Source organism: Amblyraja radiata, chromosome 38, assembly GCF_010909765.2.
Source record: "Amblyraja radiata isolate CabotCenter1 chromosome 38, sAmbRad1.1.pri, whole genome shotgun sequence".
NCBI lineage: Eukaryota > Metazoa > Chordata > Chondrichthyes > Rajiformes > Rajidae > Amblyraja > Amblyraja radiata.
In genome coordinates, this window is record NC_045993.1 from 12,716,285 (window position 1) to 12,860,463 (window position 144,179).

At 46.6% G+C, this 144,179-nt stretch overlaps 2 protein-coding genes across 7 annotated transcripts in view; both read right to left on the reverse strand.

The window, feature by feature from the left end:
* Positions 1-1,155: 1,155 nt before the first annotated feature.
* On the reverse strand, positions 1,156-88,377 carry mgat3 (beta-1,4-mannosyl-glycoprotein 4-beta-N-acetylglucosaminyltransferase). 5 transcript variants are annotated; one of them, XM_033013565.1, is made up of 2 exons: positions 88,253-88,377; positions 1,156-3,714 (listed from the first exon to the last, which is right to left on the reverse strand). In XM_033013565.1, exon 2 carries the CDS (start codon positions 3,711-3,713, stop codon positions 2,175-2,177), a length of 1,539 nt encoding a protein of 512 aa, XP_032869456.1. In that variant the 5' UTR covers position 3,714; positions 88,253-88,377; the 3' UTR covers positions 1,156-2,174. The 5 variants fall into 5 exon arrangements, with proteins under 5 accessions (XP_032869456.1, XP_032869453.1, XP_032869455.1 ...); XM_033013562.1 differs by lacking the exon at positions 88,253-88,377 and adding an exon at positions 81,001-81,100; XM_033013564.1 differs by lacking the exon at positions 88,253-88,377 and adding an exon at positions 63,136-63,433.
* Positions 88,378-124,821: 36,444 nt separating this feature from the next.
* The window catches only part of tab1 (TGF-beta activated kinase 1 (MAP3K7) binding protein 1), a 40,941-nt gene continuing 21,583 nt past the window's right edge, over positions 124,822-144,179 (reverse strand). For both annotated transcript variants that reach the window (XM_033013077.1, XM_033013078.1), the window contains exons 8-11: positions 142,992-143,136; positions 141,382-141,604; positions 130,161-130,323; positions 124,822-125,352 (exon numbers count right to left, since the gene is read on the reverse strand). In XM_033013077.1, coding sequence (XP_032868968.1) covers positions 125,133-125,352; positions 130,161-130,323; positions 141,382-141,604; positions 142,992-143,136 — 751 coding nt within the window. In that variant the 3' untranslated portion in view covers positions 124,822-125,132. The remainder of the gene's footprint in view (positions 125,353-130,160; positions 130,324-141,381; positions 141,605-142,991; positions 143,137-144,179) is intronic.

Genomic DNA, 144,179 nt, shown 5'->3' on the forward strand with positions numbered 1-144,179 from the left:
TCATTCCCAAATCCATCAGTGCTGCCTCTTCCTGCTCCCGATGACTCCCAGCACGCACACAACCTGCGGACATGCAGTTCGCATTGTGGCGAGGGCAGTGGGGTCAGGGCAGGACCAGTGTTATGGGGAGTGAGAGGTGGAGGGAGTGAGTCGGGTGCGTGAGGGGAGTTTGTGCCAGTCATCATGAAGGTGGGTGGGCAGTGCCACCTGGGGTAAGCTGTGCCACCCTGGGCCACCTCCTGGCCATCATTCTCTGTCAGTGCATGGCATGGCGGCAGGGTACGGGCAGGGGGCAGTGATTGCTGGAGGGGAGAGCCCATGCTGCTGCCGGACTCCAGCTACATCAGTGGTTTGTCCCTACAGTGCAAGCCCGCGACGGCAGCAGGCAGCCAGTCACCCACCCACTGGCTCCGGGCTCGACCCGCGTCGCTTCACCCCACCCCTAGCGGGCGGGCGCTACACACAGTTTCACAGAAACCTCAGGCTGGAAGACATTTCACGGGTAAAACCAGACACACACACAACCGAGCGAAAACCAGCCCGGCCTTAAACATTTTCAAGTAAAGTCCTTCAACAATCAGTGTCCAGTGTGTGCAGGCAGGACGAGAGGCTGGGGACGGGGACGAGGCACCAGCTCCAGATTAGTTCATCTCAGTTTACCTGGACCAAGGGCCGAGGGTTGTGCAGTGAGGATGCTGCCCGGCGCTGCTCTGCCATCCACTGGCCCAGTGGCAAAGTCTGTTCTTGCTGCCTGACCACAGTCCACCCCTCTCCCTGAATGCAAACCCCTCTTCTCCCCACACACAACTCCTCACCTCTCCTCTCCTCGCATGTCTCCGCCACCTCTCCTCTCCTCTCCTCTCCCCATACATCACCACCTCTCCTCTCCTCTCCTCTCCCCATACATCGCCACCTCTCCTCTCCTCTCCCCATACATCGCCACCTCTCCTCTCCTCTCCCCATACATCGCCACCTCTCCTCTCCTCTCCCCATACATCGCCACCTCTCCTCTCCTCTCCTCTCCCCATCTCTCCTTTCCACTCCCCGTGGATCTCCCCATCTCTCCTCTTCCCCACACGCAACTCCTACCTCTCTCCCCTGCACATAGCTCCCACCTCTCCTCTCAGTACACCCCTCCTCCCCTCTCCCCACATATAATCCCATCTCCTCTCACTCCACCCCACCTCCCCTCTCCCCTCAGGCCGCCACTCCACGGTACAGACGCGGCTTGGACCGTTGAACGGCTCGGACCGCACGTCCAGTTGGAGTGAGCGAGCCGAGGCAAGTTCTTCGATTGATGCCAAGTTGCTCCAGGTCTGTCCCAGGGTTAGTGCACTGGGCCTTTTACACCCCTGCTGCCACATGCAGCACCCTGCACGGACAAGCTTGCTTAACAGCACGCACCCACTCACTGTGCCTTCCCTCCACCCTCTTATTGTGCTCAATCACCCATCCCCTCTCCCCCCAAATTCCCATCTCCTCCCATGCACTCCTGGTCTCTCTCACGACCCGTAACGCCTGCCTCTGCTTGCCCTCTGACTACTCGGTAGCTCAGCGGGAAGGAGCAGCCCCGCGGGAAGCTCATCGGTCATCGTACCTGTCCCTGAGTTACTGACTCAAATCCATTCCCCTGCCCTCGCTTCCCCCCCCCCCCCCCGGCCCCATCCTCTGCTATCATCACCACCCACTGGCCTGAGGACGAGCTTGGCCGAGTCACATTTTTGTACAGAAAGTGCTTGAACCGAAGAAATGCTACATCCAGACTGGGTCAGAGCTCCGTACACCTTCCCCACTCTCCCTCAGCACAGCACCTCGCCACCACTGCAGACTCTGCCGGTGCTCTGCAGCAGAGAGAGACTCCCTCGCTGGCAATGTGGCTGGCGCACCGCACCTCAGTCACAGAACCATTGTGGACAAAGAATGAACTTGGAACGTGGAAGTAAACCTGAAGCAGAACTGAGAGAGGAAAAACAAAACCAGAAAGCAGCTTGGCCCAGGCAGACGGACATGGCTGGGAACGTCAAGGTTGGTGAGAAAGTGCGGGTGCAGTGTGGCCTCGATGGGAGCAGTTCGGAGAAGCTTCCAGAACCCACAGGTAGTGGCAAGATGCCAGACAGTAGATGATGCACAGTGACCTGACCCTCCAGTGTTGCACTTGCTGCTTGCTGGTGGCACTATGTGATCCCCCCGGTCTGATTGTACGTGTCCACAGCTCTCCTCGGCCCCTGGCCCCAGCTCTCTTTCAAGTAAGGGTTCTCCAGCAAGTACTTGTACCTGCCGTAGTTTTTCAGCAGGTACTTGGGGGCGTACATCTGTTCCTTCGGGTCAGCGGGGGGGTACTCCTGCTCAGTGCCATCGAACCAGCCTCCCGTCTGGATCAACTCCCGGATGTAGCTCAGATCCCTTTTCTCCTGGTAGTTGCCCCAGCGGGGGAAGTCTCCGTTCTGGGCGGACAGCAGCTTGAAGCGGATGCCCTCGGGCCGAAAGCACCAGGAGCAGTGCCAACCGGCAAAGTGAAGCGGGCTGCCCACCGACCAGGGCACCAGGATGTGCCCGGTGCTGTTCTCGTACTTGCGGAAGTTTGGCATCAGGTAGTACTCCCTGCGCCTCAGCTTGATGCCGTCGCCGTTGTACACCATGAAGAGCATGGCCACGGTGCAGCCCGACACCACCTCCAGGCTGCCCGGCTGCTTCCAGAAAAAGCCGTAGAGGGACTTGCGGAGGTGGAAGGCGAGCGGCTCGGTCCAGCCGTCGAAGAGCTTGAGGAAGAGCACGCCGTCGCGGGCGGGGATCTCGTCGGCGTCGTCGATGAGGAAGATGTCGTCGTCGCGGAGGTTGGCGATGCGGCTCATCCCGTTCTGGGTGAGGAAGGTGCGCAGGTAGTCGTCGGCGATCCAGCCGTCCTGCCTGCCGCCGCTGGGGAAGTGGTCCAGGAAGACGTACAGCACCTTGGAGGCCACGTAGCCGTACGACCCGTTCAGGAGCATCTCGGCGAACCGCAGCGGTTTGGGGTCGCCGAAGGCGGTGAAGTTGGACTCGCAGATGATGAAGACGTCGACCACGCTGCCCAGCTCGTGGAACCGCACGTCCAGCAGGTCGAACTCGTGGTTGACGTTGATGGCGTTGATGACCCGGCGCGGCACCGCCCGGGGAGTCAGGCGCTCCTTGGTCGGCAGGTTGGAGTGCTGGACCATGGTGGGAACTCCGCAGTAGGGCCCGTGCCAGCCGGGCAAGCAAGGGCACCCCACCCACCGACGTCTCGGTCTCCCACCCACCCCCAAACCCACCGCCTTGTGCGTCAGTGGCTTGTCCAGAGAACCGCGGGCCCAGGCCACCCCTCCCTCCATGGACCCCGCCATCCTGTTCTCCGTTTTGGTCCCCTGTTTAAAGCAAATGGCTCCCGCCTTGGTCCGTATGAAGTACTCGGTCTCATCGTCTTTCAGCTGGAACTGGGCCCGGTGCAAGTACGGCCAGCCTCCCTGGTGGCCGCCCAGCGATGTCTGCAGCGCCAGGCCCGAGCTGGCATCCTCACCCTCGTTCGGCTTCCAGAAGAGGTGCGAGTCGACGAAGATGGACCTGAGGGAGGGGCTGAAGGCGGACAGCTCGCGGGAGAAGGTGATGTACGACAGGGCCTTGAGGAAGTGCAGGAAGGAGATGAGGCAGAGTCCCGCCATACACAACATCAGAACTACACGGTGTCGCCGCATCTTCATCCTGCAGGCAGGGAGACAAGCAGAAAATAGCAATTAAATATAGGCCTCAAGAGGCTGCGTCTATCTACGCTGCGTACTTCAGATGGACGAGGAAGGCCGTGTGCGATCTACGTAAATATCACTAGTTTCCAACAGTGGGAGAGTCTAGGATTAGAGGTCACAGCCTCAGAATTAGAGGACGTTCTTTTAGGCAGGAGATGAGGTGACATTTCTTTACTCAGATGGTGGTGAATCTGTGGAATTCTTTGCCACAGAAGGTTGTGGAGGCCACGTTAGTGGATACATTTTAGGCAGAGATAGATATATTCTTGACTAGTACAGGTGTCAGAGGTTATGGGGAGAAGGCAGGAGAATGGGGGTTAGGAGGGACAGATAGATCAGCCATGATTGAATTGCGGGATAGACTTGAGGGGCCGAATGGCCTAATTCTACTCCTATCACATGACCTTATGGCAGATCAGCCAGGATTGAATGGCGGAGTAGACTTCATGGGCTGAATGGCCTAATTCTACGATCACATGACCTTATGATAGATCAGCCAGGATTGAATGGCGTAGTAGACTTCATGGGCCGAATGGCCTAATTCTGCTCCTATCACTTATGATCTTATGATAGCAGCAAGAATCAGGCCGATTACAAACAAAAATTCAAATTAGATAAAAATTAATACAAGAGGAAGAGAATGTATGAGGGAAACAAATTGTGGGCAACATAACCAGGAATATAGAAATTCTCAAAGGCATAAATAGAATTGTAAAGCATGGAGAGGTGGGGCCCACTAGGGCTATACAAACTTTTAAAACATAATAATAATAATAATAAATTTTATATTTAATGGGCGCCTTTCATACAAAATCTCAAGGACACCTTACATAGTAAAACATATAATCAGAATAAAATAAGTAGTAAAGACATCACAGAGACACAAATTAAAAACAGAATTCATTCCAAAAACAGAAAATCAAAAACACAGTGTGAAGAGAGAGCAGCGGCAACCAATTCGTGCCAGCGTCCACTCTCTCTTCACGGCAGCCATCTTGGACACAGACTTACAGGATTACATTAGACAAAAAAATCATCCCCCCACAATGGTTACCACTGTGGAGGAAGGCACAATGTCCAGTCCCCATCCCCAGTTCACCCAAAAACATGACAGGTTAAGAAAAACACAGTGCTGGAGGAACAGAAAATGGGATCAGGCAGCATCTCTGGAAGACATGGGTCGGTCACGTTTCTGGTCGGGATACTTCTTTAGAAATCAAACCATTCTGAAGATGGGTCCTGACCCGAAATGTCATCCGTCACTCGTTCACTAGGGGTCACTCCTCACGGATAGTGACTGGCCCGTCGCTAAACTGCACCTGTAACGGAACTGAACTGAACCTTCCACAGATGCTGCCTGATCCGCTGGGTTCCTCCAACACATGTGATTTACTCAAGATTTGCAGTTCCTTGTTCCTCCAGAGCATTGAAGAAAATGGTTGGGATTGCTGACATTATTCTGGGCTTTATCAATAGAGGATTAGAGAGCAGGGAAGTCATTCTGAACGCACTGGTCTGACCTCAACAGTAGTATTTTGCTTCATTCAGATCACCACATTACAGGCAAAATGTGCAGGAAGGAACAGCAGATGGCGGTTTATACCAAAGATAGACACAAAATGCTGGAGTAACTCAGCGGGTCAGGAAGCATCTCTGGAGAGAAGGAATGGGTGACGTTTCAGGTCAAGATTCTCCTCTGACGAAGGGTCTTGGCCTGAAACATCACCCATTCCTTCTCTCCAGAAATGCTGCCTTTCCCGCTGAGTTGCGCCAGCATTTTGTGTCTAACTTCAGGCATAGGTGGTGGTTGTTGAAGAAGTACAACTAATAAAGGAGAAGATCAGTGCAATGATGAGGAACAAGCTTCGCGTTGAAATCTAAGGCACAATGTGAATTACGGGTTGAGTTTACTGCAGTTCCATTCCTACACAATTACCCTGCAAACCTGTACGCCTTTGGGGTACAGGAGGAAACCGGAGCTCCCGGAGGCAACCCACACAGGGTCATGGGGAGAACGTGTAACCTCCATACAGACAAGCACCCACCAAACCCAGGTCTCTTGAGCTGTGGCGCAGCAACTCTACCGATGTGCCACCAATTTCTTACCATCGAATATAAAAGTAAGGAGGTTACAGTACAACTTAAATACTCCAACCAAACATTTCATGATAATCAACATATTTTGTGTGACTTTCTCTTGTACTTCCCTATTTCAAGAAGAACAATCCCAGTTTATCTGTTGAAACGTTTTGCAGAATTCTATTCTGTAACCTCTCTAAAGGGAAGTTCAGTTTACTCTGAATTTGCTGAAATCTACCTGGAGCTGAGCTTCTTTTTTATAAAGCACAAAGGAAGTGCTGGAGAATAACCCATTGAAAGTAAACTTGCGGACTTCCGGTGGCGAGGAGAGCAGATGACTGCTTAATCTCGAGCTCCCGATAGCAAGTTTAAAACTAGCCTCCCTTATGGCCCTGTCCCACGGTACGAGTTCATTCCAAGAGTTCTTCCGAGTTTGCCCTGATTCGAACTCGGAGATTTACGGTAATGGCCACTCGTCGGTACTCGGGGCTCTCGTGGGCATTTTTCAACATATTGAAAAATCTTCACGAGTCTTCCCGTGCTTACCTGCCGTTAGCGAGTCTTCCCGAGTACCTGCCGTCAGCGTTTCGAGCCGCTAAGAGACGTCCCCGAGCTCCGACGTAACCGCTATGTTCATTCTACGTGCTTACCACGAGTTTGATTTTTTTTAAACTCGGGAGAGCTCTTGGAATGAACTCGCACCGTGGGACGGGGCCATTAATTCACTAATTGCCACATAATTCACAGTTTTCTGTATTGGAATGAGTGGGGGAGCGACAACTAGAAGTCAAAAGAAACGTGACGGACGAGAAAGAAAGAATTCACCGGAGATGGACACAGCTCAAAGCTCAAACGATGACTCGGCAGAAACCATGCGCTCAATGCTCCACAATATCAGTGAGGAAATACGTGACTTCAGGGCTGAATATAAAGTGGACTTACATAAACTTAAAGAAGGACTCAAAGAAGACATGAAAGCCGAACTCAAAGATCTGAAGCAAGAAATTGACCATAAACTTTCTGCTAACTTCAAACAAATCCACACCAACTAAACTAGACTAAACAAAGCAGAGGCTCGAATCGAAGAGGCGGAGACAATTAGCATGGCTATGAAAAATGTACATAAATTAATGAAAAAACAGAAAGTCATGCAAGAAAAACGGACTGATTTGGAAGGACGGTCTAGACGAAATAACATTCGCATCGGCGGCGTACTCGAAGAGAAAGAAGGCAAATCCATGTCTGAATTTGTGGAACAACTTTTGAAAACTGAACTCGTAATAACAACGGACACCAACGTACGGATCCAGCGCGCGCACAGAGCTTTGGCTCGCAAACCGGAACGTACCGCACCACCTAGATCCATAGTGGTAAATTTCCTGGAGTTTAATACCAAAGAAATGGTGTTGGAAAAGGCCTGGGGGAAGAAGATAATGATTGACGGGCGAAGTCTATCATTTGACCACGACTATGCAACGGAGGTTGTCCAGAAGCGCAGGGCATGTAAGGGAATAAAGAGGGCCCTGAAGGAGAGAGGCGTCTGCTTCCAGACCCCGCTGGACAAGATGCGCATTCACTGGGACTCAGGAACATGCACATATCGTAGTGCACAAGACGCAGCGCAGGAGCTGAGGAGGAGAGGCTACTCCGTGGAGACACCAGATTACAGGAGCTGAGGAGCCGGCGGACCCAGAGATGGAACGTCTTCTCCAGGCTATGACATGGCAGAGAGTTGGATAGAGGAGCGAAAATGAGAGTGAGACAGCAAGAGAGTGACTACAGGAGTCTGAGCAGACCCCGTCCAACTAGCTTTTATTGTGTCATCACTTCTTTTGGACTAGAAAATAAATGCTATCGGATGACGTTGGACGATACTAGGATGCATGAAATGGAGTGCTTCACCTCTAGTGAGGGGCCCTCTGCGAGGAGGCTTTCCCCTATACCTGCCAACGGGGACGCAGGGGGGCAAGGAATCACCCTTACTTGGAAGTCAACTGTTTTCCCTTTTTTTATAAAAAATTTCTTTATTCGGCACATGTTGTCCAGATGTTCAGACCTGCACAGTTTCAAGTTATCTGGAGATTTATGAATGCAAGACAGGATTAGGTGAATTAAATGTCACGTAATACTATTAAATTGGTGTCACTCAATGTAAATGGAATGAATAATCCAGTTAAAAGGAGCAAGGTCCTGGCTAAAATGAAAAAAGAAAAGGCTCAGGTACTATTTTTACAAGAAACCCACCTGCCTCAACAAAACCATGAGAAACTAAAATGCTTTGGCTTTAGAAACGCATTTTATAGTTCTTACAAAACTAGCCAAAAGAGGGGAGTGGCTATCCTTATCACAAATGCAGTCCAATTTGAACGCCATAAAGAAGTCAGGGACAAAGAGGGAAGGTATGTATTAGTTAAAGGAAAGCTGGAAAACAAAGTCGTGACACTGATCAATGTATATGCCCCCCCAGAGAGTACCAAATGTTTTTTCAAAACTCTGTTTGACATTATTGCTTTAGAGACTGAAGGTATTTTGATATGCGGAGGGGACTTCAATGTGGTTATGAATCATAATTTGGATACAACAAGCCTAAAAAAACCAAGATGCATCTGACCAAGTTTATTTACACATCAGTGCAGGAAATGGGCCTAATTGATGTTTGGAGAAAACGTCACCCTTTAGAAAGGGACTACACACTATTCAGTACCTCACTCAGTCTACTCCAGGATTGACTACTTTTTAATGAATACGGGTGAAAGATACAGGATCACAGAGTGTAAAATCGGAGTGGCAGATGTATCTGATCACAGTGCGATCAGCTTGACAGTACACCTGAATAGTAGAAAAACAAATACTGTTTGGAGGCTCAATGTGGGTATTTTGAATAATAAGGCAAATGTGGAACAAATAAGGGAAGAGATGAAAAGGTACATAGAAGAGAATTATAACAGAGATGTGGATCCTGTAATACTGTGGGATGCTACGAACGCAGTTATACGTGGAAAGCTGATTGCCCTGACATCATCACAAAAAAAGGCCCGGCTAGCTACATATGAACATAAAGTAGAAACATTGAACGAATTGGAGAAAAAACATAAAAACATACAGGATCAGTTGGTACTGAAACAGTTTAAGGAAATAAGGGGGGGGGGGGAGATAGATGAGATCCTCAGGGGAGATATGGGAAAAAGGGTCGGGGTGGTCGAGAACTAAGGGGGAACGGGGTCGGAGGGGGAGGGGGGGGGTTAGGGTAGAGAACCTAGGGGCCTGTCCCACTTTTACGACCTAATTCACGACCTTTTTTACTCGTGGACATGTTTCATCAGGCTAGAAAAACGCCACGACCTACTTGATGCCACGAGTACCTACGACTAGCATCATGGCCTGCTATGACCTACCTACGACCTCGTTATGACCATGCTGCGAGTATGAATCAAGGGCAAACTCGGCAGAGGTTGTGAATTAGGTTGTGAAGTGGGACAGACCCTTAAGGGGGACTGGGGTCGGAGAGGGGGGGTCGAGAACTAAGGGGGAAGAAGGGGGGACCATTGGAGATAAAAAAGGGAGTTCCTTGTAACTTTGTTGACGTCCTTTATGTGGCAACTCATTGTATGCCTAGGGATGTGACACAAAGCGTCTCACTGTGACTTGTTACATGTGACAACAAAAGCCTCTAATTTAATCTAATCTATTTTTGTTCTTTCTTTTTTTTACAGCATTCTTTCTTTAACCCTCTCCCGTCAGGAGGAAGATTCAAGAGCTTGAAAGTGCATGACTCAGGAACAGCTTATCCCCGCAGTGACTGACCTCTCCCATGTGAGGGATGAATTTCTACTTTAACCTGCATTTTCTCTGCAGCGGCAACACTATATTCTGTGTAGGAAGGAACTGGTTTACACCAAAGATAGACACAAAGTGCTGGAATAACTCAGCAGGTCATGCAGCCTTTCCTAGAGAAAAGGAATAAGTGACGATTCGGGTCGAGAGAACCTTCGTCAGACTGAGACCGAGGGGAGAGGAAAATTAGAGGGTTGAAAAAGTACAGATCAAAGAGCCGGCAGCAATGACCAGAGGAATAAGATGTGGTCGCAGAGCTGGAAAGCAGGACGAATCACCGAGGGGAAGCAGTGAGAGAGGGTGTTGCAGAACCCCTGTCAGAGAGAGGAGGAGATCTTGGGCGGCACGGTAGAGTTGCTGTCTTACAGCTCCAGAGACCCGGGTTCGATCCTGTCTATGGGTGCTGTCTGTACGGAGTTTTTACCCTCTCCCAGTGACCTGCGTGGATTTTCTCTGAGATCTTCGGTTTCCTCCCACAATCTAAAGACGTACAGGTTTGTAGGTTAATCGGCTTGGTATATTCTTGCTATTGAGGGAGTGCAGCGTAGGTTCACGAGGTTAATTCTCGGGATGGCGGGACTGTCATATGCTGAGAGAATGGAGTGACTGGGCTTGTATACACTGGAATTTAGAAGGATGAGAGGTGTCTGATTGAAACAATTAAGATTAATAAGGGATTGGACCCACTCGAGGCGGGAAACATGTTCCCGATGATGGGGGAGTCCAGAACCAGGGGCCATAGTTTAAGAATAAGAGGTCGGCAATTTAGAACGGAGATGAGGAAAAACGTTTTCACCCACAGAGGTGTGAATCTGTGGAATTCTTTGGAAGTAGTGGAGGCCAATTCTCTGGATGCTTACAAGAGAGAGTTAGATAGAGCTCTTAAAGATCGCAGAGTCAGGGGATATGGGGAGAAGGCAGGATCGGGGTACTGATTGTGGATGATTAGCCATGATCACAGTGAATGGCAGTGCTGGCTTGAAGGGCCGAATGGCCTACTGCACCTATTGTCTATTGTCTAAAAACGAAACTTCTTCATGCAGGAGGAATCTATACCGATTATTCAGTACTGTTTATTTTTCTATTTTGCACTACCCCTTGTACTCGTTGATGATCCAACTTCCCTGGATTGCGCATAAAATAAAGTATTTTACTGCATCAAGAGTGTTTCATTGTCAACTATGGACACAAAATGCTGGGGAAACTCAGCGGGGCAGGCAGCATCTCTGGAGAGAAGGATTTGTGCATCCAGCATGTGGTGTCTATCTTCGATTGAAGCCAGCATCTGCAGTTCCTTCCTGCACACGTGTTTCATTGTCATATGATACTGCCTGTAAGGGAAATTCATTTCGTTGTCTCTAACTGAGACAATGACAATAAATTTGAATACAATACAATACAATACATATGTACCAACAAGGAAACAATGTGTGGCAGCTTAAAACAGGCCCGCAAACGCAAAACACACTGAGAATATAATAATTAAAACATGACAATAATAAGCCATTACTAATCGTAAACACACTCACAGGATAAGCAATCCAACATCCTCTTCCTGGTCATTATCCCCAACAAATGCTCCGGTTACACTCAGCCCCCAATGGACCAAATGCCGACACCAGATTCACAAAATCAACACACTGTCAGGTCTCGCGTTTGATCTAGTTTCTGTTTCTTATTGGTTTTTAGTATTAGAGTTTGCATTCTTGTTTTATTTTGGTGTCTCACATCTCCTCTTGTTTCAGGTCCCATTTCCTGTCAGGTCGTTTACCCTCATGTGATTGTTGACCACGCCCTGATGTGTTTCACCTGTGTCTCGTTATCCCCTGCTAGTCTGTATTTAAGCCTTTTGTGTTTTAGTTCCCATTGCCAGTTCGTGGTGTATGCTACTTGGTATCACCTCGTTCCAGCTCTCGAAATCTTGTGACCTTGTGATCTCGACCTTTGCCTGTATTTTCGACCACTGGTTCTTGCCTGCTCCTATATGGTACTGTTGCCTCTGTTTTGCCTACCTGTGTACTGACTTGGACCGATTAAACGCCGAAGACTGATCTGCCCTGTGTCTGAGCCTGCATTTGTGTCCTCCTCCTCGTTCAGTTCTGACACACACAGGTCTATTTTGAGAATCAGGTTTCTTCCATACAATTTATGTGGCCATCATGCACGCTGAAAGTGTTTTTAAAAGACTCTCTCCCGACTCCTGGGAGAAAGCGGCATTTAGGATGACTCTCCGCTTTAGAAGCACACAAGAGAACACACCGTAAACGTTGGGAGCTTGCGTGCGACCCACTCTGTGCACTAGCTGTGGTAGCAAACTGCAGGTCCTACACACAAGCCTGATCAACCAGCTCAGAGGATGGACATAAAATGCTGGAGTAACTCAGCGGGATAGGCAGCATCTTTGGAGAGAAGGAATGGGTGACGTTTCGGGTCGAGACCTTTCTTCTCTCTCAACCTGAAACGTCACCCGTTCCTTCTCTCCAGAGATGCTGCCTGTCCCGCTGAGTTACTCCAGCATTTTGTGTCTATCTTCGGGGTAAACCAGAGTCTGCAGTTCCTTACTACTCAACCACCTTAGAATAGCTCTGTGTTTAGTTTGGTTTAGAGATACAGTGTGGAAACAGGCTCTTCGGCACACCGAGTCCGCACCGACCACCGATCTCCGTACATTAATACTAAGGGACACACTAGAGACAGTTTCACGTTTATACCAAGCCAATTAACCTACAAGCCTGCACATCTTTGGAGTGTCGGAGGAAACCGAAGATCTCGGAGAAAACCCACGCCGGTCACGGGGAGAAGGTAGAAACTCCGTACAGACAGCACCCATAGTCAGGATCGGTCAGGTATCTGGCGCTGCAAGGCAGTAACTCTACCGTGACACCATCATGCCGCCCAAGTCCTAATGCCTCAATAGTGCAGAGCATTCGAACGAATGGCACAGGAACAGGCCTTCAAGCCACTATGCCTGTGCCAAACATGATGCCAAGCTAAACTAATCTCCTCTACCCGTACAAGATGCATGCCCCTCTGTACCATGCATATCCACATGCCTATCTACACAAGTCTCTGAAACGCCACCACACCTAGCAGTGCATTCCAGGCACCCACCACTTTCTGTGTAATCACCTTTCCCCACAAATCTCCTTTAAGCTTTGTCCCTTTCACCTTAAGGCAATGCCCTCTAGTCTTTGACATTTCCATCCTGGGAAGGTTCTGACTGTCTACCCTATCGATGCCTCTCATAGGTTTATACACTTCTATCACGTGCCCCATCAATCTCCAGCATTCCGGTGAAAACATGCCAAGTCTGTCCTGTTCAGTTCAGTTCAGTTCAGTTTAGTTTATTGTCACGTGTACCGAGGTACAGTGCAAAGCTTTTGTACAGGAAGAAGGGTCTCAACCCGAAAAGTCGCCCATTCCTTCTATCCAGAGATGCCCCACTGAGTTACCCCAGCATTTTGTGTCTATCTTCAGTAAAAAAGCTTTTGTTGCGTGCTAACCAGCCGGTGGAAAGGCACTCGAGCCATTTGTTGTGTACAGATACATGATAAGGGAATAACGTGCAACTGCTCTGCATCCTTTCACATCCTTCCTGTAATGTTTCAACCAGAATTGCACACAATATCCCAATTGCCGCCAAACCCAAAGTCCGATAAAGCTGCATCATGATTTCTTTATTCTTATACCGAAAAGGGGAAGTACAACGGGATCTGGGAGTGCATGTTCATCCGTCTATGAAAGTAAGGTACAGCAGGCAGTGAAGAAAGTGAATGGCATGTTGGCCTTTATAACAAGAGGAGTAGAGTATAGGAGCAAAGAGGTCCTTCTGCAGTTGTACAGGGCCCTGGTGAGACCACACCTGGAGTATTGTGTGCAGTTTTGGTGCAATTTGAGGAAGGACATTCTTGCTATTGAGGGAGTGCAGCGTAGGTTTATAAGGTTAATTCCCGGGATGGTGGGACTGTCATATGCTGAGAGAATGGAGCAGCTGGGCTTGTACACTCTGTGGAGTTTAGAAGGATGAGAGGGAATCTTTTTGAAACATATAAGATTGTTAAGGGTTTGGACGGGCTAGAGGCAGGAAACATGTTCCCGATGTTGGGGGAGTCCAGAACCAGGGGCCACAGTTTAAGAATAAGGGGTAAGCCATTTAGAACGGAAACGAGGAAACACTTTTTCTCACAGAGAGTTGTGAATGTGGAATTCTCTGCCTCAGTGGGCGGTGGAGGCCGGTTCTCTGGATGCTTTCAAAAGAGAGCTAGATAGGGCTCTAAAAGATAGCGGAGTCAGGGGATATGGGAAGAAGGCAGGAATGGGGTACTGATTGGGGATGATCAGTCATGATCACATTGAATGGCGGTGCTGGGCGGAATGGCCTACTCCTGCATCTATTGTCTATTGATTCCATCTTCAAGATTGTTTATTCATAATCCACCCAGCCCTCTCCCCCTGAACTCTTCTCCTCTCGAGAGTGAATGGACTGCCTTAATTTTTTCACTTTGCTCACTTGCCTCAACCTGCACTAAAGAATACGTTGACGTTGGTTCTTCATGAGCAGAGGGCTTTATTGGCAGTAAAACATGCTGCCGGGGCAGTGCTGTGTTATTCCTCGAACTGACTACTACTTCACAGAGGCCAACCACAAGCTCTCTGCCACTTCCTCATACTCCTTCTATGAAGCATGATCCAAACAATGACTAAAGATAGACACAAAAAGCTGGAGTAACTCAGCAGGACAGGCAGCATCTCTGGAGGGAAGGAATGGGTGACGTTTTAGGTTCGATGGAGTCTGAAGAAGGGTCGCGACCTGAAATATCACCCATTCCTTCTCTCCAGAGATGCTGCCTGTCCCGCTGAGTTACTCCAGCTTTTTGTGTCTATCTTCGGTTTAAACCAGCATCTGCAATTCCTTCCTACACACACCAATCTCCACATCATTTCTTCTCTGGAGATCTTTCCATCACAGCCTACATCCACAGCTGTCCTTCTACCCCGTGCCAAAGATTCACGAGCTGGGCTATCCTGGTAGATCCCTTATATCACTTGTTCCTGTCCAAAAGTGTTTGTCTGAGAGACACAAAAAGCTGGAGTAACTCAGCGGGTCAGAAAAATAGGTGATGCTTCGGGTCGAGATCCTTCTTCAGACTAAGTCAGGGGAAAAGGAAACAAGAGATACAGACGGTGATGTAGAGAGAGAGAACCTCTATCTCCCATTTCCCCTTCCCCAGACTCCAATACTGAAGAAGGGTCTCCACCTGAAACGTCACCTATTCTTTTTCTCCAGAGATGCTGTCTGACCCACTGAGTAAACTCCAGCTTTTTGTGTCTATCTTCGGTTTAAACCAGCATCTGTAGTTCCTTCCTACACAGTGTTTGTCTGAGTCTATGTACCAACGACGCTACTGCAAGTAAGATTTTTATTGTACCTCCACCTCACTGCAATCGCGCACATGACAATAAACTCCACTTGACTTTCACTTAAATGTAGAATGTGGTTGGGGAGGGAATTTAGGCCCACAGCAAGGAAGAACGATGGATATTTCCATGAGGAATGTATGTGATTTGGAGAAGAATGCGCAGATAGTTGTGACAGCCCTTAGGATGATCAACTTTCAAGTTACAACCATCTTCTGTGTATGGTAGCAGGAGAGTTGCTGCCTGGCAGCGCCAGAGACCCAGGTACGATCCTGACTTATGGGTGCTGCTTGTAGAGAGTTTACACGTTCTCCCTGCGACTGCGTGGGTTTTCTCCGGTTGCTCCGGTTTCTTCCCACACTCCAAAGAGGTACAGACTTGTTGGTTAAATGGCTTTGGTAAAATTGTCAATTGTCCCTAGTGTGTAGGATAGTGTTAGTGTTTGAGGTGATCACTGGTCGGCACGGGACGTGGTGGGCCGAAAGGCCTGTTTCCGCGCTGTATCTCTAAAGTTTAAAGTCCACAGCATGACTATAGACATTGGGAAATTTTCCCCTCCCTGCCTGATGACTACTCCATCAAATGCTGCCTTGACATCAAAGGGCAGAATTGAGGAACTTGGTTTACATGCGGACGACACATAACTATGTGATAATAATAATAATTTTATTTATAGAGCACTTTAAAAACAATCATAGTTGCAACAAAGTGCTGTACAACACTAATCATTGACAAAAAAGTTAATACACACCAATAATAACAATTAAAAGATGGAGTAAGTAAAGATATTCAAAATAAAGAAATATTAAAAACACTAAAAACAGGAGCAAAGTCTCATGCATGGTCAAAAGCCAGGGAGTATAAATGTGTTTTAACACTGGCTTTGAAGATGGACATTGAGGGGGCCTGTCTGACGTGCAACGGCAGAGCGTTCCAGAGTGCCGGAGCAGCAACAGAGAAGGCTCTATCACCTCTGAGCTTCCGCTTAGACCTCGGTACCTCCAGGAGCAGCTGATCAGCTGACCTGAGGGACCGGGCAGGAGCGTATGGGTGGAGCAGCTCAGAGAGGTAAGGCGGGCGAGCCCATTCAGAGATTTAAAAACAAATAACAGAATTTAAAAATGAACTCAAAAGTGCACCGGGAGCCAGTGGAGGGAGGCCAGAACTGGTGTTATGTGCTCCCTCTTTCGAGTTCCAGTTAAAAGGCGAGCAGCAGCATTCTGAACCAACTGGAGACGAGCCAGTGAAGAACGAGCAACTCCAAAATAGAGTGCGTTACAGTAATCCAGCCTAGATGTAATAAAGGCATGGATTACTGTCTCAAAATGCTGCCGCTCGAGAATGGGCTTCACCTTTGCCAGCTTCCTTAAGTGAAAGAAGGTGGACTTAACCACCGCGCCTATTTGGTGATCTAACTTAAAGTCACTGTCCATCCAAAAACCCAGGTTCAAAACTGTCGGCTTCACATACCGTGACAATGGACCTAAATCAACAAATGGAGGTTCACGGCAGCCATTGGGATCAAATAAAATCACCTCTGTCTTCTTTTCATTAAATCCTAGAAAGTTTAGGGCCATCCAGGACTTAATGTCCTCAAGACAAGACAGAAGTGATTTTACAGAAAAGGCGTCTTCCTTCCTCAGCGGCAAATAAAGTTGGGTATCATCTGCATAACAATGGAAAGAGATGCCATGCTTTCTAAGGATGGAACCCAGAGGAAGTATGTATAGTGAGAAAAGCAGGGGCCCCAGAATCGAACCCTGTGGAACCCCATATGACAGGGGAGCGGAAGAGGATTCAAAACCAGCAAGGCTAACACACATGGTTCTGTCTGCCAGATAGGACCTGAACCATCCCAGGGCACTGCCGCAGATGCCCACTAACTGCTGTAGCCGAGATAATAAGATATTATGGTCCACTGTATCAAAGGCGGCAGATAAGTCCAGCAGGACAAGAACCACACAATCACCAGAATCATTAGCTAGGAGGATGTCATTAAAAACCCTTAGCAATGCTGACTCTGTGCTGTGCATAGTTTTAAACCCAGACTGGAAGACCTCCCGTATATTATGTGATGACATTGGAAACTAAACTGTCCTGGCAAAATCTAAACTGAGCACTTAGAATGAGTTTTTGGTAAAGGCACCTTCTTAGCTGAACAGGTGAAACCATCCTTGACTTTGCTGATGATATAGAACTGTCTGTTGGCAGAATAAGTTGCCCTATTGGATTTTTCCTGTCAGCTTGTAGGGATGAGCAATGCAATGACCTGATAGTGATGAATAATCACAGCCTCAGGCGGCCATTGCTACTGGAGTTCCTCAGGTCGGTCTCTTAAGCTCATCTATCTACAGATGATTCCTGCACATTTAATACATTTTACACGTTCCACCCGTACTAATCAAACTCCACACAGATAGCATCTCAGGTCAGGAACCAACCTAGATCATTTGCGCTGTGAGGCAACAACTCCACCAGCCAGTGTGCAATAGTGATTCAGCAGTTAATGGAACTGACTGGCATATGGGTGATCTCCAGAGATCTTGTAACCCTTCCTGGTATTATTTGAATCTCCCACCATTAATGTATTTCAGGACAACGTGTGGCGTGGCACGGTGGCGCAGCGGTAGAGTTGCTGCCAGAGACCTGGGTTCGATCCCCACTATGGTGCTGTCTGTACGGAGTTTGTGCGTTCTCCCCGTGATCTGCGTGGGTTTTCCCCAGCTGCTCCAGTTTGCTACCACTCTCCAAAGACGTACAGGTTTGTAGGCTGATCGGCTTAGGTAAAATTGCAAATTGTCCCTAGTGTGTGTAGGATAGTGTTAGTATGCGGGGATCGCTGGACGGCGCGGACATGGTGGGCCGAAGGGCCTGGTTCCGCGTTGTATCTCTAAACTAAACTAAACTCAAAATTAGAACTGTTTCTCCGGCAGATGGAACTTGTTGTGGAAAAAAACACATCTCAGCAGGGCCAGGAACTAATGTCCTGCGGGGATTTGCTGGTGTTATTGGGAACATTTACGCTAGCTTGCCAGAGGGATGAAAACAGTAAGGAAACTAAGGAAGGAGAGGACGGCAAAAACAAGAGTCAAGCAGCAGGGGAGGTTAACATACAGAAAAAGGTTAAACTGGTCAAATTACCAGTTGTATGTCCCACTGCATTTGCAACACATAAGTAAGTTAATCTCACAAGCAGAAGTGAACGGATATGGTGTAACTATGTTGGCAGGGTGACGAAAGTTGGGAAGTAAAGGCTCCAGAGTATTCAACATTTAGAAAGGGCAGGCATACTGTCGGTGGGATGTGTGGGAAGGAACTGCAGATGCTGGTTTGCCCTTTCTTCAGATTTCTTTCTGAAGATGAATCTCAATCCGAAATGTCACCCATTCCTTCTCTCCAGAGATGCTGCCTGTCCTGCTAGGTTACTCCAGCATTTTGTGTCTATCTTCAACCATAGGTGGTGGTTGAAGAAGTACAACTAATATAGGAGGAGATCAGTGCAATGATGAGGAACAATCTTCGTGTTGAAATCCAAGGCACAAAGGGAATCACAGGTTGAGTTTACAAATAGCATAGAAGCAGAAAACATTGGTGGTTGTAAAATGTAATATTGGCTTGGCATAAATCAGGGAATTAAGGAGATTATGACATGAGTGTAATCATGGGTGACTAACAAACGCAGACTGGATAAATCAAATTGACTCTAATAAAATAAATGACTGAAATTTATACTAATCTTAAATCTTTTGCTCCAGATTCCAGAATCTGCAGTTTTGCATCTGCTCTGAAATTGTATTCAAAAATAATATTTTCAATATCGTCCTATTTCAGTGGGTATGTACCAATGCACAATGTGAAAACATATAACCATATAACAATTACAGCACAGAAACAGGCCATCTCGGCTCTTCTAGTCCGTGCCGAACACTTACTCTCACCTAGTCCCATCTACCTGCACTCAGACCATAACCCTCCATTCCTTTCCCGTCCATATACCTATCCAATTTATTTTTAAATGATAAAATCGAACCTGCCTCCACCACTTCCACTGGAAGCTCATTCCACACAGCTACCACTCTCTGAGTAAAGAAGTTCCCCCTCATGGTACCCCTAAACTTTTGTTCCTTACAGGTCTGCCACCTGTAACTTTTGTCCCATACAGGTCTGCCACCGATTTTCCGGCATCCTTGGTTCCAGACTCTTTCCGGATTTTGCCGGACCAACTGAGGTCACGACCTCTGAGAGGAGTCCAACAGTACTGGAAGGCAAGGAGCCGAGATAGCGGCCCGCAAAGTTGGCCTTGGAAGTCGGCTAAGGGAATGGATCCGCCATCTCCGGCTGCAGTTCCAGAACACCGGCTGGCTGCAGGAGGCGAATTTGACCCACTGATCAGTGCGGAACTCCCAATGAGATAGAGGTCTGCCCCCTCTCACCGCCACATTTTCGGAGGGGCTTCCGTGGATTTCAAGTGCCCTCTCGTGATTTTGTCTGGATTATAGGTGGTGCCGGACGCCCAGTTGCCAGAAAAATCGGTGGTGGACCTGTCATTCATTTCAATATTGCTGAGCTTCAGAAAAGATTATACAGTATTTCTTTCTTTTGAAACAGTGTAAAAATGCAGAGATTATGTTTTTTCTCCAACGTATATAGCTGACCACAAGTTTCGAGATTAAAGCCAACAACTCTTAGTGATTGTACTTATGCCTTATTGATACTTGTAGCAAAAATAAAACTGAAGTACCACAGCATTTTGTGTTCCACGCACGTTTCCAGCATCTGTAGTTCCTTGTGTCTACAGGGAACCAAAGATAGGTCAGTGAGTGTTTGACGGCACTGGGCCTTTATTCGCTGACGTTTAGAAGGATGAGGGGGTACCCCATTGAAACTTACCGAATAGTGAAAGGTCTGGATAGAGTGGGTGTGGAAAGGATGTTTCCACTCGTGGGAGAGTCTAGGACCAGAGGCCACAGCCTCAGAATAAAAGGACATACCTTTAGAAAGATGAGGAGGAATTTCTTTAGTCAGAGGGTAGTGAATCTGTGTAATTTATAGCCACTGATGGCTGTAGAGGACAAGTAATTGGATATTTTTAAGGCGGAGATTGACAGATTGACAGAAGATTGACAGAAGGCGAGATGAAAGGGGTTGAGAGGGAAAGATAGATTAGCCATGATTGAATGGCGGACTAGTCTTGATGGGCCGAATGGCCTAATTCTGCTCCTAGAACTTATGAACTATGAAGAAGGGATAACAGGTATCCAAGGGATGAAAACGCTTCCCACAACAGCGTGACTAGTTATTACTGCGACCTAAATAACATGCGGCAGTAAATTTTTCACTGATAATAATCTTGAGCTGTTATGAAATATTGGTGGATCCAAATTCCTCAGTGGCTTGACCTTTAAAAAGTTTAAGATAATGTGATGGTGGGGAGTGTTTAAAACTTCAACAGGAAGCATAACTAAATATAAAAACACAAAATGCTGAAATAACTCTTGGAAGTCTGTGGATTTCTCTGCCTCAGAGGCAGGTTCTCTGGATGCTTTCAAGAGAGAGTTAGATAGGGCTCTTAAAAATAGCGGAGTCAGGGGATATGGGGTGAAGGCAGGAACGGGGTACTGATTGGGGAAGATCAGCCATGATCACATTGAATGGCGGTGCTGGCTCAAAGGGCCAAATGGCCTACTCCTGCACCTATTGTCTATTAACTCAGCAGGTCTGGCAACATGTCTGGAGTAAATGGATTGGCAATATTTTGGGACGGGACCTTTCTTCAATCTGAACGAAGAGTCCAGATCCGAAGCATCTTCTCTCCATGGCCTCCATAGATGATGCCTGACCTGCTGAGTTACTCCAACACTTTGTGTATTTTCCCCGTAAACCATCATTTGCAGTTCCTTGTCACCAGGAAGTGCTCCTGTCTGAAATATCTGTCACATTGTCGATAGATTTATACGGTACAGGTTGCACACAAAACATTGCAGATGTCATTATTCATAACCTGCCCGTGACATTTTTGGGTCCAAAAATTACTTCTTCACGTAACCTTTGGTAATTCAAGGAGTGACATTTGGTTAAACAGCTTGACTGAAGTGTTGTTAATGATTTAGCCCAAGTCCTTGTCAAAATCATTTCTGTTGAATCATCGTATTTAATTTCTTCCTAATTTGAACAAATTCAAAGCAAACTCTCCTGCAGATGGATTGCCGATCAAATGTGCTTGCAAAGTGGTTTTCAAGTGTGATTGTTTAATATTTTCCTAAATATATGATGCTTTTACACAGGCATTCCCATCATCTGCTTTAGCACTTCATGGAAATCCTGGCAGAGTTTGATGAAAATCTCCAGCTCGCACTAAAGTAAGACCTATAGTTTCCCTCTCCCCTGACTCTCGATCTGAAGATCTCGACGCAAAACGTCACCTATTCCCTTTTCTCCAGAGATGCTGCTTGAACGGCTGAGTTACCATAGGATTTTGTATCTATCTTCGGTGTAAACCAGCAAAGATTAGTGGGAAGGCATAGGATTGGGAAGCTTTTAAAGAACAACAAAAGGCCAAATGGGGAGAAAAGATGAAGGTAAGCTAGCCAATAATATAAAAGAGGAAGGCAAGAGTTTCTTCAGTAATATAAAGAGTAAGAAAGAGGTAAGTGGACGTTGGACAGCTGGAGAATGATGCAACAGTCTTCCCAGTCGAAAACACAGCAACGTGCCTGAAATTCAACAGAGTAGTAAGGGGGTGGAAGTTAGTGGAGTGGCTATTACTAGGGAGAAGGTGCTTGGGAAGCTGAAAGGGCTGAAGGTGAATAAGTCACCTGAACCGAATGGACTGCACCCTAGGGTTTTGAAAGGCGTGGCTTTAGAGCTTGTGGAGGCATTGATAGTGATATTTCAGGAATCACTAGAGACAGGAGTGGTCTCAGATGATTGGAAACTTGCCAATATTACCCCGCTGCACAAGAAGGGAGCAAAGCAGAATAGTGGGAACTATAGGCCGGTTAGTCTAACTTCAGTGGATGGTAAGATTTTAGAGTCCTTTATAAAGGATGAAGTTAGGGTGTACTTAGAGGTTCACGATAAAATAGGCCAAAGTCAGCATGGCTTTGTGAAGGGGAGCTCTAGCTTGACAAATTTGCTGGAATTCTTTGAAGAAGTATATAGCAGGACAAAGGAGAATCAGTAGATGTTGTTTACTTAGGATTTCAGAAAGCTTTTGATAAGGTGCCACACGTGAGGCTGCTAAGGAAGATGAGAGTCCACAATATCAAAGGGCAGGTACTAGCATGGAAAGCAGGTTGGCTAGATGGCAGAAGTGTGGAGTCATGCATTTTAGTAGTAGGAATAAAGGCATAGACTATTTTCTAAATGGGAAGAGAATCCAGAAATCGGAGGTGCAAAGGGACATGGGAGTGCTGGTGCAGGATTCCCAGAAAGTTAATCTGCAAGTTGAATTGGTAGTAAAGAAAGCAAACTCAATGCCAACATTTATTTCAAGAGGGCTTGTATACAAAAAACAGGGATGTAATGCTGAGGCTCTAGAAGGCATTGGTAAAGCCACATTTTGAATATCGTGAGCAATTTTCGGCACCGTATCTGGGGAAGGATGTGCTGGCTCTGGAGAGGGTCCAGAGGAGGTTTACACGAATGATCCCAGGAATGAGTAGGTTAACATATGGTGAGCGATTATTTTTTCTTTGGATGCTTCTGGTGAAACAGGAAATAAATGTCCTTATTAATCGCATCGTTTGACCGCACTGGGCCCCGTACTCGCTGGAGTTTAGAAGAATGAAGGGGGACCTCATTGAAATGTACAGAATAGTGAAAGGCTTGGATAGAGTGGATGTGGAGAGGATGTTTCCACTCGTGGGAGAGTCTAGGTCATAGCCTCTGAATTAATGGGCGTTCTTTTAGGAAGGAGATGAGGAGAAATGTTGTTAGTCAGAGAGTGGTGAATCTGTGGAATTCTTTGCCACAGAAGGCTGTGGAGGCCAAGTCAGTGGATATTTTTAATGCAGAGATAGATAGATTCTTGATTAGTAGGGGTGTCAGAGGTTAGGGGGAGAAGGCAGGAGAATGGGATTAGGAGGGAGAGATAGATCAGCCATGATTGAATGGCCGAATGGCCCAATTCTACTCCTATCACTTATGACCTTCTGAGCATCTGCATTTCCTTCCTACACATCCCCCGATGATTTATTGTGTTCAAGATCTTGCCTCGCTCAATCGAATGCTTCAATGGCTGCATTGTGAGCCATTGTGCATTCATCCCACTACAATTTATCAACTTTTTTCCCTTTGCAGTACCCAGGCCAATGTTACATATTGCAGTCTCCACATTTGTTACATTTAAAGGGAGTTTGAAAGCCAAATATGCTGTTCCCCAACCCATCCCTCCACCCCCATCAACGGTATTGAAACAATGCAATAATTTTTTGTTTTTGAACTCCAGCCAAATGTAGATTAACATTTAGTTCCTGTTTCACCAGAAGCATCCAAAGAAAAAATAATCGCTTTATCACTCTAAACAAACTTGGTAATAGAATCCAAGGCATTGTTTCATACCCCGCTAGGATTGATTCTAATATATTTGCCTAACTGATCCTGCAGAAATTTGGTGCACAGATCTCCAGTTTTCCGTTGCGGTTCATATAGTGTAAAAAGACCCACTAAAATATTTAATACCCCATAAGCATATCTGAAAAAAGAAATTTAAGTTGGGAAATTTAGAAATTTAGACTTAGAAACAAGGGGTGGCACAGCGGTAGGGTTGCTGCCAGAGACCCAGGTATGATCCTGAATAGGGTGCTGTCTGTACGGAGTTTGTACGTTGTCCCCGAGACCTGCGTGGGTTTTCTCCGAGATCTTCGGTTTCCTCCCACACTACAAAGACGTACAGGTTTGTAGGTTAATTGGCTTTGGTATAAATGTAAATTGTCCCTAGTGTGGGGTTCGCTGGTCAGAGCGGACTTGGTGTCCCGAAGAACCTGTGTCTCTAAATTAAACAAAAAATAAAAACACTTTTGGCAATGGAGGCCCTTCTTGACGTCCTCTGAGGGAGGGCTATATGTATGTATTTATGTATGTACTTAATCTATGAACCACTGTTGGATAACGTAAGTACCTCCACCAATGTAAAGCACTTTGGTCAATGAGAGTTGTTTTTTAAATGTGCTATAGAAATAAAAGTGACTTGACTTCTAAGGGGGTCTTAGAAAAAATAAAGGGTGGTGCATATCCATATCCAAGCATATCCTTGTGCTAAATCCAACTTCCATTGCTGCTTCACCTTTGTTATTAGGCTTCTGAACAGTCCTTCCAGAAGTTAGGGTACTGTCCAATTCACCTCCATTGTGGACATTGGACTTTGTCTCTGGAACTGGTGCGCTACAATGCTGAGAACTTTATTCTGCACTGTATCTTTCCCTATGCTCTGTCTACTGTACTTGAGTGCAGATAGAGCTAGTAATAGAAAGATAGACACAAAATGCTGGAGTAACTCAGCGGGACAGGCAGCATCTCTGGGGAGAAGGAATGGGTGACGTTTCGGGTCGAGACACTTCTTCAGGGGAAAGGGAAACGAGAGGCAGACGGTGAAGAAGATATAGAACAAATGAATGAAAGATATGCAAAAAAGTAATAATGATAAAGGAAACAGGCTATTATTAGCTGTTTGCAAGGTGAGAACGAGAAGCTGGTGCGACTTGAGTGAGGGAATGCACGGATTGATGGAGAGAGAGGGAATGCACGGATTACTTGAAGTTAGAAAAATCAATATTCATACCATAATTGTATAGTAGCAGCAGTCCATCCGTTCACCCTTTTTGTTATTTTTAGTGTGTCTAAATGTATGTTCTTAAAGGTTTCTAAGTATTTTTTGTGTGGGGGAGGTGTGTGGGGGGGTGAAGGAGGAAACTGTTTCCCAGTCACTTCCTGGTCGGAGATGTGTCTTTTCTCCGAGTCACATCTTCACCCTGCCCCCTCGCAGCCTACCGTCTGGATTGGCGCGGCCTTTCCTGCCGGAGACCGGCCAGAGCTTCAGCAGCGGCGCAGCACTGAATTCCATCGCGGAGCGGGTGATGCATTACCTGGGATCGCGTGTGTTGGAGCTCCGAAGTGTTGGGCCTGCTGATTAACACCGTGGAGCTGTGGTTGTGGTGCTTCCAGCTGCGGGCAGCACTGACTTCAACATTGCGGTGTCCTGGGATCTTTTGCCGAGGTTCGCCAGTGTTGAATCTCCGCCCAGCTCGGCCTGTGGACTTCGGAAGCCACGGTCTCCGGTAAGAAGTGGCCGATTCGGAAACTCCAAGCCGCTGAGTGTGTTCTTCCGTTCCGACGCCGGAGTTCTGATAATCCCGGCGAGAGGGCCTGAACATTGGGCTGCCGTAGCGGCAAATGCGGAGGGCTCAAAGGCCCTGACCACGGGTGAACAAAGAGGAAGATGACTGAACTTTATTGCCTTCCCTCACAGTGGGAAACGTTGATTCCGCTGTGGGGGATGTTTATGTTAAACTGTATCATGTGTTGTGCTCGTTTAAAACATTTTTTTTTTTTAATTTGTTTATTTTATTAGAAGTTAATACAATACAAAACAATACAGTGGCACCTAATTTTAGGTGCCAACTATGTAATACCGTAATCCATTCTATGTACAACCTCTAGTTTTATGTTATGAGAAGGAAGTGAGCAAGACAAGAAAAAGAAAACAATAGAAAGGGGAAAGAGTGGAAAAATAGATGGTAGAGAGTAGAAAAATGTGAAGTGTGTATATAAAAAATAAAAATAAAAAAATAAAATAAAAAAGAAAAGGTGGAAAGTAGAAATAGAAGAGAAGGCCCCTTAAAAGAGAAATTTTCAAATCTATATTCGGAGATGTAGATCTATCCACGTCATGAACTGAAATCAGCAATCCTTATGGTACCGCTGCATCACATGATTCCAAAAAGTCGATGAAAGGAGACCAACTCCTTAAGAATTGGTCATATTTATCTATTAGTCGGAGTCTCATTTCCGTGTTGTGCTCTTTTTGTTTGTATTGCTGCATGGTAACTCAAATCTCACTGTACCAATTGGTGCATGTGACAATAAATGTAACTTGAACTTGAACTATACATACCATATAACCATATAACAATTACAGCACAGAAACAGGCCATCTCGGCCCTTCTAGTCCATGCCGAACACTTACTCTCACCTAGTCCCATATACCTGCACTCGGACCGTAACCTTCCATTCCTTTCCCGTCCATATACCTATCCAATTTATTTTTAAATGATAAAAACGAACCTGCCTTCACCACTTCCACTGGAAGCTCATTCCACACAGCTACCACTCTCTGAGTAAAGAAGTTCCCCCTCATACATACACTGAACTTTTTTACTTGTTTATTATATTGTTTACAGTGTACTATGTTTACATATTCTGTTGTGCTGCTGCAGGTAAGAATATCATTGTTCTATCTGGGACATGACAATAAAACACTCTTGACTTCAGGTTAGCTCTCATTATACCCTTCAAAATGCATGACCTTTCTCTGCGTTAAACTTCACCTGCCTCACCAGGAGGAAATAATTATTCACTGGGAAGATGGTGAATCTTTGCAGCTCCCTAGCCCAGGGAGCTGTGTGGGCTCAATCACCAAGTCCATTCAAAACATCAGTCAAGCATGAAAATCTGTCTCCACCACCCTCAGCCACTGCATTCCAGATTTAAACCACCCTCTGAAAAAATTCCTCAGATTCCTTCTGTAAACCTCACCCTAACCAGATCCTACTTTTAGATAGACACAAAAAGCTGGACTCTACTTTTAGACTATCGCTATGGGAAACTTTCCGACTAAAGATCCTCTCCATGCATCATAAAGCTATGCAGCATAGAAGCAGGCCCTTCAGCCCAGCTTGTCCTTGCCAACCATGAGGCTGGTCTATACAAACCCCATTTGCCCACATTAGATCCATATCTCTGTTCCTTTCCATTCCAAGTAGCTGTAACAATACCTTGTAATTTAACTGCCTCTACTATGCCTGTCATAATTTTGATAACCTCTACCATGTCCCGTTTCAGCTTACTCCAGTCTTATAAAGTCGCACCTCATCTCCCTGCTCATATCTGCACCCCAGCTGTCTTATGTGTCTCCTTTGCGCCTTACGTGCTGCCTGCCTAACAGATCAACGGTGGATGCGATCTCGCTGGCCCTCCACTCCACTATGGACCACTTGGACAACAAAAACTCATATGTCAGGCTGTTATTCATTGATTACAGCTCGGCATTTAATACTATCATCCCCTCCAAGCTGGTTACCAAACTCGCAGAACTGGGTCTCTGCACATCCCTCTGCAATTGGATCCTCGACTTCCTCATCCACAGACCACAGTCTGTTCGTATTGGTGGAAATGTGTCAGACTCGATAACAATCAGCACGGGAGCACCTCAAGGCTGCCTGCTCAGCCCCCTGCTGTACTCACTATATACCCATGACTGCGTAGCCGGTCATAGTGCGAACTCCATCATCAAGTTCGCTGACGACACCACTGTCGTGGGACGTATCACTGATGGGGATGAGTCCGAGTATAGAAGAGAGATTGAGCAACTGTCCAAATGGTGCCAGCACAATAACCTGGCCCTCAACACCAGCAAAACCAAGGAACTGATTGTGGACTTTGGAAGGAGTAGGATGGGGACCCACAGTCCCGTTTATATCAACGGGTCAATGGTTGAAAGGGTCAAGAACTTCAAATTCCTGGGCGTGCACATCTCTGAAGATCTTTCCTGGTCCGAGAACACTGATGCATTTATCAAGAAAGCACATCAGCGCCTCTACTTCCTGAGAAGATTACGGAGAGTCGGTTTGTCAAGGAGGACTCTATCTAACTTCTACAGGTGCACAGTAGAGAGCATGCTGACCGGTTGCATCGTGGCTTGGTTCGGCAACTTGAGTGCCCTGGAGAGGAAGAGACTACAAAAAGTAGTAAACACTGCCCAGTCCATCATCGGCTCTGACCTTCCTTCCATCGAGGGGATTTATCGAAGTCGCTGCCTCAAAAAGGCTGGCAGTATCATCAAAGACCCACACCATCCTGGCCACACACTCATCTCCCTGCTACCTTCAGGTAGAAGGTACAGGAGCCTGAAGACTGCAATGACCAGGTTCAGGAATAGCTACTTCCCCACAGCCATCAGGCTATTAAACCTGGCTCGGACAAAACTCTGAACATTAATAACCCATTATCTGTCATTTTGCACTTTATCAGTTTATTTATTCATGTGTTTTGTAGTCAATGCCTATTATGTTCTGTGTGCTGAAGCAAAGCAAGAGTTTCATTGTCCTATCAGGGACACATGACAATAAACTTGAACTTGCTACAAGAATCTGGGGTATTGTGTACAGTTTTGGTCTCCTAATTTGAGGAAGGACATCCTTGTGATTGAGGCAGTGCAGCGTATGTTCACGAGATTGATCCCTGGGATGGCGGGACTGTCATATGAGGAAAGATTGAAAAGACTAGGCTTGTATTCACTGGAGTTTAGAAGGATGAGGGGGATCTTATAGAAACAAATAAAATTATAAAAGGACTAGACAAGCTAGATGCAGGAAAAATGTTCCCAATGTTGGGCGAATCCAGAACCAGGGGCCACAGTCTTAGAATAAAGGGGAGGCCATTTAAGACTGAGGTGAGAAAAAACGTTTTCACCCAGAGAATTGTGAATTTGTGGAATTCCCTGCCACAGAGGGCAGTGGAGGCCAAATCACTGGATGAATTTAAGAGAGAGTTAGATAGAGCTCTAGGGGCTAGTGGAATCAAGGGATATGGGGAGAAGGCAGGCACGGGTTATTGATAGGGGACGATCAGCCATGATCACAATGAATGGCGGTGCTGGCTCGAAGGGCCGAATTGCCTCCTCCTGGACCTATTTTCTATCTTTCTATGTTTCTAATCCCAGGTCTTGTACCTACCAAAGTCTATCGGTTCCATGATACTTCCAAGGTCCCAACTATTCACTGTGCACGTGCTACCCTTATCAATTCTCCGAATGCACCAGGCACTTGTCAGGATTAAATTCAATCTGTTGTTGCCCTGTCTATTTTACCAGCTGATCAATATCATCTTGGAGTCTATACCCATCCTCCTCACTATAACTGCAAAGATGGGGAGAAATCAAAAATGGCGCACAAGTCTGGCGGCTCTCAGCCGGCTGGTTCCAGAAGCAGATCTGTAATCACTCATTACAATCATAGAAACATAGAAAATAGGTGCAGGAGGCGGCCATTCGGCCCTTCGAGCCAGCACCGCCATTCATTGTGATCATGGCTGATCGTCCCCAATCAATAACCCGTGCCTGCCTTCTCCCCATATCCCTTGATACTACCTATGAACTATAACAGCCTATTGTACTGATCTGATCTGTATTTATGCCTAAAATATTCTGTCGTGCTGCAGCAAGCAAGAATTTCATTGTCCTATCTGGAACACATGACAATAAACTCTCTTGACTTGACTTGACTTGAAATCATTAATGTATACTACAAACAACAAGAGTCCCAGAACTTGTTGGCACGGTAGAGCTACTGCCTTACCGCGCCAGAGACCTGGGTTCGATCCTGACTATGGGTGTATCGGCACAGAGTACGGATTTAGGAATAATAAGCAAGGATGTGATATCTAGAAAGGGTTTCCGCAGGCTGGTGGAACTTAATGCTTTGCTGTGCTACAAAGCTCTGGCAGATGAAAGACTACGAAGCCTTCCGCACCCTTGTTGTGCTGCAAATCTATTCATGAGGGAAGGGCTGATGGATTTAACCAGCACCTGGTTTCCCGTGATAGTTTAAGTTCACCTCAAGTTCATCCTACTCAGCAACGGAGCACAGTTAATCCTCGCTTCCTAAACAACGCCCTCATCCATGTCTGTGGAATTCTCTGCCTCAGAGGCCGGTTCTCTGGATGCTTTCAAGAGAGAGCTAGATAGGGCTCTTAAAGGATAGCGGAGTCAGGGGATATGGGGAGAAGGCAGGAACGGGCAACTGATTGGGGATGATCAGCCATGATCACATTGAATGGCGGTGCTGGCTCGAAGGGCCAAATTGCCTGCTGCACCTATTGTCTATTGGCGATTGTCTATTGTCAATGCTCATGAATACAAAAAGCACCCAGCAAATGGGAACAACTCACTGGGCAGTGAATTGGATGATAACCAGAGAACCTCACACTTCTGTTTAAGAAGGAACTGCAGATGCTGGAAAATCGAAGGCAGATAAAAGTGCTGGAGAAACTCATCGGGTGCGGCAGCATCTATGGAGCGAGGGAAATAGGCAACCTTTCGGGCCCAATGCCTATTTCCTTCGCTCCATAGATGCTGCCGCACCCGCTGAGTTTCTCCAGCACTTTTGTCTACCTCACACTTCTACTGTACACTCACTGGCTGCAGGTTAACATTCTAATACTCATGATTCAAGTAGATGAGTTTATAAGACGCCTGTCATTCACCTGATCTGCAAAATGAAATTCCCATTTTGAGCTATCTTATTCATTACTGGTACCAGGCATCAAATTGCATGGTTTCGGCCCTTATCCATGTCAACATCAGCAATGAACAGCCACCCAGCTTAAGTCAACAGAAACAATTTAATCAAACTACAAACAACGATCTCAGTGATTTTTAACGTACAATCATCCCACTTCATCTTGCGTCAATAAACAAACACCAAGCATGCCTATTATACTACTATATGCTAAATTTACATGCAGGGTGGAAGCATAGCAAAATGAAAAGCACTTGCACTCTTAAAGCATTGATAGCAAGGTCCACGTTAGAGTCAGTGTCCTAGAATCATAGGGCAGAGAAGCAGGCCCTTTGGCCCACCTCATCCATGCATGACGAAGGTTCACAGGTTGATATGGATGAAGGGGGGTTTTGATGGGCAGATGGTGGAAATAAGAAGCCAGAGGTGAAAAGACAGAAGGTGTGAGTCAAAAGGATTGAAGAGTTGCAAATTTACCCCCCCCCCCCCCACCTCTCTCTCCACCTGGACAATCTTTTTCAATTTCTTCAGTGCCACTATGCCGTAAGTGAGCTCTAACACTTTGCAACGTTTTACGAGATCTACTCAGTTTTTCCAATTTCAAGATGACAGTCTGGTCTATTCATTCTATCCTCATAGCACATCACCATCCCTGTAAATTGTCTAGTGAATTTCAGCAACACTCCCTCTTTCTGACCAAGGGTCTCGACCCGAAATGTCACCCAATCCTTCTCTCCAGAGATGCTGCCTGTCCCGCCGAGTTACTCCACCTTTTTGTGTCGATCTTCGGTTTAAACCAGCATCTGCAGTTGCTTCCTACACACGTGGCATTTTTATTCCTGGTTTACGGAAGCCAAAATTGGATACAACACTCTAGTGCAGGCTGACCAAGGTCTCGTGCAATTGCAGCAAGACATCTTCACTGTTTAAGAAGGAACTGCAGATGCTGGAAAATCGAAGGTAGACAAAAATGCTGGAGAAACTCAGCGGGTGAGGCAGCATCTATGGAGCGAAGGAAATAGGAACGTTTCGGGCCGAAACCCATCTTCAGACTTTACACCTGTGCTCAAATCCTTTCATCTTAAAGGTCAATGTTACACACACACCTCTCCTGCAGGGCCCACAGAACAACTTTAGGTTGTCAACCAGTGATCTCCCGACTGCAAAACATTAACAGAATAATCTGTTCTTAAAATAAACTTGGCCACAGCCCAAATATCAAGGGCAAAGTCATGAAGTCACCTGAACAATGCCACTGAAGAAACCAAAAACGGTTGTAGCAGGGGTTTGCTGCTCAGTGCTACATCGACAATGGGTGAGCGGTAGAGTTCTGCCTTACAGCGCCAGAGACCCGGGTTCAATCCTGACTTCGGGTGCTTTTCTGTACGGAGTTTGTACGTTCTCCCCGTGGCCTTGTGTGGGTTTTCTCCGAGATCTTCAGTTTCCTCCCACACTTCATAGACGTACAGGTTTGTAGGTTACTTGGCTTGGTATATAATGTAAATCATCCCTAGTGTGTGTAGGATAGTGTTAAAGTGCGGGGATCGCTGTTCGATGCGGACTTGGTGGGCCAAACGGCCTGTTTCCGTGCTGCATCTCTAAACTAAACTAAAGACAATATGACTCGGCCATTTCATAGCGCAATTAAAACTCTGACCCCCCCCTGAAGGGCATTCGTAAACCAGATAGCTTCTTACAAAAATCTGCAGCTTAGGGCCACCGATATGACTTTATTTGCAAACAAAATCCATATGAACAGAATTTGCTTAGCTGTCATTGTGGTATTTGAATGTGCAGCTGTGGGTTGTTAGCCCAAGCTCCACAGCCCCATAACTTATCACTTCTCCATCAGTGTTTTTCCTGCTGGCTTGTGCAGTTTGAAACTGTATGCAATATTTGTCTTCCTTACAAATTGATGAAAGGCATCTTAGTTGAGTTTAGAGATGCAGCGTGGAAACAGGCCACTCGGCCTACCGAGTCCACACCTACCAGTGATCACCCCGTACACTAGTTCTATCCTACACACTAGGGACAATTTACAATTAACCTACACAAATATTTAGTATATGGGAGGGATAGCCCAGAGAAAACCCACAAGGTCACGGGTTGAACGTACAAACTCCGTACAGACAGCACCCACAGGCAGGATCGAACCCGCGTCCTTCGCGCTGTAACTCTACCGCTGCGCCACCGTGCCACCCTGTTCCGTCTGTACCATTCAAGAATATTTTTTAATTTACTCACTCAGAATGTGTGCGTTATAGGCACCCCATTTGCCCCAAGATGATACCTTCAGCCTCTTAGTGTGCGTTTAAGAGTAAACATGTAGGTTAAATCAAGTAGAGAGGATCATTTGCTTTTTTAAGGGGAGGGGAGAGAGAGGGCAGGGAAACTTATTGAAAATGTTGTAATAAAGGGGAGAATAAAGGGGAAAGGGGAGAAATTTTAGAATAAAGGGGAGGTCATTTAAGACTGAGGTGAGAATTTTTTTTTTCACCCAGAGAGTTGTGAATTTGTTGAACTCCCTGCCACAGAGGGCAGTGGAGGCCAAGTCACTGGATGGATTTAAGAGAGAGTTTGATAGAGCTCTAGGGGCTAGTGGAATCAAGGGATATGGGGAGAAGGCAAGCACGGGTTATTGATGGGGGACGATCAGCCATGATCACAATGAATGGCGGTGCTGGCTCAAAGGGCCGAATGGCTTCCTCCTGCACCTATTTTCTATGTTTCTATGTAATTACAATACTGAATTTGAGACCAATTACTAGACCAAGTGGGACCCATTGGGTCCCTGTCACACGGGAGGTCTTGTCCCCTAACGCAAACCCTACCCCCAACGCAATATTCCACCCCTCACCCGTAGCCCCTCATCCCCCCTCTTATTAAACTTTTTTTTTAAATGTCAGCACTTGCTGCCAGGATTTAAAAGAAATTTCCAATTCCACTCCCCCAGCACTCCCTCCCCCTCCTGTTCAGCCTCACTCTGCCAGGACTCAGTGTTTTATGATTGCAACATTGTTGTAAATGAGATCCCATTGTGACGCCATAGCTGTAACTGCCAGCAACTGCACAGCACTTGAAGTTATTGGTCTCAAAGTGGGGTTTTGTAAAGTTAAAAAATGTTAATAATGTAAAATATAACATCAATCTGAACAAAGCTTGTTGAAAACACATCACAAGACAAATGCAAGTAAGGTGGTGCAAGCAATTTAGCGCTATCGTGTATCGTTTTGCCGTAATTTCAGGATCATATATCCGCACATAGAAACAAATAAGATGAGTTTTGGTAATATATAAATCAATCATTGCGGTAGACACCAGGAACTGCAGATGCTGGAATCTGGTGGAGAACACAAAGTGCTGACGTAACTCAGCAGGTGAGGCAGCATCTCTGGAGGACATGGATAGGCAATATTTCGGGTCTGATTTCTACAAACTCAAAAAAATAGTCTCAGTCTGAAGAAGTGCCCCAACCTGAAACGTTGCCTCTTCATGTCCTCCAGAAATGCAGCCCGATTTGCTGAGTTACTCCAGCATCTTGCATTCTAAACAAGGTACCAATCCAAAAGGTGAGGAGGTGAGGAAAGAGCCTTCCCTCAATCCTTGAAAACTACTCAGCCAATATTAGTAACTTTGATTAACTGGTCTTCCATCTCCATGTTGTTTTGGGAACCTGGCATTGTACAACTGCATTCTACGACAAGAGAAGATGGAGTAAATCAGCGGGTCAGGCAGCATCTCTGGAGAAAAGGAATTGGTGACGTTTCAGGTAGAGCCCCTTCTTCAGACCCTACTACATGTACCTACCCTACTACACACTACTTCTTGCATCTTATTACAGTTCCACACTCCATGGGTGATGGAATGCACCATCTCACACATCACCAACTCCAGATCACGGCAAGTGCCTGCCAGATGGTTGGAAGAGTTTAAAGTTCCCATTTTGGCCTCATGACCTCCAAAACTGGGATGGGTGCAAGTGATCGTTGATCCTGACGGACTGCTTATGAAGCTGTCACAGCAGAGCGAGAGATGGACTGGACTGCTTTGAGCTCACAGCCTGTCCATCGTCCAGAGCTCAACCTGTAACCGAGCTTTCTGACATTTAATGGGTCAATAAGGATCCCAGTAAACTCGCAGGCAATGAATAATTAAGTAGCTGAGCACAGGAAGCTTTCATTTTCAGGCAAAACAAAATGACCATTGTTTCTTCACAGCCTCCAATGACTATTGGCTTCCCAATCTAACTCAGTGCCTTCGCATGCACAATGCTTTCTTTCACATGGTCTCTCTCACCATCCTTGAGTTACACCTCTCACTGCTGCTCCAATTCATTCAGTGTGACCAGACACCCCGGGAAAGTCGACCCCAAACAAGAGCACAGTGTGCATGGAATGACTCACTCACACAAGAGATTCTGACAAAAATGGAAGAGGAGAGATGTCTCCGAATGCAGGGGCGGGCGGCAGGAGGGGCAGGCACTGGCCAAGGACTGCCAGCCGCCATTTGAGTGAAGAAAATTAGTTTTATCGGGCGCCAGCAAAATACAAGTTAAAGCATTTGCCGTAGCGTTAGATTTGAGGACTACTAGTGAAGAAACACCGGCAGAAACAAACTTGGTTTTAAACAAAAATCTAGCAAATAGAAGATGGAAATTACAGAGATCAGGACTGGGAAGTAAATTGTATTTAAATCCTTCTCGTCCAGTTACAGAGCTTGCTAGTGCAACTGAATTGAAATCGGGCTCTTATGCCGGTCCCGACAGTCCCTTTAAGCCAGCTCCACATCGTACAGCCCCTGTAGACGGCTGTCCATGCTACCTCACTCGTCGCTCCTTTATAGTTCAGCGGCCACACCTGTTGCAGCCTGCTCACCGGCGAGCTTCAGCCTGTCCCCCCTACAGCTTCTGTTATCACATCGGCAGCCCCACATTCAGCACCTGAACCTGCACCCTGGCCATTGACCGGCACGACAGAAAGAGTTTCAAACTGCGCCTTAACCATACCTGTGCTCCAATCCAAAATGCTATTCAAGCTTGCTTGCTGGTTCGATGATCCTGACACATTTCCTGGATCCCCTCTTGCCCTCCACAAGGCACTGAACCGTATACAGACTTGGCGACCTCTAAACAAACCGCAGTTTAAAAAAAAAATCGATTTCTTTCCACATTACCAAGGGAGTCATGTTTAACTCCTCTACTATGGACTTCCCCGACCCGTTCAAAACCATCATCAGTCTGTAGCGAGCTCTGCCACACCCACTGTAGCTGCACAATTCCTCTCCAGTTCTGTTCTCCTACACACAGTTGGCAGCTGTCATGAACCAGCCTCTATTCACATCTCTATTCCTCCCCGCTTCTCGCTCCTTCACACAGCCGACCCAGCTGCACGGGTGCCTCGTCCACTGTTGCAGAAGCTCCGCATGGTGCATTGGGTTAGTGGAGCATTACATTTATGGCAGGTCGGATTCATGCATTTCACGTGTCACTGGAGATGCACTAAATTACCTGCAAGTAGAAGGACAGTCCGGTTTCACGAGGTTGACTGCAGAACAGACAGATTATGAAGAATCCAAGTCTATGAAATTGCCACATCCCAATGCCCAATTTTAATCACAATGGAAGGAACAGCTTTGCATATTAATAAAACCCCTATTTTGCATCGGCAATGATAGGCAGAAAGCAGGAAAAACAACATAAGAAACAAAAGATTGAGAGATAATGGACAATAGACAGATAATTGAGAGACAATGGACAATAGGTGCAGGAGTAGGCCATTCTGCCCTTCGAGCCAGCACCGCCATTCAATGTGATCATGGCTGATCATCCCCAATCAGTACCCCGTTCCTGCCTTCTCCCCATATCCCCTGACTCTGCTATCTTTAAGAGCCCTATCTAGCTCTCTCTTGAAAGTATCCAGAGAACCTGCCTCCACTGCCCGGCAGAGAATTCCACAGACTCACCACTCTCTGTGAGAAAAAGTGTTTCCTCGTCTCCGTTCTAAATGGCTTACCCCTTATTCTTAAACTGTGGCCCCTGCTTCTGGACTCCCCCAACATCGGGAACATGTTTCCTGCCTCTAGCGTGTCCAAACCCTTAACAATCTTATATGTTTCAATAAGATATCCTCTCATCCTTCTAAACTCCAGAGTGTACAAGCCCAGACGCTCCATTCTCTCAGCATATGACAGTCCCACCATCCCGGGAATTAACCTTGTAAACCTACGCTGCACTCCCTCAAGAGCAAGAATATCCTTCCTCAAATTAGGGGACACAAACTACACACAATACTGCAGGTGTGGTCTCACTAGGGCCCTGTACAACTGCAGAAGGACCTCTTTGCTCCTGGACTCGACTCCTCTTGTTATAAAGGCCAACATGTCATTCGCTTTCTTCACTGCCTGAAGTACCTGCATGCTTGCTTTCACAGACTGATGTACACGGACCCCCAGATCCCGTTGTACTTCCCCTTTTCCCAACTTGACGGGAGAGGGAAGGCACATGGATATCACAGACAAATTCAAACCGTATAGACACACAGTAAACATATTAAATTGAGTAACAGTGTTTGTTCGACACACCAGGCTTGGCAACTCAACTAGGGTGTCTTTGAAACAAATTCCGTATCAGACAAACTTGCTACCCTCCTAGAAAAAGAATGGGTCTAATATATAGAAAAATCATCCTACCACCTCTCTGAAGAATCTCTGAACACAAAAGCTTCACTCCCATGAAGCCAGGCGCTAATGTTTTGTACTCTCCCAAAAGCCCAGCTCCCTCTCCTGCCCCCAGCAGCACAAACACAAACAAAACTCTCTATTCTAATAGTTCTTCTCACTATCATGAAGTCTTTGAATCTTCTTCTGTGGAATAGCTTCTGCAATATAAACTATTTTCCTCGTTTAACAGAAGCTGTAGGGGGGCTTTGAAGAGACCTTGTAGTGCCAGCAATCTGGAGTGGGATTTGCTGAATGAGGGATCTTCAGTGATGAGGATCTGTGAAATCTGGTTAAAGGGCCTGTCCCACTTAGGCGACTTTTTAGGCAAGTGCAGGAGACTCTACGCTCCACTCATGATCGCCACATGGTCGCCACATGTTCGCTGGTGGTCTCTGGTGAGTCTCCTTCTTGGTCGCGAGGAGTTCCCGCATTCTGGGAACTAGTCGCCGACTCAGTATGGTCGGCGCAAATTTTTCAACATGTCGAAACATTTTCTGCAACCAAAAATTGGTCGCCATGGAGAATATCGATAATCCTGTAGTCGTAGGTGCAGTTGTAGCGGGCTCGCCATGTAGTTATAGGTAGTCGAGGTAGTCGTAGGTAGTTTTAGTTAATCGCCTTTGCTGACCGGTCATTTTCATTGGCTCATTGGGGGAAAAAAATGTAAGCATGAGTTTTCAGAACCACGGATAACCGACGGGTGATGTTAAATGCCGGCCAAACTTCACAGCTGTGTATCTGGCTTATTTGAAAGTTGTCTGGCTTCTTAAAAGTGTCTCCATTCATTCTCCCCCCCCCCCTCCCCTCCTTTTTAAAGGACCTACCGTACACTGTGCTGGTCGTAACCTTCCTGTGCATCGCGGTGTGTGTCTGTATAACCTTGGCTTTGCACCGTGTGAATTTCAGACAGCGCTCCCCCACTTGCCCTGGCCCCCACCTTTGCGATGCGTGTGTGTGTGTGTGTGTGTGTGTGTGTGTGTGTGTGTGTGCGTGTGTGTGTGTGTGTGTCTGTGTGTGTGTGTGTGTGTGTCTGTGTCTGTGTGTGTGTATGTGTTCCACTCTGACAGTCGCCGTTCCAGCTGCCGGTTTTTTAGGCGAGTGCCGGCAACTTGACATTCGCCAGCAGTCCGCTGAAAAATCACCTAAGTGGGACAGGCCCATAAGACAGCCATCTGGTTGGACAATATGGTATAAATGCCGAGGAAAGTAGGTTGGCGCGTTTTTATTTCTCCCACTCATTTTATAGCCTCCATAAATTGGGAACAGATTGGATACTTTAATTTAGAAAGGGCCCCTTCGAAAGAATGGGAGGCGAGCTCAATAAGAGTGATACATGACTTGCAAGTAGACAAAATGTGTAGGAAGGAACTGCAGATACTGGATTAAACCGAAGATAGACACAAAAAGCTGGAGTAACTCAGCGGGACAGGCAGCATCTCTGGAGAGAAGGAATGGGTGATGTTTCAGAACCCTTCATCAGATTGAAAGTCACAGGAAAGGGAAACGAGAGAAATAGATGATGATGTAGAGAGATATAGAACAAATGAATGAAAGCGGTGCTTCGGAGGCTTCGGCCGCAGGCACTGTGGCCGGTAAAATCGGGAGCTCGCAGGTCCCTGGTGGGAGACCGATTTTCGGGAGCTCCCGTAACGGCAACATCGTCCGCCCCGAATCGCGGGGTTTGACTCGGCCCGTCGCATGGCCTTACATCGCCCGGTGTGGCTTAATCGGCCGCGGGACTTACCAACGCCCGCCGGGGGCTTTAACATCAAGAGCCTCGATCGCCTCGATGCGGGAGAAGAACAAAGAACAGGGAAGATCTAAAACTCTTGCCTTCCATCACAGTGAGGAGGTGTTTGGGAATTCACTGCGATGGATGTTTGTGTGAAACTGTGCTAATTGTGTATTATGTTTATTTTACTGTCACGACAGCAGGGAACGAAATTTCGTTCAAACCTGTTTGTTTGAATGACAATAAAGGCTATTTGTATTTTGTATTTGTATTTGTACATATGCAAAAAAGTAACAATGTTAAAGGAAACAGGCCATTGTTAGCTGTAGCTCGGTGGGAACGAAAGCTGGTGTGACTTGGGTGGGGGAGGGATGGAGAGAGAGGGAATGCAGGGGTTACTTGAAGTTAGAGAAATCAAATATTCATACCCCTAGGTTGTGAGCTGCCCAGGCGAAATATGAGATGCTGTTCCTCCAAGTTCCTGCAAGTAGAAGTGTGTTCCTCGCTGTCTGGACAACTACATCTACGAGAGGTGCCTCCAGTTTGGCTGGCCTTAGATAGACACAAAGTACTGGAGAAACTGAGCGGGTCAGGCAGCATTTCTGAAGAAAAAGGAATAGGTGAAGTCTCGGGTCGGGACCCTTCGACTGGGTTTCAGAACTTGGAGGCACGATGATGTAATACCTGGAGGGCACCCTGCATTGCAATAGAACACAGTGAAGGTCACCACCAGCTGAGGGGAAGAAGGCAGGGAAACAGAGAGCATCTCACTCTAAAACTGATTCTCCATGTCGGAAAATGGCAAGAGTGAATACTTCTGGTGCACGAATTTCTAGAAATTGTATGAAATTTGCACGTTTACAATACTTAAAGGGCCTGTCCCACTTACGCGACTTTTTCGGCGACTGCTGGCACCCGTCATAGGTCGCTGAAAATTTTCAACATGTTGAAAATTCAGCGGCGACCAGAAAGACGCTACGACTCTTTGGGTGACTAGGTGACTAGGTGACTAGGAGACTACTCACTACCGGCCAGCACCGCCATTCAATGTGATCATGGCTGATCATCCCCAATCAGTACCCCGTTCCTGCCTTCTACCCATATCCCCTAACTCTGCTATCTAAACGAGGGATGGAGAGGATATTGACTGTAGAAATGTCGAAGAAACAGTTATGAATATAATAAGGGTTACGTCACCTTAAGCATGGATGAGGATGCAAGCAACCCAGCCACCGTCCCAGAGGCCCGATTAAGACGGCAATAAAGATAATGGGGAGATCAAGCAACACATACAGAATATCAGCCTTGGAGAAGCAGATGATTGTAAATTAATTGGCTGCCTTAAAGAGGAATGAAGGCAATCACACATTTTGGAACATGATAGCAGAGCCAAAGAGGCTCTCAGGTTTAACTACAATAATGTTCACTTAAAGGTGAAGGTTAAAATGCCAGCCATGGTACGCACGACTGCTGCTTAATCACCGAGATAGAACACGGGTTGAACAACAGGGACTACTAATGACCAAAGATAGACACAAAGAGCTAGAGTAACTCAGCGGGACAGGCAGCATCCCGGGAGACAAGGGATGGGTGACGTTTCGGGTCGAGACCCTTCTTCAGACCCAAAACGCCACACATTCCTTTTCTCCAGAGTCACTGTCTGTCCCGCTGAGATACTGAGGTACAGAAACTTGAGATGGACACAAAAAGCTGGAGTAACTCAGTGGGACAGGCAGCATCTCTGGAATGGGTGACGTTTCGGGTCAAGACACTTCTCCAGCTTTTTGTGTTTATCTTCGGTTTAAACCAGCATCTGCAGTTCCTTTCTACTACTAATGACCAAACGTTTAATGGTTTCAAGAGTTGAAAAAGACAAAATGGACTCGGGAGGAGAAAAAGCGATTACTATCAACATGCCTGCGGCTGAATGTTGAGGGAAAGTTTAACGTCACTAGCAAGTTGGGGAAGTACATTTGATGAGTTAAAGGTAGAGATCATGAGAAAAGGGAGAGAGATCCAGTGGGAACCGTAACAAAGTGCTGGCAGAGACCAAAAGGACATCCAGATACTCAGTCGAACAGGTCGTGGATGTATAGGGAGGAACTGCAGATGCTGGTTTACACCAAAGATAGACATAAAATGCTAGACTAACTCAACGGGACAGGCAGCATCCCTGGAGACAAGGAATGGGTGACGTTTCGGGACGAGACCCTTCTTCAGACTGAGAGTCAGGGGAGAGGGAGACATAGAGAAATGGAAGGGTAAGATGTGAAAAGGAGAGATCAAAGGGGACGAAGGTCAAGGAAAATGTAGAATGGTTCATTGTTAGCTGAGGAGAAGGTGACAGCAAGGCATCCAATCAGTAACATTGATTCAGGAGGACAGTGAAACTAGTCGGAGAACTAGGATGGGGGAGGGATGGAGAGAGAGGGAAAGCAAGGGTTACTTGAAGTTGGAGATATCAAATGTCAACCGCTGGGGTGTAAGCTGCCCAAGCGAAATATGAGGTGTTGTTCCGTCAATTTGTGTTGGGCCTCACTCTGACAGTGGAGGAGGTCCAGGATAGAAAGGTCAGTGTAGGAATGGGAGGGGGAGTTGAAGTGTTTAGCAACCGGGAGATCAGGTAGACCTAGGCGGACTGAGCGGAGGTGTTCAGCGAAACGGTCGCCAAGCCTGCGCTAAGCCTCGCCAATATATAGGAGACCATACCTGGAACAGTGGATGCGTTATCAGTGCAGTGTATGAACCAGTTGTCTGGGGGGTTCATCTAAGGTGGTGTTTATTATCAGCCACCTCTCATGCTGATCCAGTTGTTCTGGAAATGTATGGGATTTAGAGATGAACAACCACGGGGAGGTATGGGTGTTGAGAATGAGGAGAGCCCAGGAGAAAGAGAACAGAAAGAGAGGTGTCAGCACTGATGTGAGAAATCTTCTTCTTCTTCTTGCGTATGGCGTGCACAGCCTAAAGTTGTAGGACAACTTGTTCTATTTGATCTTATCTGATTGTGCACTCGTCGAAACAAGGCGGACCACGTGAAGGTTGCAATCATCCACCCCAGTGTGAGAAATGAGGAACAGCAAAAGAAAACAGGTACAGAAACTTGAGATAGACACAAAAAGCTGGAGTAACTCAGCGGGACAGGCAGCGTCTCTGGAGAGAAGGAATGGGTGACGTTTTGGGTCAAGACACTTCTCCAGCTTTTTGTGTCTATCTATGGTTTAAACCAGCATCTGCAGTTCCTTCTTACAGAAACTGGAGGGCATGCATTTAAATTGGAGTGGGGGGGGGGGGGGATGTCGGTCACCCTGCCACCAACCAGGATGCCTCCTAACTTTTAAATGCTAATGGAGATTGGAATAGTGATGTGGGGATGATTAAATGCATGTTTTTGCATGATCAATGTGTCTTTTGTGTGTCAAACGCTTCACAATCTGAGCGATTTCTTTGAGAACCGCATGATTGCTTCACTCTCCGTTTGGAATTGCAAGTGAAATCCGTCTTCTCATGTGGTCGACTAGTTTTAATACGAGGCGTGGTGACACTTGAGCGAGTGAGTAAAGAGCTGTTACTTGTTTATTGGAAATTACTTAAAAACAAATCCTATGTTTCGCACGTATAGAATGTGATAAAACATGCAGGGTCCCTCGTGTCTTAACAGGCAGCATCTCCAGCAAGTTGTGTGGGGATCCCAGCCACACATCTTTGTTATTCTTTGGATTATGCGATGGAGTTTTCACTCTGGAAATGAACAGTACATTCTTATTTTTTCAGTTATTTGCGAAGGGAGAGAAGCACAAGCATGGCATTTTGGTTTGCCTCCACATGTTTTAAGTTTATTTTTATCCCATTTACTTCCTTCAGAGTTGAGACGACTGGAAACAATCTCTCCACATCCACTCTATTCAGGTCTTTCATTACCCGGTGGGTTTCAATGAGGTCCGCTTCTAAGTTTCAGCGAGTTCAGACAGGCCCAGCCCCTTCAAACTCTCCTCATATGTTAACCCAATCATCTCCGGGATCATTCTCGTAAACGTTCTCTGGACCTTCCCAACACCACCGTCCTCGGATATGGGGCGCAAAACTGCTCACAATATTCTGAATGTGCCCGGACCAGCTCCTTATAAAGCCTCTGTATTACATCCTTGCGTTTATATTCTAGTCCTCTCAAAATGAATGTTGACATTGCATTTGCCTTCCTTGCTACTGACTCAACCTGCAAATTAACCATTTTGGGAATCCTGTACCAACACTCCAAAGCCCCTTTGTACCTCCAATTATGAATAGTCTCCCCCTTGAGAAAGTAGTCCATGCCCTTATTCCTTCTATAAAGTGCTTGACTTGTACACTTTTCTACACTGTATTTCACCTGCCACTTCTTTGCTCACTCTCCCAACCTGTCTGCAGACTCCCCGCTTCCTCAATAAGCAAGTTTGGTATTCCAACCGCGTCAGTCTGAATAAGGGTTCCAACCCAAAATGCCATCCATCTTTATTCTCCAGAGATGCTGCCTGCCCCATTAAGTTACTCCAGCACATTGTGTCTATCTTCGGTAGAAACCAGCATCTGCAGCTCCTTCCTACACAACTAATCATCAAAATCTATGAGCAGAGTTCCACTCTCGACTTCCTCACAAACAGACCTCAATCAGTGGGGACTGGCAGCAACACCTCCTCCTCGCTGGCCATCAGCACAGGGCCACCTCATGGCTGTGTGCTCCGTCCCCTGCTCTACTCTCTCTATATCCGTGACTGTGTAGCCAGACATAACGCCAATGCCATCTTTAATTCTCCAGCAATACAATCGTCATTATAAATAGTGGATAGCAATGAGGGAGTGCAAAAGGGAGATTGATAATCTGATTCAATAGACAATAGACAATAGGTGCAGGAGTAGGCCATTCGGCCCTTCGAGCCAACACCGCCATTCAATGTGATCATGGCTGACCATCCCCAATCAGTACCCCGTTCCTGCCTTCTCCCCATATCCCGACTCTATCTTTAAGAGCCCTATCTAGCTCTCTCTTGAAACCATCCAGAGTCAGAGTCTGAGGCAGAGAATTCCACACTCACCACTCTCTGTGAGAAAAAGTGTTTCCTCGTCTCCGTTCTAAATGGCTTACTCCTTATTCTTAAACTGTGGTCCCTGGTTCTGGACTCCCCCAACATCAGGAACATGTTTCCTGCCTCTAGCGTGTTCAAACCCTTAATAATCTTATATGTTTCAATGTGATCCCTCTCATCCTTCTAAACTCCTTCTAAACTTCAGTAGTGGCACAAAGAGCCGATTGTTGGCTTCAGAAAGGGAAAGCCAAGGGGCTTCATCGGCTGGACTGCAGGGGCAATTTACAGAGGCCAATTAACCTAAAAATCTGCACATCTTTGGGATATGGCAGGTAACCAGAACACCTGGAGGAAACCCACGCGGTCACAAGGAGTGTGCAAACTCCACTCATGCAGCAACTGAGGTTACGATCGATCTACCAGCTGCTTCACTGTTGACCAAATGTATAGTATGATTGGATTTGTTGAGTGGTGGCCGGACAAACTCCCAACACGGCTCAGAGCAACAAATAAACACGCATTGTGCATTGGTGGAATGTGAGGCGCTATAATGTGTATGAAACTTGAGCTCATGGGGGAGATCAAAAGATGAGAGAAAGAGAGAGTGCAAGCTTGTGCCTGTTTGTTAACACCAGCCTGGTTTAGTTTACTTTAGAGATACAGCACGGAAACAGGCCCTTCAGCCCACCGGGTCCGCGGCGACCAGCGATTAACACTCCCCGTACATTAACACTATCCTACACCCACGAGGGACAATTTTTACATTTACCAAGCCAATTAACCGACAAACCTGTACGTCTTTGGAATGTGGGAGGAAACCGAAGATTCCGGAGAAAACCCACGCAGGTCAAGGGTAGAATGTGCAAAGTCCATACAGACAGCACCCATAATCGGGATTGAACCCGGTTCTCCGACGCTGCATTCACTGTAAGGCAGCAACTCTACCGCTGAGGGATCTAGGAGTGCAGGTACATGGTTCCTTGAAGGTGGAGTCGCAGGGAGATCGGGTGGTCAAAAGGCTTTTGGCACATTTTTGAGCCAGAGTATTGAGTATAGAAGTTGGGAGGTCATGTTGCAGTTGAATAAGACCTTGGTGGGGCCACGTTTAGAGTATTGTGTTCCGTTCTGGGCACCGTGTTGTAGGAAAAATGTTTTGAAGCTGGAACGGGTACGTAGAAGTTTTACGAGCATGTTGCCAGGACTAGAGGGTCTGATCTATACGCCGACGCGTTGAGTAGGCTGGGAATAGGTGACGTTTCAGGCGAGGCCCCTTCCTTCAGAGATTCTGCCTGTCCCGCTGAACTGCTCCGGCATTTTGTGTCTGTCTTCGGTTTGAACCAGCATCTGCAGATCCTTCCTACACACGGTACAGGACGGGTTCACCAGGATGTTGCCGAGACTGGAGGGCTTGAGTTATAGGGAGAGACTGGATAGGCTGGGACATTTTTCCATGAAGTGTACTATGTTGAGGGGCATAGATAAGATGCTTGCACAGTGAGTTTGTGTGCTCTGCCCTCCTCTCACCAACGCCCAAGTTTTAACTGAGATGTTGCCCACCAACTAGAGAGTGGTCCTGACCACCCATCGACCTCACTAGGACCGCTCACTGGTTGCACCACGGACTGTCGTTAATCGGAATTTACTGGACTTTATCTTATTGAGTTTTAGTTTTAGAGATACAGCGCGGAAACAGCCCTTTCGGCCCACCGGGTCTGCGCCAACCAGCGATCCCCGCACACTAACACTATCCCACACCCACTAGGGACAATTTTTTTACATTTACCAAACCAATTAGCTTACAAACCTGAATCAACTATTACATTAATTCCAAAAAAAGATAAAAATCTCGAGGAGCCTGGATCCTATAGGGCAATAGCCCTTTTAAATACCGATCAGAAGATACTAGCTAAGACTTTGGCTCGTAGATTAAGCTTAGTTATCGGTAAACTAATACATCCAGATCAAACTGGGTTTATACCTAAACGACAATCGTTTTATAACTTGAGACATTTGTTTAACATAATATATTCGCAGAGAATGCCAAATGAAGTTCTAACAATTATTTCTCTAGATGCAGAAAAAGCTTTCGACCAAGTGGAATGGTCTTATCTTTTCACAGTGTTGGAAAAATTCCAATTGGGAAAAAACTTTACTTTATGGGTGAAGCTTTTATACACTAATCCGACAGCTAGAATACTGACAAATCAAATGCTTTCACCTAAATTATATTTATCTAGGGGTAACAGACAAGGATGTGCCCTTTCTCCAATGTTATTGGCTTTAGCCATAGAACCCCTTGCCGAGAGTATCAGGTCCCATTCATGCATTTATGGATACAATACCAAATATACCATCAATAAAATCTCGTTATATGCAGATGATGCACTTTTATACATTACGAATCCCCAAGTTAGTATTCCAAATGTTCTAAACATTATAGAACAATTTGGTTATTTTTCTGGATACAGAATGAATTGGAATAAAAGTGAAATCATGCCAATAAAAGAACAAGACCCTTCTCAACTCCAACAATTTCCTTTCAGAATTGTTACTGAAAAGTTCAGATATGTTGGAATTTACGTGACTAGAAAGTATTCCTCTCTGTTTAAAATAAACTTCCCACCATTAATCACTAAACTATATACCTACATTCAATTTTGGAAAACACTTCCTATCTCCCTTATTGGTAGATTAAATGCCATAAAGATGATCTTCCTTCCGCAACTTTTATATTTATTTCAATCAATACCGATATATCTCCCTAAAAGCTTTTTTTTTTTTTTTAATTGATTCTATTGTCACTAACTTTATTTGGGACTACAAAACCCATAGAATACACAAAAGACATTTGTGCAAATCCAAAGAAAATGGAGGATTAGCTCTACCGGGCGACAGATGGCACAATGGGCTAAGTGTTCGGCTGGCAACCGGAAGGTAGCCGGTTCGAATCCCGCTTGGAGTGCATACTGTCGTTGTGTCCTTGGGCAAGACACTTCACCCACCTTTGCCTGTGTGTGAATGTGTGTGAGTGATTGGTGGTGGTCGGAGGGGCCGTAGGCGCAGATTGGCAGCCACGCTTCCGTCAGTCTGCCCCAGGGCAGCTGTGGCTACAGAAGTAGCTTACCACCACCGAGTGTGACTGAGGAGTGAATGAATAATGCGATGTAAAGCGCCTTGAGTATTAGAAAGGCGCTATATAAATCTCATCCATTATTATTATTATTATTACCTAATTTTCTTTTTTACTACTGGGCAACTAATATTAAAAATATAACTTTCTGGTTGGACGATACATGTCAACATGTAAATTGGTTAAGAATGGAGAGGGAAGATTATTTGCCTTTTAGTATAGGCTCGATCCTCCTATCTCCAATACATTTGAATAAGTCAACGTATGAGAAAAATCTGATAATACATAGTGCTATCCGTATCTGGAAACAGCTGAAATTCAGTCTTAAATTGAGAAACATGTTTCTCCTTCTTCCTATTGCAAATAATTCCTCGTTTAAACCGTCCACTTTAGATATGGTGTTTGCTCAATGGAAGATCCTGGGAATCAATACTGTGGGAGACCTCTTTAAGAAGGGGACTCTCCCATCTTTTAAAGAACTACAGGAGAAATATTACTTGAATGGCAACAATTTTTTTAGATACCTTCAAATCCAGGATTATGTGAAAACATATACACAAGTCTGTCCTCTTAAGGGTCCAGATATATTAGACGATTGTTTGAATAGACATGCCGATACAACACTCTTCTAAATATTGATACACCACCCTCTGAGATTAATAGGCGAGCATGGGAGGACGAGTTGGGTTTACCCATTTCAAAAGATATATGGGAGGAAAGCCTACTATACACACATGACTGTTCTTTAAACGCCAGACAATGCCTGATACAATTCAAAGTATTGCACAGGTTATACTACCCAAAGACCAAATTGAACAAGATCTTCCCAATTGTCTCCCCTCTCTGTGATAAATGTCACTTTCAAGAAGCCACCCTAATCCATTCTTTAGTATCCTGTATAAAAATACAAAACTTCTGGACGGGAATATTCAATATCATTTCTAAAACACTCAAAATTCAATTGGAGTCAGATTCATAATTAATAATATTAGGAATGTCAGAGGGCTGCCCACAGTTAACAATATTCCAAAGACGCTTCCTTGACTATAACTGGGTTTCCCAATTTAATAACTGGGAAAATTCTGGAAAAAGATAACAGTCCCCACAGTGAAGATGTGGATTACTGAAATGACCGAGACACTACATTTAGAAAAAATAAGGCTTGTTTTGTCTGACAAACCAGATCAATTTTCCAAAATATCGTCTCCTTTCATTGAATTTCTTCAACAACAAAATGGTTGAACACAAATTCAAAACCAATGCTAGGGTCGGGTGAGCGGGCGCAGGGAAGGGTAGTGGGATATATCTCCGCTATTTTCACTTCTTCGTTAGTTCAAGGGTTTTTCTTTTTCTCTTTCGTATCTTTTTCGACATTCTTTCTTTTCTTTTTTCTTTCCCTTCTTTCCTTTTTTCAAATTTAGTTATTAGTTTATAAAATGTTAAAATTGAAGTTGTACGAAAATTGTTATGTCGATTACTTTCTCCTTGTACAATTGCTTCTCATAAATAAATATTAAAAAAAAACAACTTACAAACCTGTCTCAGGTGGAGGCAGGTTCTCTGGATGCTTTCAAGAGAGAGCTAAATAGGGCTCTTAAAAATAGTGAAGTCAGGGGACATGGGGAGAAGGCAGGAACGGGGTACTGATTGGGGATGATCAGCCATGATCACATTGAATGGCTCGAAGGGCCGAATGGCCTACTGCAACTATTGTCTGAACATCTTTGGAGTGTGGGAGGAAACCGAAGATCTCGGAGAAAACCCATGCGGGTCACGGGGAGAACGTGCAAACTCTGTGCAGACAGCACCCGTAGTCGGGATCGAACCCGGGTCTCCGGCGCTGCATTCGCTGTAAGGCAGCAACTCTACCGCTGCGCCACCGTGACCGCCCTTAAAGGTTAATTGACTTATGTAAATTCTCCGTTGTGTGTAGGACAGGACTGGTCTATGAGTGGTCACTGGTCGACACAGACTCAGTGGGCAAAGGGCCTGTTTCACTAAACTAAGCTAAATAGCCCCGCTGACAGTGCAGCACTTCACAGACGGGGCACCTTTGAAACAGATTGCTGCGGTAATCAGTTGGCAGCTGCACCAGGTAGAGCCACTGCCTCATGGTTTCAAAACTGACCACGGCTGCCGTCTGCTGTGGAGTTTGCACGTCCTCCCTGTGACTGTGAGTGGGCTTCCCCCTGTGCTCCGGTTTCCCGCCACACCTCGGAGATTAATCTGCAAGCTGGTGAGTGCCAGAATGTGGGGGCAAGGAGTTGACGGCACTATGAGGAGAATCAAATGGGTTTAGTGGCTGCTGCAAATAGTCCCCTTCTTATCAAGTCCACACACAAGATCAGAAGTTGTTCAGCCAGAGCTGAACACACTTCTCGGCATCTGCACACAATGGTGTCTGTCGCTGCCTCAGAGGGCGGTGGAGGCCGGTTCGCTGGATATATTGGTAGGGCTCTTGAAGATAGTGTAGTCAGGGGATATGGGGAGACGGCAGGAACGGGGTACTGATTGGGGATGATCAGCCATGATCACATTGAATGGCGGTGCTGGCTCGAAGGGCCAAATGGCCTACTCCTGCACCTATTGTCTATTGACTCTATTCCCTGGAGTGCAGGAGGATATTGGGTGATCTTATAGAGTGTATAAAATCATGAGAGGAATAGATTAGGTAGATGCAGAGTCTCTTGCCCAGAGTAGGTGAAACGAGGACCAGAGGACACCGGTTTAAGGTGAAAGGGAAAAAGATTTAATAGGAATGAGAGGTAACTGTTTCACACAAAGGGTGGTGGGTGTATGGAACAAGTTGCCACAGGAGGTAGTTATGGCTGGGACAATCCCAACATTTAAGAAGCAGTTAGACAGGTACATGGATAGGAGAGGTTTGGAGGGATATGGACTCAGGAATGGAGATGTTGGCAAAAAGAATTTCACTACACCGAAAGGTGTATGTGACCAAATAAAAAGGTTCTGGAACGTGTTATCATTACAAAGTAATTATAGCGAACTTAGCAAGTCTAAAAAGATGGATAAATCCTCAGGATCCGATGAGAAGGACACCTGGCTGCTGCAGTAAGCAATGGAGAAAGCTGAGGGTGCTGACAGATTTTCACATCTTCGCTGGTCACAGGCGGGATATCAGACGTCCTAATGACAGCAAATTATATAAGGAGGGCAGTATTATAGATGAACCAGATAATCAACTCAGCGGGACAGCCAGCATCTCTGCAGAGAAAGAATGGGTGACGTTTCGGGTCAAGACCCTTCTTCAGTCTGGTAGACACAAAATGCTGGAGTATGAATGAGAATGAAGAAGGGGTCTCGACCCGAAATGTCACCCATTCCTTCTCTCCAGAGATGCTGCCTGTCCCACTGAGTTACTCCAGCATTTTGTGTCTACCTTCGATTTAAACCAGCATCTGCAATTCTTTCCTAATCATACACCTACCCCTCTGTCAGCAGTGGCTGGGAACTTAGTGGGAAAAGTTCCACGCAGCTTTAAACTACACTTGGAAAAGCAGGGATTAATTAAAGGAGTTTGGTATAACCATATAACATATAACCATATAACAATTACAGCACGGAAACAGGCCATCTCGGCCCTACAAGTCCGCGCCGAACAATTTTTTTCCCTTAGTCCCACCTGCCTGCACTCATACCATAACCCTCCATTCCCTTCTCATCCATATGCCTATCCAATTTATTCTTAAATGATACCAACGAACCTGCCGCCACCACTTCCACTGGAAGCTCATTCCACACCGCTACCACTCTCTGAGTAAAGAAGTTCCCCCTCATGTTACCCCTAAACTTCTGTCCCTTAATTCTGAAGTCATGTCCTCTTGTTTGAATCTTCCCTATTCTCAAAGGGAAAAGCTTGATCACATCAACTCTGTCTATCCCTCTCATCATTTTAAAGACCTCTATCAAGTCCCCCCTTAACCTTCTGCGCTCCAGAGAATAAAGACCTAACTTATTCAACCTATCTCTGTAACTTAGTTGTTGAAACCCAGGCAACATTCTAGTAAATCTCCTCTGTACTCTCTCTATTTTGTTGACATCCTTCCTATAATTGGGCGACCAAAATTGTACACCATACTCCAGATTTGGTCTCACCAATGCCTTGTACAAATTTAACATTACATCCCAGCTTCTATACTCAATGCTCTGATTTATAAAGGCTAGCATACCAAAAGCTTTCTTTACCACCCTATCTATATGAGATTCCACCTTCAAGGAACTATGCACGGTTATTCCCAGATCCCTCTGTTCAACTGTATTCTTCAATTCCCTACCATTTATCATGTACGTCCTATTTTGATTTGTCCTGCCAAGGTGTAACACCTCACATTTATCAGCATTAAACTCCATCTGCCATCTTTCAGCCCATTTTTCCAAATGGCCTAAATCACTCTGTAGACTTTGGAAATCCTCTTCATTATCCACAACACCCCCTATCTTGGTATCATCTGCATACTTACTAATCCAATTTACCACCCCTTCATCCAGATCATTGATGTACATGACAAACAACAAAGGACCCAACACAGATCCCTGAGGCACCCCACTAGTCACCTGCCTCCAACCCGACAAACAGCCATCCACCATTACCCTCTGGCTTCTCCCATTCAGCCACTGCTGAATCCATCTTGCTATTCCTGCATTTATACCCAACAGTTTAACCTTCTTAACCAACCTTCCATGAGGAACCTTGTCAAAGGCCTTACTAAAGTCCATATAGACAACATCCACTGCTTTACCCTCGTCAATTTCCCTAGTAACCTCTTCAAAAAATTCAAGAAGATTAGTCAAACATGACCTTCCAGGCACAAATCCATGTTGACTGTTCCTAATCAGACCCTGTTTATCCAGATGCTTATATATATTATCTCTAAGTATCTTTTCCATTAATTTGCCCACCACTGAAGTCAAACTAACAGGTCTATAATTGCTAGGTTTACTCTTAGAACCCTTTTTAAACAATGGAACAACATGCGCAGTACACCAATCCTCGGGGACTATTCCCGTTTCTAATGACATTTGAAATATTTCTGTCATAGCCCCGGCTATTTCTACACTAACTTCCCTCAATGTCCTAGGGAATATCCTGTCAGGACCTGGAGACTTATCCACTTTTATATTTTTCAAAAGTGTCAGTACTTCTTTTACTTTGAAACTCATAGTATCCATAACTACTCTACTCGTTTCCCTTACCTCACATAATTCAATATCCTTCTCCTTGGTGAATACCGAAGAAAAGAAATTGTTCAATATCTCCCCCATCTCTTTTGGCTCTGCAGATAGCTGCCCACTCTGTTTCTCCAATGGACCAATTTTATCCCTCGTTATCCTTTTGCTATTAATATAGCTGTAGAAACCCTTTGGATTTACTTTCACCTTACTTGCCAAAGCAACCTCATATCTTCTTTTAGCTTTTCTAATTTCTTTCTTAAGATTCTTTTTACATTCCTTATACTCCACAAGCACCTCATTTACTTCATGCTGCCTATAATTATTGTAGATCTCCCTCTTTTTCCGAACAAGATGTCCAATTTCCCTTGAAAACCAGGGCTCTTTCCAATTTTTACTGTTTCCTTTCAACCGAACAGGAACATAAAGATTCTGTACTCTTAAAATTTCCCCTTTAAATGTCCACCATTTCTCTTCTACATCTTTCCCATAAAACAAAATGTCCCAGTCCACTCCTTTTAAATCATCTCGCATGTCATCAAAGTTAGCCTTTCTCCAATCAAAAATCTCAACCCTAGGTCCAGTTCTGACCTTCTCCATAATTATATTGAAACTAATGGTATTGTGATCACTGGACCCGAAGTGCTCCCCAACGCATACCTCCGCCACCTGTCCCGTCTCATTTCCTAACAGGAGGTCCAGCACTGCCCCTCCTCTAGTAGGTACCTCTATGTATTGCTGCAAAAAACTATCCTGCACACATTTTACAAACTCCAAACCATCCAGCCCATTTACAGAATGTGTTTCCCAGTCTATGTGTGGAAAGTTGAAATCTCCCACAATCACTACCTTGTGCTTACTACTAATATCTGCTATCTCCTTACATATTTGCTCTTCCAATTCTCGTTCCCCATTTGGCGGTCTATAATACACCCCTATAAGTGTTGCTATACCTTTCCCACTTCTCAGTTCCACCCAAATAGCCTCCCTAGATGAGCCCTCCAATCTATCCTGCCAAAGCACTGCTGTAATATCTTCCCTGACTAGCAATGCAACACCACCACCTCTTGCCCCTCCAATTCTATCACACCTGAAGCAACGAAATCCTGGAATATTTAGTTTCCAATCACAGCCCTCCTGCAACCATGTTTCACCGATCGCCACAACATCATACTTCCAGGTGTCTATCCAGACTCTAAGCTCATCCACCTTTTTTACAATGCTCCTAGCATTAAAATATGCACATTTAAGAAACCCCCCGTCTCTTCTGTTTATTTCCTTTTTTTTCTTTCTCCTCTTGTGTCCGAGTGCTTCCCTTTTCTGCTTCCTGCCTCCCATTCTGTCTACTAGCTTTCTCTATTTGAGTCCCTCGCCCCAACCATTCTAGTTTAAAGTCTCCCCAGTGACCTTTGCAAATTTCCCCGCCAGGATGTTGGTCCCCCTCGGGTTCAAGTGCAACCCATCCTTTCTGTACAGGTCCCACCTTCCCCAAAAGAAGTCCCAATGATCCAGAAACTTGAATCCCTGCCCTCTGCACCAGTCTTTCAGCCACGCATTTATCCTCCACCTCGCTCCATTCCTACTCTCACTGTCGCGTGGTACAGGCAGTAATCCTGAGATTGTTACCTTTTTGGTCCTTTTCCTTAACTCTCCTCCCAACACCCTAAATCCTCCCTTCAAGACCTCTTCACTTTTTTTACCTATGTCATTTGTACCAATATGTACCACGACCTCAGGCTCCTCTCCCTCTGATTTCAGGATCTCTTGGATGCGTTGAGACACGTCCGAGACCTTGGCACCAGGGAGGCAGACCACCATCCTGGTCTCCTGACTGCGTCCACAGAAACGCCTATCCGACCCCCTAACAATAGAGTCCCCAATTACTATTGCCCTCTTCTTTTTTTCCCTACCTTTCGGAGCAACTGGTTTTATCGGGGCTGATGGGGGAGATATTGAACAATTTCTTTTCTTCGGTATTCACCAAGGTATGGTTTTATCGGGGCTGATTTTATTGAAGTTTTCAGAGATGAGAAGATCTATTTTGGTTGTTGTCATCTGCACCGACTTCTCCAAGGCTTGTGACATGGTCCCATGTGGGAGAATGGTTTAAAAGATTAAAGCCCTTGGGATCCTAGGCAAGTTGATGATGGAGGGTTGTTTTGGCCATTGGAAACTTGTGATTACTTGTGTGCCTTAGGGATCAGTGCTTGGATCCCTAATGTTTATTTTGCTTTAACAATGCGTGCGTGTGTATAAAGTTACATAATTTCTGGAGGGGAATTTTTGAAATTTTTGAATAGATGCTGCTGCACCCGCTGAGTTTCTCCAGCACTTTTGTCTACCTATGACTCTACCATACTGAACCTGCCAATTCCTTGCCCGTAACCTAGCTACATTCTTTTACAGGCTGTGATCTCATAACTTGTTCACCTGCTGATCTTTTTCTCAGCTGCAACTTTTGCCACAGTGCATCGAATCACTTCAATAATATGCATTGTAAATAGCTGAGGTCACAGATCCTCAGGACATCCCACTGGTATTCCAATTCTGGAGCCAATTAGTTGTCTATGTCAGTATAATATTCTCACCCCCATGCCCTCTTGTTGCAATAACCCTCTGACGCACGTTAGCCTTGTAGTCACACGGCAAAGAAAGAGGCCCTTCGCCCCAACTCATTCATGATCAAGAAACCTCATCTAAGCTGGTTCAATTTGCTATATCTCTCTAATAATAATAATAATGGATGGGATTTATATAGCGCCTTTCTAATACTCAAGGCGCTTTACATCGCATTATTCATTCACTCCTCAGTCACACTCGGTGGTGGTAAGCTACTTCTGTAGCCACAGCTGACGGAAGCGTGGCTGCCAATCTGCGCCTACGGCCCCTCCGACCACCACCAATCACTCGCACACATTCACACACATTCACACACAGGCAAAGGTGGGTGAAGTGTCTTGCCCAAGGACACAACGACAGTATGCACTCCAAGCGGGATTCGAACCGGCTACCATCCGGTTGCCAGCCGAACACTTAGCCCATTGTGCCATCTGTCGTCCCTAAACCTTCCCTATCCATGTTCCTGTCCAATTATCTTTTAAAGGTAGACAAAAATGCTGGAGAAACTCAGCGGGTGAAGCAGCATCTATGGAGCGATGGAAATATGCAACGTTTCGGGTCGAACCCCTTCTTCAGACCGTTTAAATGCTGTTCAGATATTTTAAATGCTGTTATTGTACCTGCTCAACATGTTCCCAAAGTTGGGCGAGTCCAGAACCAGGGGCCACAGTCTTAGAATAAAGGGGAGGTCATTTAAGACTGAGGTGAGAAAGCACTTTTTCACCCAGAGAGTTGTGAATTTATGGAATTCCCTGCAACAGAGGGCAGTGGAGGCCAAGTCACTGGATGGATTTCAGAGAGTTAGATAGAGCTCTAGGAGCTAGTGGAGTCAAGGGATATGGGGGGAAGTCAGGCAAGGGTTATTGATAGGGGACGATCAGCCATGATCACAATGAATGGCAGTGTTGGCTCGAAGGGCCGAATGGCCTCCTCCTGCACCTATTTTCTATGTTTCTATGTTTCAACAACTTCCTTGGAAGCTTGCCACACATACACACAAACAGCAGAGTGAAAAAAATATTCCCCTCAGATTACTACTAAATCTTTCCCCTCTCACCTTAAATCTATATCCTCAGGTTCTTGATGTGTAAACAACTGAGCATTTACCTCTGTGCATTTAGCTTTGTACAGTCTTTGTGGTTAATTTCAGTGCAGTTACATGATACTTAAAAAGATGCAAAACAATCCTGGGTAGACAAAAATGTTGGAGAAACTCAGCGGGTGAGGCAGCATCATATGCAAAAGATGCAATCAGATGCAAAACAATCCTATTAAAAAGATGCAAAACAATCCTGGGTAGACAAAAATGTTGGAGAAACTCAGCGGGTGAGGCAGCATCATAGATGCTGCTTCACCCGCTGAGTTTCTCCAGCATTTTTGTCTACCTTCGAATTTCCAGCATCTGCAGTTCCTTCTTAAACAAAGCAATCCTGGAATACCTGCAAATCCCCTTTTCACCATTTAAAATGCACTTTTCTTTCCAAAGATTTGCTGTATTTTTATGTGCTTGTAATTTAATGCTTCCTTCTGTAGTGCTTGGAATACTATCCATCGTCATCATTGGCAAATTTAGGCACAACTTTCTGAATTATCCGTCAATTATTAATCCAGCAAGGAACCATAGCTGCAACACAAATCTTCACAGATCACAGTAGTCACAACCTGCCAATTTCAAAACCTACCATTACCATTATAGTAAATTGGAGGAGCAGCACCTCATATTTCGCTTGGGTAGTTTACACCCCAGCCGTATAAACATTGACGTCTCCAATTTTAGGTAGTCCCTGCTTTCTCCTTCTTTCCCCTCCCCTTCCCAGCTCTCCCACGGCCCACTTTCTCCGCCTCTTCTTTTCTTCTTTCCCCCCCCCCCCCACCCTCACATCAGTCTGAAGAAGGATCTCGACCCGAAACATCACCTATTTCCTTCGCTCCATAGATGCTGCCTCACCCGCTGAGTTTCTCCAGCATTTTTGTCTACCTTTATCCTCACACGCTGAACGCAGCGACACAAACAATTTCGTGGATCAATTATATTTTTTCCAAACACAAGAGTTTCTACTACAGTGAAAAATGTCATCATCACAGATAATCAAACACCTTCTGTGGGCCCACAAATAACATCTATATATATTTCTCCTTTTATAACTTTAGAGCACCTCTTTAGAAAAATCATACGTTTGAAAAGGGCAAACGCTGGATAAAAAAACAAAGTGTTCTGGATACAAGCAAAGGTCTGGACCCCAACAAACAGTGGCAGAACTATAATACCACGGGAAGCCATTCCACCGATCAAGTATAAACAGGTCCCTTTTATCTAATCTTTCCTCATAGACTCAAATTATTTGCAAATGCTTGTACAAATTTCAATTTGAAAATCAGGATTTTCTTTTCACAATCCCTATTTCTTTCGTGAGAAAGTCACCCAATAAAGCTACGGAAAGGCCTAATGAACCACCATGTCCAAAAAATCCATCAGGCGAGAATGAAGTGCTCGGAGAGGGAGAAAGAGGTGCAGCGCATGGGCCTTGAACCTGGTGAGACGGAGGAGGAGGCCGGCCAGGACTCACCCCACAGAGCCCAGTCCCTCCACGCACTAGAGTCTCCCAACTCGTGCAGAGTGGTTATTAAGGTGGCTGATCCGTGGGCGGTTGCTGCTGGGACGCAAGTCGGGGCCTGATCAACCCCGGCTGGGTTGCCTGGGCGAGGGTGTCTGATGTTGTGAGACCCGAAACACCCAATGACCCCAGGTCACATCACTGAGGATGCGTCCCAGCACATCTAGAAGATGTATATTTTTCATACTAATGGCAAGTTTTAAAAGACAACTCAAGGGTGGTCCAATGCTGCAGCTGGTGCCTCTGCCTCTCCATTTCCCATCGGCCAAATGTTCACCACTTCGCGCTTCACTTTGTTAAAACTTCCTCTGCCATTAGCCTGCCCAATTCCGCCAGCCTCAGGCTCATACAGTCTGCAACCATCCTCTTCACTTCATACAATTCCAAGCCTTACTTCATCTGCATGTTTGGAAATTTTATCCTTACATGCAAAAGTAAGTCATTAAAGAATGGACCCAGAGGACACAGGACATCCCAGGAGAACAGGGTTTGGACCCTTCTTCAGACTGAATATAACTGGGGGGGGGGGGGGGGGAGGAATCTGGTCAAGACCCAAAACGTCACCCATTCCTTCTCTCCGGAGATGCCGCCTGTCCCGCTGAGTTACTCCAGCTTTATGTGCTTATCCCCAAGAGGACACCCCCCCTAATTTCAAAAACACCATCTACCATCTGCTTTCTATCTTGAAGCCATTTTCCCATCCATGTTTCTACTGAAGCTCAAATTCAATGGGGCTCAGTTCTCCTAATCAGGCCTTTGGTGCAGAAGCTCAAACGCCTTCTGAAAATCCATACAGCTCTGCCCCAGGCTTCGACTGCCTGGCGTGTTCAGCCTGCACATACCAATGAGTGTTTGGGACACCAGCGGGATGGATTTGTTGGCTGTTGTGGGAATGTGGTTCGAGGGCAAAATCATTGCTTCTTGCAGAAAAGCCTGAAAGGTTGAGTTAAACGTCGTTGTTTAACTACACTTGGTTAACCTTATTTTATTCAAATATATTGATTGGCAGTCACATTTTCAATATGTAAACTGTTCAGGGTACTAACAGCTCTCAGGGATGGAACTGTCACAACTTGGGAGTAATCCGTATAAATAATATTCATTTAAAAAAAAAAGTGCTGCAGTAACTTGCTGCTGCAAGTAGGAATTTTCTTGTTTTATTTCGGGACATATGACAATAAAACACTCTTGACTCACTACCTCAGTAGGTCAGGCAGCATCGCTGTTGGACACAGATAGTTGGTTGCTTGTGTCTTCTTAAGTAATATTCTTGTTCCTTTCGTCAAATTTTTGTTTTATCTCATTAAAAAATAGACAATTGGACTAGTCAGATATGGCATGCCTTAAACAAGTCAATACTGGTTCTCTTATTTCAAACTTTGAGCACATTCATTTCACCATTTCTTAAAGCCGTACCGCAACACCGGTTAAAATAACTAGCTGATAGCTTTCCGGCATGTCTGCGCACTCCTTTCGGAGCAAGGAATTACTTTTTCCAGACTTCTGACAGCATCTATTTATCAAGGGAGGTCTGGAAATTTACGGCCACCTTCTTTCTAACAACCAGTGCCACCTCCTTCAGCAACCTAAGACACGTTCCATCAGAAGCAGATGACTTGTTCACTTCAATCACAGCCATCGAAACATGTCCATTTGTCCTACTGTAGAACAATAATGCCCCATAAGCTGATTGAACAATACCTTCCTTTTGTTTGGGACGGTACCATAGTGATCTCCGCAATTTTCCTCAACACAATAGACACAAAAAAACTAGGTAGACAAAATTGCTGGAGAAACTCAGCGGGTGCGGCAGCATCGCTTGAGGCTGCCGCACCCACTGAATTTCTCCAGCAATTATGTCTACCTTCGATTCTCCAGCATCTGCAGTTCCTTCTTGAACACAAAAAAGCTAGAGTAACTCAGCAGGTCAGACAACATCTCTGGAGAAAAGGAATAGGTGACTTTTCGGGTCGAGACCCTTCTTCAGACTGAGAGTCGGGAGAAAGAGTAACAAGAGATATAGACGGTGACCTAGAGAGATATAGATCAAAAGCAAAGGTTCGAAGGTCAGTTTATTGTCACGTGTACAGTGAAACTCGAATTACATCAAATTAATGAAAGATATGCAAGAAAAGTGATGGTGATAAAGGAAACAGGCCATTGTTAGCTGTGGGTTTGGTGACATCTCTGTGCTCCAACATTGCTCTGATCTATATTAGGATGATTGAATCTTCACAAAACCGTCACTCGACATACCACCAAAATGTAGCTTTCCGCAATACCTGTCGTCTATCATCCGCTCACGATGTAGCAGATGTACCTTGCATCGTTAGGTCAGACATGGGGATGTTTCTTTTTCATTCTACCTTATTCCGTTCCATTTGCAGCATTGCGGGTTGTGTGGCTGCTCGTTCCTCCAGACAGCAACATGAACACTGGACACACTCCTGCTAAATGTTAACATTCAGCATCAGCACACCCAAAACCGGAAAGTCCAGCTTGACTTACTCCAACATCGCAAATGCCACAAGCCCCAAGCTACTGTGTTAGACTGGAAAATATCTGGAACAATCACGTCACAGCGGTTAAGAACGAACAATGAGGCAGACAAACTAAAACTTTATCAGCACTTTGGTGGAACGCCTTCCCTCTGCTTGGGTGTCTGTAGTTCCAGAAACACAAGTTAAGCCCGTCCCACTTTCACGACCTTATTGCCGACCTCTGCTGAGTTTGCCCTTGACTCATACTCGCAGCATGGTTGCCACGAGGTCGTAGGAGGTCTTTGTAACTCTTCCTCATGCTCGTGATGGTCTCCGCGTACTCGTGGCCTCAAGTAGGTCGCGGCATTTTTTCCAGCCTGATAAAAAATGTCCACGAGTAAACAAAAAGGTCGGCATGGAAAAAATTGATACTTTTTACTCGTAGGTAGGTCGTAGGTAGGTCGTGATGGTAGTCGTAGGTAGTCGTAGGTTGGTAACTGGCCCGAGAAATAAAATGCAAACATGACATAATTTTATCATGTGATCATTTTCCATTCGTAGCTAGTCGTAGTTGGTCTTAGTTGTGGAAGACTGAGGTCAAGGGGGGTCGTAGACATAGTCGTAGGGGGTCGTAGACATAGTCGTAGGGGGTCGTAGACATAGTTGTAGGTCTTTTACTTTGACGAGTCAACATGACGACATTTTTTTCAACTCGTCTAGGGTCTTCTAAACTCGTGGATTAGGTCGTCTAAGTGGGACAGGCTCTTTACAGAACATTAATCACAAAATAAAAATTGTACGAAATGGAAAGCGTCACAAACACTCAACACGTCACTCAGAAATAAATATTGTCATCATCTCTGGCGTTTATCCAACCATCTTCCAATCAAAATACTCCCTCCCCTGTATCCACCTATCACTTGCCATGCTTTGTCATGCCCCATCTCTCTTCCAGCTTTTACCTGTCTGAAAAAGGGTCTTCACCCAAACTGTCACCTATCCATGTTCTCCAGAGATGCTGCCTGACCCACTGAGTTACTCCAGCACTCTGTGTCCATGTTCTCCAGAGATGCTGCCTGACCCACTGAGTTACTCCAGCACTCTGTGTCCATGTTCTCCAGAGATGCTGCCTGACCCACTGAGTTACTCCAGCACTCTGTGTCCATGTTCTCCAGAGATGCTGCCCGGCCCACTGAGTTACTCCAGCACTCTGTGTCCATGTTCTCCAGAGATGCTGCCTGACCCACTGAGTTACTCAAGCACTCTGCCATTTTTTTTGTAAACCAGCATCTGCAGTTCATTGCGTCTACTGTAAGTGACCACCAAAACTGTAAACAAGACCCAGGATACAAATATTTGCAGTTGGAGATGGGGATGGAGAGACAGAGAGAAAACAGGTTGTTCTGGTTACACAATACTTTAGTGAGAGTATTTCTGGGAGGGCCTTTATCACAAAGTTTGCAGAAGCACAAGTTTCATCACGTCGGAAGGGTCTCTAAATTTCAGATATCAAACTCTTGTCTTTCCTGTGTCAGGAGGCACACGAGATTGTAGGTGCTTGAATCAAGAGTTACAATCCGTGGAGCAACTCAGCAGGTTGGGCAACCTCTGTGGGGGCAGAAATGAAGAGTCCTAATTTGGTCCAAATCATTTCATAAGTTATAGGAGCAGAATTAGGCCATTCGGCCCCTCAAGTTTACTCTGCCATTCAATCATCTTTCCCTCTCAAACCTATTTGATTTGGGGAGAAGGCTGGTTTGTGTGATGAATGCATCATTCTCCCCATCACACCCCTCCTAATGAAAGAGTGAATCAGGACAATGTGTGGAGAGGGGAGATAGCTAGCGTGTAAAAGAGAGGGAGAGTGGTGAGACAGGGGCCAGATGTGATGGGTGGATGGAGGAAAGGTGAAGAACAGGCAAATTGAATCAGGTAGTGGAACGCAAGGGACGGAGATGGTAGATAAAGCAGTTGGATGATAGGTAGAGCAGGCAGGCTGAGAAAAAGAGGCGGCATATCTCGAAAAAGATGCAGAAACTGGATGAGGGAAGAGGATGAAGGTGGCGGAGCTTGGAGGATGAAAAACAGGAACTCAAAGGCCACCACCTCTAGCATCAGATAAGGAAGGGATAATGCAAACTATTGTAGAGAAAGTGAAGGCAGATGGGATCAGAACATCATGTGGGGGGGAATAAGCCTGTGGGTGAAATGTGTGCACAGCAGGTGGATCGAATGGAAAAATCTGAAGGGGAGTGGTTGGGGGGGAGGAAGATACACACTGGAAGAGAGGCTTTAGACTTTACCTTCGAGAGAAGGCGCATAAACAGGCCTTTCAGCCCCTCGAGTCCCCGCCGACCAGAGATCACCTCGTACACCAACACTATCCAACACACCAGGGACAATTTTACAACTAATTAATGCCAATTAACCTATAAATCTATACATCTTTGGAATATAGGAGAAATTGGAGCACCTGCAGAAAACCCATGCAGAGAAGTTCATAGGAGAACGTGCAAACTCCATACAGACAGCACCCGTAGTCAAGATCGAACTTGGGTCACTGGCGTGGTAAAGGACCAACTCTACCACTGCGCCACCCTAAACGTTACCCAAAATTGAAAAATGTAATGTTCTTAGCATTTGATTGCAGACCACTAGTACGAAATACAAGGTGTTGGCCCTAGATAGTGTGTAAGGTTATCCCCCTGTAATATTAACCATTACTTCCTCTCTCAACAGAAGCGAGCTAACCTGATAAGACTTTCAATAGAGATTTAAAGGACTGAAAGGATTGTAATAGATTTGTATTGGCATTTAAGGATTGATGAAATGCCAAATCCATAACGCATCTACCTCACAAACCAGCCTCCTTCCACAATCGACTCCACTTCGCACTGTTTCAGGAAAGCAGCCAACACAATCAAGGACCACTCACACTCCAACTCCCTTTCCCTCAGGCATAAAGCACAAAAATGTGAAAGCACCTACCGCCACATTCAGGAACTGTTTCAGCCCCGCTGTTACGTTCTTGAACAGACCTATCATAAGCTACTATATGCTCAGCATGTATTCCCGATCTCCTTTGTTGTCACCCCTGCACCTTTCTATCTGCACTGTCCCTGTACCTGCAACATTATATTTTGCACTATTTATTTTCTCTTTTGCACAACCTGTTGTATTCGTGTACGATTCAATTTCACTCGCTTGCAGTACCGTATGCCCTTCCTGGTACATCGTTGCTCACTGTATTTCCGTACACGTGACCATAAGAAATCAATACCAGATCTGCTGATGTTTAAGAAGGAACTGCAGATGTTAGAAAATCAAAGGTAGACAAAAGTGCTGGAGAAACTCAGCGGGTGAGGTTACACCCACTGAGTTTCTCCAGCACTTTTGTCTACCAGATCTGCTGACGTTGAGATTTCTATTTTGTATCATTTCGCTTTGCCCTGCCTCACATTACAGCATTACATTTCTTTAAACATCTCCAGCTACCCTCAGTCCTGTATTAACTAGTCTGCAAAAGAACTGCCACCTTGATGGCTTTGAGCCCCACCCTATCGCAAACATTCCCTTTATTCTCTTTGCTGCCTCCCCAACTGCCACAACTGCAAGCATACCTGCTTATGTACTCCAGCTCGGGTGATTCATTGGCCTGGAATATTAGCTGCTTTTTTCCTCTCTTTCCATGGAACTCTTCCCAAGCCGCTAAGCCCTCCAGCATTATGTTTTTATTTCACAACAACACAGTTCAGTTGATTGGCACAACATTCATTACCTTTTTATTCACCCTTTTCAACAGTGCACTGTAGATGCAGTGTGCAGGACAGTGGCTACATAGGAACGCCTTCATCACAAGGGTTGCACTAACTCGAGGCTGAAGATCACTATCATCTTCTCAAGAGTAATTAGGGATAGGCACTAATTGTTGTCATAAGTCCTAAATTAATATATAAAGGCCCTGTCCCACTTTCCCGAGTTACTCACTAACTCTCCCGAGTTTTCCCCTTGATTCAAACTCGGGGAATTACGGTAATAACCGTTCATAGGTACTTGGGGCTATTTTTTTAACTCGTGGACATTTTTCAACCTACGGCCTCCTACGAGCTCGCTACCATCATTCCCCGAGTTCGAATCAAGGGGAAAACTCGAGAGAGTTCGTGAGTAACTCGGGAAAGTGGGACAGGGCCTTAAGTCAAGTCAAGAGTCAAGAGAGTTTATTGTCATGTGTCCCAGATAGGACAATGAAATTCTTGCTTGCTGCAGCACAACAGAATATAGTAATGGCCCTGTCCCACGGTATGAGTTCATTCCAAGAGCTCTCCCGAGTTTGCCCTGATTCGAACTCGGAGATTTACGGTAATGACCGCTCGTCGGTACTCGGGGCTCTCGTGGACATTTTTCAACATGTTGAAAAATCTTCACGAGTCTTCCTGGTCTTACCTGCTGTTAGCGAGTCTTCCCGAGTACCTGCCGTTAGCGTTACGAGCCACTAAGAGACGTCCCCGAGCTCCGACGTACCCGCTACGTTCATTCTCCGTGCTTACCGTCTCCGTGACGAGTGGCCATTACCGTAAATCTCCGAGTTCGAATCAGGGCAAACTCGGGAGAGCTCTTGTGATGAACTCGTACATGGCCATAAGGTGCTGCCACTGGATACATTTGAATTTACTTCGTGGCAATATGACCAAATATTTCAAAAATCTTCAAACAGTTTCTAATTTCCCCATTAGAAGTCGCGCAATATATCATACAGGTCTGAGCAGGGTGGATGTCTATCCTAGGCATTCTTCACACAAGCAGCCCCCATTGATGACATTGTTTCAGTTCCATGCAAGCCCAGACATTGCATACAAATCTCAGATTGCACAGAAACTATATATCACTTAAAAACAGAGATTAGCGCAAAGCACAGGATGCTGGGAGACAATCATTCCATGTTATAACAATGTTGGAAAAGGGAGCTGAAAGAAAGTGTGATGGACCTTTCCCATGAGAGAGACAGAGAGAGTGTTCGGGTGCAGAAACTGACCACTGATGGAGATCTTCAGTCCAACATTCCACCACCTCCTGCCTTACTTCACTATTGCACTTCTATTTTCCTATCTCATAGTTATGGAGCATTCCTTCATTCGCTTCATGAGTGCATGGAAAAATACTTTTTGACCTTTTTGTCCTGGGCCTCCTCCACTGTCAGAGTGAGGCCAAACACCAGAGGAACAGCACCTCATATTTAGCTTAGGCAGCCGACAACCCAGCAGTATGAATATTGATTTCTCTAATTTCAAGTAACCCTTGCATTCCCTCTCTCCGTCCCTCCCCCGCCTTAGTTGGCCTACTAGGTACACTGCCATCCTGCTTGATTTCACGGTTTGCATCACCTTTTCCACAGCCAACATTGGACCATTGTGGGCTCCACCTTTCCTTGATCATCATTGCTGGCTTTGATTTATTATTTTCATAAATGTAATTCATTTGTTCTTTGTACCTTTACATACCTCTAGTTTTCCCCTCCCCAACTCTCAGTCTGAAGAAGGGTCTCGACCTGAAATCTCACATATTCCTTCTCTCCAGAGATGCTGCCTGTCCCGCTGAGTTACTCCAGCATTTTCAGTCTATCATGGGAAAGTACAGTACAGGAATGGCCCCACCAGCCCACAATGTCCGTGTACAAGATAAACTAATCTTATCTGTTTGCACATGATCCACATCCCTCCATTACCTACATAGTCATGTACATATCTAAAAGCTTCTCAGACACCACCCTGGGCAGCACGTTCCAGGCACCCACCCTGACTAAACATCCTCCCTCTTGAATTCCTGGCTACAATTATTTGCTTTCACACGCACGAGCATTAGACTCGCCCATACCCTGTATGTAAAGATCAAACTTAAAAAGCCTCCCTGGAGTCACCCTTCAGTTTTCTCCTTATGGGAATAAACTGCCCCAACTTCAATATTTCCACATTTATTTTCTGTTGTGGTATCATCCTCAGAGATATATTGTTTGGGCAGCACAGTGGCGCAGGCAATAGAGCCACAGAAACACAGCACAGGCGAACAGGCTCAATTTGACCTCAGGTGCTGTTTGTGTGGAGTTTGCACACTCTCTTGGTGTCTGTATGGGTTTTTACAGGCATTTAGACGGCCAAGGGCTGATTAGGGATAGTCAGCATGGGTTTGTACGTGGGAGGTCGTGTCTCACAAATCTGATTGTGTTTTTTGAGGACGTGACCAAAAAGGTTGATGAGGGCAGAGCTCTGGATGTTGTGTACATGGACTTCAGCAAAGCATTCGACAAGGTTCCGCATGGTTGGCTGCTCTGGAAGGTTAGATCGCATGGGACCAAGGAGAGATAGCTGAATGGCGAGAAAATTGGCTTCATGGAAGGAACCAGAGGATGATGGTGGAAGGTTGCTTCTCAGACTGGAGGCCTGTGATGAGTGATGTGCCTCAGGGTTTGGTGCTGGGCCCGTTACTGTTTGTCATCTATATCAATCATTTGGATGAGAACATACATGGCAAGATTAGCAAGTTTGCTGATGACACAAAAGTGGGTGGTTTTGCAGATAGTGAAGATAGTTGTGAAAAATTGCAGCAGGATCTTGATCGATTGGCCAGCTGGGCGGGAGGAATGGTTGATGAATTGAATTGAATCCTTTATTTGTCATTCAGACCTTTCGGTTGATGGAGTTTAATACAGAGAAATGTGAAGTGTTGCATTAAGGGCAGGACCTACACAGTGAATGGATGGCCTCTGGGGAGTGTTTTGAGCAGAGGGATCCGGGAGTGCAGGTGCATGGTTCCTTGAAGGTCGAGTCACAGGTAGATAGGGTGGTCAAAAAGGTGTTTGGCACATTGGCCATCATCAGTCAGAGTAATGAGTATAGAAGTTGGGAGGTCACGTTGCAGTTGCATTAGACGTTGGTGAGGCTGCATTTAGAGTATTGTGTTCAGTCTGGCACTATGTTCTAGTAAAGTTGTTGTCAAGCTGGAAAGAGTACAGAGAAGATTTACAAGGATGTTGCCAGGAGTAGAGGGTGTGAGCTATAGGGAAAGTGTTTAAGAAGGAACTGCAGATGCTGGAAAATCGAAGGTAGACAAAAATGCTGGAGAAACTCAGCAGGTGCAGCAGCATCTATGGAGCGAAGGAAATAGGCAACGTTTCGGGCCGAAACCCTTCTTCAGACTATTTCAGAGCAATATTTCAGACTTTCTTCAGTGCTATAGGGAAAGGTTGAGTAGGCTGGGACTCTGTTCCTTGGAGTGCAGGAGAATGAGGGGAGATCTTATTGAGGTGTATAAAATCTTGAGAGGAATAGAGTCTCTTGCCCAGAGTAGGTGAATCAAGGACCAGAGGACATATATTTAAGGTGAAGGGGAAAAGATTTTATAGGAATCTGAGAGGTAACTTTTTCACACAAAGGATTAGGTGTATGGAACAAGCTGCCAGAAGAGGTAGACGAGGCTGGGACTATCCTATCGTTTAACAATCAGTTAGACAGGTACATGGATGGATATGGACCAAATGAGGGCACGTGGGACTAGTGTAGCAGGGTCATTTTGGCCGTTGTAGGTAAGTTGGGCCGAAGAGCCTGTTTCCACACTGTATCACTCCTCCGGAGCTCCAGTGTCCTGCCATCTTAAAGATGGGCAGGCTAGTAGGTTAATTAGCCCCTGTGGCGGCACTGTGGAGCAACTAGAGTTGCTGCCTTACAGCACCAGAGACCCAGGTTTGATCCCAACTACGGGTGCTGTACGTACGGAGTTTGTAGGCTCTTCCCGTGACCTGCGTGGGTTTTCTCCGAGATCGTCGGTTTTCTCCCACACTTCAAAGACAAACAAGTTTGTGGGTTAATTGGCTTGGTATAAATTGTCCCTAGTGTGCGTAGAATAGCATTATAGTGCAGGGATCGCTGATCAGTGTGGACTCTATGGGACGAAGGCCCTGTTTCCACGCTGTATCTCTAAACTAAACTGTATATTACCTGTATGTAGGGGAGTTGTAAAATCTGTGATAGTTGATGGCAATATAGAAATAATTTAAAAATGGGATTAATGTGGGATTAGTACCTCAGTATAAATGAGAGGTTGGTGTTCAACTCAAACTTGGTGGGTCAAAGGGCCTGTTTCCGTGTGGAATCTCTTTGTGTCTCTATTTTGCATCTTTTCCTGTGCCTCATATCCCTTCCACACTCTGGAGACCAATGCTTTGTGCAAGATTTCTAGTGTTTTATCTTACCGAGGTACAAACAATAAACCATAATAATTACTTCATGTGGTAAACACAAAATGCTGGAGTAACTCAGCGAGACAGGAGGCATCTCTGGAGAGAAGGGATGGGTTACCCATTCCTTCTCTCCAGAGATGCTGCCTGTCCCGCTGAGTTACACCAGCATTTTGTGTCTACCTTTGATTTACACCAGCGTCTGCTGTTCTTTCCTACACAATTACTGCATCTGCATGCTTCGTTGCACATAATCTCAGCTCTCTCGTCTACTATATTCCTGCACCTATAGGGAGTTTTCACGGCAGTCGGGTCACGACCCATGACCCGTACTGTTGCTACGCTACGCCAAATGGATTACACGTGATGTACTGCAGGTAGGCACTTACCATTGATTCCAGCGTAGCGGGCCCTTTAAAACCCGCCGAAAATGTTAATTTTTGCGCTGCAAATAATTATGAAAATCGGGATAAGCGTGTGAGACATTTAGCCTACTTCGGAATTCCAAAAGTGAGGAGAAATGATGGTAGATAGAAGCGAGAGCTGAAGGGACAACAACAGCCAAGAGTGCTTGGCGAACATTGGCGGTTTGCTCACTGCATTTCATCAACTAAGGCATTATTTGTGTTTTTTCTTGATTTCTTTGGCATCTAAAAAGTTTCAGAAGTGATAAATCTGGCTGTAATTTTTTTTAATCACCCATGGTTCTCAAGTGAGTTTTTACATACAAAATGAAAACGCACCTGATGAAAAATTTACAGCCACATTGATCACTTCTGAGACTTTTTAGATACCAAAGGAATCAAGAAAAAACACAAATAATGCCTTACTGTTGATGAAATGCAGTGAGCAAACGCGATAATTCCCAATATTTTCAATTACGATATCTGCACGGCCAATGTTTACCAAGTACTTTAGCTGCCGTTGTCCCTTCTGCTCTGCTTCTCTTTACCTTCATTTCGCTTCACTTTTGGAATTCTAAAGTTGGGTACATGTCTCTCACACTTACCCCGACTTCCACAATTTTTTTCAGCGTAAACATTCAACATTTTGGCGGTTTTTAATAGGTAGGAAAGTACCCGTTTCTTGTATTAATAACATATACCGGAAGTGACGGATGTCCTCCAGATGGATTGAGCGGCACAGTGCGTCAAACCCTATAACCCAGTGACCTTACGTGCAACCCCCTTATTCAGCAAGATAATGTGGTCTCTCGCATTCCTATCAAAATGCACCCTTATCGGTATTGCAATTGCTTTTTAATTTGCATGACCACTTCAAAGTCCATTATTGTTTTGTCATTCGTTTACCAAGTATTATTTTAAAACTTTAGCAACACACAATAGGAAACATTATAACTCACCCAAGTATTCTGTGACTGTTTCATTTTGTTATCTAGCAATGTTACAAAATTTTGAGATTTTAAAAATCAAGTCTGCAATTTATCCCATCAGATAAAGCATAAAAATAAGTTTAATTTGACACCTAATTCACTTTCATATCTCAAGTATTTAAAAAGTTATGGCCATTTTCACACTCGGAAATTAGCATCTTGTTCCCTATTGATTTTCTATGGACATAACAAAAAAGCTGTGATCGTGGACAGTCAAAAGCCCATAACTTTCTTAAAAATTAAGAGAACTGAATGAAATTTTCAGTTATCATAGATTGAAGCATTCTGAAACAAATATAAAATAATCTTACTTGGATGACCTGAAATTAAAGCATATAATTAGTTAGTTACCCAATTTTAGCTAATTCCAAACTTCAATTACTAGATCTAAACATCTATCCATTTCTTAAGAAATGATTAACATTTTTAAATAGCCTAAGTGTCCAAATAATATTCACAAAGAATTCACAATAAAACATGATTTTAAAATCTCATTTACATTAATTTATAGGACAAATGGAAGGAATTTAGTGTTCAATTGCTGTAAATTAATGGCCATTTAAATCAGCTTTCGAGTGGGATCCTGTGGAACGCGCTGGTTTAGAACGTTCACATTGCGGTAGATTTGTGCCCCCAAATGCCCAGAAAGATACTGCGGGATTTAATGGGCCCCCAAATTAGCTACTCGCAACATAAAACTTTGTATAAAGGGATCTTTAGAAGCGCTTTTTAATGTAAAAATAAACAACCTACCTTCCGTTGTCCCCTGTATGAGAACCGACCCATTGTCGGCAGTCCCGGGTTTAGAGGTTAATTTTTAACTTACTATAATAATTAAATAAACCCGTAAAATGTAAAAATAGCACCAGCGAGCGAAACTTCAAACGATTTTTCGTCAGCAACTGAGGTAGGCTGAACAAGCTCGATTTGAACAGCCTAGGGAAAACTCGATTTGAACAGCCTAGGATCCGTATTTTGTAACCTCTGGTTTAATCAGTCTATTTGAATAATCAAATACAACACACCCACCACATTATTGCAGGAGCAGCACCTCATATTTCGCTTGGGCAGTTTACACCCCAGCAGTATGAACATTGACTTCTCCAATTTCAGATAGTCCCTGCTTTCTCCTCCCCTTCCCAGCTCTCCCACAGCCCACTGTCTCTGCCTCTTCCTTTCTTCTTCCCACCCCCCACCCTCACATCAGTCTGAAGCAAAGATCCTATAGCAAGCAAGATAGATCACTCGACGAAAAAGGCGTAGTATGGTCATGGGCAGATTCATGGATAATTTTCGCCCCCATTTCCGTAACTGGCTTCCGTCTCCGCACCAAAGATCCTATAGCGGAGCAAAGATACTAGTGCGGAGACGGAAGCCGGTTACGGAAACATCCTCGTAAAAATAAAAGTTATTTGGTAAAATGCTTCTCCTCATTTTCAGAATTTTAATTTATTAACACAAACTGTTCCCCCGCAACGTTGATTACACTGCGAGTCGGGTTGGGTTACGGAGATGGATGAAAAAAAGGCCCACGTTCCGCTCCGTTGCGTACTACACATCAGCCCATTTAGCAGGAGTGGTCTATCTTGCTCCGCTATAGGATCTTTGGTCTGAAGAAGGGTCTCGACCCGAAACGTTGCCTATTTCCTTCGCCTCACCCGCTGAGTTTCTCCAGCATTGTCTACCTTCGATTTTCCAGCATCTACAGTTCCTTCTTAAACATTATTCCTACCTACTCTTTAGTACATTCAGATATGCGTTCTCAGGGTGCTTGTACCTATATGGTTTCAATGTAATCCTGGGAGTACAAGGGGAGATACATCTTTCCCATCAGTGGCATCCAGTTACCTTATATTTATTTACCCCTTCTCAGATTTATGCACTGTTTTCACAGATATATTTTCATAAACATGGAGGTACTGCCCTGGCTTCACTGACCATCTACCAATGAGCAAAACCCAAGATTTATTCTTTGTCTAGTTCATCAGCTACTCCCCACCTTAAACAGTTCAATATTCTTTGGATCCCAACACAAAGAATTGCAGATGCTGGTTTACAACAAAAAAAAAGACGCAAAGTGCTGGAGTAACTCGGGTAGCATGTCTGGAGAACACGGTAGGTGATGTTTCAGGTCAGGATCCTTCCCAAGATGTCACCTATCAATGTTCGCTAGAGATGCTACCTGACGCGCTGAGTTATTCCAGCACTCTATCCTTTGGTTCTCATCTACTCGAGTCAAGTCAAGTCAAGTTTATTTGTCACATACAAGATGTGCAGTGAAATGAAAGCGGCAATGCCTGCGGATTGTGCAAAAACAACAGAACAGAATAGAACAGAACCAGTATTTACATTTTAGAAAAAAAAATTGTTTTAAGACACAACACAACAGTAAATTAGTCCCTGGTGAGATAAGAGTTTACAATCCTGATGGCCTGTGGGAAGAAACTCTGTCTCATCCTCTCTGTTTTCACAGTGTGACAGTGGAGGCGCTTGCCTGACCGTAGTCATATTAACCTTGTTATCCTCCCTGATAAACACAGAAGCAAAGTCAGAGAGAGACACTGCACCAAGTCAGTGCCAACCGTGAACGACCCATTTGCTCTAAACCTATATTAATCCCATTTTTATTTACACTAGTCTTTCCATCAAATTTTGCATCCATTCATCGACACACAAGGAGTTATTTACTGAGCCAAGCATCAAGAATATTTTCTTGTCATACCAAAACGCAACGATTAAATTCTTACTTGCAGCAGCCCAACAGGTTTGTCAATAGATACTGTAATAAACACACATAAAAATGAAGCTCAATAAATAAGAAAAGCAATCAACTTGACAGAAATATAGAACATTCCTTTCAACAACCATCAGGCTCATGAAGCACCCCGCACGACACTAACCAAACCAGTGATGGAAATGGGTTTTAGGAACTATGGGTACTCTAGTTCCTAAAACCTTTCTAGTAGAAAGGAAAACGGGAGGTATAGGCATATCTTCCATTCATTTGTCCTTAGTACCGTCTATATCTCTTGTTCCTCTTTCCCCTGACTCAGCTGAAGAAGGGTCTCGACCCGAAATGTTGAAACAAGTTTATTCATGGATAACCCCTTGAGATGGACAGTCATCTCGTTTTCGAGGGGGTCCAACATAGAACATACAGCACAAGACATAACATACATAGAGGCTCTCATTGACCCACCTACCCACACACCAATCCCAAAACACCTCCATCCCCACTTGTTATAGTTTATAACAATTGTTAATTGGCTTTACATATCCAATAATAATAATAGTTATGTGTTACAGCATAATGTTGATGCATAATACCATATACCACCTATCATACATCGTACGTTAATACATACTATCAACATTATTACATGATATATTATTTCATGATATTGTGACATAATACAATATAAGACCTTGTTACACAATGCAATACAATAATACATAAGTGTAATGGCCATGCATATACAATAGTTATGCCAAATGATCACACACAGAGCAAGCTAGATAAAGGAGCTCGAAGACTCTAATACTAGAAACAGGTACATGGTTTTATAAGGAAGGGTAAAAGTGTATTTTTAAATAGACGAAATGAGCTAATAGGTCTTATGGTACTAGGCAGAGTGTTCCAGTCAGAAGGAGCTTTGAATTTAAATGCACGTCTCCCAATTTCTTTGTTAGTTCTTGGAATGAAAAAGAAGGGTTGCTGAATATGTCTTAGTGAATATGAGGGTGTGTATGGTAATAGGTCTTGTTTTAAATAAGAAGGGTAATTGAGATGGATGCATTTAAAGATGAACTGGAACCAGTGGTAGCATCTTCGAGCGTGGGGGGATAACCAGTTTAGTTTCGTACATAGAACAGTGGTGAGTTATATATGGACACCTTAAAATAAATCTGCAAAGACTATTATAAACTACATTGAGGGGTTGAAGATGTGTATCAAATGTATTCTGATAGACAATATCAGCATAATCCAGTGTTGGTAGTAGTAGTTGAGAGACAATTATTTTTCTCATCTGAAAGGTGAAACAATTTATATGGCGGTAAAGAATAGCTAGATTACAGCTGAGTTTTTTAGTAATCGTCTCACTATGCTGCGTAAATGAAAGCGTTGGGTCGAGCCAAACACCAAGATATTTGAAGTTCAATACTTGTTCTAATGGTGATCCTTCATTAAATGATATAGTCAGATCTACAGAATTACGAAGGCCTTGTCTGGTACCAAATAACATACTGCATGATTTATTTTTATTTAAAATTAATTTGTTAAATAATAGCCATTTCTGAACAGAAGTAAGATCTGATTGAAGGGATCTTTCAATTTCAGACTTGTTAGTACTAGATGTATATAGCACTGCATCATCGGCATATAGTTGTGTTTGCCAGTCAGAACAGATATTAGGGAGGTCGTTTATGAAAATAGAGAAAAGGAGTGGTCCCAAAGACGAACCTTGCGGGACCCCCTTCTCAACAATTAAGGAATTGGATTGACTTCCATTAAAGGTGACACATTGGCGTCTGTTATGAAGGTATGAGTTAAACCACAGTAGATTGTTTTGAGAAAGACCATAGTCTATATCTCTTGTTCCTCTTTCCCCTGACTCAGCTGTCTCGACCCGAAATGTCATCTATTCCACTCTACAATCGTTGCTTTCGTCTGTCTGTCCGCTTGTTCGCTTGCCCTTGGATTAAGTAGCTGTGGTTAAATCACAGGATAAAGCTGTGAATTCACGCCATTCCCCTCCCATTCCCAATCTGACCTTTCTGTCCTGGGCCTCCTCCATTGTCAGAGTGAGGCCCAGCGCAAATTGGAGGAACAGCAACTCATATTTCGCTTGGATAGCTTACATCCCAGCGGTGTGAACATTGACATGCCATTAGTTTTCTTCACTGCCTGATGTTTCTTGCATGCTTATTTTCCGTAACTGATGTACAAGTACACCCAGGTCTCGTTGCACTTCCCCTTTTCCTAATCTGACACCATACAGAAGAAGGGTCTCGACCAGAAACGTCACTCATTCCTTTGCTCCAGAGATGCTGCCTGACCCGCTGAGTTACTCCAGCATTTTGTGTCTACCTGCCATTCAGATGATAATCTGCCTTTTGTTCTTGCCACTGAAGTGGATAACCTCACATTTATCCACATTACACTGCATCTGCCATGTATCTTCCCACTCACCCAACCTATCCAAGTCACCCTGCATCCTCATAGCATCCTCTTAACAGTTCATACTGCCATCCAGCTTTGTGTCATCTGCAAATTTGCTAATGTTACTTTTAATTCCTTCATCTAAATCATTAATATATATTGTAAATAGCTGCAGTCCCAGCACCGCCTTGAGGTACCCCACTAGTCACTACCTGCCATTCTGAAAGGGAACCGTTAATTCCTACTCCTTGTTTCCTCTGCCAACCAATTTTCTATCCATGTCAATACCCTACTCCCAATACCATGTGCTCTGATTTTGCCCACTAATCTCCTGTTTGGGACCTAATGAAAGGCTTTCTGAAAGTCCAGGTACACTACATCCACTGGCTCTCCCTTATCCATGTTACTGTCTACCTGAACTTAGTTGTTAGGGATAACATTCATTTCTTTTCATTCATTTTTGAATGACAAATAATTTCAATTCAATTCAAAATGTACAGGTCAAGAAGATCTTGGAACATTTCACATTGTTTGTCAATACTCTGCATAGTCTACTCTTCTGCCTCACTTTCCCAAAGTTTACTTAAATTTAGAGCTTTGGTTTCTGACTCATCCTTCCCTCTTAACTAGTTTATCGAATAACATTCAACGGTGACTGCTAGCCAAGCGTTACTGCACCATTAACTAATTGACTAACTCAAACTAATTATTCATTATTTTTGTTAGCTGAAGGACATATCGTTCCAGAAAAGTTGAACATAATTTCTAACTATGGCACAACCAATGATTTATACAAGTTTTCTATTAGGTTCTTAAGCATTATTTCCCATTTGAAAATGTAGCATATCATTTGCTTTTGAAGGTTTGTATATCTGTACCCTGATTTTTTAAATGTGCACATTTTATGCATCTCCTTTCTACAAAATACCTCCCAAAATACATCATTGAGTTTTCGAGAGCGGGCAGAGCGCAGATCTAGGGTAAAAGCACGGGGAGCGGGCAAAGCTAGGGGAGAGCGCGGGGAGCAGTGAACGGGGAGAGGGAAGCGGGGAGAGCGCGTGGAGCGGGAGGTGGGGAGCGTGGAGAGAGCGGGGAACGGGGAGAGCGGAGAGCTGGGAGAGTGCAGGGAGTGGGGAGCGGGGAACGGGAAGCGGGGAGTGGGGAGTGCGTGGGGAGAGCGGCGGAGAGGGCAGAGGGGCACGGAGTCAAATAAAATAACGTGGAATAATAAGATAACATGACTTTACCTGAGCCCGTGCTCGCGGTCCGGTAGCCCTGACAGTGAGTTTAAGAAATTCTCCCTTGAATTTTATTCAAGGGAACGCGGTGTTAAAACACAATTACATTTACTGAGGAATGTGGATTGATGTATCGATGACACATTGTATAACTACTGTTAACTACTGGCTGTTAATAAGTGATAACAGTAGCAGTTAACAAATCGTTTTCGTCCGAGTTGAATAAAGTGGGAATCTTTCTGCAGTCATTAATCCCGAGCTGCAAATTGAAAACTAGTGGAACGCCGTACCCCTGCGTCCCCCCCCCCCCCCCCCCTTTCCATCACTGAACCAAACCACTACGGATTTTGAGCTACAATGGTTGCTCTACACACGGTGGGTTTTGCACTAGTTTGCTTAGAATAACTGATAATTTATTGTTGTTGCATTTACTGTGCATGTAAGGCTGCAGCAAGCAATTTCATTGCTCTGGTTCGCATCCGCTGAATATGACAAATAAACATTTTTGACTCTGATATTAGAGGCCTGGACTGCTTTCGTTGAAGAGATGTTTGATTAAGTGCACAAAACGATGAGGGGTAAGAACAGTGGGAGGGCGTACCTCTTGATAGAGAGGGCAAGAACCAGCTGTAAGAAAGAAACATAGAAAATAGGTGCAGGAGTAGGCCATTCGGTCCTTCGAGACACCACCGCCATTTATTACGATCATGGCTGATCATCCAAAATCAGTACCGTGTTCCTGCTTTCTCCCCATATCCCTTGATTCCGTTAGACCTAAGAGCTATATCTAACACTCTCTTGAATACAAGGTGATGGGGGAACGATTTATAGGGACATGAGGGACAACTATCTTACACAAAGGGCAGTAGGTGTTTGGATCAGGCTGCCAGAGGAGGAGGTTGAGGCAGATGCGATCGCAAAACATTTACTACCGAGAAACATTTAGACAGGTAAATGGATAGGATAGATTTAGCGGGATATGGGCCAAACGTAGGCAGGTGCGACTAGTGTAGATGGGGCAAGTTGATCGGTGAGGGCAAGTATCACTCTATGCTGATTCTTGTCTCGTGATATCTGGTGTGTTTCAGTTGGTCACTGATCTAAAATCACATCTAAAGGGGTTCCCAGACCAGTTGTAACACAAAAGCAGTGTGGGCAAGTTGGGCCGAAGGGCCTTCCTCCATGCTGTATGACACAGTGCGTGAGGATGTGCTAGTTTCACTTCTCCTGGGATGTTTTGTGGCCAGGGTGGGTGGCGAGTTTTTTTTAAATTATTATTTTTTTTAAATTAGAAGCAAGTGTACAAAAATATAACCAGCGGCATATGACATAATACAGTTATTGTACAGTTTCAATTTTGACTTTTAGCTATAGTTAAAAGAGAAAAGAGGAGAGAAAAAGCATGAGAGAGAAAAAGTGGAAAGTGCAAGGATAGACCCCCTAGACTACCAAAGTGGTGTATCCAAAGAGTAAGTAAAATAAATAAGGAAGGAATAGAGAAATAAAAAGACACAAACAGAAAGAGAAAAAAAAGTGATGATATACCTGCCACGCATCCCACCCCACCCATTACCCAACCTGTAATTAGATGAGCACGAGTTTTTAACTCCAGCCCCAATCGCTCCTAAAAACCCTCCCAATGGCTGAACCTTCCTCTGAGTAACTGAACTGCACCTTAGGAACCTGAACTGCACCACAAAAGGAAAGAGAATTAATAGTGACATGAAGACAACCCTCTGGGCGAAGCATGTAGTTAGAATCAGGATTGTCACGCTACAGATGGGTGAAGACAGATTATATTGTGGTTAAAAAGGGAAACAATCTTAATGTAGAGTGCAGAAAAAATAACCCAGGCTACCGAGAATAGCCTGAGGGAAGGGGATGGGTGTGGTACAAGAGAGTTTCTCTGTTGGAGAAACAGCACAGACACCCGGACCAGATGGTCTACCTCCTTGTTGCGACCATGATATGATTTTAAGATTGCAGAATTAAATGGTTGAAGGCAGAATCACAATGGAGCAGCGACAGAAATCCCAGATGGAGAAACAAAACTGGAGGAGATTTCAGGGGCTTATCATTCTGGAGCAGGAAGAGGGGGCGACTAGATTGTTTTGACAGTAGATAGGAACGGAGTCTGAGTGCAGAACCACTGGGATGGCAGCAAAGAGGAGGACGATGTCAATTATGTCAAAGGGTACGGGCAGGTCAATGGGCCTGCTCTACTGTCACAGTACAGACGATAAACCTGGCCCTCACACAAAGTCAAGGCCCGCAGCAAGGATAAGCAGAGAGTTAGGAGGTGACTACACAGTTATCAAAAATTGCAGCAGGATCTGGATCAGTTGGGCGAGCCCTGATTAAGGGAGTTTAACGCACCACAACACCTCCCAGGGCCCTGACATTTAATGTGAAGGTCCTGCTCTGGTTTGACTTCCCAAAATGTAACACCTCGCACTTATCCGCATTAAACTTTTACCAAGTGTAAGAACCAGAGGACATTGGTGTAAGGTGAGGGGGAGGGGGCGGGGGAAGATTTAATAGGAACCTGAGGGGTAATTTTTTTAATGCAAAGTGTGATGGGTATATGGAATGAGCTGCCAGAGGCAGGTACTATCGCAATGTTTAAAAAACATTTGAACATGGTATATGGACAGGAAAGGTTTAGAAGTGTATGGGCCAAACGCAGGCAGGTGGGATTAGTGTAGATGGGGCATCTTGGTTGATGTGGGCAAGGTGGGCCAAAGAGCCCGTTTCCACGCTTTACGACTCCATGGATAAACCTCTTGGATTTAAAAAAAAAGAAAGCTAGGAAGTGGAAGATTGTTTGCCTTTGGACCCTGCCAAAGACCTACATACCTGAGCCAATGACTGCAACCTACATATGCCTGACAATCATCTCAGGTTATACAGGACAATTAGTATCTTAGGTCACTTTGCTCAGATTCCCCCTCCATTAGCAAGGCATTACATTTCCAAAATCACTTTACTGAGCTTGTCTGCTGCCAAGAGGCCTGTTCAAGCCTCTCTTACCCCAGATGTAATTAATCTACAGCTCCCACACTGAGCTCTGTATACAGAATCGCCAAACAGTTGCTTGTAGTCTCTCTGGCACCAAGCCCCATTTGCCTCTTACCTCTGAGTTCACTGACCTGTACTACCTCCTGGTCCATTGAATTCCCCCGATTTTAAATTCTCATCTTAGTTTTCAAAACCCTCCTGCGTTCCAACTCTCGACTCGTTCCGATTCCCATCAGCCCACATTTGGCTCCCAATGCCAAAAGATTGGAAATCCCTCCCGAAAAACTCCATTTTATTCACTTTAGTTTTTCTTTAGAGTTCACCTTAATTCCTGCCTCTTTAGCTCGGGAGTCATCAGCCCTAATTCAACGACACACTGCTCTGCATCAAACCTTGCAAACACATTCCTGTGATTCATTAAGCATATAATGAAGCCATCATTTTTGGTCTCCATTAAATAACCCCTTTATATTCTCCATTTGTATATATTTTCACTTTTCCCAGCTTGCTATGTACTTATATTTCATCACACTAGACAGCTTCCTATTGAATTTTCAGAACATTCACTATTTTTTCATCATCCTGCCAATGGTTCAATGCTACTGTAACATCAAAATGCTTTATGGTGATTCACAGTTATATCTGTTACATTCTATGCCTTTGGCCTCAAAGAGTAATACCTTCACTTTAAAATAAAATAGTCTGTCAAACCAAGTTGTGTATTTAATGCTTGTCAAACTGCTCTGTCACCGAAACTTCCCCTATTTATTGCTTTTCATAAACGGAAATGTTCCTCTCGCAATTGTTGACGAATTCTAGCTACAACCTTTATCCGATCCACCAGCTTATCACATCTCCTCACACGGTCCTCTCGTTCTCAACTGTACTTTAACACTGGACATACTCAAGGTAGAAACACATTTGAGGCAGACATCAATAGATTTAAAAAAATATATATGAAGGGAATCGATATTAAGGGATTAGTACTGGAAAGTAACGCTGAGGTAAAAGATAATCGTGATTCTTTCTGAATGGCAGAGCAGACATGAGGAACTGAAGGCCAACAGACTGGGCTAGATCCCAAACGTCACTTATTGCTTCACTCCACAGATGCTGCCTCACCCGCTGAGTTTCTCCAGCATATTTATCTACATCCGACTACAATCGCATATGTTTTTATAGTTATATATACACAACACAGAAACAGGCCCTTCGGCCCAACGCGTCCATGCCGACCAAGATGCCCCATCTAAGCTAGTCCCATCTGACCGCATTTGGCCCATATCCCTTTAAAGCTTTCCTATCTATGTACCCGAGTGTCTTTAAAATGCTGTTACAGTAGCTGCCTCAACTACTTCACCTGGCAACACATTTTATATACCCACCATGCTCTGACTGAAAATGCTGCTCCTCAGGTTCCTATTAAAAAATGTTTTCCTCTCACCTTAAACCTAGTTCATCTGGTTCTGGATTCCCCTACTCTAGGTAAAAAAAATTAAAAAAAACCTCACCATCCCTGTACACTTCTATAAGATAACCCCTCAGCCTTCTTCACTCCAAGGAATAAAGTTCTAGCCTGCCCAACCCTCTCCCTGTAGCTCAGGCTCTCAAGCCCTGGTATTGCTTGGGACTCTTTCCAGCTTTCAAATGATACATCTTCCTCGACCAAGTCCAGCAAACAGAATACTGGCATCATGGTGCAACCCCTCATACCTTGAAACCATTTATCTCCCCAGTTGCCTTCTTTCCAGAAAAGTTTTTATATTTAATACTTTATAACTTCCAATTCCATTCCACTCAGAATCACACACGGCACCTTTGAATAGTCCTCTGGAAATCTTTGTACAATTCATCTGCCATAAGGATCAGTCCGAAGAAGGGCCTCAACCTGAAACGTAACCTATCCATGTTCTCCAGCGATGCTGCTTGACCTGCCGAGTTACTCCAGCACTTTGTGTACTTCCCTCCCCACACACCTCTACACCACATCTACCGCCTCTTCAAATTAACTCCTTACGTACAAGGTACAATGACAATAAATTGAATTGTATTGTATCCATTTTCAATTCTACATCAGCAACTTCCAACTGTATTGCAACCAGGCACTGAGTCAATTGAATAAATCCAAAGATTGACTATGACTGATGTTAAACTGGGTGGAATGCCACAGGTTGCCAATTAATAGGCATTACGCAATTAATAGGCATTGTCAGCCTTTGTGCAATGCAATGATTGTCAGAGTGTGAAAGAGTCATTGTTGTGTAGAGGTTTGTTGCTGCTCCTCGTCAGTCAATATTAAAATTGATTTATATTCTAACGATTCCTTTCCAAGTGGAACCTACCTCCTCCCAGCAACTCCGGGGGCGCTGTTCTGGCAGCAGTCATGTCAGCAGCGCGTCAGTTTTTTCAACCTTTTTTTATTTTTTATTTTGTTTTAAAGTATGTATTTAATGTTCCTTCGTGTGTTTTGTGTGGGGGGTGGTGTGGGGGGGTAAGGGGGAAACCGCTTCGGTCGCCTCCTCCATGGAGAGGCGACTTTTTCCAGGTCGCCTCCCCCGTGGCCTAACATCAAGGATCGGCGCGGCCTTTCCCGGAGACGCGCCCGGGGCTTCAGCAGCGGGCGCAGCGTGGACTCTCGGCGTGGAGCGGGTGAACCCTCGCTGGGGCTCGCTGGAGGGGAGCGCTCCGTTTCGCTGGCCCGGGGCAGCCGGCAGCCTGAAGTCGCAGCCTGAAGCCGCGGTCTGCAGAGCTCCAGCTGGTGCGGCGTCTACAGCCCGGGATCCCTTGTGGGGGGCCCAGGGGAAGAAGACGCCATCACTGCCGGCCCGCGGCCAACTTCTACCGCGGAGCCGGCATGGACTTACCATCACCCCTGGAGGGGAGCTTCGACCGCCGGCCCTGCAGTCTACGGTGCTTCTGGCTGCAGCGGGGACTTTAAATCTTGACCGCCGGCCTGCAACAACTTAAAGCCGCGGTCTCCAGTGAGGAAGAGCCGATCCTGGACTGACTCTGGACTCTGGTCCTGTCCACGGGGGGGGAAATGGAGGAGGACTGGCCAAATTTTTGTGCCTTCCACCACAGTGATGAATGCTGTGGTGGATGTTTGTGTTACATTTTGTGTGTTCTTTATTATTGTATCGCTGCTGACAACCCAATCCTTGCCGGATCACTGCTCGTGCGGTCGACCGGTTGGTGCAGAGAGTAGCTTTGAATGTTTGTCTCTTCGTTGATTGTGTCCCTTTCTTTTTTAAAAAGCTACTGTAATGCGCCCTTTAAATTGCCCCTCGGGGATGAATAAAGTACTTGATTGATTGATTGATTGATAGACAATAGGTGCAGGAGTAGGCCATTTGGCCCTTCGAGCCAGCACTGCCATTCAATGTGATCATGGCTGATCATCCCCAATCAGTACCCTGTTCCTGCCTTCACCCCATATCCCCTGACTCCGCTATTTTTAAGAGCCCTATCTAGCTCTCTCTTGAAAGCATCCACAGAACCTGCCTCCACCGCCCTCTGAGGCAGAGAATTCCACAGACTCACCACTCTCTGTGAGAAAAAGTATTTTCTCGTCTCCATTCTAAATGGCTTACTCCTTTTTCTTAAACTGTGGCTCCTGGTTCTGGACTCCCCCAACATCGGGAACATGTTTCCTGCCTCTAGCGTGTCCAAGCCCTTAACAAATCTTATGTTTTAATGAGATTCCCTCTCATCCTTCTAAATTCCAGAGTGTACAAGCCCAGCTACTCCATTCTCTCAGCATATGACAGTCCCGCCATCCCGGGAATTAACCTTGTACACCTTCGCTGCACTCCCTCAATAGCAAAAATGTCCTTCCTCAAATTAGGGGACCAAAACGGCACACAGTACTCCAGGTGTGGTCTCACTAGGGTTCCGTACAACTGCAGAAGGACCTCTTTGCTCTTATATTCGATTCCTCTTGTTATAAACACCAACATGCCATTCGCTTTCTTCACTGCCTGCTGTACCTGCATGCTTACTTTCATAGACTGATGAACAAGGACTCCCGTTGTACTTCCCCTTTTCCCAACTAGACGCCATTTAGATAGCACAGACAATTTTACCACAGATCATATACCGAAAATTATTTCACTTTACTTTTTGCGTAGGAAGTAGTGTAATCGAGCGATTGGATGGTCAACATGAACTCGGTGGGCTGAAGGGCCTGTCACGATATGGTATCTTTCAATCAATCAAAAACAAAGCAACTACTCCTCGTGCAAAGTGATTTTTGCCTCGCTTCTTCTTAAGTCTTTTTTGCACAACATTTTGAACCTGTCACTCTGGTCTTTGAGTCATCCACTAACAAGAACAGTGGAGGAAGGAACTGCAGTTGCTGGTTTACACCAAAAATAGACACAAAATGCTAGAGTGGGACAGGCAGCATCTCTGGAGAGAAGGAATGGGTGGTGTTTCGGGTCTAGACCCTTCTTTGGAGAGCTCAGACACGTTTTAGTATTTTTCCTCGGACACATGGCATCCATGCAGTGCAGATACAATACCTACTCCACGCAGACTTACGGCCACGTAAATGTAAAATCGACACTGGGTTGTTCAACGAGCACATGGAAAATACTAAAACCTCACAGAGCAACTGGTTGACCCACGACTGCCTTAGCGTCTGTATTGAATTAAATTAACTGTCTCAATTAAATGCAGAACACCTCTCACAACCTCTCAGCGGCGTAAGAGAAATGGAATTGCAACAAAACGTGCATGGTACAAGGCAACTGATAGACAGCATTCACCCACCACTGAAGGAGAGCATCCAGACTTTGGCAGCTCTTTCAAGGACTGATCTCACTCTCAGACACTATCCATGTAACCTTACAAATTTCTCTTCTCTCCACCCCCCTCCCCACCCACCCCGACCACCACCTAGTATTTCCTATTACAATTTTACTTAATGTACTTAATTCCAAACTTTTTACATACAAATTCCAAGATCTGCAACTGCGTTAACAAACAACTTATCACCTTCTGGAGAAACTCAGCGGGTGAGGCAGCATCTATGGAGCGAAGAAAATAGGCGACGTTTCGGGTCGAGACCCTTCTTGAAGATTGAACATTGACTTCTCCAATTTTAGGTAGTCCCTGCTTTCTCCTTCTTTCCCCTCCCCTTACCAGCTCTCCTTCAGCTCACTGTCTCCGCTTCTTTTCTTCTTCCAGCCCCCCCCCACCATCACATCAGTCTGAAGAATGGTCTCGACCCGAAAAGTCGCCCATTTCCTTCGCTCCATAGATGCTGCCTCACCCGCTGAGTTTCTCCAGCATTTTTGTCGACCTTCGATTGTCCAGCATCTGCAGTTCCTTCTTAAACTTATCACCTTCTTGTGCTTTTGTCAATGTCCTTTAAATCTCTGTCCTCTGGTCACCAATCCTTCTGCCATTGGAACACTTCCACATTTAGCCTTTTAAAACGCTCCAGGACTTTGGACGCCTCTGTTAAAATTTCCTCTCGACTTTCTCCGCTTGGAGAAACAGTCCTGGCTCTCTTCCATTGTTGCAGGATAACTACTCCTCATCCTTGGAATGAAAGTAACCCACCTGCTCCACAAACAGATGGAGCGCTTGGAGCAAGACTACAGCCCAGTGTGTTTTCCCGAGGCTCTTGTGCCTCCTCGAGTCCAGGACGGCCCCTTAACCATGCCCTTTCTGCGGCAAACCATCGGAGGATTTGCCCCAAGGCCTTGGCAACATTCCAGACGTGCAGTGCCCAGACATTAACGCAAATCAAGTCTTGATCTTGTCAATGATTTCACAAAAAGGCATGCACGGAATTTTTTTGTTTCATTAATACAATGAAAGCACAGCATCTTTTATGTACCCAAGGTATACTTTGATAAGCGTCGCACTTGCAAAACTACATCCAATCATTATTTATCCGGTATTAAATTGCACCCAACATTTTATCAGACCTTACACTTCTAGTCGTTTCGCAATCACCTTCCTGATAACGTGTCCAAACATGGCTTACATTAATAAAATTGACCTCACCCCCCCAACCAAGTTTCCTTTCCGTGGGGGAAATGATTAACAAGAGTCGGAAATGATTAACGAGAGTCGGCTTTGAATAGAGAGAATGTGTCACTTGCTACACCTTGAATGACAGTTGGACTTTCACTATTAGCAGTGGCAGAGTCTAAACTCTAGAGCCATCCCTGTCTCAGCCTGACCTCTGCTCACAGAGTAGGCAGAGTGCGCTGACACAGGGGCAAAGGGGCAATTACACTGGCAATGGTCCACTCAGCCAGTAGACCCACCAGGTATGGGAACAACATCAACATTAGGGCAGTAGGTGTCTAGGGATGTGTAAGAAGGAACTGCAGATGTTGGTTTAAACCAAATTTATAGATACAAAAGGCTGGACAGGCAGCATCTCTGGAGAGAAGGAAAGGGTGACGTTTCGTGTCATGACCCTTCAGGTACTGCAAGATGGGTGTGACGTTGAGACTGGATGAGATAATAAAGGGAGGGTCTCTGGGGGATTCAATGGAGAAACGTGCGGGAGGGTTTAAGAGGAGTTAGGGGTCTCAGTTAATCATTGTGTGGGGAGTGGGGGGGGAAAGCAGTTAGCAGAAACGGACTGGGTGGAGGAGGGCAGGTGTTAGGGGCAACGGACTGTATGTTTGGCCAGAGAATGGGACGAAGAGGCGAGGACGGGGAGGGAGGGGGAAGGAAGAAGTCAAGTTAGGGATGACATAGGTCGAGGTTGGAGCTCTGGGCAAGAGATAAGCTGTATGGGTGGGTGACTGTTATCGTGGCTGCAGCAGCATTGGGACGGAGAATACGGGCGAGAGTGGTGATGAACGACAGTGTTGGGGCTGCAGGTCAGAGTGTGGGTTCAGGTGGAGGTTGACAATGGTGCAGTCGACTGTCATTGAGGTGAGTGGTCGTGAGATGGGAGCTTGTGTAAGGGGTTGCTGTGGGTGTGATGGTGGGGATGGGTGACAGTTTGGGGTGGGGTGAGGTTGAGGGCACTGGGGATGGGTGTTTGGGTTGTGGGCAAAGGCCAAAGATTGGGGATGCAAGGGTGATGGTAGCAGCCGTGTGGATCAGGAGGAGGGTGGTGTATGTTGGCCGTTGCGTGTGGTGGGAAGAGGTTGCGATGTGGGAAGGAGAGAATGAGGGAGGAATGGGGGGGGCTACTGTAAGGGGTGGGACCCGTTGTGGGTGGGGGTAAGAGGCTACTTGCGAGGGGCATGGGGAAAATGGCCACCAAGAGGGGTGGGGGGGGTGGTTGGGGTCAAGGGGGTGGCAGTCTAAGAGAGAGCGTCCCTTTAGGGGTGGGAGGAGAAGAATGTAAGGGAGAGAGGGGGGAGGAGAGTGGCCCTGTGAGGGTGGGCGGATGGCCATCAAAGGGTTGGGGGGGGGGGCTGCCATGAGGGGGGGGGAGGGAGGACGTGGAGGAGGTGGGGGGGGGGGGGGAGAAGAGTGGGTGCTTGGGTGGGGAGGAGGGGGGTAGCAGCTGCCGAGGGAGAGGTGTGTGGTGGAGGGCATTTTTGGTAGTGTGGTGGATGAGTGTGGCCACTGTGAGAGATGTGGGCAAAGAGTGGCAGATCGTGGTGTTTGAGGGGGGGAGACCGTTTGGGTTCTTGGGTATGCGGGGAGGGGGGGGGGGGGGACAGTTGTGAGGTGAGAGGGAGACCATTATGAGATGTGGGAGACACCGTTGTGAGGGTGGGGGGGAGACAGTCGTGAGGGGAGGTGGGCGACGGGGAGGGGGGCGACGGGGGGGGGGGCGAATTGTAAGGAGAGGGGGGTGATGGTGAGGGGAGGGGGGGAAGATGGGGAGGGGGGAAGATGGTGAGGGGAGGGTGGAGATGGGGGGGGAGAGGATGGTGGGGGGAGGGGGAGATGGTGAGGGGAGGAGATGGGGGGAATGGTGAGGTGAGATGGGGGGGCTATGGTGGGGGGAGATGGTGAGGTGAGACGGGGGGGAGATGGTGAGAGGGGAGGCAGTCGTTAGGAGAGGGTGCGGGGAGATGGTGAGGGGAGGAGACGGGGGAATGGTGAGGTGAGACGGGGGGGGGAGATATGGTGGGGGGAGGAGGGAGATGGTGGGGGAAGGAGACGGGGGGGGGGGGGGGATGGTGAGATGGGGGGGGGGGAGATGATGAGATGGGGGGGGGAGATGATGAGAGGAGGGGAGGGATGGTGAGGTGACAGGGGGGGGATATGGTGGGGGGTGGAGTCGGGGGGGATGGTGAGATGGGGGGGGGGGAGATGATGAGAGGAGGGGAGGGATGGTGAGGTGACAGGGGGGGGATATGGTGGGGGGGGGATATGGTGGGGGGAGGAGACGGGGGGGGGGGGTGGTGAGATGGGGGGGGTGGAGATGATGAGAGGAGGGGAGGGATGGTGAGGTGACAGGGGGGGGTAGATGGTGAGGGGAGGGGGGATATGGCGGGGGGAGGAGACGGGGGGGGGGGGGGGGGGATGGTGAGATGGGGGGGGTGGAGATGATGAGAGGAGGGTCGGGATGGTGAGGTGATAGGGGGGGGGGATGGTGAGGTGACAGGGGGGGGGGATATGGTGGGGGGAGGAGACGGGGGGGGGGGGGGGTGGTGAGATGGGGGGGTGGAGATGATGAGAGGAGGGGAGGGATGGTGAGGTGACAGGGGGAGGGATGGTGAGGTGACAGGGGGGGGGATATGGTGGGGGGAGGAGACGGGGGGGGGGGGGATGGTGAGATGGGGGGGGGGAGATGATGAGAGGAGGGGATGGTGAGGTGACAGGGTGGGGGAGGGTAGATGGTGAGGGGAGGGGTGAAGGGAGACCGCTGTGATGGACGAGGGGGGGAGAGGAAGCTGCCGATGCTCGGCTCACTGACGGCCGGCCGGGCGGGCGGGGGGGTAACATGGGGCCCGGTGGTCGACGCCGGTGCTGGAGCCGGGATCGGGGTGGTCTCTCTCTCTCTCTCTCTGCGGAGGCTGCGGTTAGGCCTGGGCCCGGGATGGAGGAGGAGGAGGATGATGTTGATGTCGGAGGGAGGGAGGGCGGCCGGTACCCACCCACCCACCCACCCACCCACCAGCCCGTTCACTCACCCATTGCCCGCAGCCGCCGGCCCGGCCCAGCCCGGCCTGGCTCGGCTCCGTCCCGCTCGCTGGCTCGGTCTCCCGGCGCCGCCTCGCCTCGCTTCACCTCACCTCGCGCTGACAACGGGCCGCGGATCTCCGGCCGCCCGAGGGAGCGAGACCCCCCCACCCGGCCCGCGCGCCTCTTAAAGGGGCCGCCGCCCGCCGAGCAGCAGCACCTCAGACAGCTCTCCCGCTGCAGGCTCTCCCGCTGCAAGTTCTCCCGCTGCAGGCTCTCCCTTTGCAAGATTCCCCGTTGCAAGCAAGCTCTGCTCTCCCGTTGCAGACTCGCCCTTTGCAATCTCTCCCTGCTGTAATATTCGCGTTGCAACTGCAAGCAAGCGCTGCTCTCCCCGTTGCAGGCTCTTCCGCTGCGCTCTCTCCTGTGTGCACCGTGCAAGCTCCTCTCTCCCTTTGCAAGCTCGCCCGCTGCAATTTTCCCGTTGCAACTGCAAACAAGCGCTGCTCTCCCAGTTGCTGACTCTTCCGCTGCGCGCTCTCTCGTGTGTGCACCGTGCAAGCTCCTCTCTCCCTTTGCAAGGCTCGCCTGCTGCAACTGCAAGAGATCTCCCCGTTGCCAGCAAGCGCCGCTCTCCTCTCCCGCTGCAGGCAGGAGCTCTGCCGTGCAACTCCCCCGCCTGCAAGCGCTGCTCTCCCGCTGCAACCGCGCAGCCCTCTCCCGCTGCAGCTCACTCACTCACTCACAGCCGCAGCCACGGCGCTGCAGAGGCCGGAAACCTGAATCGAAAAGGTTCAATGCCGGAGAGGTTCAGCAGGTCTGGAGGCAGAGACGAGACGGCAGAGGGAACCCCCCTGCACAATATATGCTGCAACCTGGAGCAAACCACCAAGTGCCGGAGAAACTCAGTGTGTCAGGCAGCATCTGTGATGGGGAAATGGCCAGACGATGCTTCGGCTCAGGACCCTACTTCAAGTTGCAACTTGTAACTGAATTGGCCTGTGTCATGGCCAACATAACAAATGCGCTTCATTGGGAAATCGTTGAATTCAAGTCAGGTTCACTGTCAAATGCACAACGAATATATTGTTTGCAGCCCAGGCACATAGACTCAGACAACATGCACAAACCAATTGGTCATAACACAGAACAGAACGGGGAATTCGGCCCACAATGTTTGTGCGAACATGTTAAACTGATCTCCTCTGCCTTTACATGACCCATATCCCTCTGCTCCCTGCATTTCCATGTGCCCATCCAAAAGACTTTAACGCCACTACATTACCTGCCTTCACTACATCTTTCCTGTACATACTACATTCTACAACATGGTGAAAAGAAAGTCATAAAAACCAAGGCATTGGTACAAAAATACACAATTCAATGTTAAACCGTGAGGGCTGCAACTTCTATGATGCATGTACTCACTCAAGCTGACTTTGGGGTTTGATGGAACAATGTTGAAGACCAAAGGCAGAGTAGGATGGAGAATTACGGTGACTGCCAACTGGAAGTTCAGGATGAAGAATGAAAGTCAATTGCCCGAGCGAGGCCCCCATGCAAACTGGAGGAATAGCACCTCATATTCTGCTTACAACACAACAGTATGAATATTGAATTCTCCAATTTAAAAAAATATATTTTTTTTAATTAGAGGCAGGTACATATCATATTAAACACATTTCATGTATATCATTCCTACAGTACTAATATTATCAATTGAGATTAACTCTGCTTCTAGTATTTTTTTATATATAGATAGAAAATAAGAAAGAGAAAAAAAAGAGGAAAAAGTATGATAAAGAAGAATGGAATAATTTACTAAAAATACAACATTGGAGATAAGTTCATAAATTATAAAGTATAACTTTTCATCTAATCCTTAATTCGAGTTTCAGTCAGGTTCCCGTGCCGAACCAGTCTGCCCGTTCAAATAGTCAATAAATGGAGACCATATTCTGATTAAAAGTTCTTGTTTGTCCATTAAGACAAGTCTGATTCTTTCCAAATGTAAGGTCTCCAACATTTCCAGAATCCACATTTTAATTGTGGGGGTTATAGGACCTTTCCAAAATTTTAATATTAATTTTTTCCCATCGAGGGGATTTATCGCAGTCGCTGCCTCAAAAAGGCTGGCAGTATCATCAAGACCCACACCATCCTGGCCACACACTCATCTCCCTGCTACCTTCAGGTAGAAGGTACAGGAGCCTGAAGACTGCAACAACCAGGTTCAGGAATAGCTACTTCCCCACAGCCATCAGGTTATTAAACCTGGCTCGGACAAAACTCTGATTATTAATAACCCATTATCTGTTATTTGCACTTTATCAGTTTATTTATTCATGTGTGTATATTATGGTATATGGACACACTGATCTGTTTTGTAGTAAATGCCTACTATGTTCTGTGTGCTGAAGCAAAGCAAGAATTTCATTGTCCTATCAGGGACACATGACAATAAACTCACTTGACACTTGATATGACTTGTTAGGCTTTGTTCTGATATTCCTAGTATTATTAGTTTTAAATCGGGAATTCTCCAGTTTTAAGTGACAATGATTGAATGACGCATTATTGTCACATGTACCTAGATAAAGTGAAATGCTTTGTTTTGCAGACAAGCAGATATACCCATAAGAGTATTCAGCTCCTAGCTCTGATCCTCTTGCAGATTAGTACTGCCTGAGAGAGGTCTGCTGCCCGGGAAAGAGGATCAGAGCTGGGAACTGAATATTCAGGGTTATACGTCCTATTGAAAAGGCAGACAGATGGGCAGAGGAGGTGGCGTGGCTCTGTTGCTCAGGATTGAAATTCAGTCCCTTGCGGGGGGTGACAGAGAATCAGACGATGTAGAGTCATTGTGGATAGAACTGAGAATTGTAAGGGTAAAAAGACCCTAATGGGAGTTCTATACAGTAGCCTGGAGATAGGGTGCAAGTTGCATAAGGAGTTAAAATTAGCATGTCGTAAAGGTAATGCTACAGTAGTTATGGGAGATTTCAACATGCAGGTAGACTGGGAAAATCAGGTTGGTACTGGACCCCAAGAAAAGGGGTTTGTAGAGTGCCTCCGAGATGGATTCTTAGAGCAGCTTGTACTGGAGCCTAGCAGGGAGAAGTCAATTCTGGATTTAGTGTTGTGTAATGAATTGGATTTTTATAAGGGAACTCAAGGTAAAGGGACCATTAGGAGGTAGAGACCATAATATGACAAATTTTAATCTGCAATTTGAGAGGAAGAAGGTAAAATCGTAAGTGTCAGTATTACAGTTGAACAAAGGGGACTATGGAGGCATGAGGGAGGAGCTGGCCAAAGTTGACTGGAAAGGAGACCCTAGCAGGGATGACGGAACAGCCATGGCAGGTATTTCTGGGAATAATCCAGAAGATGCAGGTTCATATCATTCCAAAGAGGAAGAAAGATTCTAAGGGGAGTAAGAGGCGACCGTGGCTGACAAGAGAAGTCAAGGACAGTCTAAAAATAAAAGATAAGACATATAACATAGTAAAGACGAGCGGGAAGCCAGAGGATTGGATAACTTTTAAAGGAACAGAAGATCACTAAAAAGGCAATACAGGGTGAAAAGATGAGGTACGAAGGTAAACTAGCCAAGAATATAAAGGAGGATAGTAAAAGCTTCTTTAGGTACACCTGGAGTATTGTGTGTAGTTTTGATCTCCTAATTTGAGGAAGGACATTCTTGCTAAAGGTTCACCAAGTTAATTCCCTAGATGATGCGGAGGTTTACTGAATTTAGAAGGATGAGAGGAAATCTCATAGAAACATATAAAATAAGAAAGCATGGATAGGGAGAAGGGGCCAATGAGTCAAATTAGATAGTTGCTCTGTTAGAGACTGGCACAGACACAAGGAAGAAGGTCCATCTGTCTCCTCAGATTCTGGTGAACTTCTACTGCTGCACCATCGAGAGCATCCTTACCAACTGCATCACAGTATGGTATGGCAACTGCTCTGTCTCTGACCGGAAAGCACTGCAGAGGGTGGTGATAATTGCCCAACGCATCACCGGTTCCTCGCTCCCCTCCATTGAGTCTGTCCAAAGCAAGCGTTGTCTGCAGAGGGCGCTCAGCATCGCCAAGGACTGCTCTCACCCCAACCATGGACTGTTTACCCTCCTACCATCCGGGAGGCGCTACAGGTCTCTCCGTTGCCGGACCAGCAGGTCCAGGAACAGCTTCTTCCCTGCGGCTGTCACTCTACTCAACAATGTACCTCGGTGACTGCCAATCACCCCCCCCCCCCCCCCCCCCCCCCGGACACTCCTCCCACAGGAAAAACACTATGTCTGTATACATGTAAATAGATTTATTTATTGAAATCATATTCTATGTCGCTCTTCCAGGGAGATGCTAACTGCATTTTGTTGTCTCTGTACTGTACACTGACAATGACAATTAAAGTTGAATCTGAATCTGAATCTGAATCTGAACCAAGTAGTCTCCTCTACATTGTAACTGCTGTGTGGCTCCATGAAAGTGGCCAATGATCAATTTAGAAGTGAGCAGAGTTAAAGGAGAAGGTAGACAAAAATGCCGGAGAAACTCAGCGGGTGAGGCAGCATCTATGGAGCGAAGGAATAGGCGACGTTTCGGGTCGAGACCCTTAAAGGAGAAATGATTTAAAGTGAGAATTTTAAGATAACAATATGTTAACCTGCAAACTTGAGTTGCAAACTTGAGTCAGCGTGGGGAAGGGAAAGGGGAAGAGGGAGAAGGGCTGGTTTTAACAAGGGTCATTAAAAGTTACTTTAAAATGTTTTTACGTGTTCAGTGCAGATATTCTGATCTGATCGAGAATAAAAACATTAAATGCCGTTTTGGTTTGGATGTATTATTTTGTTTGCTCATTTTGAATTCGACCAAATAACTTTAATTCATGAGCTATGTTCCTTCAATATCTGCATTATATCTGCTCAAAGAGTCAGTGTTTTGATTTGAATTTCTACTTTTGTACATTTGGCAAGGATCAGCATATTCCACCCCACCACTACATTCTCACAGACTACTGCTATCCTCGCGACTTTGATATCAGCAGCACGGAAACAGGCCCTTTGGCCCACCTAGTCCGCACCGACCAGCGATCCCCGCACATTGACACTATCCTACACACACTCGGGACAATTTACTCATATACCAAGCCAATTTACCTACATACCTGCACGTCTTTGGAGTGTGGGAGGAAACCGAAGATCTCGGTCACGGGGAGAACGTACCAACTCCGTACAGACATAGAAACATAGAAAATAGGTGCAGGAGTAGGCCATTCAGCCCTTCGAGCCTGCACCGCCATTCAATATGATCATGTCTGATCATCCAACTCAGTATCCTGTACCTGCCTTCTCTCCATACCCCCTGATCCCCTTAGCCACAAGGGCCACATCTAATTCCCTCTTAAATATAGCCAATGAACCGGCCTCAACTGGCAGAGAATTCCAGAGATTCACCACTCTCTGTGTGAAAAATGTTTTTCTAATCTCGGTCTTAAAAGATTTCCCCCTTATCCTTAAGCTGTGACCCCTTGTTCTGGACTTCCCCAACATCGGGAACAATCTTCCTGCCTCTAGCCTGTCCAACCCCTTAAGAATTTTGTAAGTTTCTATAAGATCCCCCCTCAATCTTCTAAATTCTAGCGAGTACAAGCCGAATCTATCCAGTCTTTCTTCATAGGTCTCCGGCACTCCAAGGCAGCAACTCTACCGCTGCGCCACTGTGCCGCCTCAGTTATTATCAGGCAACTGAATCATCCTACCATGTTGCTGACCCTCGAACTATGTTTGATCGGACTTTACTGGCTTTACCTTGTTCCCTTACCATGTATGTATACACTGTAAACGGCTCGATTGTAATCATGTATTGTCTTTCCGCTGACTGGTTAGCACGCAACAAAAGCTTTTCGCTGTACCTCTGTACACGTGACAATAAACTAAACTGAACTTGTATGGCCACAGAACTAAAGTCACCAAGGTAGAATGTATTAGAACCTCATGCTGGGACGTTACCTGGAGAGAATTACATAAAGGCCAAGGGTTTGTAGGGTACAAATTAGTACATGATTAAACACTGATGACTGTTTCACTCATCATCATGGCTTGATTTACATGTCCCTCTGACTTTTTTTTACCAGTTAGTAATGAATTAGTAATGAAAAGACTAGGCTTGTATTCACTGGAGTTTAGAAGGATGAATGGGTAATCTTATAGAAACATATAAAATTATAAAAGGACTGGACAAGCTAGATGCAGGAAAAATGTTCCCAATGTTGGGCGAGTCCAGAACCAGGGGCCACAGTCTTAGAATAAAGGGGAGGTCATTTAAGACTGAGGTGAGAAAAAACCTTTTCACCCAGAGAGTTGTGAATTTGTGGAATTCCCTGCCACAGAGGGCAGTGGAGGCCAAATCACTGGATGGTTTTAAGAGAGAGTTAGATAGAGCTCTAGGGGCTAGTGGAATCAAGGGATATGGGGAGAAGGCAGGCACGGGTTATTGATTGGGGATGATCAGCCATGATCACAATGAATGGCGGTGCTGGGTCGAAGGGCCGAATGGCCTCCTCCTGCACCTATTTTCTATGTTTCTATGAATCTGTGTGGATTTGATGAGCTGTGCAGCGTGATGCTATTTTCTAATTCATCAACCACATCAAATGACCAACAATCGAAAATGGAACCATTGTGAGGAAACCCCACAGCAATTTCGAGGTTTTCAAACATGCGGAAGTACATACACTTTTGGGGACAAATAGTTCCTTTTTATCTTGGAATGTTTGTTGATCAATGCTGTGCATTTCTTGTTGAAGACTTCGGCACCTCTGGTTACCGAAGCACTTTACAGACATCTGCCTCCTGAACTGTAGTATTTTCTGTTACATTGAGTGGTAAGTGCTACCATGTTTGGGTGACGGCTATCTGGCTCTTCACCATCAGGCTCAGGGTTCATTCGTGCCTCTTTGAAAGTGTCCCATCATCCAGGGTTACTTAATGCTGATGAATCCTTAATCCTGAATCCTGAAGCATTCGGAAAGCCGTGACAGGATCGGTCAAAGTCAGCATGGATTTATGAATGGGAAATCATGCTTGACTAATCTTCTGGATTGTTTTGTGGATGGTAGATGGTAAAAAGTAGAATGGATAAGGGAGAGCCAGTGGATGTGGTGTATCTGGACTTTCAAAAAGCCTTTGACAATGTCCCACACAAAAGATTAGTGTGCAAAATTAGAGCACATGGTATTGGGGGTAGGGTATTGACATGAATAGAGAACTGGTTGCAAATAAGACAGGATGCAAAGAGTAGGAATTAACGGGTCCTTTTCAGAATGGCAGGCAGTGACTAATGGGGTGACACAAGGCTCGGTGCTGGGACCCCAGTTGTTTACAATACATATTAACGATTTAGACGAGGGAATTAAATGTAACATCTCGAAGTTTGCGGATGACACAAAGCTGGGTAGCAGAGTGAGCTGCGAGGAGGATGCTATGAAGCTGCAGGATGACGGATAAGTTGGGTGAGTGGGTAGATGCATGGCAGATGCAGTATAATGTGGATAAATGTGAGGTTATCCACTTTGGTGGCAAGAACAGGAAGGCAAATTATTATCTGAATGGTGTCATATTAGGAAAATGGGAGATGCAACGAGACCTTAGTGTCCTTGTACATCAGTTGCTGAAAGTAAACATGCTGGTACAGCAGGCAGTGAAGAAAGCTAATGGCACGTTGGCCTTCATTGCGAGAGCATTTGAGTTTAGGAGCAAGGACGTCCTACAGCAGTTGTACAGGGCCCTGGTGAGACCACACCTGGAGTATTATGTGTAGTTTTTGTCTCCTAATTTGAGGAAGGACATTCTTGCTATTGAGGGAGTGCAGCATAGGTTCATCAGATTAATTCCCGGGATGGCGGGAGTGACATCATATATAGGCCATTTAGAACTGAGATGAGGAAAAACTTTTCCACCCAGATAGTTGTGAATCTGTGGAATTCTTTGCCACAGAAGGCAGCAGAGGCCAATTCACTGGATGTTTTCAAGAGAGTTAAATTTAGCTCTTGGGGCTAACGGAATCAAGGTATATGGGGAGAAAGCAGGAACGGGATACTGATTTTGGATGATTAGCCATAATCATATTGTATGGCTCGAATGGTCTACTCCTGCACCTATTTTCTAGGTTTCTATGTTTCTATAACATTGAGACACATTGGTTAAACGACTACTCAGAGATCAGGAATCAAGAGTCGATCAGGCTCTTGTTATCAGTGTGGTATCACAGCGATATGTAGCGAGCCCTCAGCTGTTCACAATTTACTTCAAAACAACTTGTACATTTGAGTAAACAGGATGCCGTGGATTCGCGTTTAGTTCATTTAGCATGGAAACAGACCCTTCGGCCCACCAAGTCCAGGCCGACCATTGATCACTCGTACACTATATTATCCCATTTTTGTATCCTACACACTAGGGGCAATTTACGGAGGAATGCGGGAGGAAACCGGAGCACCCGGAGAAAATCCAAGCGATCACAGGGAGAACGTGCAAACTCCGCACCGACAGCACTCGAGGTTAAGATCGAACCTGGGTCTCTGGCGCTATGAGGCTGTGGCTCCACTGCCCTGCCCTGCCCTGCTGGAGATAGGAGGTGGATGAGACAGTGAGCTGTGAAGAGAACACAAAAAGCTACACAGGAAGGCATTCAGGTTACAGGAGAGTTCAATGTAAGAAAATGTGAGATTTCCCACTTTGATATGAGGGAGAGAAAGGCATATTTTTAGTACGAGGAAGTGGTAAATATCATCTGTTGAGAAATCTGTGTGAGCTGGTCGTGGAAATGTTCATTCAGGTTCAGCTCCAACTCCATCATCAAGTTTGCTGATGACACTGTGGTGGTGGGTCTGATCTCCGATAACGATGAGAAGGCCTACTGGGAGGAGGTGGCCGATCTGGCACTCTGGTGTCAGGACAACAGCCTCCTCTTGAATGTCATTAAAACTAAGGAGCTGATTGTGGACTTTAGAAGGGCACAACATCCGAGGACGTACACGCCACTGGAGATAAATGGGACTACTGTCGATAGGGTGAGTTGCTTTAAATACCTGGGAGTCCACATCACGGAGGATCTGACATGGACAACTCACACTGCCGCACTGGTGAGTAAGGCAAGGCAGTGCCTTTACCACCTCAGGCAGCTGAGGAAATTCAGAGTGTCTCTGAGGATCCTTCAGTGCTTCTACTCTGGGTCTGTAGAAAGCATCTTGTCCGGCAACATCACAATCTGGTTTGGGAACAGCTCTGCCCAGGACAGGAAGGCTCTGCAGAGAGTAGTGCGTTCGGCCGAATGCACTGGAGGTGCAGATCCAGAGCTAGCAACATTATGGGGGACCCCTACCACCCCAGCAACGGCCTGTTCCAGCTGCTACGGTCAGGCAAACGCCTCCGCTGTCATGCTGTGAAAACAGAGAGGATGAGACAGAGTTTCTTCCCACAGGCTGTCAGGACTGTAAACTCTTATCTCACCAGGGACTAATTTGCTGTTGTGTTGTGTCTTAAAATTTTTTTTTTTTTCTAACATGTAAATACTGATTCTGTTCTATTCTGTTCTGTAGTTTTTGTACAATCCACAGACATTGCCGCTTTCATTTCACTGCACATCTTGTATGTGTATGTGACAAATAAAGTTGACTTTAAACGTGAACATTGAATTCTCCCAATTTTGTTAGCCCTTGCTGTCTCCTCCCATCCCTCAGCCCTCGGGCTCCTCCTCCTTCTTTTTCCTTCCTTCTCCCCGCCACCCCCTATCAGTCTGAAGAAGGGTTTCGTCCCGAAACGTTGCCTACTTCCTTCGCTCCATAGATGCTGCTGCACCCGCTGAGTTTCTCCAGCATTTTTGTGTACCTTCGATTTTCCAGCATCTGCAGTTCCTTCTTTCCACTAGCCTACTTGGCAGTGGACTTCAAATTTTAATCCTTGATCCTCTGATTAATAAGGTTCCTTCTGCCACCGTAAATAGCTGCTCTTAACTGTTCTATAAAAATGATTTTGAACTCACCTTTTCAATCTTCACTTAACCTTCCCAGATCCGAGAACAGTCCTGGTTTCTTCAAGATTCAGGTTGCTTCTCCCTCAACCCATTCCACCAAATCCTCACGAACTTCCCCAAAGTCTTGTCTGTTTTCTGAACTGTTGCTCAAAACTGGGTGCAGAATGGCACCAAATGAAACGTAAGCAACTAGTTTTGCATAACTTCCTTGCCGCAGTTTTCTGTTCCTCTATTTATAGATTCTTATCAGATTGTGTGCCATTTTCAGGCTTTCTTTGCATCAACTGACTAGTTTCTGTGATACAGGTCTGTGTGTGCGCTCCTGAAGTTTCACTCATTTTACTAAATTACTGAGCTGCTCACCCGAAATGTGCTACAGGTCCACCATTGATTATCTGGCACCTCCTTCAATCCAGACAAAATTCCCCTCGAGAAGTCCCCGAGAAAATGTGCCTTTAAGGCTGGGTATGAGGCAGCGATATCGATCCACCTCATTGGGATCTCCGCGCCGATCGGCGGGTCGAATCTGCCCGCTGCAGCCGGGGCTCCGGAACTCGAGCCTGGCCGGAGCCGGCAGATCTGTTCCCACTTCTGAGGCCGACTTTGTGGGCCGATATCCCGGCCTCTCGTTCCGGTACCGTTGGACCCCTCTCAGAGGCCGTGACCTATGTTGGTCCAGCAAAACGGATAATCCAGAAAGGCTCTGGAACCAAGGGTACCTGGAGATCGGTGGTGGATCTGTAGTAGGTCCCCCTCAGTCATGACTGACCATGGGTGATGCATCCTAGTTTGCAGGTGATGTGTGGTCGGATGCAAGCCTGGGCGATCGATGTCATATGGAGGACAGGCTGTTGCCCATGCAGCACGCCCCCCCTCTCCACGTCGCTGATTGATCCAAAGGAACAGCAGGGCCGTTACAGTTTGGCACCAGCGCCGTCGCAGGAGCTGCCAGAGCGGGGTTGTAGACAACGACGAACTACCTTAGGGACTCCGACTCCAGATTTTTTTGAGGTTTACTCCTGGAGCCTTTTCCATGACTGGATATGGCCACAAGGCAGTGGAGGTTTTAAGTTAGAGTTTTTCCTCTCCTAGATGGACCGCCTTCCCAGGCTGACGAGCTCCATCTGCCCGAGACTCGTGGGGGCGGGAGCGTCTACCTTCCCGTGCAGGTCTATAGCACCTGCCCACTACAGGTGGACCTGTAGTTGTACTCTATATAGCCAAACCATTCATATTTATTTTAAAAATCAATGGTTTAATGTCAAACAGGAATGTGCATCTATCTCCCTCCAGCCCCAAACACAACAATTCATCTTGTGCTTTCAACAACTTTGTATTCTTTCCACTATTGCCTCTTTATTCCAAAGAGCCTTTATTGTATTAACATCTATTATGTAGTAATTTATCAAAAGGCTTTTTGAAAATGCATGCACACAGCATCAATCACTTTACCATTATTAACCTTTAACTGTTCTCTTAAAGAACTGTATTAAGCTCACGAACAAAGATCATGGAGAACGCTGGAATCTGTTTCGGAATAATGGTTAGTTTAGTTTAGAGATACAGCATGGAAACTGGCCCTTCAGCCCACCGAGTCCATGCTGGCCAAGTCAAGTCAAGTCAAGAGAGTTTATTGTCAGTCGTGTGTCCCAGATAGGACAATGAAATTCTTGCTTGCTGCAGCACAACAGAATATTGTAGGCATAAATACAGAACCGTTCAGTGTGTCTATATAGCATAGACCATATATACACACATAAATAAACAGATAAAGTGCAATAGGCTGTTACAGTTCAGAGTGTTTAAGAAGGAACTGCAGATGCTGGAAAATCGAAGGTACACAAAAAAGCTGGAGAAACTCAGCGGGTGCAGCAGCATCTATGGAGCGAAGGAAATAGGCAACGTTTCGGGCCGAAACGTTGCCTATTTCCTTCGCTCCATAGATGCTGCTGCACCCGCTGAGTTTCTCCAGCTTTTTTGTGTACCTTCTGTTATAGTTCAGAGTTTGTTTGAAGGCGAGTTTAACAGCCTGATGGCTGTGGGGAAGGAGCTATTCCTGAACCTGGATGTACCAGATTTCAGGCTCCTGTTCACACAGTTCTATGTTATCCGACTTCTCCATCCACTCCCTACCCAGGAGGGGGTCATTCTGTAGAGTCTGAAGAAGGGTCCCAACTCGGAACGTCACCTATTCATTTTCTCCAGAGATGATGCCTGACCCGCTGAGTTACTCCAGCATTTTGTGTCTATCTTAGGAGTCATTTACAGCAGCCAATTAACCTACAAACCGCATGTCGTTGGGGATGTGGAAGGAAACCGGAGGAAATCCACACGGTCACACAGTGAGAACATGCAAACTCCACACGGAAAGCACCCAAGGTCGGGATTGAACGTAGGTCCCTGGTGCTGTGAGGCAGTGGCATTATCAGCTGCGTCACAGTGCCTTTCTGTAAATAATATTACAGATGAAATTCTGAGATGCATTAAGAAGGCGGTCATATAAACTGGCTGAACCAGGCAAAACCAGAGATCTCTCTCAGTTTTGATGAAAAAGTAGTGAGCAGCAGAAGAAGGCTCTCTGCAGTTGCATGGGGCTGCTGTCCTGGGCACTTTAGTACAGCTTTGATCTCCCTGTCTTACAGTGTCTGACAATGAGGCAAGCAAATTCCCAGTGGTTTTCCAAGGATCAATATCATTGATTTCAATCAAGATAAGAATTCTTTCCAAAAAACCCTCTGATAATGCCCAGTGGGAACGGCAGTGTCTGTAGACAGTGAAACAAATTCAAGGTGTCAAGTAACAATCCCTACTCAAAACTCACCCAAACAGCAACTCGACATCCACAATTGTCAACTATTCCTCTGCACCAACCTGCCAGGCGTTTCCGACTCTTATTAGCAATTTCTAGTAATCAAGAAACAGTTAGGACAGGTTTGAAGGGATATGGGCCAAACACGGGATGGTGGGACAAGTTGGTCCGGAGGCCCTGTTTAACATACTGTATAACTCTATGACTCTACGCTTTCATGCTATGGCTTTTGTGCAATAGATTGAAAGTTACAGCATGGAAACAGGTCCTTCAGCCTCACCAAGTGTACACCGACCGTTCACGCTAGTTCTGGAGAAACCCCACTTTCTCATCCACTCCCTACGCACTAGGGACAACGTGCAAACTCCACACCAACAGCACCCGAGGTCAGGATCGAACCTGGGTCTCTGACGCCGAGAGGCAGCCACTGTGCCGCCATTTTAAAGCACAACACCATCTGGGCAAGTAGTTGTGAAGGAAGGAACTAGGGTTGCCAACTGTCCCGTATTAGCCGGGACATCCCGTATATATTGGGCTAAATTGGTTTGTCCCGTACGGGACCGCCCTTGTCCCGTATTTGACCGCTACTACTCGGGTCGAGGGGACTGTCGGGTCGGAGAGCCACGTCTGGCCCCCGCCTCACCCGTCCCGACGTAGTGCAGCCCATGGAGTGCAGCAGCAGCAGCAGCAGCAGCAGCAGCGCCTCGCCCGTGGCCCCGTCGGTCGGTCGGCAGCCCGGCCAGCTGTCCGACCTTCGGACCTTCGCTTACCGCCGACACCACCACCACCCCTCCTTCTCATGGCCGATCATCGGTTCATGAGTTGGATGGGGTGCCGGACTTTGGGCCAATACTCCTCAGCTGGCCCGCCGGCTGGGCCTTGTGTGCAGTCCAGCACCCGGGCCAACTCATCATTCACCCAGCCACGGCCGAGTCGGTCAACGAATTGCCGTCGGGAATTTGTCTCTAATTTTGACTTTTTGTCCCTTATTTAGGAGCGAGAAAGTTGGAACTGCAGATGCTGGTTTACACCGAAGATAGACACAAAATGCTGGAGTAACTCAGCGAGACAGGCAGAGTCACTGGAGAGAAGGAATAGGTGAAGTTTCGGGTTGAGACCCTGCTTCAGACTGAGTATGCAAGACCGGCGTAATTGGTCTGTTGAACAGAAACATTGGCATGTTTGTCTGTAAGACAGGAGATCGGTACATTAAAAAAAGATGCCAAATATGATTGTGAAATTTTCTAATCCTCCTACCTGAAGAATCCTCTGCCTCAAGCCCTTGAAGGTCAGAAGCTCATCAGCTCCAGTAGCAGAATTAGGCCATTCGGCCCATCAAGTCTGCTCCGCCATTCAATCATGGCTGATCTATCGCTCCCTCCCAACCCCATTTTTCTCCTGCCTTCTCCCCTTAACCCCTGACACCCGTACTAATCGAGAATCTATCTATCTATCTCTGCCTTAAAGCTTTGCCTACATCTGTAAATTGCAAGGTAACCTGCCATAATACTCAAATCGTTCCCTGCAAGAGCAAGCGTGAGACTGGGAGAACAAATTTGCGCTCAAGTGCCCAGGACAATAACCCTATGCAACTATAAAGAGCCTTCCCACTGCTTCATTTAATCGGTAACTTAACTATGACTATACTAGTAAACCAACAAGGTTGAGTAATCCCTGCATGCCTGCTCCCTGACACTGGGGCAAGTTTTCAGTGAGAAGGCTTTCCTGAAAATCTCTTAACTCACATTGTTCTAATAACTGGATTAGCATTTAATGGATTAATTCCCCAGGTTGTACATGGATGAATTGCAACTAAAATTTAATAAGCACGTTTAACATTGAAAAATGGCCCCAAGGCACTATTCTCGAGATTTGTCGCACTGATAATGATAGAGAGATAAAGTAAGAGGTGTGTTAGGAGTACGAGTAAGCGCAGCCAGAGGAGGAGGTGGGGGCGAGGACTCTCACAGCATTTACAAGAGATTTGGATGAGTGTAGAAGGCCACGGGCTGAATGGATTACTTCATAAATCAATGGTAAACACAAAATGCTGGAGTAACTCAGTGGGACAGGCAGCATCTCTGGAGAGAAGGAATGGGTGACGTTTCAGGTCGAGACCCTTCTTCAGATAGTTCATAAATCAAGTCCACTCCACCATTCAATCATGGCTGATCTATCGCTCCCTCATAACCCCATAGAAACATAGACATAGAAACATAGAAAATAGGTGCAGGAGTAGGCCATCCGGCCCTTCGAGCCTGCACTGCCATTCAATATGATCATGCCTGATCATCCAACTCAGTATCCTGTACCTGCCTTCTCTCCATACCCCCTGATACCTTTAGCCACAAGGGCCACATCTAACTCCCTCTTAAATATAGACAATGAACTGGCCTCAACTACCTTCTGTGGCAGCCCCATTCTCCTGCCTTCTCCCCATAACCCCGGATGCCCGTACTAATCAAGTATCTATCTATCTATCTCTGCCTTATGACAATTGACTCTCGAGTCTTGATGAATCATTGCTGAAACTTCTCTGCCTTCACAAGTTCATTAGTTCTAAGCAGAATTAGGCCATTCGGCCCATCAAGTCTACTCCGCCATTCAATCATGGCTGATCTATCTTTCCCTCTCAACCCCATTCCCCTGCCTTCTCCCCATAACCCAGAAACCCACACTTATCAAGAATCTGTCAATCTCCGCTTAAAAAATATCCATTGGTGGCCTCCTCAGCCGTCTGTGGCAATGAATTCCACAGATTCACCACCCTCTGACTAAATAAATTCCTTATCTCCTTTCAATAAGTGCGTCCTTTTATTCTGAGGCTATGGCCTCTGATCCTAGACTCTCCCACTAGTGGAAACATTCTCCCCACATTCACTTTAACCAGGTCTTTTAGTATTCAATAAGTTTCAATGAGGTCTCCCCTCATCCTATGAAACTCCAGTGAGTACAGGCCCAGGGCCTTCAAACGCTCATCGTGTTAATCCAATCATTCCTGGGATCATTCTCGTAAACCTCCTCTGGACCCTCTCCAATGCCAATACATCCTTCTTCAGATATGGTTCCCAAAACTGCTTACAATTCTCCAAATGCTGTCTGATTTAGACAGCATTATAAGGCCTTATAAAGCCTCAGCTTCACTCTAACCAGGCCTTTCACTATTCCTTATCTGTCGTTCTTTCTCTATTGCAAATTGCACGTTGCAAGTTGTCTGTGACGCACAATCAAGACTTCAGGTTTTAAATGTATTATCATTTATAGGTGTGTTATTGAGTCAAACAATTCATGGATGTGTTGACTCACCTGGAAATGATTGCGGTGTCTGATGGTGGCTGATGTATACTCAGTCAGAGTGACACAGTGTGGAAACAGGCCCTTCGGCCCAACTTGTCCACACTGGCCAACAGGTCCCAACTACTACTAGTCCCACCTGCCCATGTTTGGACCACATCCCTCCAAACATGTCCCCTATCCATGTACCTGCCTAATTGTTCCTTAAACGTTGGGGTAGTCCCGGCCTCATATACTGTACCTCGTCTGGCAGCTTGTTCCGTACCTCCACCACCATTTGTGTGAAAAAGTTGCCCCTCAGATTCCTATTAAATCTATTGCCCTTCACCTTGAACCTATGTCCTCTGGTCCTCGATTCCCCTACTTTGGGCAAAAGATTCTACCTGATCTATTCCTCTCATGATTTCATGCCCGCTCACCTTGCTGTGTTCTGGCAGCGAATGGTCTGGGCCACACTACGGTTGGCAGAGCTTTCAGGACCTGGAACCGCAGAAAAGGCCGATGTTGCTGACATTGACTGGCAGAGAGTTTGGAATATTTGAGGTTGGCTTCATTTGCTTTGCTGTGTCGCCATGCAGACACAGAATAGAATGTGTAGGAAAGAATGTAGGCAGATGCTGGTTTAAATCGAAGATAGACAAAACGCTGGAGTTACTCAGCGGGACAGGCAGCATCTCTGGAGAGAAGGAATGGGAGACCCTTCTTCAGACAGCCTTCTTCAGGAGTCTGAAGAAGTGTTCTGACCCAATACGTCGCCTATTCATTTTCTCCGGGGATGCTGCCTGACCTGCTGAGTTACTCTAGTATTTTGACTTATTTTCAGTGTAGTCCAGCATGTGCAGCTCCTTCCGACACATATCACCCTTCAGGCTTTGACCCGTCCCCAACTCTGCAATTTGCCAGCTTTCTTGCCCTGGCCACAATCAGACTGAAGAAGAGTCCCGACCCAAAACGTCAGGTATCCATGTTACATAGATAATAGGTGCAGGAGGAGGCCATTCAGCCCTTCGAGCCAGCACCGCCATTCATTGTGACCATGACTGATCATCCCCAATCAATAACCCGTGCCTGCCTTCTCCCCATATCCCTTAACTCCACTAGCCCCTAGATCTCTATCTAACTCTCTCTTAAATCCATCCAGTGACTTGGCCTCCACTGCCCTCTGTGGCAGGGAATTCCACAAATTCACAACTCTCTGGGTGAAAGTTTTTCTCACCTCAGTCTTAAATGGCCTCCCCTTTATTCTAAGACTGTGGCCCCTGGTTCTGGACTCGCCCAACATTGGGAACATTTTTCCTGCATCTAGCTTGTCCAGTCCTTTTATAATTTAATATGTTTCTATAAGATATCCCCTCATCCTTCTAAACTCCAGTGAATACAAGCCTAGTCTTTTCAATCTTTCCTCATATGACAGTCCCGCTATTCCAGGGATGCTGCCTGACCCTCCGAGTTACTCCAGCACTTTGTGTTCTTTACAAGATTCCAGCATCTGCAGTTCCTTGTGCTTCTGTGAACCACAATCACTGAGGCTTCAAGATTGTGATTCAGCTTACTCAGACACCTCACCATGCCATGCACAATGTGTCTCCCGAGAAAGGCTTTTAAAAGCTTGAACCTGAATGTGATCACTCTGCTTACGACAGATCAGGAACGTAAAGGGGCCAGTGGGAAACCTCTAAACATTCTACCACACAAAGTGCTGGCGTAACTCAGTGGGTCAGGCAGCATCCCTGGAGAACATGGATGGATAGGCGACGATTCGGGTCGGGACCCTTCTTCTGACACAAATCCTCACCTATCCATGTTCTCCTGAGATGCCGGCTGACCTTCTGAGTGACTCCAGCACTTGAGTGCCTTTGTTTGGAAACAAGCATCTGTCGTGCCTTGTTTTTACTCTAAACATTATATTCCGGCTGCTCAGGTCAGGAGACTTCAGGCATAAAGTGGCAGCAAATGTTACTCATCGGCCGATCTCAGTTCTGTTCACTTGTTGGGTCAAGGTTTTCCATTGGGAATGAGACGTCAGTAACTGCCCAGCCTTTGGCTCAATGTTTCTGCAGTTCTGCCTCAAATCAGTCACAACCTCACATCATGATTTGATATTGTAGACCCCGTTTAAATTAAATATCTTATTCTCATAAAGATCATAGAACTGTATACCACAAGAATGGGTTCCTCTGACTCACAGTATTTGCTCTGAACATGATAAACTACAGTTAAACTCATCTCACTTTGACTCTCCAGTCTTGATGATTCATTGCTGATACTTCTCTGCCGTCACAAGTTCATTGGTTCTAAGCAGAATTAGGCCATTCGGCCCATCCAGTGTACTCCGCCATTCAATCAATGACATTCATTCGGACATAAAGGGCAGAAATGGGCCCTTTGGTCCACCGAATCCACACTGACCCACGATCACCCCATACAATAGCACTACCCGACACACTAGGGACAATTTTACCAAAGCCGACTAACCTACAAACCCGTACGTCTTTGGAGTGTGGGAGGAAACCGGAGCACCCGGAGAAAACCCACACGGTCACAGGGGGAATGTACAAACTCTGTACGGACAGCAGCCATGTTTAAGGTCCATACCCCGACAGTCCCTTCACTTCCATGCACCCATCCAAAAGCCTCTTAAATGCCACATATCGTATCTGCCTCTACCACCATCCCGGGGAAGTGCGTTCCAGGCCCCTGCCACTTTCTTGGTTCTTGGTTCTTGGTTTCCTGGCCCTCCAAAATATTCCAAATGGAATTTAAACTGGAGGTGGTGGAGGGAGGACTTAAGCCAGAAAGGGTTATTGGGAAGAAAGAGCTACTTTAAATCTAGTTGCATCTGGTTGGGTAACTATAGTTGGGTGGAGATTATTCCATGCTTTAATTGTGCGGGGGAAGAACGAATTGCTGTATACATCTGTCTTTGTAGCTGGGATCACAAATTGGATCGAATGCCCTCGTCTGCTCCTAATTGGTTTGGGTTTGGTGTAGGTCTTGTAATCTATGTCGAGTTGACCATTTAACATTTTGTAAAAACAGGTCAAACGGTGAGCTTCACGTCTGTCTTGGAGAGGGTTCCACCCCAGAGAATTCAGGAGTTTGGTGACGCTCGCTTCTCTCTCATAGGTGTTAGTAACAAATCGAGCGGCCTTTTGTGCCATTTGCCCAAGTACACCTCCCCGCCCCCTTCCCCCTCCCCACCCACTATATCAGCTCCTTCCATCCAAAGAAAGCAAACTTAAACATTTGGTGGAGGTGGCCAGTCTAACCATTCATCACCATATCAGGCCCAACAGTACAAAGCACTATTGATCTAGTCCTCAGCCAAAGCTGGTCACTCACCCAGGATCACACTAGAAAGTAAAGATAACTGTGACCTAGCTCCAGTAGTGGCGACTGGAGGACTTCTTTGTTCAAAAATTGAGACCAGTCACCTCCCCCTCTCAGTCAATTCAGCCACCAGTCTCCCCTGGCTCCCGCTCTGAATTTTCCGACCCCCATCTCCCTCTATCCCTCGTCAGAACTCGCCTTGGTCACTTTCCACAGCCCTGACTTCACTCCTGCCCACATACTGACATCCAACCTTCTGTCCAGGATTCCCTCCACCAGCCCCGGCATCCAACACATCATCCTCCGACATCTGTCCAACGTGGCCCCCACCACTAATCTTCCCGTCTCCACCCCTTTCAGCGTTCCGCAGAGACCGCACCCTCCGCAACCCGTCGGTTCACTCATTCCCTCCCACCCAAACCACCTCCTCCCTGGGTACAACCGCAGGGTACACAACACCTGCCCCTAAACCTCCTCCGCTGACTCCATGCTGGGAACTGAGACAAGACAAAGATTCACATGAACCTCATCGACTGCATGTGGGCTCCTGCACATTGGCGAGACCAAGCGTACACTCGGCAGTCATTTTGCTGAACACAAACGCATGGTCCCACAAGGCCTACTGGATCTCTGGGTTGCTAATCATTTAACTCCCCATTCCCACACTGACCTTCTGATCCTGGGCCTCCTCCATTGCCAGATTGATGGACCACGCAAATTTGAGGAACGACACCTCATATCTCACTTGGGTAGCGTATGATCCAATGGTGTGAATGTTGAATTCTCTAACTTTAGGTAGCTTATACAAACACTCCTCTCCCCTCTCCCTCCGCTAAAAGTCTGTTAACCAGTTCCACAGTTCGTAACGATGTATCCCTCTTGGGACCACACTGTCCCAGGCCAATAATTGGCCTATTGGAACCACCCTGCCTGATGTCATCTGTTGCCGACGTGCTCCCAGTTCCCCCCCCCACCCCATTATTCTCCCCGCCTCACTATTCTCCCCCACCCCACTATTCCCCCCACCTCACTATTCCCCCCCACCCCCCCTATTCCCCCCCATCCCACCCCTCCCCTCCACCCCACTCCAACCCCCCCTCCACCCCCCTACCCTCCCCTTCTCCCCTCCACCCCACCCACCTTCCCCTCCACCTCCCCTCCACCTCTCCACCCCCCCCCCCCACCCCACCCACCCTCCCCTCCACCCCTCCAACTCCACCCCACCCATCCCTGGGCACATGACGCCCAGCTTTTACAAACGTTTTTCAGTGTACCTCGGTACACGTGACTATAAACTAATCGGACGTAATATCTGTGCACTGGTGCCTACACTGGAAGAGCCATCCCATAGATTAGTTGGGCAGAGCATGGTGACAATTCCAGGCTAGAAAGTCAGGTTAGAATGAGTAAACATTACTACCAGCGCCCTGACACTGCCCTGCATTCACCCATGTCATAACTAATCAATTGATGCTTATTCTCAATAATGTTTGAAGATAACCAGGATTACACAGGCTCTTAATCTAGCTGGAGGATTGTTATGTCCTCAATATACCGAATGAGAGCTAAGTTTGCAATGGATCACCATAAAACCCCGGGTCATCGCAGGCCACAGACTGAAGCGGTCAGAGACCTGGTATCCAGTAGTGAATGAGTCACCTCCTGACCTTTCTACCATCAACAAGGCACAGCAGGGGAGGAGGGTGGGGTGGGGTGAAGGATCGGTTATGAAATAACTGTTTAAGAAAGATGCTGGAAAAATCGAAGGTAGACAAAATTGCTGGAGAAACTGAGTGGGTGAGGCAGCATCTCTGGAGAAATGGAACATGGGAGACACGACCAAGATCCCTACATCGCGTGTCCTTACTTACTTGCTTCCTTATTGTGTGCAGTTTAGGTTCTCAAATTTGAGGAAGGACATTCTTGCTATTGAGGGAGTACAGCAAAGGTTCACCAGGTTAATTCCCGGGATGGCAGGACTGTCAAATGTTGATAGACTGGAGCGGCTGGGCTTGTACACTCTGGAGTTTAGAAGGATGAGAGGAGACCCTATTGAAACATATAAGATTATTAAGGGTTTGGACCCGCTAGAGGCAGGAAACATGTTCCCGATGTTGGGGTAGTCCAGAACCAGGGGCCACAGTTTAAGAATAAGGGGTAAGCCATTTAGAACGGAGACGAGGAAACACTTTTTCTCACAGAGAGTTGTGAGTGTGGAATTCTCTGCCTCAGAGGGCGGTGGAGGCAGGTTCTCTGGATGCTTTCAAGAGAGAGCTAGATAGGGCTTGAATATAGCGGAGTCAGGGGATATGTGGAGAAGGCAGGAACGGGGGATGATCAGCCATGATCACATTGAATGGCAGTGCTGGATTGAGGGGCCGAATGGCCTACACTTGCACCTATTGTCTATTGTCCTTCATAAGAACATACCTCACTGAAAGCAAAAACGTCTGTACATGTGATAAAGAACCATTGAAAACTGTAGTAAACCGCTTAACCCCTCAAGCCTGCACCACTATTCAATGTGTTCGTGGCTGATCTGCCCCAGGCCTCATCTCCTCTTCTGTGCCAGTTCCTCATAGCCCTCAATTCTCTGTTATTTCAATAATGTTTCTACTTCCTCATTAAATACCTCTCCAGTGATTTAACCTTCCCAGCCCTCTGGGGGAGAGAATTCCAGAGATTCACCACGTTCTGCCTTCTTTTAGTTTAGTTTAGTTTAGAGATACAGCGCGGAAACAGGCCCTTCGGCCCACCGGGTCCGTGCCGACCAGCGATCCCCGCACATTAGCACGATCCTACACCCACCAGGGACAATTTTTGCATTTACCAAACCAATTAACCTACAGACATGTACGTCTTTGGAGTGTGGGAGGAAACCGAAGATCTCGGAGAAAACACACGGGGAGAACATACAAACTCCGTACAGACAGCACTCGTAGTCAGGATCGAACCCGGCGCTGCATTCGCTGTAAGGCAGCAACTCTAGAGTTTAGTTTATTGATGTAGTGTGGAAACAGGCCCTTCGGCCCACCGGGTCCATGCTGACTATCAATCACCCGTAGACTAGTCCTATCCTACACACTAGGGACAATTTACAGGCCAATTAATTGACAAACCTGTACGTCTTTGGAGCATGGGAGGAAACTGGAGCATCCAAGGCAAGGCAAGGCAACTTTATTTATATAACACATTTCATACACGAGGCAGACTCAAAGTGCTTCACATAAAAACATGTCATACAATAAATGAAATAATAAAATGAAATAAAATAGATCCAGAGAAAACTCACATGGTCACAGGGACAACATACAAACAGCAGGGGTGATCCACTGCAATCTTAGAAGTCTGCACCTCTGCACAGACAGTACCTGTAATAAGGGTGTCTATACATGATCCATATCCCTCCATTCCCTGCACTTCCATGCGCCCATACAAAAGCCTCTTATATGCCATGATGGTATCTGCCTCCACCACCATCCCAGGTAGTGCTATTCTGGCCCCTATCAGTCTGTGTAAATTTGTGTCATTTGCCCAAATACCATCCCTATAGGGCCTGTCCCACTTTCACGACTTTTTTTACTCGTGGACATTTTTCATCAGGCTAGAAAAAGCGCCCCGACCTACTTGATGCCACGAGTACCTACGACCAGCATCACGGCCTGCTACGACCTACCTACGACTTCGTGACGACCATGCTGCGAGTATGAGTCAAGGGCAAACTCTGCACAGGTCGTGGATTAGGTCGTGAAAGTGGGACAGGCCATTATCTCAGTTCCTTTCATCCCTCCAAGCTGGGTCTCTGGCGGAAGGCAGCATCTCTACCGCTGCGCCACTGTGCCGCGCAAAGTCTTCAATATCTCATCGCTGGCTCCGAATCCTGGGACTTGCTGGAACGCCTTCACCAGGACTGCAGCCGTTCAAGGTGATGGCACACAAGGGCAGGCGTGAATGGGCAACAAATGATGCCGAGATTCTACTATCAGCACCATCTCTATACTGGTCACCCTGTATTCTGTACTCTGCTCACTCCTTCTTAGGTTTAGGAGACACGATCTCATTGAATTGTACAAGATTGTGATGTTGGGATAGTCCCAGCCTCAACTACCTCATCTGGCAGCTGGTTCCATGCACCCACAACCCATTGCGTGAAAAAGTTGCTGCTCAGGTTCCCATTAAATCTTTCCCCCCCTTCACCTTAAACCTATGTCCTCTGGTTCTCTATTTTCTCTTTTGCGGTAGCTGATGTACTCATGTCTGTCGTGATTTACTTGGCCAACATCCAAAGCAAAGTTTTTCACTGTGTCTCGGTACACGTCAGGGGGTGGTGAATCTGTGGAATTCTTTGCCACAGAAGGCTGTGGAGGCCAAGTCGGTGGATATTTTTAAGGCAGAGAAAGATAGATTCGTGATGAGTACGGGTGTCTGGGATTGCATCAGAACTGACTCAGAACTGCTGTAGGTTTGGGAGCAATAACAGCAGCAGGAGATTAGCAAGAGATACGACTGATTGGCTCTAGACCAAGTGGGAGGAGAGAAGTGAAAACAGTTAAAGTAAAGCCCAAGGACAGGCAGACTTGACTCAGAACTGCTGTAGTTTTGGGAGCAACAACAGCAGCAGGAGTTTAGCAAGAGATACGACTGATTGGCTCTAGATCAAGTGGGAGGAGAGAAGTGAGTCAGTGCTGGGAAAACAGTTGAAAACTGAGGAATTTAGTTTGTAAATCTGTAAATCAGGCAATTTATCAGTCAATTTAAGCAAGACTGCTCTTAGCGAGCGGCAGTGAGTGAGCGGCCTTGTGAGGGAAGTGCCCTGTGAGAAAAGTGTGAGTCTTTGGCTCGAGAGTCTTCGGAGAGGAGACGAAAGAAGGAGATGTCAGGCAAGCTGATTCAGTGCGATGCTTGCAGTATGTGGGAGGTCAAGGAAACCGCTGGTGCCTCTGGCTGCTACAAATGCGAGAAATGCATCCAGGTAGAGCTCCTGAAGGGCCGTGTTGGGGAACTGGAGAAGCAAGTGGATGACCTCCGGTTCGTCCGAGAAACGGAGTCGTTCCTCGACAAGTCCTACAGTACGATTGTTACACCTAAGGTACTGGAAGAGAGAAGGTGGGAGACAGTGAGAACGGGAGGGAAGCATGGAATGCCAACGTCCCCGGGTGTTGTACCTCTTATGAACAGGTTCACCCACTTAGAAGCTGTCGGGACAGAAGAGGTGTTTACACTGGGCGGCGGACTGGCTTGTGATGCGAATAGGGCTGTTGAGCCAAAACCAAAAAGGCCTAAGGCAGGCAACGCCATTGTAGTGGGAGACTCCATTGTGAGAGGTACGGACAGAAGTTTCTGCGGCAACAGACGGGATGCGAGGATGGTGTGCTGCTTTCCTGGTGCCAGGATCCAGGATGTCACGGACAGAGGGCAGAAAATCCTCAAGGGCGAAGGTGAACATCCGGAAGTGGTAGTGCATGTCGGCACCAACGATGTCGGAAAGAAGGGGATGAATATTCTGCAGCGTGACTTTAGAGAGCTCGGAAAAATGCTGAAAAGCAGGACCTCCAGGGTTGTTATCTCCGGTTTGCTTCCAGTTCCTCGTGCTGGCGAGAGCAGGAACAGGGAGATACGGGACCTGAACATGTGGCTGAGGAACTGGTGCACGGGGCAGGGATTTAGATTCTTAGATCACTGGGATCTGTTTTGGGGTAAGGGGGAACTGTACAAAAGGGACGGATTGCATCTTAACAGGTGTGGGACCAGCATTCTGGCAGGCAGGTTTGCCACTGCTACACGGGTGGTTTTAAACTGAATAAGGGGGGTGGGGTGTCGAATGGGATAGTGGAGGATGGAGTTAAAGGGAAAGGGTTTCTTAAATGTGTGAGCGTAGAGGCAGAGGGGTGTAAAATGAGGGTAGAAGCAATAGGTAGCAAGGTGAAAAGTAAAAGTGGCAGGCCGGAAAATCCAGGGCAAAAATCAAAAAGGGCCACTTTACAACATAATTGTATAAGGGGTAAGAGTGTTGTAAAAACAAGCCTGAAGGCTTTGTGTCTCAATGCAAGGAGCATTCGTAATAAGGTGGATGAGTTGAATGTGCAGATAGCTATTAATGACTATGATATAGTTGGGATCACGGAGACATGGCTCCAGGGTGACCAAGGCTGGGAGCTGAACATCCAGGGATATTCAATATTCAGGAGGGATAGAGAGAAAGGAAAAGGAGGTGGGGTAGCGTTGCTGGTTAGAGAGGAGATTAACGCAGTGGAAAGGAAGGACATTAGTTTGGAGGATGTGGAATCGGTATGGGTAGAGCTGCGAAACACTAAGGGGCAGAAAACGCTGGCGGGTGTTGTGTACAGGCCACCTAACAGTAGTAGTGAAGTTGGAGATGGTATCAAACAGGAAATTAGAAATGCGTGCGACAAAGGCAAAACCGTTATAATGGGTGACTTCAATCTACATATAGATTGGGTGAATCAAATTGGCAGGGGTGCTGAGGAAGAGGATTTTTTGGAATGTATGCGGGATAGTTATCTAAATCAACATGTAGAGGAACCAACGAGAGAGCAGGCTATTTTAGACTGGGTATTGAGTAATGAGGAAGGGTTAGTTAGCAGTCTTGTTGTACGTGCCCCCTTGGGCAAGAGTGACCATAATATGGTTGAGTTCTTCATTAGGATGGAGAGTGACATTGTTAATTCAGAAACAATGGTTCTGAACTTAAAGAAAGGTAACTTTGAGGGTATGAGACGTGAATTGGCCAAGATTGACTGGCAATTAATTCTAAAAGGGTTGACGGTGGATATGCAATGGAAGACATTTAAAGACTGCATGGATGAACTACAAAAATTGTTCATCCCAGTTTGGCAAAAGAATAAATCAGGGAAGGTAGTGCATCCGTGGATAACAAGGGAAATCAGGGATAGTATCAAAGCGAAGGATGATGCGTACAAATTAGCCAGAAAAAGCAGCATACCGGAGGACTGGGAGAAATTCAGAGACCAGCAGAGGAGGACAAAGGGCTTAATTAGGAAAGGAAAAATAGATTATGAAAGAAAACTGGCAGGGAACATAAAAACTGACTGCAAAAGTTTTTATAGATATGTGAAAAGAAAGAGGTTAGTTAAAACAAATGTAGGTCCCTTGCAGTCAGAAACAGGTGAGTTGATCATGGAGAACAAGGATATGGCGGACCAATTGAATAACTACTTTGGTTCCGTCTTCACTAAGGAAGACATAAATAATCTGCCGGAAATAGCAGGGGACCGCGGGTCAAAGGAGTTGGAGGAATTGAGTGAAATCCAGGTTAGCCGTGAAGTGGTGTTGGGTAAATTGAATGGATTAAAGGCCGATAAATCCCCAGGGCCAGATAGGCTGCATCCCAGAGTACTTAAGGAAGTAGCTCCAGAAATAGTGGATGCATTAGTAATAATCTTTCAAAACTCTTTAGATTCTAGAGTAGTTCCTGAGCATTGGCGGGTAGCAAACGTAACCCCACTTTTGAAGAAGGGAGGGAGAGAGAAAACGGGGAATTACAGACCAGTTAGTCTAACATCGGTAGTGGGGAAACTGCTAGAGTCAGTTATTAAAGATGGGATAGCAGCACATTTGGAAAGTGGTGAAATCATTGGACAAAGTCAGCATGGATTTACAAAAGGTAAATCATGTCTGACGAATCTTATAGAATTTTTCGAGGATGTAACTAGTAGCGTGGATAGGGGAGAACCAGTGGATGTGGTGTATCTGGACTTCCAGAAGGCTTTCGACAAGGTCCCACATAAGAGATTAGTATACAAACTTAAAGCACACGGCATTGGGGGTTCAGTATTGATGTGGATAGAGAACTGGCTGGCAAACAGGAAGCAAAGAGTAGGAGTAAACGGGTCCTTTTCACAATGGCAGGCAGTGACTAGTGGGGTACCGCAAGGCTCAGTGCTGGGACCCCAGCTATTTACAATATATATTAATGATCTGGATGAGGGAATTGAAGGCAATATCTCCAAGTTTGCGGATGACACTAAGCTGGGGGGCAGTGTTAGCTGTGAGGAGGATGCTAGGAGACTGCAAGGTGACTTGGATAGGCTGGGTGAGTGGGCAAATGTTTGGCAGATGCAGTATAATGTGGATAAATGTGAGGTTATCCATTTTGGTGGCAAAAACAGGAAAGCAGACTATTATCTAAATGGTGGCCGACTAGGAAAAGGGGAGATGCAGCGAGACCTGGGTGTCATGGTACACCAGTCATTGAAAGTGGGCATGCAGGTGCAGCAGGCAGTGAAGAAAGCGAATGGTATGTTAGCTTTCATAGCAAAAGGATTTGAGTATAGGAGCAGGGAGGTTCTACTGCAGTTGTACAGGGTCTTGGTGAGACCACACCTGGAGTATTGCGTACAGTTTTGGTCTCCAAATCTGAGGAAGGACATTATTGCCATAGAGGGAGTGCAGAGAAGGTTCACCAGACTGATTCCTGGGATGTCAGGGCTGTCTTATGAAGAAAGACTGGATAGACTTGGTTTATACTCTCTAGAATTTAGGAGACTGAGAGGGGATCTTATAGAAACTTACAAAATTCTTAAGGGGTTGGACAGGCTAGATGCAGGAAGATTGCTCCCGATGTTGGGGAAGTCCAGGACAAGGGGTCACAGCTTAAGGATAAGGGGGAAATCCTTTAAAACCGAGATGAGAAGAACTTTTTTCACACAGAGTGGTGAATCTCTGGAACTCTCTGCCACAGAGGGTAGTCGAGGCCAGTTCATTGGCTATATTTAAGAGGGAGTTAGATGTGGCCCTTGTGGCTAAGGGGATCAGAGGGTATGGAGAGAAGGCAGGTACAGGATACTGAGTTGGATGATCAGCCATGATCATATTGAATGGCGGTGCAGGCTCGAAGGTCCGAATGGCCTACTCCTGCACCTAATTTCTATGTTTCTATTATGGGGAGAAGGCAGGTGAATGGGGTAAAGGGCCTGTCCCACTTTCACGGCCTAATTCACGACCTTTTTTACACGTGGACATTTTTCATCAGGCTAGAAAAAACGCCCCGACCTACTTGATGCCACGAGTACCTACGACTAGCATCACGACCTGCTACGACCTACCTATGACCTCGTGACGACCATGCTGTGAGTACGAGTCAAGGGCAAACTCGGCAGAGGTCGTGAATTAGGTCTTGAAAGTGGGACTGGCTCTTTAGGAGGGAGAGAGAGATCAGCCAATGATTGAACAGCAGAGTAGACTTGATGGGCCGAATGGCCTAATTCTTCTCCTATTCCTCACGATGTGGCAATAGTGCACCAAACCTATATGAATCTGAGTGCAAGTCCTACTGCCATTACATGGGATCCTGGTGAATCTGCAACCAGACTGTTTAGTACAAGTCTGCTCTCCAGACACAAGGAAGAGGTACTTTCCACAAGGGATGGATTGGTACCCAAATGGATGACGGCCCCAAGAAATTAAACAGACTGGGTGTGCTCCTTAGGTTTTGGAGGCATGATCTCATTGAAATTAACAAAATTCTGCTAGTACTTGCTTCAACTACCTCCTCCGGCAGCTCGTTCCATATTTAGTCAGTGTGGTAACAGGCCCTTCAGCCCAACTTGCCCACACTAGATGATTACAATCGAGCCATCCACAGTGCACACATACACGAGAAAGGGAATAATGTGAATAACGTTTTAGTGCAGGATAAAACCTGCAAAGCTAGCTGATCAAAGGGTCTCCAATGAGGTAGATAGTCGCTCAGGACCAATCTGTCATTCTAGGATTCCTCATGTTGTGGACGAGGTCTGTGACAGAGGATGTTGAAGCCACTGCAATCAAAGATCCTATAGCGGAGCAAGATAGACCACTCCTGCTAAATGCAATGGGCTGACGTGTAGTACGCAACGGAGTGGAACGTGTTTCCGTAACCCTTCTTCTTTCGTGTGGCGTGCACAGCCTAAAGTTGTTGGACAACTTGTTTTATTTGATCTTCCGTTTGTGCACGTCGAGTTGATTGCATTAGTCGAAACAGGGCGGACCACATGAAGGTTGCAATCTTCCATCCCTTCCGTAACCCGACCCGACCCGACTCGCAGTGTAATCAACGTTGCGGGAGAACAGTTTGTGTTAATAAATTAAAATTCTGAAAATTAGAAGATTTTCCCCAAATAACTTTTATTTTTACGAGGATGTTTCCGTAACCGGGTTCCGTCTCCGCACTAGTATCCTATGAGATCTTTGGTGCGGAGACGGAAGCCGGTTACGGAAATGGGGCCGGAAATGACCCATGGATCTGCCCATGACCATGCTACGTCTTGTTGGTCGAGTGATCTATCTTGCTTGCTATAGGATCTTTGACTGCAACGTTATTGAGGTTACCACGGGCAGGCTATGTCTGTGGCTGTCAGCAGGAAATGGGCGGGATTTCCATTATCACATCCATCACATTTAGACTGCAGATAAACATGCAGGACCCTGATGCCGAGAATAGCCGTAGGGCGTTTTCTTTTCATCTAATGAAACACAACCACACTTTGTTTGAGGAACTATTTTTTCCTGAGTATCTCTGACATTGAACCTACTTAGTATTTGATGGCCAATGAATGCAATTGACCTTACAACAGTGGTTCCTCTGCCCCGACATCGACACCACGTATTTTTTTTTAAATAACTATTTTCTTGCTCGTATTTATTTGCTTTTCCCTGAATGCCACCTCAACTGATCCTATGGCAGTGAGCTCTGTGCACTTCTCCCTCTCGCCGGATAATAATGCCATAGAGGGAGTACAGAGAAGGTTCACCAGACTGATTCCTGGGATGGCAGGACTTTCATATGAAGAAAGACTGGATAGACTCGGCTTGTACTCGCTAGAATTTAGAAAATTGAGGGGGGATCTTATAGAAACTTACAAAATTCTTAAGGGGTTGGACAGGCTAGATGCAGGAAGATTGTTCCCGATGTTGGGGAAGTCCAGAACAAGGGGTCAGTTTAAGGATAAGGGGTAAGTCTTTTAGGACCGAGATGAGAAAAACATTTTTCACACAGAGAGTGGAGAATCTGTGGAATTCTCTGCCACAGAAGGTAGTTGAGGCCAGTTCATTGGCTATATTTAAGAGGGCGTTAGATGTGGCCCTTGTGGCTAAAGGGATCACGGGGTATGGAGAGAAGGGAGGTACTGAGTTGGATGATCAGCCATGATCATATTGAATGGTGGTGCAGGCTCGATGGGCCGAATGGCCTGCTTCTGCACCTATTTTCCATATTTCTAATGAGGCCATGAATTGTAGGAGCACTAGGCCATTCGGCCCATCTAGTCAAGTCAAGAGAGTTTATTGTCATGTGTCCCAGATAGGACAATGAAATTCTTGCTTTCCCATCAAGTCTACTCTGCCATTCAATCGTGGCTGATCTATCTTTCCCTCCGTGTTTAGTTTGGAGGGATATGGACCAAAAATGCGGGCAGGTGGGACTAGTGTAGCTGGGACATGTTGGCCAGCTTGGGCACGTTGGGCCGAAGGGCCTGTTTCCACACTGTATCAATCTATCTCTCTAAACGTAATATATATAAAAAATATATATTTAGCGGAATATCTGAACGGCAGGGTCCATCCCCAATCTTCCATCTTTATCCTGCCTCTATCAGATGTGCAGCCTTAAACATACCAACACTGAAGTATATTTTACATTGGGTCGCCCATTTTATTTCATGTTCTTTGTATTTTTCTGCAGACTTACCGATACCTCGCAGCTTGAAGAAGGGCGTGCGGATTACCCTTGGGCACGGGAGAGGGAAGGGAATCCACACCGCCTGATTCTCTGCTGTTTTAGTATTTTAGTTTAGTTTAGAGATACAGCACGGAAGCAGACCATTCGGCCCACCGAGTCCACACCGACCAGCGATCCCCGCACATTAACACGAGCCTACACACACACTAGGGACAATTTACACTTATACCAAGTATACAAATCCAAGCCAATTGGCCTGCAAACCTCTACGTCTTTGGAGTGTGGGAGGAAACCTATGATAGACAATTGACAATAGGTGCAGGAGTAGGCCATTCGGCCCTTCGAGCCAGCACCGACATTCAATGTGATCATCCCCAATCAGTAGCCCGTTCCTGCCTTCCCCTAGTATCCCCTGACTCCGCTATTTTTAAGAGCCCTACTTCTTTCTTGAAAGCATCCAGAGAACCGGCCTCCACCCGCCCTCTGAGGCACAGCATTCCACAGACTCACCACTCTCCGTGAGAAAAAGTGTTTCCTCGTCTCCGTTCTAAATGGCTTACTCCTTACTCTTAAGCTGTGGCCCCTGGTTCTGGACTCCCCCAACATTGGGAACATGTTTCCTGCCTCTAGCGTGTCCAAACCCTTAACAATCTTGGATGATCTCGGGGAAACCTACGCAGGTCACGGGGAGAACGTAGAAACACCTTACAGACAGCACCGGTAGTCAGGATCGAACCAGGGTCTCCGGTGCTGTAAGGCAGCAACTCTACAGCTGCACCACTGTGCCATTGTATAAAGTATATATGTATACATTGATTGCTGTGACTGAGGAACAATGCAGGGCTTGGAGCAGCCAGAGGTGTCGATGGGAAGTGTGTTCACATCCACGTATGGGGGCCAACAGGGCACATTTAAACTTTACTACATTAGTGGGCTGGACAGTGCACGGCAAAAGCTTTTCATTGTACCTCGGTCCACGTGACAATAAACCAAACGCAACTAATCTCCCCTGCCTGCCCGTGATCTAGATCACTCCATTCCCTGCACTTTCCCGTGCTTATCAAAATGAGTTAAACATCAGGTATTTTGTCTCTACCGCAACCCCTGGCAGGATATTCCAGGACCCACCCCCAAACTCACAAAAACCCACTACCCTGGATGGCACGGTGGTGAAGCAGTAGAGTTGCTGCCTCACAGCGCCAGGGACCCGGGTTCCATCCTGACTACGGGTGCTGTCTGTACCGAGATTGTATGTTCTCCCTATGGATTATCCTTGGTGCTCCGGTTTCCTCCCACATTGCAAGGACGTACAGGTTTATAGGTCAATTGGCTTTCTGTAACGGTAAATTGTCCCTAGTGTGCGTATGTGTGCAGGGATCACTTGTCTGTGCGGACGCGGTGCGCCGAAGGGCTTGTTTCCACGTTGTATCTCGAAACTAAACCCTATGTATTTACCAAGTCAATTAGCTTACAAAGCCTATACGTCTTGAGTGTGGGAGGAAACCGGAGCTCCCGGAGAAAACCCACGCAGGTCACGGGGAGCACATACAAACTCCATACAGAGAGCAGTCAGTCAGGATCGAACCGTTAGCTTTCGAATGGCGTCAAGTTGGGAAAAGTGGAAGTACAACGGGATCTAGGGGTCCTTGTTCATCTGTCTATGAAGGTAAGCCTGCAGGTACAGCAGGCAGTGAAGAAAGCGAATGGCATGTTGGCCTTTATAAGAGGAATCGAGTATAGGAGCAAAGAGGTCTTTCTGCAGTTGTACAGGGCCCTAGTGAGACCACACTTGGGAGTATTGTGTGCAGTTTAGGTCCCCTAATTTGAGGAAGGACATTCTTGCTATTGAGGGAGTGCAGCGTAGGTTAACAAGGTTAATTCCCGGGATGGCGGGACTGTCATATGCTGAGAGAATGGAGCGGCTGTGCTTGTACACTCTGGAGTTTAGAAGGATGAGAGGGAATCTTATTGAAACATATAAGATTGTTAAGGGTTTGGACGCGCTAGAGGCAGGAAACATGTTCCCGATGTTGGGGGAGTCCAGAACCAGGAGCCACAGTTTAAGAATAAGGGGTAAGCCATTTAGAACAGAGACGAGGAAACATTTTTTCTCACAGAGAGTGGTGAGTCTGTGGAATTCTCTGCCTCAGAGGGCGGTGGAGGCCGGTTCTCTGGATACTTTCAAGAGAGAGCTTGATACTCTTAAAGATAGCTATATAGGCTCTTAAAGATAGCGGAGTGAGGGGACATGGGGAGAAGGCAGGAACTGGGTACTGATTGGGGATGATCAGCCATGATCACATTGAATGGCGGTGCTGGCTCGAAGGGCCGAATGGCCTACTCCTGCACCTATTGTCTATTGTTTATTGAACCCAGGTCTCTGGCGCTGTGCCGCCCTCTACATGACACTATTATAAGACCGGCACTTGGCTGAGCAGACACCACTTCACACCAGTGTAAATTTACTTACTACTGAGAAAGCGCATTGCTGCAGGGAGCCGGCACATTCAGTAACGAACGGTCTCTGATTCACACAGCCTGCAATGAAAATGCCACTGCACCGATCCGGTACGCAGCAGAGACCATCCACAAATTCACTAAACCCCCCACACACCAAACCGCTTCTCAGAGTTATCCCGCTGAAAATTCGGAAGCAAAAGCCACACAGTCGAGAGGAAGCATAACAGTAGGAAAAATATTTGTTGTAATAGGCAGAGGTGAGAACAGAAGATAACCAGGAAAGATACACATGGCCTTGAAAGTGAAGACAAACAAAAATAAAACAGAATTCTGAAAATATCTTAGCAGGTCACACAGCAAGCGTGGAGTGTGAAAGAGTGAATCTTTCAGGTCAAAGATCCTTCGACAGAACAAGGATAAATAAAGTTCCTCCTCCTCCCTTTTTCCTTCCTTCTCCCCCCCACCCCCCATCAGTCTGAAGAAGGGTTTCGGCCCGAAACGTCGCCTATTTCCTTCGCTCCATAGATGCTGCTGCACCCGCTGAGTTTCTCCAGCATTTTTGTGTACCAAGGATAAATAAAGATTTGCTTTGCAAAAAAAGATAGGGGGGAGGGTTAGCTCAGACAAAATGGAAGGGGGAAGTCAATGTTGCCATGGGGATAAGCTGTAACCCTGTGATCAAATGGGTGCATTTTGAGGCTGAAATATCACCTCAGTTTCTCATTCCACAGACGCTGCCTGACCTGCTGAGTGTTACCAGCATCAAATGTCTTTAGATTTGCAGCACCTGCACTCAATTTGATTTTCATTGACTATAACATTCGGACTGTTCACTTCTTGCAATCAGTCACATGCCACGCGCTCTCTTTGGATGAAGGTCATGTTAAAAGGCTGGCAGCGTGGCAGGATAATGTCTTTATATTTGTAGCTTCATCGTCGGATATGATGGTCGGAGTGGTTGGCAGCTTTCCCCAAGCTGCTGCCAAAGACTTTTGGGGATGTTGGATCAAACACTAAGGAGCTTCAACAGCTCCTGAACACAGTCACACACACACACTCGGCACTCAGAATCAGCCAGAAGGTTCCTCGAGAAGGAGAAGTCAAACAACCTCAGCTCACTTGCCCCCAGAAGCTGCCTTGTAATCTCCAGGGCGACTCTGGCAATCGTTTTGACGCAGTTTAAGCAGTCAGCTGACTATTTGGTTGTGGAAGTCATCACAGATGAACCCAGCCTGGACTTACACACATGTGTACACACACACACACAACAAACATGTACACACACACAAACATGTACACACACACGTGTACGCACACATGTACACACACGCACGTGTACACACACATGTGTATATATACACCCATGTGTACAGTGCCCTCCATAATGTTTGGGACAAAGACCCATCATTTATTTATTTGCCTCTGTGCTCCACAATTTGAGATTTGTAATAGAAAAAAAAAAATCACATGTGGTTAAGGTGCACATTGCCAGATTTTAATTTTTATACATTTTGGTTTCACCATGTAGAAATTACAGCAGTGTTTATACATAGTCCCCCCATTTCAGGGCACCGTAATGTTTGGGGCACAGCAACGTCATGTGAATTAATGTAATCATGTTTAGTATTTTGTTGCATATCCATTGCATGCAATGACTACTTAAAGTCTATGATTCATGGACATCACCAGTTGCTGGGTGTCTTCTCTGGTGATGCTCTGCCAGGTCTGTATTGCAGCCATCTTTAGCTTATGCTTGTTTTGGGGACTAGTCCCCTTCAGTTTTCTCTTCAGCATATAAAAGGCATGTTCAATTGGGTTCAGATCGGGTGATTGACTTGGTCACTCAAGAATTGACCATTTTTTAACTTTGAAACATCCTTTAGCGGTATGTTTGGGATCACTGTCTTGCTGTAGAATGAACCGCCGGCCAATGAGTTTTGAGGCATTTGTTTGAACTTGAGCAGATAGGATGTGTCTATACACTTCAGAATTCATTATGCTACTACCATCAGCAGTTGTATCATCAATGAAGATAAGTGAACTAGTACCTTCAGCAGCCATACATGCCCAGGCCATAACACCCCCACCTCCGTGTTTCACAGATGAGGTGGTATGCTTTGAATCTTGGGCAGTTCCTTCTCTCCTCCATACTCTGCTCTTGCCACTATGATATGTTAATCTTCATCTCATCTGTCCATAAGACCTATTTCCAGAACTGTGGTTGCTCTTGTAAGTACTTCTTGGCAAACTGTAACCTGGCCATCCTATTTTTGCGGCTAACCAGTGGTTTGCATCCTGCAGTGTAGCCTCTGTATTTCCGTTCATGAAGTCTTCTGCGGACAGTGGTCATTGACAAATGACTCCTGAAAAGTGTTTCTGATCTGTCAGACAGGTGTTTTGGGAATTTTTCTTTATTAACGAGAGAATTCTTCTGTCATCAGCTGTGGAGGTCTTCCTTGGTCTGCCAGTCCTTTTGCGATTAGTAAGCTCACCAGTGCTCTCTTTCTTCTTAATGATGTTCCAAACAGTTGATTTTGGTAAGCCTAAGGTTTGACTGATGTCTCTAACAGTTTTATTCTTGTTTCTCAGTCTCATAATGGCTTCTTTGACTTTCATTGGCACAACTTTGGTCCTCATGTTGATAAACAGCAATAAAAGTTTCCAAAGGTGATGGAAAGACTGGAGGAAAGACTAGGTGCTGAGAGCTCTCTTATACCTGCATTAAGGAGGCAATTAAACACACCTGAGCAATTACAAACACCTGTGAAGCCATGTGTCCCAAACATTATGGTGCCCTGAAATGGGGGGTGTTATGTATAAACACAGCTGTACTTTCTACATGGTGAAACCAAAATGTGTAACATTATCCTTTAATAAGATCTGACAATGTGCACTTTAACCACATGTGATTTTTTTCTATTACAAATGTCAAATTGTGGTGTAGAGAGGCAAATAAATAAATGATGGGTCTTTCTCCCAAACATTACGGAGGGCACACATGTATTTATATACACACACACACACACAAGTACAGGCCTCGAATATTCCTCTCCATTGCAGGTCTCTGGTGCCCTGACAATCGCCCAGATTAGCTGATCTGATGAGGAGATGAAACCCAAGTGAGAACGAGCAGCCGTTCAGATCTGTCCGATGTTCACGTCCCCACCTCTCCTGGAAGGCCGATGGTTCGAAGACCCAGGTCAATATGTCACAGCTCGGAGCCTCTGGTGTGTGGGGCAGCCCGGACCGGTCACCTACTGCGCTCCAGCCACCGTCTGCTCACTGTGGTCCACCGTCCAGAGCCGGTAGAACTCCAGGAAGTCGACGTAGGGCTCGACACGGCCGTCCTGGTCGGGTTGAAGGGTGTGAGGGAGCCGGTGGTGATGGAAGAGGTGGCCCTGCCCGTCCCCCGAGCTGGAGCTGCTGCTGTGTGTGTGTGTGTTGGTCGACTGCAGCGTGGCCGTCGGGCTTTGACTGGAAAGGAACCAGAAGGGGTGTCACATCGTCATATTGTGCTGTACCGTCTCTCACTTAACCATCCACATGGAGTCTTATCAAAGGCCCTGCTGTAATCTATATAGACTATGTCTACCATCTTGCCCCGATTATCCTTAGTTTCTCAGAAACACGAATCAGATTTATCAGACACAATCTCCCAGGCACAAAGCCGTCTGACTATCCCTGTGCTGTCCACCCAAGAGAAAGTTTACAAGAATGGGTTGGGTGGCGCTTCACGGCAGCGGCCCCTGCAGCCCGTCTGTCCTTCGTTTAAAAATATTTTTTGTCTCGTTTAATGTGTAGTGGTTTTTATTTTTTTAACTGTGTTTATATGCGGGTGGGGGAAACTTTTAAATCTCTTCCCTGTACGGGTGACCCGACCTTTTCCCTGTCGGATCGCCGTTGTCGTTGGGGCCTAGCACCGTGGAGCAGCCTCCAGCCACAACGACCTGGGGGCTCCAGTCGCGGAGCCTGCGGACTCACCGTCGTGGGGCTGGTCGGCCTCAGAGCGTGGACAGCTGTGGTGGCGCGCGGCTGCGACCGGACTTCGGAGCTTTGGGGGCTCCAGTCACAGGCCCAGTGGACAGTGACATTGGGAGCTCGCGGGTCCCTGGTGGGAGACCGCTTTTCGGAGCTCCCGCGGCGGCAGCTTCTCCCGCCCTAGTTGCGGGGTGGTAAATGACCCGGAGCGGGGCCTGACATCGCCCGGCGCGGCTTTAACGGCCGCGGGACTTGCCGTCGCCCGCCGGGGGCTTTAACATCGGGAGAAGATGGAGAGCAGGGGAGAGACAAGACTTTGCCTTCCATCACAGTGAGGAGGAGATTCACTGGGATGGATGTCTGTGTGAATTGAGTTGGTTGTGTGTCTTGTAAAATTGTTTCTTTTTGTTGTATGGCTGCAGAAGAATCACTGCACTCATAATCTACCTTAACATTATCCACTGCTATCTGGTCTGTCTGAAGAAGGGTTTCGGCCCGAAACGTCGCCTATTTCCTTCGCTCCATAGATGCTGCGGCACCCGCTGAGTTTCCCCAGCAATTTTGTGTACCTGTGATAAGCAGCATTGTTTGTCTGTTTGTTTATTGTACTCTTTATTGTTATTTTTCTTATTTTATTGGCTTTTTTTTCCTCATTGATTGATTGTGTTGTGATGTGTTTAACGTGTATTTAACATCAACCTGCCAGAGGGACTAAAGATGGAAATTAGCTACTGGCTATAATCTTGCATATTTACATGTAAATCTTTATCAATATGCACTTCTTCTTCTTCTTCTTCTTGCGTATGGCGTGCACAGCCTAAGCTTGTTCTATTTGATCTTATTTGATTGTGCACGCCAGGTTGATTGCATTCGTCGAAACAGGGCGGACCACGTGAAGGTTGCAATCTCCCACCCCATCAATATGCACTGTCCCGGTTTAAAAAACCCAAATAAACAAAATAAACATTGCCAATCATTTCAGTTTACCACTGGTTATTTAGTTAAGGGCGGCACAGGGGCACAGCTGGTAGAGTTGCTGCATCACAGCGCCAGAGACCCGGGCTCAATCCTGACTACGGGTACTGTCTGTTCAGAGTTTGTACTTTCTCCCTGTGACCGCGTGGGTTTTCTCTGGGAAGCTCCAGTTTCCTCTTGGTCCTCACAATCCAAAGATGTGCAGGCTTATAGGATAATTGGTCCCTGTAAATTGCCACTAGTATGTAGGATGCGAAAGCGGGATAACAGAACAAGTGTGAATGACTAGGCACAATGTGCCGGAGTAACTCAGCGGGCCAGGCAGCAACTCTGGAGAAAAGAAATAGGTGATGTTTCAGGTCAGGGCCTTTATTCAGTCTTCCGACCAAAGAAGGATCCAAATCCTAAACATCACCCATCCTTTTCCTCCAGAGATACTGCCTGACCCGCTGAGTTACTCCAGCACTTTGTGTCTATCTTTGGTATAAACCAGAGGTCCTTCTGCAGTTGTACAGGGCCCTAGTGAGACCACACCTGGAGTATTGTGTGCAATTTTGGTCTCCAAATTTGAGGAAGGACATTCTTGCTATTGAGGGAGTGCAGCGTAGGTTGACAAGGTTAATTCCCGGGATGGCGGGACTGTCATATGCTGAGAGAATGGAGCGGCTGGGCTTGTATACTCTGGAGTTTAGGATGAGAGGGAATCTTATTGAAACATATAAGATTATTAAGGTTTGGACATGCTAGAGGCAGGAAACATGTTCCCGATGTTGGGATAGTCCAGAACCAGGGGCCGCAGTTCAAGAATAAGGGGTAAGCTGCTTAGAACGAAGACGAGGAAACACTTTTTCACACAGAGAATGTGAGTCTGTGGGATTCTCTGCCTCAGAGGGCGGTGGAGGCAGGTTCTCTGGAAACTTTCAAGAGAGAGCTAGATAGGGCTCTTAAAGATAGCAGAGTCAGTGGATATGGGGAGAAGGCAGGAACGGGGTACTGATTGTGGATGATCAGCCATGATCACATTGAATGGCGGGGCTGGCTTGAAGGGCCATATGCCCTACTCCTGCACCTATTGTCTATTGTTTCTACATGGTGTGAATGGGTAATCGATGGTCGGTGTGGTGGGTCGAAGGGTCCGTTTCCACGCTGTATTTCTAGACAAATGGCTCTTTCTGCATTAGAAACCGGTGAAGGAGTTCCCTTTATTTACTTTATCCAAACTCTGCTCACCCCTCCCCTGTGTCACCTGCACCCTGCTCTTTGCACCCCCACCCCCCAACGCCACACAATGTAACAGCCAAACCCCACTTACCCCCCCCCCCTCAAGTGATAGCTTCGCCAGATGCCCTGCTTGGCACGGCACTAGATAGCTGGCTCCCCCACCCCCCCTGCCTCTGGGGCAAGAGCACGAGATTCCCAGCATCCAGGGCATCTTAGTTTAGTTTAGAGATACAGCATGGAAACAGGCCCTTCGGCCCCACCCAGTTCATGCTGACCAGCCAACATGCATACACTATGTGCAGGAAGGAACTGCAGATGCTGGTTTAAACCGAAGATCGACACTAACAGCTGGAGTAACTCAGCGGGACAGGCAGCAACTCTGGAGAGAAGGAATGGGTGCCCATTCCTTCTCTCCAGAGATGCTGCCTCTCCCGCTGAGTTACTCCAGCTTTTTGTGTCTATCGCCCCCATACACTAGTTCTATCCTACACACTAGGGAGATAATGTACTAACACCGACAATACAGACAGCAGCAGTAGTAGTCGGAAATTAAACCTGGGTCCCTGGCGCTGTAAGGCAGCACCTGCGTCACCATGCCGCCACTGCCGGCATCTAGTGTGAAACACCACTTAGCCCCTCATGAGATGTGCCCATCAGTGGGCAAAGGGTTTGGGCACTAAAATGTTCTGCTGTATTACACCACGCCCAGTCCAAACGCACGTCCTGCTGTAAAACACAAGCACGGCCTGAGATCGTGAGAGACTGCACCTCACTTTCACAGCACCGCCTGGATCAGCTGCTGTGTTACTGTAACTACAAGCACTTAATCCAAGTCATCCATCCCTTGCTTCAGCCATTTCTTCCCTCCTCCAGCATACCTTCCTCTGGCTTCACAACTTCCAACCCTTCACTCAGTCTGTCTCACAGCTTCTGCCAAAATCTCTGGCCCTTGTTCCAACCATCCATCTATCAACATCTCCCATCGCATCTATCACAGGGGTGGGCAACCTTGTTCTGCATAGGTGGCCGGGACACATGTCTGTGAGCAGATGGCGGGCCACATCTATCACGTGTACACATGGATCCCGCCCCCGATGGCAGGCGTCACATCACGTGTTCACAGAAGGTAGACAAAAACAAGGTAGACAAAAATGCTGGAGAAACTCAGCGGGTGAGGCAGCCTCATGCAATCCTTGCATGTCTCACCCGCTGAGTTCCTCCAGCATTTTTGTCTACCTTCGATTTTTCCAGCATCTGCAGTTCTTTCTTAAACGTGTTCACAGAAGGTGAGCTGCCGTGCCGGCGGCTTTGCGCAGGATGCGGTACAGCCAGAGCTTGGCGCTCGGCAGGCCGGATGATTATGGGGGAAAAATTCCGCCTGTGGCCCAGATGATTTCAGGTTACGGGCCGCATTCGGCCCGCGGGCCGCCGACCCCTGATCTATCACCTGCCTCTCCTCTCTCCCAGCTTTCTTCCCCCTTCCCCATCAACGTCTGAAGAAAGGTCCGGACCTGAAACGGTGCCTATCCATGTTCTCTAGGGATGTTTTTTCAAAAGTTTAGTTTTGTTTAGAGATACAGCATGGAAATAGGCCCCTCAGCCCACACCGACCAACGATCCCCCTACACTAACTGTGCCATACATACACTAGGGATCATTGAATATTTATACAATTATACCAAGCCAATTATCCTACAAGCCTGCACGTCTTTGGAGTGTGGGAGGAAGGCGAAGACCTCGGAGGAAACCCACGCAGGTCACGGGGAGAACGTACAAACTCCGTACAGACAGCACCCGTAGTCGGGATCGAACCCGGGTCTCTGGCGCGGTCAGGCAGTAGCTCTACCACTGCGCCACCGTGCCGTCCCACAGATGCTTCCTGACGATGGGTTCCGACCAAAATGGCCCCCGTTCCTTTTCTCCAGAGATGCTGCCTGAACTGCTGAGTTGGTCTAACACTTTTGTGTCTATGCTGTCTGACCTGTTGTGTTATTCCATCATTTTGTGTACTTTTGTGTAAACCAGCACCTGTAGTTCCCCGTGCCTTGACCTGGCCTGTCCTCACAGTAACTTCCCCCCCCCCCCCCACCTGTACTCGGGACATGTACCTGTTCGTGAGCGTAGGTGTTGTCTCGTCCCCCGTGGAGTTGCTGTGGTTACCGTTCATCATTTGATTCTGGGATGGCATGACCAGGGAGAGCGTGACGCTGGTTTTTCCCAGAGTGCCTTGGGTGCTGGTGTACGGGACGGACACAGGGTAGATCCGACCCCCTGGAAGATGGAACAAGAATTAAAACAAACAGACACACAGTGAAAGATTGTTTCCCATCTAAATGCAGAACCAAGTAACTGCAGATGTTAGTTTGCACAAAAGGACACACAGTGCTGGAGTAAATCAGCGTGTCAGGCAGCATCTCCGGAGAAGATGGATGGGTGATCATTCGGGTTGAAGAAGGGTCCTGACCCGAAACATCACCTATCCACCATCTCCAGGGATGCTGCCTGCCCTGCTGAGTTACTCCAGCACTCTGTCTCTTTTTGCTTCTGATTTTGTCTGTCTCTCATACCAATTAGTGCACTGCAATAGGTACTTCAGGTTTATTATTCTCACATGTACCAAAGTCCAGTGCAAAGCTTTGTGTTGCATGCTATCCAAACCGATCGGATAATACCATCCATAAATACAATCCAGTCAAACTCCAATAGTGAAGGAAGGAAATGCAGATGCTGGCGGAAACCAAAGATAGACACAAAAAGCTGAGGAAACAGCGGGTCAGACAGCATCTCCCTGGAGAAAAGGAATAGGTGGAGTTTCGGGTAGAGACCCTTCTTCAGAAAGCACAATCGGTTGAGCAAAGGAAAGCAGCTTTGGAACAACTCAGTTCCAGAGACAAAGTCTAATGTCCACAATGGGGTAGAGGCGAATCGGGCAGTAGCCTAGCTTATGGAGAACCATTCAGAAACCTGATAACAGAGAGGATGAAGGTGTTTCTATGTCTGGTGGTGCGCGTTTTTAAGCTTCCGTATACTCTGCCGTACGGGAGCAGGAAGAAGAATGGCCTGGGTGGGACAACTCTGATTATGTTGGCTGCTCGTCCGTAGATATATCGTAGCGGCTTGTTATGTCAGCTGTAGGTACTCGGGGCATTAAATGTTGCAATTTTTCTCCTCCCGACTATCTTTTTACTCATGGACATTTTTTTAATCAGGCAGGAAAAAACATTCCAACTTACCTGATGCCCCAAGTACTGACATAACGAGCCGCTACGATATATCTACGGACTCCGACGGACCCATTACGAACATTCTCCGAGTTTGAATCAAGGGGAAAACTCGGGAGAATTCGTGAGCAGCTTGGGAAAATGGGACAGGCCCTTTAGGGAGCTCTTACGGGATTTTAACCGGCACATGGTTGTGTAATGGCTGTCTATCGTCTGTCAGTTGTTTCACACGCTCCGTCCTACTCTCCTGGGGGAGTGATGACAGCCAGTAGGTAGACCTTGTTTATGTCTGTAGATCGGAGGCAACCAGTGATGATACGGCAGCTGGCATTCAAGGATGAGTCGATCTTCTTTGCATGTGTAGATCTCTCCCAAGCAGGGCAGGCGTATTCTGCTTTCCCTAGGCAGTGTAAAGTGTGGATGGACTCAATGGTGGGACGTCTGGTCTGTGTGATGGACTGGGCTACATCCACAACTATGTCATTGCTTGCGCTCTTGGGCAGAGCTGTTCCCAAACCAAGCTGTGAAACAGCCTGACAGCATCGTTTCGGTGGTGGATCTGCAGAAGTTCATAAGAATCGTTGGAGACATGCCAAATGTCCTCAGTCTCCTCAGGAAGCAGAGGCATTGGTTCACTTTTTGCTGTCGCTTCATTGCCCTCCATCCCCACATGCCCGGCGTCTCCACAGGGGCAAAGAAGTTGAACGTCCAACAAAAGCGAACAAAAATCTAGAAGTTCCCCTCCAACATTTAGTTTAGTTTTGAGATACAGCACGGAAACAGCCCACCGATTCCACGCCGACCAGTGATCCCTGCACACTTACACTATCCTACACACACAAGCAGCAATTTACAATTATACCAAGCCAATTAACCTACAAAACTGTACGTCTTTGGAGTGTGAGAGGAAACTGCCGATCTCAGAGAAAACACACGCAGGTCACGAGGAGACCGTATGCTTGTCTGTACGGAGTTTGTACATTCTTCAGCCATTAACACTAATCCAGAGGTCACCCTGAACCAAGTTCCAGCAGCAAGTCTGAAGAAGGGTCTTGACCTGAAACGTCGCCCATTCCTTCTCTCCAGAGATGCTGCCTCTCCCGCTGAGTTACTCCAGCATTTTGTGTCTATCCACGTTCTAGGGGTATATGAGATGTGCTCTCGTGACTGGATTTAGTAAATTAGCCAACGCACGCACACGAGTGGCAAGATATTCTCGAGGCATCTTCAGAGAAAGAACCGACCCTGCAGCCAACTTTGTGCAAATTAAAATCGCAACTCCGGATTCTAACTGACGCATTTAACTGGAAAACCAAACTTTAGTCAGCTGCTGAACTGCAGCCAGATCCACACGACCCTCCAGAGTACCAATTATTTCAGTGTTTACACAAAGTCCCGGTCGTTTCAAACAGGAAACAGGGTTTGTTTCTCCTCACTGCACTTCTCCCAAAGCCTCATGCGCAGAGATATTAATTATTCCCCAAAGGTCAGGCTGAGGGGAACATGTCTAGGTTTGCTGGTGGCGGAAAGTTAGGCGGGGGAAATCAGAAAAGACGCAGAGATTCTGCAACGTGCACGTTGGACGTGCAGTAAGTCTGTTCCTGATCCAGTTCACACCACTTCGCAGTTGTTTTAATCCATATAATCCGGAATTTTAAACGGGCGCATTGAACTACCAATTGGAATCACGATCCAAGATGGTGCCCGAGCCAGGCGACTGTGTGTGTGTGTGTGTGTGTGTGTGTGTTGGTCACAGGAGCGGATCTGCAATTACACGTTACAATCGCTCCACTCTTACATCTCTACTCCAACAGCAGCATTTCTTACTTACACTATGCTCTTCTCCATCCCCCCCTCAGATTTGTAAACGTGCCGACTCCCGGGACCAGAAGACTTGCCGCGACGGCTCAGCGCGGCGAGGAGCCGATGAGCAAAACCGACTGAGACCGGCGGCCCACCGACTCTACCGACGGCTTCCCCCGGAGCTGCCGAGCCCACGACAAGACCACTGGGCCCCCGACCCACAGGGACCTCAACAGGCAAGACGTACAGAAGTGTGAAAACACACATCTCCAGATTCAGGGGATCTGATCTGTATTTATTTATGCCTACAATATTCTGTTGTGCTGCAGCAAGCAAGAATTTCAGCGGTTAACAGGCAACTGAAGCAACCTATCAACGACTAGAGAGCAGTCCAGAGCTACTATCATCTGAACCTCGGACTATCTTTGATCAGACTTTACCTTGCACTAAATGTTAGTCACTTTATACCTGTACACTGTGGATGGCTCGATTGTAATCATATATAGTCTTTCCGCTGACTGGTTGGTACAAAAAAAGATTTTCTCTCGGTACACGTGATAATAAACCAAACCATTTGCTGTAAAATGTCATCTGGATCAGTAATATCCCACGGGTGAACGCTGACCTTATCTGGAGGTTGCAGCCCCAGGGGTCTGGTTCACCCTGATCTGCCTCTGACACAGCCCAGCCCAGCCCAGCCCGCTGGCCAGTTATTAGACACTATCACCATTGAAGAGAGAACTGGGCAGATTGCCCGGTATTAAATAAGGCAGTGTAGTCAGACGGAGCAAAGTCAAACTTGCGAAACTCTGCTCACAGACCCCCTGTGGGATAGTGTACTTGTGAGGAGAGTTGCTGTGCAGACCAGCTGAGCAACATCCCCAACATGGTGAGTGTCACAGAACCATATCCTGCAAACACTGTTGTTCAAATCACATTCCTTCGATGCACTCCAACCCACGAGCAGAATAGGCCCACAGTGGTGTACGTGGGAGGAAGTAAACAATGACTCAAAATTCCACATAAGGTCCAAAATAGACAGGGGGGGTGGGGGGGAAACCCCCAATTACCACCGCAGACATCCTCTCTCAGCCGATGAATCAGCACTCCTCCGCATTGATCCATACTGAAAGTTGCTAATGGCACAGTAGGTGGGGACCTCAATGGCCATTAACAAGATTGACTGAGCTGCTCAAATCCTGCAGGTCATACATAGATGCCAGATTGGGTGTGTGACGGGTCACAAGTAAACCTTCCTGGCTGGAACCGCCAAATCACCAGTCTGCTTGTGCTTGACATATCTTCCCATGAGAGTTACAGCATGGAAACAGGCCATTCGGCCCAATTCACCCACACCGACCAACATGCCCCATCTACACTAGTCATTTGGCTATTATCTCTCTAAACCCATTTACACCTCCCGCTGCCTCAGCAGGGCGAAGAACATCATCAAGGACAGCTCCCATCCTGCATTTGGCCTGTTCGACCTGCTGCCCTCAGGGAGGCGCTATAGGTGCATCAGAACAAGGACAAATAGACTCAAGAACAGTTGCTTTCCAAAAGCCATAACCTCTCTGAACTCACACATGTACTGACTTCACAGCCTAACCCCCGGACTTCCATCTATCCACCTACTGTAATTTGTACTGTAACTGTAATTTTTAATATGTGCAATAACCCATACTGTATATAGGAATCCTATTTATTCACTCTATTCACCCATTATCTTTTTATAGATATGTATATAGCGCCGCAGAACTGTGCACCTTATCCCCCCGCCCCCTTTTGTTTTGTTTTTTGTCTTTTTGAACTAATTACATGTCTGCACTGAGTAGGAGCTGCTTTTAATCTCATTGTACATGTGTATAGTGACGATAAAATGGCATTCTATTCTATTCTATTCTATCCTATCCATGTACCTATCTAAATGTTGCTTCAATTTGAAATAGTACCGGCCTCACCCATCTCCTCCGGCGGCTCTTTCCACACACCCACCACCCTTTGTGTGAAAAAGTGACCCCTCGGGTTCCTATTAAATCTTTCCCCCTCACCTTAAACCTATGTCCTCCTGTTCTCGATTCCAAGAGTCAAGAGAGTTTATTGTCATGTGTCCCAGATAGGACAATGAAATTCTTGCTTGCTGCAGCACAACAGAATATTGTAGGCATAAATACAGAACAGATCAGATCAGTGTGTCCATGTTTGTTTGAAGTTGTGTTTAACAGTCTGATGGCTGTGGGGAAGAAGCTGTTCCTGAACCTGGATGTTGCAGATTTCAGGCTCCTGTACCTTCTACCTGAAGGCAGCGGAGAGATGAGTGTGTAGCCAGGATGGTGTGGATCCTTGATGATGCTGTTCAGCATCTGCAGTTCCTTCTTAAACACATAGGGTGTCTTTGGTTGTATTTAGAACTTCGGGTTTTCATTCTGCTCAAGGATTGGGGTTATTAATTGACTGAATTTAAAAAAATCATCTATTATCTCGGAGCACTGCTGTATCTCAGGCTTGTTATTATGCGGCGTTAGAATGTCATTGTTCCCTTGTTGCTACATATGACAATTAAAGGAGATAGTCAGGGCAATTCCCAGGGCTCAATGCAACTAATTCCATTACCAGCAACAGGAAACTTCAGTCCTGTGTGGCACTTGGCCAAATATCATTTGCGAGTCAAATTATGAATTATAAATATGCAATTTAATGAGATTTTGTAAACAGTTGCTAAACATTCTTTAAAACCCACTCATTAATCATTCTCCAATACTTCACATAAATGACAAAGCTTTTCCCAGTTCTTCCTTCCCATTATCTTTCTAAACTGCTCTTTGTTGTACTGTTAGGAATTGGATGCCTTTAGTTTACAGTAACACAGCTTACATTTGATTTGGCAGTCGCACCAAATTCTTCCTACAGTGGAAATACAACGGGCCAAGTCACGTACTCTGTGCTCCCGGCCCTTGTCCTGCACGCTATCCGCACGGATAATTATCCTTCACTCACGCAGCACCATCTCTTACTGCTGGGCACAGCGTTAGGTGTGGGGTGGAAAAAAAGCTCAATGATACCAGCAGATTGCAGAGTGACTCAGGCCAAAACAAACACGCACGAGGGTACTTCTGTCAAGGATAAAGCAACTTCTGTTCTAACGGAGGTCGACAAAAGTGCTGGAGAAACTCAGCGGGTGCAGCAGCATCTATGGAGCGAAGGAAATAGGTAACATTTCGGGCCAAAACTCTTCTTCAGACTCATCCACAACAGTCTGCTCACTTTAGAGACATAGCATGGGACAGTCCTTCAGCCCATCGAGTCCGCGTCGACCAGCAGTCACCCGTACACTAGTTTGCTCCCACACGTTGGGGACAATTTACAATTTTACTATACGTCTTTGGAGTGCGGGAGGAAACCGGGGCACCCGGAGAAAACCCACGCAGCCACAGGGAGAAGGTACAAACCGTACAGACAGCACGCGTACTCGAACCTGAATGTCTGACGTGGTCAGGGAGCAACTCTACCACTGCGCCGCCCCTTCAGACTTTGCACTAAGCATTGACTACATCTCAAACCGTTGAACTCCTCTGAAAATAGTGTTCCCAGACTCAGTCTAGAACAGAAAAGTACAGCAGGAAGGAACAGGCCCTTCAGCCCATAATATCTGTGCTGAACACGATGTAAAGATAAATTAATCTCATCTGGCTGCACATGATCCATATCCTTAGAAACATAGAAACTAGGTGCAGGAGGAGGCCATTCGGCCCTTCGAGCCGGCACCGCCATTCATTGTGATCATGGCTGATCATCCCCTATCAATAACCCGTGCCTGCCTTCTCCCCATATCCCTGATTCCACTAGCCCCTAGAGCTCTATCTAACTCTCTCTTAAATCCATCCAGTGACTCTGTGGCAGGGAATTCCATAAATGCACAACTCTCTGGGTGAAAAAGTTTTTTCTCACCTCAGTCTTAAATGACCTCCCCTTTATTCAAAGACTGTGGCCCCTGGTTCTGGACTCGCCCAACATTGGGACCATTTTTCCTGCATTTAGCTTGACCAGTCCTTTTATAATTTTATATGTTTCTATAAGATTCCTCCTCATCCTCCTAAACTCCAGTGAATACAAGCCTTCTATTCATTGCATATCCATAAAAGCCTCTTAATTGCCATCATTGTATCTGCCTCCAGCACTACCCCTGGCTGCCCTATCAAGGCACATTAACTGTGCAAAATGGGTACAAAGAGCTGGAGTAACCCAGCGGGTCAGGTATAATCTCTAGCGAACGTGGATGTGACCTTTCAAGTCGGAACGCTTCTTCAGATGCATCAATCCGAAATGTCACCCATCCACATTCTGCAGAGATGCTGCCTGATCCGCTGAGTTACTCCAGCACTTTGTGTCTTTTTTTTGTTTACCAGCACCTGCAAGTTGCTTGTGTCTACAATATCTGGGCAACATTGGCAGCAATTGTACAGTGAAGGAATAATGCCTGTGGAATGGAAACAAGTGTCTTGGCTTTGAGATTTCACCCTGTCTCAGTCACATGTACGTTGGAAGTCAGAAGGGGAGGTTGGGGAGGATCTTGGTGCAAGTTACCCAATAACATTTCCTGTACTGGTGGTTTAGTTTGTTTAAAAGTATGTTTTGGAGGATTTATTTAGTTTTTCTATGTGGGGGAGGGGTAGGGTAATGGGGAAACTGTTTCCCAGTCACTTCCTGGCGAGGATGTGACTATTCTCTGAGTCGCATCTTCGTCCCCCTCCTACCAACTGGATTGGCGCGGCCTTTCCTGCCGGGGACTGGACCAGAGCATCACGGAGCGGGCGATGTCTTACCTAGATCGCCGTTTGAAGGTCCGGAGTGTTGGGCAGCTGCTTCAACATCGTGGAGCTGTGGTTGCAGATCTCCCAGCCGCGGGCGGCGCTGACCAACATCGCTGAGTCCTGGGACCCTTTGCTGGGGGTCGCCAGCGTTGAATCTCCGCGCAGCTCGGTCTGTGGACTTCGGGAGCCGCGGTCTCCGGTAGAAAGTGGCCGATTAGGAAGTCCAAGCCGCTGAGGATGTTCTTCCTTTCCGAAGTCGGAGTTCCATCATCATGGCGAGAGGGCCTGAACATTGGGCCGCCGGTAGCGGCGACTGCGGAGGGCTCAGAAGGCTCCGACCACGGGTGAACATCAAAGAACTTCAGAGGAAGATGACTGAACTTTGGTGCCTTCCCTCACAGTGGGAAACTTTGATACTGCTGTGTGGGGATGTTTATGTTGAAGACTATCGTGTTCTGTGTTCTTTATTTTATTCGTATGGCTGTATGGTGACCACAAATTTCACTGTACCAATTGGTGCATGTGACAATAAATGTGTCTTATCTTGTCTCTTGTCTTAATGGCAAGGGCTTAAGCTCAGTGACTGAAGGCGACAGAGACAACATCCACACTATGCATGGCAGTCTTACCGTACGGGTTGAACACCGATTTTCCGGCACTCTCGGTTCCAGAGCCTTCTTGGATTATCCGTTTTTCCGGACCAAGAGGGCACATGATAATGAAACAACAGTACACCCCTGGCCCTTTAATGACTCCCCTCCCGTGTCTCTAAAACACCATAGAGTGCCAGAAACTTAAATAAAACAAATAGAAAATGGAGAGTGAATGCGAATGGAATGAGCCGCTGACCCATCCCTGGCTCCCAACGTCTCTCCAGCCATTTAGTGCTCTGGCTTCCGACCCCATTCCTGACTCACAAGGTGCACCAGCGAGCCACGCTCACTTGCTGCTGTTTCTTACTGACGGCGGTGGCTTTATCCGCTCCCCGCTCGATCTCCACCACCTGCTTCATCTGTCGATCATTCCATTCGCATTGGATGAACCAGGAGATTTGCATTCAGCTGAGGACCAGATCCCAGGCATTTAGGTCTGGCGACGCAGAAGTATATAAGACGTCCAGATATGACCTTGACTGGGCCATCAAAAAGGCCAAAAGGGACTTCTGCTCCAAGCTGGAGGATGAGGCAGATGTTCGGCAACTGTGGCAGGGCTTGAATGCCATCACCTCCTACAAGATGAAATTAGGGGGCAGCTCAAGCGACAGCGAAGCATCGCTTCCTGACGAGCTCAACGATAGCGAGAACACTGATGTGCAGTCAATGACAGAGGCCGACGTCAGTAGATCCTTCAGGGGGCGAACCCTTGGAAAGCGCCTGGACCTGATGATATATACGGTCGAGTTCTCAAAACCTGTGCAGACCAACTGGCTGGAGTTTTTGCGGACATTTTCAACCTCACATTACTGAGGTCTGAGGTTCCCACCTGCATCAATAATACGGGTGCATAAGAAGAGTAAGGTGACGTGCCTCAACGACTATCAACCGGTGGCACTAACGTCTGTGGTGATGACGTGCTTTGAGAGGTTGGTTATGGCGCATATCAACTCCTACCTCAACAAGAATCCTGACCCACTACACCTTGCCTACTGCCACAACAGGTCAACGGAGGATGCGATCTCACTGGCTCTCCACTGGACCACTTGGACAATAAAAACACATACGTCAGGCTGATGTTTATAGACTACAGCTCGGCATTCAATACCATCACCCCCTCCAAGCTGGTTACCAAGCTCACGGAAATGGGTCTCTGCGAATCTTTCTCCGCTCCGGATCCTCGACCTCCTCATCCATAGACCAGTCTGTTCGAATTGGCTGACACACATCTTCCTCAATAACAATCAGCACGGGAGCACCTCAAGGCTACGTGCTCAGCCCCCTGCTCTACTCACTCTATACTCATGACTGTGTAGCCGGACATGGAGCAAACTCCGTCTTCAAGTTCGCTGACGACACCACCGTTGTTGAATTACAGATGGTGATGTGCCAGAGTATAGAAGTGAGATCGACCGATTGACCAAATGGTGCCAGCACAACAACCTGGCTCGCAATACCAATAAAACCAAGGAACTAATTGTGGACTTTGGAAGAAGAAGGATGAGCACCCACAATCCTGTTTATAACAGTGGAGAGAGTCAAAAACTTCAAATTTCTGGGCGTGCATATTTCCGAAGATCTTTCCTGGACCCAGCACACGGATGCAATTATAAAGAAAGCACATCGAGGCCTCTACTTCCTGATAAGATGATGGAGATTCGGTATGTCAGAGGGGATTCTCTTCAACTTCTACAGGTGCATGGTAGAACATACTGACTGGTTGCATCGTGGCCTGGTTCGGCAAATTGAACGTCCGGGAGCGGAAAAGACCGCAAAAAGTTATGAACACTGCCCAGTCCATCACCGGCTCTGACCTCCCCACCATCGAAGGGAATTACCGGAGTCGTTGCCTCAAAAAGGCAGCCAGCATCATCAGTGACCCACACCACCCTGGCCACACACTCATTTCACCCCTGCCATTGGGAAGAAGGTACTGTATACTCAAATGTCCAGGTTCAGAAACAGCTTCTTCTTTACAGCCTATTTCCTTCGCTCCATAGATGCTGCTGCACCCGCTGAGTTTCTCCAGCATTTTTGTGTACCTTCTTCTTTACAGCCATTTGGTTATTAAACACTACAAAGTTAAATCGCTCTGAACTACATAATATATACACACACACACTCTCTCGTTTATCATATTGTTCACAGTGTACTATTCTGTCGTGCTGCTGCAAGTAAGAATTACATCTGGGACACATGACAATAAAACACTCTAGACATTCAGTTTACACGGAGCTTCAACTGAGTTCTCGTAATTTTGTCCAAATTAAAGGGGGGGGGGGGGGGGCGCGAAGGGAGACCTTGAATTGTTACAAAACTTGTAGCTTAGTTCAGAGTCGCAGCAAGGAAACAGGCACCAGCCCACCGGGGCCACGCCGACCAGCTATTTACAATAGTTCTATGTTATCCCATTTCAACATCCACTCCTTCAACATCAGAGGGCAATTTGGAGGCCAATTAACAATTACGTCTGAAGAAGGGTTTCGGCCCGAAACGTCGCCTATTTCCTTCGCTCCATAGATGCTGCTGCACCCGCTGAGTTTCCCCAGCAATTTTGTGTACCTTCAACAATTTACACAGGCTGATTAACAATTTAAAGAGGCTAATTAATCTGCAAACTTGCCCGTCTTTGGACTCTGGAAGGAAACCAGAGCACCCGGGAAAACCTACGCAGTCACAGGGAGAACGTGCAAACTGTGTACAGATAACACCCGAGGCTAGGATCGAACCGGGGTCTTTGTTGCTGTGAGGCAGCAGCTCTACCCGCTGCACCACCGAGAGGCAGCAGCTCCACCCGCTGCACCGCCGAGAGGCAGCAGCTCCACCCGCTGCACCGCCTACCTTGGGTTGGGCTGTTGGACGTCTGGCTCATCTCGCCCAGAGGGTAGTGGAAGTTGCGGACAAGTAGGGTCATGTCTTCGTGTCTCTCACAAAACTTCGACCTTTCCCCTGCACTGACGAAGGTGTCGCGGTGTATCCGTCGCACGCGGTCCACCACCGCCTGGGCTACCGCCTCCAGCCTCGTCTGCAGAGCAAACTCCGTCGCCACCATGGCAGCAATCTCCTGCACAGGCAGACGGCAGCCACACACTGAGGACAGGAGCAACGGGAACATGTACCCACACACACACCCTCCCCACCCACCACCCTGGGATACACTCTGTGCAACATATACCCACACACACACCCTCACCACCCTGGGACACACACTGTGCAACATGTACCCAAACCCCCCCCCCCAACCACCCTGGGACACACACTGTGCGACATATACCCCCCCCCCCCCCCCCCCACAAACCAGCCTGGGACGCATACTGTGCAACATATACCCACACACACACCCCCACCACCACCCTGGGACACAATCTGTGCAACAATTACCCACACACACCCCCCTACCACCACCCTGGGTCACAATCTGTGCAACATATACCCACACACACACCCCTACCACCACCCTGGGTCACAATCTGTGCAACATATACCCACACACACACACCCACCCTGCGTAGTCCGACTCCGTGGAACTTATGTGCAGCCAAGTTTGGAGGGACATGGACCAACGTGGGCAGGTGGGACTAGTGTAGCTGGGACATGTTGGCCGGTGTGGGCAAGTTGGGCCGAAGGGCCTGTTTCAACATTGTATCCTTCTATATAACCACACCTGATCCCACCCCAGGGACATGTTATGCTGAACACATATACACACACACACCCGCCCCCACCCTAGGGCTCCCTCTGCAGAATACTTACACGCACCCAGACCCACACAAATAAACATCTACCCACCCATCACATCCAGTACCCGAGGACATATCTCCAGCCCTCCACATAACCCACTACCACATACACTGGAACAACCACACAGCCCACCTTACACCAGCCCTCGGATCACACATGAACACCCTCCCACCCCCTCACCGGATCCCAAACACGGCACGACACACTGGAATATACATACCCCCTCCCCACCTGCAGCCCCATGCACACAACAACCCCCCACATGCATACAGCCCCTCTCTACCGCACCCCTCACCTCTCCCCCAGCCCCTCACTCACAGTCCTTCACCGCTCCCCCAGTCCCTCACCCCCCCACTCACAGCCCTTCACCGCTCCCCCAGCCCCTCCTCTCCCCCAGTCCTTCACCCCTCCCCCAGTCCTTCACCCCTCCCCCGGCCCCTCACCGCTCCCCTCCCCCACGCACAGCCCCTCCGCCTCCCTCACGCAGTCGCTCCCCCCTCCCTCCACACACAGCTCCACTTCCCCCGCAACCCCAACCCCCACACACAGAGCCCTCCCGCCAGCTACTCCCCTCCACGCACAGCTCCACCATAAATGCCAGCCCAACCCCGCGACCACATCGCTCAGAATGTCACCCCACCTCAGACTACCGTGCCCACTGCAGCTTATACGCAGCCACTGTACAGGGTCAGCCAAGTGCAGGGTCTCACCTGGTTGGCTTGCCCAGGGCCATGAGCTGCCTCCAGGGCTTTGTACAGTCCATCGGTCATCAACACCAAGAATCCCGTCACCCCGTCCAGCGACTGCCCCCCGTGAATCTCCGGCTCTGCGATCACTGGCTTCGTCTTGGCGGGGCTACCCGGGAACACAAGTCAGATCATTGCCTTTGTAAGTAGACGTTAGCCCAGAACATCACACCTCCTTTCCACTGACTCAATTTATACCCTGGCTGCAAGACCAGCTGCATCATCAAGGACGAGTTACACCCCGGCCACTTCCTCTTGTCGGGCAAAAGGTACAGAAGTGTGAAAACGTACACGTCCAGATTCAGGGACAGTTTCTTCCCAGCTATTATCAGGCAACTGAATCATCCCACCAACAACTATAGAGCAGTCCTAGCAGAACGACTATCTACCTCATTGGAGACCTCACTGGACTATCTTGGATCAGACTTTACTGACTTTATCCTGCACAAAACGTTATTCACCTTACTCCCTTTATTGTAGTCTGAAGAAGGGTTTTGGCCCGAAACGTCACCTATTTCCTTCGCTCCATAGATGCTGCCGCACCCGCTGAGTTTCTCCAGCATTTTTGTCTACCTTCCCTTTATCGTGTATCTGTGTACACTGCGGACAGCTCGATTGTAATCATGTATAGTCTTTCCGCTGACTGGCTAGCACGCAACAAAAGCATTTCACTGTACCTCGGCAAACGTGACAATAAACAAAACATGCTCATGCTTGAAGTGTGAGAAGGCACACCTCCAGATTCAGCGACAACTTCTTCCCAGCTGTTATCAGGCAACTGCACCATCCTATATAGCACTGATGAGAGCAGTCCTGACCTACTATCCACCTCATTGGAGACCCTCAGACTATCTTTCATCGGAATTTTATTGGATACTGTGGATAGCTTGACTGTAATCATGTACAGGTCCATCACCGACTTTCCGGCTCCCTTGATAGACACAAAAAACCTGGAGTAACTCAACGGGATGGGCTGCATCTGAGAAGGAATGGTCGACATTTTGGAGAAGGAATGGGTGACGTTTTTGGTCGAGACCCTTCTTCAGACTAGTTAGGGAAAAGGGGGGGGGAAGAAAAGAAAATTAAATTGGCGGTGGACCTGTATAGTCTTTTCACTGACCAGAGAGCACACAACATAAAAGCTTTGCACTG

What these genes read in the sequence shown, in the direction of transcription:
- mgat3 (XM_033013561.1), bottom strand. Translation starts at nt 60,131, where the DNA reads ATGTTAACATTTAGCAGGAGTGTGTCCAGTGTTCATGTTGCTGTCTGG. An exon ending in TGCAAATGGAACGGAATAAG is followed by an intron (nt 3,715 to 60,033) that starts GTAGAATGAAAA and finishes CCCTGCCTGCAG; the next exon opens with GATGAAGATGCGGCGACACC.